At 47.7% G+C, this 138,950-nt stretch overlaps 1 protein-coding gene across 1 annotated transcript; it reads left to right on the top strand.

Moving 5' to 3' along the window:
- The first annotated feature begins 17,587 nt into the window (after window positions 1-17,587).
- SLC9A1 (solute carrier family 9 member A1) lies at window positions 17,588-79,085 on the top strand. The gene is made up of 12 exons (XM_010595118.3): window positions 17,588-18,789; window positions 65,411-65,871; window positions 68,970-69,220; window positions 70,461-70,678; window positions 71,706-71,908; window positions 73,513-73,602; window positions 74,114-74,184; window positions 74,304-74,477; window positions 74,728-74,842; window positions 75,036-75,137; window positions 76,515-76,587; window positions 77,193-79,085. The coding sequence occupies exons 1-12, from the start codon at window positions 18,435-18,437 to the stop codon at window positions 77,528-77,530; spliced, it is 2,451 nt and encodes an 816-aa protein (XP_010593420.2). The 5' UTR covers window positions 17,588-18,434; the 3' UTR covers window positions 77,531-79,085.
- Window positions 79,086-138,950: the final 59,865 nt, after the last annotated feature.

Raw genomic sequence — 138,950 nt, 5'->3', positions numbered from 1 at the left:
AAAACACCATCTCAACTGTTTCTCCATGTACAATTCAGTGACCTTGATTACATTCTTCAAGTTGTACAACCATTCTCCCTATCCTTTTCCAAATCATTTCACCACCATTAAAATAAACTTACCACACTCGGTGACACCATCCCTAATGACTGGCGGGTGATGGGGGGTGGGGTGATGAGTTATGTACGGCACTAAGTGATGGTGACGCCAACCCTAGTGACGCCACTGCCTTGGGTGTCCCTCCCCTGGTGGCAATGGCCTGCCCGCTGCCTCTGAAGAGCCTGGCGTCATTTTGGTGTCATCCCCTCTGAAAGTGTCAGGAGGAATAATCCACAATCCCCACACTTCCCTAGCGATGCCACTGGATCAAGAGCTATATCACCAGTAATGTCATGTATATATTATGGTGACGATATGATATCTGATGAGAAGGATACATCACTCTGTGGTACTCTTTCCAAAACCCATATCTTCAGTCTAGTCATGAAGAAAACATCAGATAAACCCAAACCGAAGGGCATTCAATAAAACATGTGACCAGGACTTCTCAAGAAAAGGAGCCCTGGTTGTCCAATCATTATGTGCTCGGCTGCTAAACAAAAATGTTGGCAGTTCAAAACCACCCAGTTGGCTCCTCAGAAGCAAAATCTGGTGATCTGTTTCCATAAAGATTACAGCAGTTCTACCCTGTCACATGGGGTTGCTGTGAGTTGGAATCAATTTGACAGCACCTAAAAACAACTTCTCAAGACTGTCAAAGTCATAAGAAAAGACTGAGGAACTGTCACAAACCAGAGGAGACAGGATGACTAAGTGCAATGTAGACTCCTGGATTAGATCCTGGAATAGAAAAAGGACACTGTGAAATTTGAATAAAGCATGGAGTTTAGTTAATAGTAATGAATTAATGTTGATTTCTTAGTTTTGACAAATATACCATGGTAATATAAGATGTTAACATTAGGGGAAATTGGGTGAGAAGTATATGGAATGCTCTGTTTTATCTTTATAACTTTTCTGAAATTTAAATTTATTCCAAAATAAAGTGTTTATTAAAAAATGAATAGATGAACCTTGAGAACATCATGACTTATTTGAGAAAAATAAGTCAGTCACAAAAGGACAAATATTGTATAGTCTCATTTACATGAAATAAGCAAATGTATAGAAACCAAACATTATTAGTGATTAGCATGGGTTGGAAAACCCATTGCTGATGAGTCAATTCTGACTCATAGTGACCTTACAGGACAGAGTAAAGTTGCCCCATAGGGTTTCTAAGGCTGTAATCTTTACAGAAGCAGATGGCCACATCTATCTCCCTTGGAGCAGCTAGTGGGTTCAAATTGCCGACATTTTGATTACCAGCTGAGCTAACCACTACACCACCACAGCTCCTTACAGGGGTAGGAGGGAGAGGGAAAAGGGGGATTTTGCTTAGGGGGTATTGAGTTGATGTAAATGGTGGTGAAATGATTTGGAAAAGGATTTTGAGAATGGTTGCACTACTTGAAGAATGTAATCAATGTCACTGAATTGTACATGTAGAAATTGTTGAGAAGGTGCATGTTTGTTATGTATATTTTCAAAATTAAACATTTAAAAAATGATGAGATATTATTTTCTACCCATCAAGTTGGCAAAGTTTAAAAAGTTCAACTCAGTCAAGTATTAAGGACAATATTGGGAAAATTGTATTCTCATACTTTCTGGTGGCAAGGCAAAGGGTACTTTAGAAAACAACTTAGTCTGGGAAAGCTGATAATGTACAAACCCCACAACCCAGCAATTACATTTTTAAGTATACAGTGAGGAGAATTCTTGTGCACCAAGAGATATGTACTAAGATGTTTGATAAAACATTGTTCACAAAAACATAAAACTGCAACATCTTGGATGCCTATCAATAGGGGAATAGATATTAAAAATTGAGGTATATTAATATGATGGCATATTTACTCTACAGCAATAAAAAGGAAAGAACAAATCTGTATACCAACATGGCTAATGTTAAAAAATATAGTATTGTGTGAAAAAGTTAGGATACGTACGCTATGATGGCATTGATGTAAATTTAAAAGACACACGAAAATACTATATTTTGTTTATGCATATGTGTACATTAATTCATTCATTGAACAAATTTTTATTGAGCATCTTCAATAGGTGGATGGATAAATAAGCTGTGGGCCATCCATATAATGGAGGATTAGTCAGTGATAAAAAGACATGAGCTATCAAGTTATGAAAGAAAAAAAGGTAGACCTTAAATGCATATTGCTAAGTGAAAGAAGCCAGGCTGAAAAAAAACTACATACTATTCAATTCCAACTATATGACATTCTGGAAAAGGCAAAACTATAGAGAGGATAAAAAGATTGCTGGTTGCCAGGGGTTCAGGAGGAGCAGGAGAGGGTTGGACAGGTGCCATGTGATGGGTAGCTTTTACTTATTTCTTTCTCTGGTTTTTTGTTGTGCTGTAGGTGAAGGTTTACAGAGCAAATTAGTTTCTTATTAAACAATTAATACACATATTGTTTTGTGACATTTGTTGCCAACCCCATGACATGTCAACACTCTCCCCTTCTCGACCTTGGGTTCCCCATTACCAACTTCCCTGTCCCCTCCTGCCTTTTCATTCTTGCCCCTGGACTGGTGTGCCCATTTGGTCTCCTTTTGTTTTATGGGCCTGTCTAATTTTTGGCTCAAACGTGAGCCTCAGAAGTCACTTCAGTACTGAGTTAAAAGGGTAACCCCGGGGGCCATACTCTAAGGGTTTCTCCAGTCTCTTTAAGACCAGTAAGTCTGGTCTTTTTTTGTGAGTTAAGATTTTGTTCTACATTTATCTCCAGCTCTGTGCAGGACACTCTATTGTGATCCTTGTCAGAGTGGTTAATGTTGGTAGCTGCACACCACCATGATGGATACCTTTTATATGGCCTTCCTTGCCATGGTCTTGTAACTCCCACCAAAAGACTGGTGGGGCTATGCAAATGAGGTACTTGTGGCCCACTAAGGGGATTGGATGGAGCCCTGGTGGCAAAGTCGTTAAGAACTCGGCTGCTGAACAAAAGGTCTGCAGTTCAAATCCACCAGCTACCCCTTGGAAACCCTATAGGGGCAGTTCTACTCTGTCCTATAGGGTAGCTTTGAGTCAGAACTGAATCGATGGAACATAACAACAACAAGGCGACTGCGTAGCTTGCTAATAATGTAAATAAGGTGCATGGCATGCCTGTGGGGATGGGACCATGGAAATAAGTTGTTTGGAGCCCTAATGAGGGGATTGGTCAGTTTTGCCATCCCGTTAGGCTTAAAAGAGAGCCAATTCCAGTGCAGAGAGGGGATCTGACAACCATCAAGAAAGAAGAGCCAGGAGTGGAGCATGTCTTTTGGACCCAGGATCCTTGCACTGAGAACTTCCTAGATCCAGGAGACAGAGAGAGAGCTGTAACATTGAAGATGGCGAGAGACAGCGAGAAATAGTGGCAAGGAAATGGTGGCAGCAGAGGCAGCAGAACTTGGAGACCGTCAGGAGATGGCATGGTGGGCTTCCTAGCCCATGGAGTGAGAAAGCTGAGTACCTTTGGGCAGGAGGTTTGCTGGTGGAGTGGGGTGCCTCAGGGCACTAGGTGGCAGAGCTAGGGCCACCGACCCATGGAATGAGAAAGCTGAGCGTCTTCAGGCTGAGGTTTAGTGGGGTGTCTATGGGTACTTATTGGCAGAGCTAAAAAGAGCTTTGTAACACTTCCCCGAGCAGGGCAGAGGCCGAGGGGCCAGAGCGAGGCCTGCCTGAGGAGGGGTTGTCCTGATCGAAGAACTGTACCCTGAGTGTTCCTGAACCTAAATACACCCTGTTACTTCTCTAATAAACCCCATAATCATGAGTATTGTCTGTGAGTTCTGTGTAGCGTTGCAACAAAGTATTGAACCCAGCAGAGAAGTAGAAAGTGCTGTGGGAGGGACAGTTGGTGTCAGAATTGGTAAAAAGTTTAGAGGGTAGAGGCATATCTGACCTCCACCTCATAGGAATCAGTCCACGGCTGTTGATCTTGAGCCTCCTTCCCCGCCATGAAGTAGAGGAGGTCAGATACCTTGTCACGCCATTTTTACAACAGGGTATTTTTAGGGCAGTCAAATTATTGCTGTAATGGTAGACATATGACAGTATAGATTTCTCAAAACCCGTAAGACTGTACAATACAAAGACTGATTCCCAAAGGTAATCTATGGACTTTAGTTAATAGTAATGTATCAGTATTGGCTTATCAATTGTGACAAAGACACCACATGCATGCAAGATGTTAATAATAGGCAAAATAGGGCAAAGGGAGGAGATGGGGTATATGGAACTCTGCGTACATTCTGCACAATTTCTCTGTAAACCTAAAACTTCTCTAAAAAATAAAGTCTATTAAAAAAAAAAAAAAGGAACAACTGGAACAGAAATAATCAGGATGTTCACACGCTGTGAAGAATGTAGCCAATGTCACTGAACAACTTGTGTAGAAATTGTTGAATGGGAACCTAAACAGCTGTGTAAACCTTCACTGAAAACACAATAAAATATTAAAATAAAGAAACAAAGAAGGGAAGAAAAGAAAGTGTGTGGGGGTGGGGCATTATACTTTAAAATAAGCTGTCAGGGAAGGCTTCACTGAGAGATAACATTTGAGCAAAGACCCCAAGGAAGTGAAGGAGGAAGCCATGCAGATATCTTGGGCAACAGCATTCCAGCTGAGGGAACAGCCAAGCCAAAGGCTCTGAGAGAGAAGTAAACCTGGAATGTCTGAGGAATAAATAAGAAGGCTAGAGTGGCTAAAGCAGAGGGAGTAAGGGGGAAATGAGTTGGAGATGAGGCCAGAGAGATGCGTTATCTCTGGTGGGGCCTTGTACGCCATAGTAAAGACTTTGGAGGTGCCTGAACAGGGGGTAACAGCACTGACTTAGGCTTTCAAGGGATTCCTCTGGCTGCTTTGTTGAGATGAGACTGCTCAGAGGCTAATGTAATAATTTAGGCAAGAAAGGCGGGAGGCTTGGACCAGAGTGGTAGTGGTAGAGGTAGAGGTGGTAAGAAGTGGTTGAATTCTGGATATATTCTAAAGCTCAAATTGACAGTGTTTGCTGGGGTTTGGTGTGAAAGAAAGAGAGGCATCAAGGATGACACAGGTTTTTGTCTTGAGTAACTGGGAGTACAGAGCGGCTGTTCCCTGGCTGGTGAAGAGAGTAGAAGAAGCAGGGTTGGGAGAGGGTGAGGGAGGTCTGTAGTTCAGGTTTGGACATGTTGAGTTGAGATGTCTGTTTTACAACTAAGTGGCGGTATCAAGTGTTCAGATAGATGTACAAGATTGGGTTTAGAGCAGAGGACTGAGCAGCAGATATAAATCTATGAGTTGTACGCATATAGGTGGGATTTGAAACTATGTGGCAGGATGAGGTCACCAGAGAAATTAAAGCAGACAGAGAAGTCAAAAGGTGAGAATCAAGTCCTGGGGCCCCCAACATCTAGAGGTTGAGGAAGGAGGAGAAGAAGGATTCAGCAAGGGGAGTGGGAGAAAAACCAGGAGAGTGTGGTAGTCTCATAAACTGATTGAAGAAGGTGTGTCAAGAAAGATCAAATGTGTCAAGGGCTACTGACAGATAAAGAAAGATGAGGCTCAAGAAATGACCGTTTGATTGAGCATCATGCAGGTCATTGGCGACATTGACAAAAGTAGTTCAGGTCCAGTATATGGGGCTAAGGAAACCCTGGTGGCATAGTGGTTAAGTGCTATAGCTGCTAACCAAAAGGTTGGCAGTTCAAATCTACCAGGTGCTCCTTGGAAGCTCTAAGGGGTCGTTCTACTCTGTCCTGTAGGGTTGCTATGAGTTGTAGTCAACTCAATGGCAACAGGTTTTTTTTTTTTTTTTAATATGGGGTAAAGGGAGCCCTGGAGGTACAGTGGTTAAGCACTTGACTGCAAACCAAAAGGTTGGCTGTTAGAGCCCTTGGGAGAAAGATGTGGCAGTCTACTTCCATAAAGATTTATAGGCTTAGAAACCCTAAGGAACAGTTCTACTCTATCCTCTAGGGTCACTATGAGTTGGAATCAACTCAATGGCCATGAGTTTGGGTTTTGTTTCATATGGGGGTAAAAGCCTAACTGGACTGGTTTAAGAGAACGTGGGGAGAGAAACTGGATACAGCTAGTATAGACAACTCTGGAGTTTTCGGTAGTAGCTGGAGGGAGATGTGGGATCAAGAGATGTGTGTTAAAGTACCGAAATAATACATTACACTCATGATAGAAGTTACCTGGAGGTCAGAGGAGAGCAGGGAAATGTCATTGATGGCTCGAAGGGACTTGATTATTTGACAAAACAGTACAGATGACTGTAAAAAAAAAAAAAAAAAAAACTGGCTGAAAGCAAAGATAATAAACTGTAACAGCTACTAATATTGAGAGTTCAAAATTTAGGTGTTTGTTATATTATCTTTATACTTTGAAATTCCCTTATAAATGAATTAAGGGGGAAAAAAATACCTCGGACCTTCTACATCCTAATCTCTCCAGCAGGGCCAAGAAATCTGCATTTGAAAACAAACAACCCCTCTCACCATGCAATGATTCTGAAAACACAGAGGGTGTGATAGTTAATTTCATGTGTCAACTTGGCTAGGCTACAGTGCCCAGTCGTTTGGTCAAACGCTCTTCTAGATGTAGCTGTGAAGGTATTTTGTTGATGTGATTAACATTTATAATCTGTTTAAGTAAAGGAGATTACCCTTGATGATGTGGATAGGCCTCATCCAATCAATTGAAGATTTTAAGAGCAAAAATAATTTTGAGAGGGGAATCCTTATATCTGTAACATAAACATCCTGCCACAGTTTCTAGCCTGCCTGGTCTACCGATTTTAGATTTACCAGTCTCCATCCATAATCATCTCTTTGCTTTAGCTGCTCGACGTTCGAGAGCAAGTTTCAGAGTCTCCTCTGACATCCATCTTGGTCTTTTCTTTCTTTCCTATCTTTTCAATGACCTCTTGCTTTCTTCATGGATGATGTCTGATGTCATTCCACAACTTGTCTGGTCTTCGGTCACTAGTGTTCAGTGTGTCAAATCTGTTCTTCAGATGGTCTCTAAATTCAGGTGGGATATACTCAAGGTCGTATTTTGGCTCTCATGGACTTGCTCTGATTTTCTTCAGTTTCAGCTTGAACTTGCATATGAGCAATTGATGGTCTGTTCCACAGCCAGCCTCTGGCTTTGTCCTGACTGCTGATATTGAGCTTTTCCATCTTCTCTTTCCACAGATGTAGTCAATTTGATTTCTGTGTGTTCCATCTGGTGAGGTCCATGTGTAGTCCCCATTTATGTTGGTGAAAGAAGGTATTTGTAAGGAATAAGTCTTTGGTCTTGCAAAATTCTATCATTCGATCTCCAGCATTGTTTCTATCACCAAGGCCATATTTTCCAACTACCGACCCTTTTTCTTTGTTTCCAACCTTCACATTCCAATTACCAATAATTATCAATGCGTCTTGATTGCATCTTTAATCAATTTCAGACTGCAGCAGCTGATAAAAATCTATTTCTTCATCTTTGGCCCTAGTGGTTGGTGCATAAATTTGAATAATAGTCGTATTAACTGGTCTTCCTTGTAGGTGTATGGATATTATCCTATCACTGACAGCACTGTACTTCAGGATAGATCTTGAAACGTTCTTTTTGATGATGAATGCAACACCATTCCTCTTCGAGTTGTCATTCCCAGCATAGTAGACTATATGATTGTCTGATTCAAAATGGCCAATACCAGTCCATTTCAGCTTGCTAATGCCTAAGATATCGATGTTTATGGGTTCCATTTCCTTCAATTTTCCTAGATTCATACTTCGTACATTCCAGGTTCCGATTATTAATGGATGTTTGCAGCTGTTTCTTCTCATTTTGAGTCATGCCACATCAGCAGCAAATGAAGGTCCCGGAAGCTTTATTCCATCCACGTCATTAAGGTCGACTCTACTCTGAGGAGGCAGCTCTTCCCCAGTCATCTTTTGAGTGCCTTCCAACCTGCCTTCCTACCTGGGGGGCTCATCTTCCAGCAATATATCAGACAATCTTCCGCTGCTATTCATAAGGTTTTCACTGGCTAATGCTTTCCAGAAGTACACTGCTGGGTCCTTCTTCCTAGTCTGTCTTAGTCTGGAAGCTCAACTGAAACCCGTCCTCCATGGGTGACCCTGCTGGTATCTGACTACCTGTGGCATAGCTTCTGCATCACAGCAACACGCAAAACCCCGCAGTACGACAAACTGACAGACACATGCTCTCGAACATCGAGCAGCCAAAGCAAAAGGAAGAATTGATGAAGTAAAAGAACTGAACAGAAGATTTCAAAAGGCGGCTCAAGAAGACAAAGCAAAGTATTATAATGACTTGTGCAAAGAGCTGGAGATGGAAAACCAAAAGGGAAGAATACGCTCGGCGTTTCTCAAGCTGAAAGAACTGAAGAAAAAATGCAAGCCTAGAGTTCAATAGTGAAGGATTCTATGGGGAAAATATTAAACAACACAGGAAGCATCAAAAGAAGGTGGGAGGAATACACAGAGTCATTATACCAAAAAGATTAGTCGATGTTCAATCATTTCGAGAGGTGGCATATGACCAGAAACTGATGGTACTGAAGGAAGAAGTCCAAGCTGCTCTGAAGGCATTGGTAAAAAAACAAGGCTCCAGGAATTGATGGAATATCAGTTGAGATGTTTCAACAAACAGATGCAGCGCTGGAGGTGCTCACTTGTCTATGCCAAGAAATATGGAAGACGGCTTCCTGGCTAACTGACTGCAAGAGATCCATATTTATGCCTATTCCCAAGAAAGGTGATCCAACCAAATGTGGAAATTATAGACCAATATCATATGCAAGTAAAATTTTGCTGAAGATCATTCAAGATCTGCTGCAGCAGTATATCGACAGGGAACTGCCAGAAATTCAGGCCAGTTTCAGAAGAGGACGTGGAACCAGGGATATCGTTGCTGATGTCAGATGGATCCTGGCTGAAAGCAGAGAATACCAGAAGGATATTTACCTGTGTTTTACTGACTATGCAAAGGCATTCGACTGTGTGGATCATAACAAATTATGGACTACACTCCGAAGAATGGGAACTCCAGAACACTTAATTATGCTCATGAGGAACCTTTACATAGATCAAGAGGCAGTTGTTTGGGCAGAACAAGGGGATACTGATTGGTTTAAAGTCAGGAAAGGTGTGCGTCAGGGTTGTATTCTTTCACCATGTCTGTTCAGTCTGTATGCTGAGCAAATATTCTGAGAAGCTGGACTATATGAAGAAGAACAGGGCATCAGGATTGGAGGAAGACTCATTAACAACCTGCATTATGCAGACGACACAACCTTACTTGCTGAAGGTGAAGAGGACTTGAAGCACTTACCAATGAAGATCAAAGACCACAGCCTTCAGTATGGATTGCACCTCAACATAAAGAAAACAAAAATCCTCACAACTGGACCAATGAGCAACATCATGATAAACGGAGAAAAGATTGAAGTTGTCAAGGATTTCATTTTACTTGGATCTACAATCAACAGCCATGAAAGCAGCAGTCAAGAAATCAAAAGATGTGTTGCGTTGGGTAAATCTGCTGCAAAGGACCTCTTTAAAGTGTTGAAGAGCAAAGATGTCACCTTGAAAACTAAGGTGCGCCTGGCCCAAGCCATGGCATTTTCAGTCGCATCATATGCATGTGAAAGCTGGATAATGAATAAGGAAGACCGAAGAAGAGTTGACGCCTTTGAATTGTGGTATAGGCAAAGAATATTGAATACACTATGGACTGCCAAAAGAATGAATAAAACTGTCTTGGAAGAAGTACAACCAGAATGCTCCTTAGAAGCAAGGATGGCGAGACTGTGTCTTACATACTTTGGGCATGTTTTCAGGAGGGATCAGTCCCTGGAGAAGAACATCATGCTTGGCAGAGTACAGGGTCAGCGGAAAAGAGGAAGACCCTCAACGAGGTGGATTGACACAGTGGCTGCAACAACGAGCTCAAGCATAAGGATGATTGTGAGGATGGCACAGGACCGGGCAGTGTTTCATTCTGTTGTGCAGAGAGTCGCTATGAGTCGGAATCGACTCGACGGCACCTAACAACAACAACAACAATCCATAGTCATGTGAGCCAATTCCTTAAAAATCTCTCTCTCTATATGTACATATACACACAGCCCCCTGTTCCTTAACTATGAGGAGATGTGCTATAATCTGAAAGAACTACTGTAAGTGATTTTTCTAATTTATACAGACAGAAATCTGGGGGATTTGTGTGGGAATGGATATTAAAGGTGTGGGATAATGGTGGAAGGAGCACAAAGTTGGATCAGACTGAATTTATTGATATGGGCCTGTTATAGACTGAATTGTGCCCCTCCAAAATATGTGTTGTAAATCTTAACCTCTATCCTATGATTATAATCCCATTTGGGAATGGGTTGTCTTTGTTATGTTAATGAGGTAGGATTAGTGTAGCGTGTGTTTTGAGTCAATCTCTTCCAAGACATAAAAAGGGCAGATCAGGACAAGCAAGCAAGCAGAAATGGTGGAAGAAAGATGCCAAGCCACATGAAGATCGCCCAGGAGCAGAAGCTCAGAAGAGACAAGGACCTTCCTCTAGTGCCGACAGAGAGAGAAAGCATTCCCCTAGAGCTGGTGCCCCAAATTCAGACTTCTAGTCTCCTAAACTGTGAGAAAAAAATTTCTGTTTGTTAAAGCCACCCACTTGTGGTATTTCTGCTATATAGCAGCATCAGGTGACTAAGACATGCCTTATCTTGCTGCCACCCATTCTTTCTCGAGTAGGTCTTATGGAAAAGGGAGATTTGTGGAGAGGCTTGAAAGATGTGAGGGAGTAAGTCAAGGGGACATCTGGGAAAGTGTGTTCCAGGCAGAGGGAGCAGCAAGTGCTAAGGCCCTAAGGCGGACGTGTGCCTGGCCCTGGTTTGAAAAAGCAAGGAGGCAGGGTGGTTGAAGTGGAGTCAGTGAAGGGGAGACTGGAAGAAAAGGGTCTTACAGGCTGTGATATTATGACAGCAAAGGAAATGAACAAGTCACTGAGTGCCAACTGTGTACCAGGAACCTTGCTTGGCATATACTGACCATTTGATCCTTGCTGTAACTTCACAAGGCTGGTATTATGAACCCACCCAACTTTTATATACATGATGGACCTGAGGGACAGAAACAAAATGTAATTTACCAATGATACACAGCTAATAAGTGGTCAAAGCATCCTTTCCCAGCACCACACATGATCTGCCACATATCAGGCAACGTCATAGCTACAGCAATTCCATAAAAGTCCCAGCACCTTCATTTAGTCAAAGGATTCAGTGAGGGAGGTAGAGAAGCAGACATGGCCTAAGTACCTGGATATGCCACCCAGGGCCCTGGCACTGAGGCTGTCCTAGATCTGCAGGGGGAAGTGTCCGCAGAGACGTGGCCTCCTTGAGGGAAGAGTGGTGTGGGCCTGGAATGGTTAAAAAATGATGACTTGCTAAAAAACATGGTTACTGATATTGCACTATATTTTAACTAATTACTTTTAACAAGATACTGCTTTTTAGCACATACAAATATGCAGCAATATAATTTATTTAAAATTTTTAATTCTTAGTACACTACCTGTGGTGTGGTTTGACGACAGGACCAGTCTCACAGATGCGAAGGCCTTCTTTCAGGCCTGTCAACATGTCTCTGTGACTGAATGTGTAACTTCATGTGTTCCTAATATCAAAAGCTTACGTTTGAGCCCCTTGGTACATGTGGACAAAGATAATGATGTGTGGTACTCACTGGGTGCTGACCAAAGTGCGTTGTGTACATTAGCTGATTAATATCCTCATAACAACCCCATGAGGTTGGCACTATTGCTGCCCCCGCATTATGGAAGTAGAAACTGAGGAACAGGGAGGTTGACTGATTTATCCAAGGTCGTATAACCAGTAAGTGGCGGTGTTGGGATTTGAACCTAGACAGTCTGGCTACCCATGTTAGGCAGCCCCTGGCACAACAGTTAACTGCTTAGCTACTGTCCTTAGTTACCTAGTGCTCCTATAACTGAAATACCACAAGTGTTTAGCAAATAGAAGTTTATTCTCTCAGTTTAGGAGGATAGAAGTTGGAATTCAGGGCACCAGCTCCAGGGAATAGCTTTCTCTCTCTATTGACTCAGTGGGAAGGTCCTTGTCATCAATCCCCCCCGGGTCTAGGAGCTCAGGGACTCTGAGTCCAGAGGACACTAGCCACTCCTGGTTCTTCTTACTTGGTGGTAAAGAGGTCCCTCTCCTCTATGCTGGATTCTGTCTTTCATATCTCTAAAGAGATTGACTCAAAATATAACTTAATCCCGTAGATTGCTTTCTGTCTCATTAACATAACAGCCTCTAATCCTGCCTCATTAACATCATAGAGGTTAGGATTCACAACACATCAGATCACAAATTGGAGGACAACCACACAATACTGGGAATCATAGCCCAGCCAAGGTGACTCATATATTTGGGGGACACAATTCAATGCATAACAGCTACTAACTGAAAGGTTGGAGGCTGGAATCCACCTGGAGGCACCTTAGAAGAAAGGCCTGGCAATTTACTTGCAAAAGATCACAGCCGTTGAAAATGTTATGGAGCACAGTTCTACTCTGAAACACATGGCGTTGCCATGGGTCAGAGTCGACTTGACAGCAACTGGCTTGGTTGTTTTTGGCACTTAACTATTACGCTACACTGTCTCCCCTGGGCTGGCCCACGTGGTTTCTCCCAAGGGCTCTTTCCTGATAGTATCATGTTGTCATAACCTTCTCTGGGCTGTCGAGGATCTCAGGGCTGGCATTTCCTGGCCCTCATGGGATCTGCTGCTTTTTCCTGCTGGCACTCAAGGACTCACTGAGGACTGGAGTGGGGAAGAGTCAGACAATAGGGAGGATCAGAGCACTCCAGTGAAAATTGCTCTCAAGACTGAAAAGGACTATGTAGCTCAGAGCTCCAGCCCCATAAAAAAAAAAAAAAAAAAAAAAAAAACCAAACCCGTTACTGTCAAGTCAATTCTGACTCACAGTGACCCTATAGGACAGAGTAGAACTGCCCCATAGAGTTTCCCAAGAGCGTCTAGTGGATTTGAAGGGCCCACCTTTTGGTTAGCAGCCATAGCACTTAATCATTACATGACCAGGGTTTCCTCTGGCCCCATAAAAAAAAAAAATTACCTGTGGAAAGTCCCTCCACTGACCACACCCTTTCCCTCTTTTCCTTTTGGTTTGCTGAGTCTGTGGTGTTTTGAAATAGCACTAGATTCAGAAGTCAGAAACCTTGCTTAAGTCCTGAATCTGCTACCTAATAGATATGTGACCTTGGGCAAATTGCTTCATGTCCCTGAGCCTTGGCTTTTTCATCTGTAAAATGCAAATAAGAGTAATAGTTACAATGTATTGAGCCCTCACCATGCACCAGAGCTTGTATGATTGATAAACCTGGGGGACTTGCCTGTGAATTATAAAGAGCTGAACAACTGCAAAGCATTATGGTCATTGTTCTGATCCTTGCTCTAAATACCTTTCTTCTTTGGTTACTTCCGTTACAGCTGATTTTCACCTTTCATCTGCTCCCGGGAGACACGGGATCCCTGGCCTTCTCTGAAAGCTCTTCCAGGATCTTCCATCATCTCACAGGTGGCTGGGCCTGTGCCAGGAGAACAGGGGGCATAGAGAATTCAGCTTAATGTTGCCACTCCCAGTCACTACCACATTATTTACAGTTATTTTAATATACCTTTTGGTGAAATTTTTTTTTTGGTGAAATGTTTCTAGAGAAAAGCGTACATGAGTGCTCAATAAGTTATCAGAAAAGAACTACATCTGTGTGGCCTTTGTAGCCACCACCCAGGAAAGAAACAGAACCTCACTGGCACCCCAGAGGCCCTTGTTGTGCCCCTTTTTTGCCCCCTCTCAATTACTACCACGTCTTCTTCCCCAAAGGGAATAACTATCTTTACATCTGAGACCGTAGATTCGTTTTCCCTATTTTTGTACTCTATATAACTACAATCATATAGTATTTAGACTTTTACGTTTAGCACCTTTCACACCTTGATGTTTGTGAGAGTCGTCCATGGTGTTGTGTAGCAAGAGTACATCTATATTCATTGCTTTCTAGTATTCCATTTGTTATGAGTTAAATCATACCCTCCCAAAATATGTGTTGAAATCTGAACCCCTGGTTGGAAACAGGGTTTTCTTCATTATGTTAATTAACTCTCAAGAAAGTAGGGTGGATTCTGAATCTAATCACTTCTGAGTTATAAAAACGGCAGATTAGACACAGAGACATGCACACATTGGGGGAAGACAGATGTGAGGACTGTCTGCAATCCAAGGAACCAAGGCACGCCTGGGACCACCTACGAAGAAGGGGTCAATGTGGCTGAGACCTTGATTTTGACTTTTAGCCTCCAAAACTGTGAGAAAATCAATTTCTGTTCCTTCAAGCCATCCAGTTGTGGTATTTCTGTTATAGCAGCACTAGGTAACTGAGACACCGTTATGTAAATACCAAAAAAACCAAACCTGTTGCCATCAAGTCAATTCCGACTCATAGTGACCCCATAGGACAGAGTAGAACTGCCCCACAGGGTTTCCAAAGAGCAGCTGGAAGATTCAAACTGCCAACCTTTTGGTTAGCACCCAAGTTCTGAACCACTGTGCTACCCAGGCTCCTATATAAATATAAATATAGTACACCTAAATTTATGAACAGGAAACCCTGGGTGGTACAAACAATTAACATGCTCAGTTGCTAACCATAAAGATTGGAGGTTTGAGGCATTTTGGAAGAAAGGCCTGGATATCTACTTCCCCAAAATGAGCCATTGAAAACCCTGTGGAGCACAGTTCTACTGTAACACTCATGGGTTGCAATGAGTCAGAATCAACTCAATGGCAATCTTTTTTTTTTTTTTTTATTAAATTTATTAATTATAGTTGTTGGATATTCGGGTTGTTTCAGTTTTTGATTACTATAAGCAGTGTTGCTGTGAACATTCTTATAGGTGTCTTTTGGTGCATATAAGTATGCACTTTTGTTTACCCTACTCATTTGCTTTTAATACTTATCATTCTTTTAATTTCTTTTATCCATTTAATTATTTAACTTATTGTCTCACCACCCCCTCTCTCCACATTGGAATGTCAGTTGCATGGAAGCAGGGACCTTGTCTGTCTTGTACGTAGCTGTGTGCCCAGTGCTTAAGACTTGGCACAAAGAAGGTGTTCAGCAGAATGAATATTTGAAGATAACAAAAACTTACACGGGCCTAGCATATAGGATTGGATTTATGAAGTGCTTTCACATATATGGAAACCCTGGTGGCATAGTGGCTAAGTGCTACCACTGTTAACAGAAGCTTTGGCAGTTGGAATTTGCCAGGTGCTCTTTGGAAATTTTATGGTGCAGTTCTACACTGTCCTATAGGGTTGCTATGAGTTGGAATCGACTTGATGGCAATGGGTTTTTTTTTTTCCACATATATGGAGGCCTGGTGGAGCAGTGGTTACTAGCTCAGCTGCTAACCAAAAGGCTGGCAGTTTGAATCTACTGGCTGCTATTTGGAAACCCTATGGGGCAGTTCTACTCTGTCCTGTAGGGTCTCTATTCGATGGCAGTGGGTTTGGTTTGGTTTTTGATTTCACATATACATTATCTTAGTTCTAACTAGAATCCTATGAGATACCCTTAGTATCATCACCCCCATTTTAGGAAGAGGAAAGAGGCTCAAAGAGGTGATGGGGCTCACCAGATGGCAACAGGTAGAGATAAAATTTGAACCAAGCTTAATCTGATTCCACTGACAACACTCTTTCCACTGTATCCTATTGTCTTACAAGGTTGGAGAAGCCCAGGATTGAAATCCAGAGCCACAGAAGAGTAAGAATTTGCCTTCTGTTTTCTGACATTTTAGAGTAGTGGAAAGAATATGGGGAGCTAGGAAACTGGAAACTTTTTATTTGAGGGTAAAAACCATGTCTTATTCATTTCTGTGTTGCCAGAGTCCAGCACAAGGTCTTGTCACAAGAGGCCCAGTAAATATTTATTAAACTGAACCCCTGTGAAGTCACTTGTGACCTTGAGCTAGTCACTTTGACTTTCTTGGCCCTCAATTTACTCTTCTGCAGAATGGGGACAGCATTTCAGTCATTTCAGTAGTTCTCAGCCCTAGCTGCACATTAGAATCGCCTGGGGGAGCTTTTGAAAAAATTCCCATGTCTGGCACTACCCTTGGTTTTTTTTTTTTTTTTTTTTTTTGCTGTTGAGTCAATTCTTACTCATGGAGACAACTGAATCCAAATTGCTAATGGTGGGTCCCAGGCAAGGATATTGTTTAAAAACTTTCCAGTGTTTCTAATGTACAGCCATGATCTCTTAAAACTTTACCAATTCTAACCAACACCATAGGTTCAAATTTCAGCTCTACTATTCACATACCCAGTAACCCAGTGCTGTGGAGTCGATTCTGACTCATAGTGACCCACTATTCACATGCTAGCTAGAATTTCTTTTTGCCTCAGTTTCCTCATCTGTAAAATTGGAACCATGTAATTGTACTATGTGTCAAGCTCCATTCTAAACACTTTTAAATTCAGTATCTCATTGAGTTCTCACAGTATCTCTCTGATATAGGTATTACTACTATTATTTCCACTTTACAGATGAGAAAACTGTGGAACAGAGAGGTTAAGTAACTTGCTCAAGGTTACATGGTAACACATTGTGTAAGATAATAATACATCCATCACAGGATTGTTGAGAAGCTTTCATGAGACTGAAAGTGTGTATGTGAAAGTGCTTTATAAAATAGTAAAGCACTTTACCTAAGTGAGTTAGAATCTTTGTAGATGCAGTGCCTTTTTTTGGCCATTTTTGACTCTTCTTTGTCTTCCTAGGAGCCCTGGTGGCGCAGTAGTTAAAGTGCTGGCTGCTAACCAAAAGGTCGGCAGTTCAAATCCACAGCCACTCCTATTCAAACTGCCGATCTTTTGGTTAGCAGCCAAGCTCTTTAATCACTGCACCACCAAGGCGCCAGTCAAAAGGTAGGCAGTTGGAACTCCGTGGTCGCTCCGCGGGAGAAAGATGTGGCAGTTGGTTTCTGTAAAGACTTTTAAAAAATCAAACCTGTGGCCATTCAGTCAATTCCGACTCGTAACAGCTCTGCAGGACAGAGTAGAACTGCTCCATAGGTTACAAGGAGCGGCTGGTGGATTCGAACTGCCAGCCTTTAAGATAGCAGGTGAGTCAACCAGAGTCACCAGTGCTCCACAGTCTTGGAAACCCTACGGGGCAATTCTACTCTGTCCTATAGGGTAGCCGTTTGTCGGAATGGGCTCGCCAGCAGTGGGTTTGGTTTTTGGGTTTCTCTACCTATGCCATACCTCTCCCTTGGTGACAGGGGGCGCTGCGCTGCGCGGGCATTGACAGATCCCTCTAGCCCGTGGCACCGGCCGCTCGCTGGTGCCTATAAGAACCAGAGCCGGGCTCAGCGCGGCATCAGTTCACTGCCGCCGGGGCCGGGGTCTGGGTTACACCTGGAGCTGTACGCGGAGCAGCTGCAGCTGGACCGGGGCGGAGCGCAGCGCCTAGCCAGGGCCGCAAGGAGGGGCGTGTTGTCGTCGGCCCACAGCGAGCCTCCCCCAGCCGGCGCTCAGGCGCCTTCCCTCCGGGTCTCCTGCCTCCGCCTTCCGCTTCCCTCCATTTCCCCGGAATCTCAGCCCGGCGCGCCAGGATCTCGGCCCTTTTCTGGGTGGGGAAGCTCCCGGCCTCTTTCCGGCTTCACTCCTTCATCGCAGCCTGGGCTACCAGCCCTTTTTCCCCATATTCCTGGACTGGGTCCCACCCCTCGGTCCCCTTCCTTTAGCCCCGGCTCCCTACCCTTTCCCTTAGCCCAGAGTCCCACCGTCCTGGCTCCTCAATCACTTTTCTCAGCCAAGACTCCCAGGCTTCCTTCCTACTTTCCCTTGCCTAGGGTCTAACCTTCCCTGTCCCTTCTTCTGCCCCAGGGCTCAGGCCCCTCCCCCCGCCTTTTCCAAGCCTGGGGTTCCAGACCTTTTGGTCTCCTCCAGTAGTCCTTCCTGGGTCCTTGTCCCTCTTCCCCAGTTTGGAGTCCCAACTCCTAGTTTCAAAACTTGGGGTTTCGAAAACCCCTTTGCCTCTCCTTTCTCACAGAGGACTGCTTCCACAAAAATACCTCCTTAAAACATGAACTTTCCTTAGACTACCCCAGCCTCTCTTCCCACCTGCTGACCCCTTGCTACCTATGTCCCAGGTCTTACTTTCCCTTTGCTAAAGGTTGAGGCCTACTGGACTGAGGGAGCAGGATGATACCTCCGTGGTCTGGCATCTGTGGCCTTTCTCCGCCACGGATATTCCCTTCATTGCTCATGGTGGTAGCCTTGGTGGGGCTGCTGCCTGTTCTCAGGAGCCATGGCCTCCAGCCTAGCCCGACTGCCAGCACCATCCGGGGCTCAGAGCCGCCACGGGAACGGTCCATTGGGGATGTCACCACTGCCCCACCAGAGGTCATCCCAGAAAGCCGCCCTGTTAACCATTCTGTCACTGAACACAACATAAAGCCACGAAAGCCCTTTCCAGTCCTTGGCATCGACTACCTACATGTGCGTACACCCTTCGAGATTGCCCTCTGGATTCTGCTGGCCTGCCTCATGAAAATAGGTAAGTCCGTGTTACCCCACTGCTACTTCTGCCACCACCAGACTTGTGACCTGGTCCATCTCTTACCCTTTGGGGCTGCCCAGGAATAAGGGTCTGAACTATTCTTGTAATGTAGGCAGCCTCCATCCTGCCATCATGTTCCTTCTTGAACATGAGCTCTGTGGCCTCTTTGGTTCAAAGGCCTGCCGGGATTGGAGCCAGCATCGTGGGGGAGAGCAGGCAGAATGAGAGGATGGGATGCTTCTGATACTAGGTATCTTCAGCAAGGCTTCCAGGCTTGGTAAGTCTCCCCTGGCTGGGCCAGACCCCATGGGGAGCCAGGCATCCAGCTGTGTGAGACAGTGAGGAGCTTCTTCCAGCAAGTGGCACATTCTGTTTCGTCATCAGCAGGCAGTGCAGTTACACACTTCATGGTAGGGTGGCCCAGGATGGAGTATATTTCTAGTTGGCCCGTCTAAGGAGTTTGAGGATAACTGGAGACTTATGACTATGGCTGGAAGTGAGGGAGTCTGATAGCCTTACCTTCCTTTATCCCCAGAACGTTACGTCAGCTTTGCTTGCCCAGGCTGGTTAGGAGCCCCTGAGTCAGTTTCTAGCCCAGGAATGCTATCTCTTGTATAGTTTATGGATTAGGGGTCCTGGAAATTTCTAAAGCCTGTTTCAGGGTGGAGGCAGAGTGGAGGTTGGAGCTTGGTCTGGCCTCATGTCACCTGCAGTTTGGCTCCTGGCTGCGTCTCAAGATACTGTCTGAGACGGCTAGTCACATTGGCCTGCTGTTTGGCTAAGTAGGAGAGATACAGGTAGAGGGGCTAGGGATGTTTTGGTCTGAAGAGACTTGGAAATGTTCTTTTTAGGGGAAAGGAACAGAAAAGTTGTCCCTCCCAGAGGGTTATCTCCCTGCCACGTCTGAGCATCCTTTTCTGCTGGGTGATTAATGGAACCCACCGGAGCCTGCAGAGCCCAGTTGTCCCAGGAAGTGGTATCCAGGGGCCTTTGAACACTGCCTTTGCTTTTTCAGTCCCCAGCTAGCTGTGGAAGGTACAGGGGCCTGGGACTCTGCTCCTCTTTTGCCGGACTTTTAGGTTTGGGCTGTATGTGACTCTTGGCAGGAAGCCTGGCCACTTTCGAAAGGACATAAAGGTGCAGAGTGTGATGCCATGCTGGTGTGAGACAGGCTCTGGGATGTGCTGCAGGAGGGCTCTGGGTGCCTGGGGCTCTCATTGACTCTGGACAGATACTGGAACAACTTCCTGCTGCAGGGCTTTGGCACTGAGCAGGTCACAGTGGCGGGGTCTGTGCATGGAGCTGGGCCACCAGCATCTATACCCCAGTGGCAGCCAGCTTCCTGGCAAAATCAAGGACTGGACAAGGGGAGCCATGTGTACTGATTCTGACATAATTAGATGACCTTGAACAAACTAGGGCGTTTTTCTGCTGGTCTCCCCCACCTGTGAAATGGGCAAGAATCTCTACACTTCATGAGACCTTATATCTTAATTTGTTATATGAAACTGAAGTGACTATGATTGGTTATTTGCCTGTGTAAGACCAATAAGAGACCTCACAAGTGCTGTCTATAAATTACCCTCCTCTCTCCAACCCCCTGCCTCCCACATTTGGCATTGTATTAAGGGCATTAATTGGGGGCTGACACACACACTCTGGGTGTCAGTGTCTGCTGGTGGAACGATGGCATGACCACAAGGACCCCGCAGCCCTGATGCTTCTAGTTCTGAAGGGTTCCGGGTTGGCCTGGCACAGCTGGAGCACCGTGCTTGGGACCCTGGTCTGCTGGACAGCAGAGATGGTGCCATGGCAAGGGCATCAGTCTAGAAGTCAGGAAACCTGGCTCCTCATCCATCTCCCTCTGTGACCTTGGGGCAGCCATGCCTTTTCACCTGGCAGCTGATCTCTGTGGCCCCTTCCAGGTTTGACATTGCTGCCATTCCACTGACTTGGGTAACCCTGGCAAGTCACTCAGCTTTGGGCCTCAGTTTTCCCATCAGTAAAATGAGGAGGTTGGATATGCTCTCAAGGGCCTTTGCAGCTCCAAAAGCCTGTGTCCTGACTTAGAAAGGCATTGTTCTGCCTCTGAAAACAGAGGAGCTTTAACATCTGGCTATCCTGGAGAAGAGAGTAGAGAAAAGAGTGTCGAAGATCTCAGGAGTCCCTGTTAAGGTGGCAAAGTGAAAGCTCACTTTTTCTTCACCTTTGCTCTGTAGGGAGGCCTGGTGGCGCCCAAAGTGGTTAAGAGCACAGGTACTAACTGAAAAGGTCAGCGGTTTGAATCTACCAGCTGCTCCTTGGAAATCCTATTGGGCAGTTCTACTCTGTCCTACAGGGTTGCTGTGAGTCAGAATCGACTCAGTAGCAACATGTTTGTTGGTTGCTCTGTAGAATCAAAGTTAAGTGTGATTTCCTCCACTCTACCGGTTAACCTCTCTGAGCCTCGGTTTCCTCATGGGTAGAATGAGGGAGATAAGAGTTTCTAGCTATAGGGCTGCTGAGGTGACACAGATACATATTAGTGCAAATAAAGCTGACTTTGTACAGTGCTCTGCATACAGGAAGCACTCATCGAGTGGCAGCTGCTCCTGTTCGTATTTTAAACACCTAAGGCAAACGCATCCCTACTGCAGCCCCTAGTCTGTCTCTGAGGCTGGAGGGTTACAGATCAAACCTAAGCTGCCACCAGAGTTCTTGCTTTCAGTTAGGTTGCCTTCACAGCCGGCACCACTTGCCTCTGGGGTAGGTTTGGAGGTGCTGAGGCCATGCTACCTCTGCATAGAAACTCAGGTGCCTAGGAGTTTGTTTTGGCATGTTGCCTGTTCTTTTAACACGCCAGCGTGGATCGGGGCTGTGCTGAGCCCTCATTCTGTCATCTGTGGCAGCTGCTTCCCTGGCAAGGTACCTCTCCTTTAAGAATAGAAAGTACTGTGTGCAGTTCTCATTTTTATCCCAAAGCTCGTAATCACTGAGCAGAGCCTGAGGTAGACACGTTGTCGGAGACTGGAGGAGTGGGATCGGAGCTGAAGTTCTAGAGCGGATGCTTCCGGGTTCTATTCTAATTCTGATTCAGTGGGTGACCTCAGACAAGTCACTTCCCTTCTTGGGCCTTTTTTCTCTCTGACAGGGACTCTTGCCTTGTCCATTGAGGGTGGGTCCTACTGGAGTGGGGGGACGGTGTCTAGACTATTGGGAGAACTGTGAAGTTGACCCTAAGCCATTCCCCACCCCCACCCCACTTTGTGATTTGGGCCCAGCGTGAATTCAGCTTTGTTCCCAGTTCGCCTGACTCCCAGGTTCCAAGGGAGAACCTCGTTGTACCCAGCTCACCACTGGCATCCCCTGTGTTTGTTTTCCCATATTCCTGACCCAGAACTCCTCAGGAGCCCACAAAGCAGGTATTCATCTTGTCTCCTAACCAGGGGACAAAAAAGCTCCCTTTGTCCCTTTACATCTTGTAGCTGTTTTTGGTTTTGTCATTGCAAAGTGTATCCTGCCATTTCCTCCTTAGAACAAGTCTGTGGATAGGAGAGATGGGTTCATGATCGTCTGCTTCATGTGTGGCTATCAGACCCAGCAAGTGGTTTCCTGTAAAAATAAAACTAGAACTTCCCTCTCCCGCTTCTCAACAAGAGAGAGGAACAGCCTAAAGGTCACCTTGAAAGCCCAGATGGGATTCTCTAAAAAGAAAGAGGTGGCCTTTTTGCTTTGGGAAACAGCTGACTGACTGTAGGACAGTGAGAGGAGAGGCCAGCTGGGGACTGGGAGGAAGCCTTAGAACGTGATGTTTGCAGAAGCCCAGACACTTATTGGGCCCAAACAAAGAACTGAAAACCAAACCCGTTGCTGTCAAGTTGATTTTGACTCATAGTGACCCTGTAAGACGGAGTAGAACTGCTCCATAGGGTTTCCAAGAAGCACCTGGTGATTCGAACTGCCAGCCTTTTGGTTAGCACCCGTAGCACTTAACCACTATGCCACGAGGGTTTCCTTATTGGGCCCAGGTTGACCTTATTGTCTGGACTTCATTCAGCTAAGCACCCACTATGTGCAAGATGCTACAGTATATGGAGCATGATCTTAATTTTGTTTTCACCAGCCCCATCCCATCTAGCTGGTATCCAGAAAAGACTTGGTCAAAAGGCCCTGACACTGCCTCTTGGTTCCCATGTGACCATAGATCAGGTACCTCATTTCTCTAAAACTAACTTGTCTCTCATTAGTAAGGTGAAGCTGCTATTTTTACCTTCTAAAACTGATGTAAGGTTTGAATGTGGGAATGCCCCACACAGTGCCTGGCTCGCTCTCGCAACTTCCAGGGCCCATGGAGGTTCCTCCCCTATTAGGAGCTCTTTCTAGCCCACTGTAGCCTACAGCAATTGCTTTCACCCTGCCCTCGCCTTTCCTCTGTAACCCTTTTCTCTTATTGTTTATCTACAACTTTAGCATTAGGCTGTGACGTCTCTTCTGTTGGGTGTGTGTCTGTTTTACTAATAATTTACTAATAATTACCAGTTACTGAGTATCTAGAGAGTAGTGTCAGGCACTTTATAAAAGTAATCTCATTTAATCCCTACTAAAATCCTGTGAGATAAAGGCTATCTCTGTTTTGCAGATGAGGAAACAGAGGTTATCTCATGTGAAGTTGAATTGCTATTTATTTTCTGCTTGAGTCTTGGCATAGCGTTTTAGAGGGTGCAGCTGTATCTCCTCCCTCTGGCTGCCCCCTCAGCAGATGCCCTGGCCCTGCACTTAGAAGGTGCCCAGCTCATAGTGAGGAGCCCTGGTGGCGTGGTGGCAAAGCACTTGGCTGCTAACCGAAACCAACTGCTCTGAGAGAGAAAAGACCTGGCAGCCTGCTCCCATAAAGATTGCAGCCTAGGAAACCCTATACAGCAGTTCTGCTCTGTCCTGTAGAGTCACTGAATAAGAACTGACTTGATAGTGTTTGGCTGCCCCTCTCACTGCGCCTGCTTTCTGGAATTTTAAGTCTCTCTCTATGTTGATGGTGGGAACCCTCTCTCAGCCCAGAAAAAGCTGTGCCTGGCTTTGGACCTGTCCTCTGTCCCTGTGTGTCTGTGTAGGTGTACCCACATCCCACAGTTACCCTGCACCTATCCCTGGTTCATGGCAGTGAGTCTGTCCTGCCATCTTTCTGCTGATGACCTCTTTGCAGGCACGGATTAAACAGTAAGCAAGGTATACAAAAAAAAAAAAAAAAAAAACTTAACCACTACACCACCAGGGTTTCCAAGCAAGGTATACATGGGCTTAATTGTATTTACTTACTAATCTGTTTTTTTAGTGAACAATTTTACATGAGTTTCACTGTGGCAAAGATGTGAAAACAGGTGAAGCTGTACACTCCAGATTAATAAGTAGGCACAAGTAAGCCCGTGCATACCTTGCTTATTGAGTAACCCTTCCCGGTCTCCTGGGTGCTTTGATCAGAGCTTTCCCTGCTTAGGCAGGGGAGTTTCAGTTTAAGGGCCAACTTTGTGACTATGATCTCTTGCTTCTAAGCAGGAAGGGTGCTGGGTTGCTTTTGGTCACCCTCAGGGCCCAGCAGCATCCTGATAGGCAGTCTCTGTGTTGGAACAAATGGTCCAATTTTCTTTTGCCCTCCCAGGTGGGCAGGGTTTAGTCGTAATTCTTATTAGTACCTTAATTTGTTGTTTCCAAAGCTTTTGCATGTACGATATTCAATTTTGATCTTCTTGATGGTCCTGTGAGTTAGGATAGCAGATGGTATTGATGTCCCTGTTTTATAGCTAAGGAAACTGAGTCTCAGGTTGTGACCTGATTGAGGTGCTGTAGCAAGTAAGTGGCAAAGGACGCAATCCCCTGGACTTCTGACCAAGGCTCGTCCTCTTTCCTGCCTGGCAGATGTATTGGATGATGGTGAGGATCAAAGGGAATGAGAGACCCAGAGGGGCTTTGAGGAGAGTAAGTGACCAGACACAGCCACCAGGGTCCTCTGGATGGTTGTCAGGAGGGAAACCAGTCCCTCCTGTGGGAAGGGCTGACCAAGCAGGGTGTCTGGGGCGTGGTGCTCACGTGGCTCAGCTTTAGCTGGGCTCAGCTCCAAGCACTTAACCCCTTGAACACACCTGTATTTGCATGAAGGAAGAGTGTGAGGACTGAACTCAGACACGGGACTGTCATTCTCATAGTCTGTGAAGCAACAAACCTTCAGAATGGAAGGCTTTCCCTTTCCCTCAAGGTGTTGTACCTCATCAGGGAGAAGAAAGGAGAGGCAGGGAAGTGAATTATAAAAGAAAGCATGCTGGATTGGGATCTGGCCTCAGGCTGTGTGACTTCAGGCAAGGCATGACCGCTTTTAGCCTCTGTTTCCTAATTTGTAAGCTAAGATTGGGTTAAGCACCTTCTCCAGAGGCTGTGTCAGGTACTTCATGCACAGCTAGAAGATACTGGGATTTAAGCCTCAATTTGCCTGACTTCAGAGCCTGTGCTCTTTTCATCAGCCTGTCCTGACTCCAAGGACCTTTTCGGTTCCAAAATTTTATTTTCCCCACAATCATTTTGACCTGGGAAGTTTTTACAAGTTTTAGTACTTCAAGTCTTGGCTGCTCTCTGTGGATCATTTCTGGGTTTGAGGGAAAAACTGTGACCCACCCCAACTCCAAGTTCCTCTGTGAAGCAAATAGCCCTTCCCAGAGGTGACTGCCTTTGGAAACACACAAGAGGAACAGGGAACTGGAGCTAAGGGACCTCGCCGCCCTCTGGGAATGCCAGCCTGTACACAGCTGGCCAGCCTACCGCCTTCCCTCCGCCTCCCCCCACCCCCACTTGCCCCCTCTCCATCCCAGGCGAGGAGAGGCGGCTCACTCAGCAAACCGGGGCCTGGGTTATTCCTGAGTCATCCTTCGCCTGTGTGGGCCTCATTTTGCAGTTCTCACTCCCCCTGCAAATGTCTGAGTCAGACGTGTCTCCTCAAGGTTGTCTGCACACACCGCACTGGGGCAAACCATCTCTTTAGATGCCGATAAACATCAACTGATACTTTAAGGCAGCCTGTGATTATATGTAGGTATTTTTAATCTTATGGGCTAATCTAATTTTAACTGAACTAAGTTTTGGGTTGGGCCTGGGATCATGCTCATTTCCTTTCCCCTCCCTAAAACTCATCTAATATGCAGGGCCAGTTTGGGGGTCCTGTTGAGCCACTTCTGAACGCTGAGTTCTGATGCTGACTTGCTGAGAATGTAGAGCTCCCCAAATTACCCCAGCAGGCTGTTTCCTGAAAAGGTATGTCCTTAAGCAGCTATGACTGAGGTTCAGGATGAGACATCCTGCTCCTTCCCAGGCCCCTTCCTAGTCCTGGGAGAGACTTACCCCTAAGTCCAGACTGGCCCTTCCACTGTGCTGAGTCTGTTTGAGACCAGGCCGCTGAGGGCGGATGGGTGACATCACAGCTGTGTGTAAGGCAGAGCCCACAAGCTCACCAAAATAATAAATAGCAAACACTTACATAGTACTTGCTGTATGCCAGGGAAAGCTCACAAAGGCTGTGTCTTTGCAGTGGCCAGCCAGGATAGAGAGCAGCTAATTAATTCGTCTGCTCAGCCAGGGTCGAAGAGCCAGGTCAGCTGAAATCAGCCAGCAGGCATTTAGTGTGTGGTCCGTCGGGCAACTAAGAGTGAAGCCCCAGCCCTGCTCATTAGGAGCTTCCAGTCCAGGTGAGGGCTGGGCGGATGCCTGGCAGAGAGGCAAAGTTCAGAGGGAGTGAGGAGTCCCCAAGGGACTGGAGTGGTTCTGGAAGGCATCTCAGAGAAGGTGGAACTTGAGCTGAGTCTTGAAGAAAGAGGAATCAGATAGGCAAGCAGGAAGAAGGGAGCCGTTCTTAGTACACAATTCCCACAGGAATGTAATCCCCGGGAGGTCAGGGACTTTGTTTGTTCCCTTTCCCATCCTCTGTGCCTGGCACGGAGTTACCTGGAATCCACTCTGACTCATGGTGACCCCATGTGTATCAGAGTAGAACTGTGCTCCACAGGGTTCCCAGTGGCTGATTTTCCGGAAGATCTCAGACCTTTCTTCTGAGGTATCTCTGGATGGACTAAAACCTCCAGCCTTTCAGTTAGCAGCCGAGCGCATCAACCATTTGCACCACCCAGGGGCTCGCACACAGAGAAGGAGCTCTGTAAATATTTGAGGAATGAATGAAGGAAGGAATGAACAACGTATGACGGACTTCCGGGTGGAGACAGGGACAGGCAAGAAACCAGTTTGACTGCTCAGAGAGGAGGGGGAAAAAGGGCTGGAGAGGATAGTTGGCCTCAGACTGAATGCCAGGTCAGGGAGTTTTACTGAGCCCTGGAAAGGGATGCTATAGCCTAACACCTGGAAAGGGACGCTCTAGCAACTCTCAGGAGTCCACCCTTGTTTAAGTGGTGCTGCCATGGCTGCCTAGCTCATCCCTTCCTTAGCTGGCTCTAACAGAGGGTCTGCAAGTGCATCCTCTCTGGGCTGAGTGGGGTCTCTCTGGGAAAGTGTGGGTTTGTTTGGTCTGCCCTCAATTTGGATAAGTAAAAGCAAGATAGCAGAATTTCCTCAGGGAGTTGCTAAGAGCCCTAATTGAATTAAGCTTTTCCAGGGAAGGTTCGTCAAGCCATAAACTGCACCGTGGCTGTGAATTAATGGAACCGGTGGCCATAAACCGTGCAAGAAGGCAATCTCGTTAATTTATAGTTGTACCTGGATGGGTTTTACTTATGGCTTCTCTTTGCTTTTATGTGTGTGTTGGGGATGGGCAGGGGCTAGAATCTTCTTTCTGTGGCAGATTTATTTTTATAATGCGAATAAATAAAATATGTTCATGGTAAAAAAAAAAAAAAAGGAAGAGAACAAAATCAAACAAAAATAAAACCTAACAGTACAGAAGAGTATTTACTAAGGTGAAAAGTAAAAGTCCCCCTGTCACTTCTCTGGCCACCCCCACAGTCATGCTGCCTAGAGGTTACCCCTGTGTCTTAGTCATCTAGTGCTGCTATAACAGAAATACCACAAGTGGATGGCTTTAACAAAGAGAAGTTTATTCTCTCACAGTCCAGTAGGCTTGAAGTCCGCACTCAGGGCACTGGCTCCAGGGGAAGGCTTTCTCTCTCTGTTGGCCCTGGAGGAAGGTCCTTGTCATCAATCTTCCCTTGGTCTGGGAGCATCTCAGCGCAGCAACCTGAGGTCCAAAGGATGCGCTGTGCTTCCGGTTCTTCTTAGTGTATGAAGCCTCCATGTCTCTCTGCTCGCTTCTCTCTTTTATATCTGAAAAAAGATTGGTTTAAGACACTACTTAATCCTGTAGATCTCATCAATATACCTGCTGCTAATCCTTTTTATTACATCATAGTGATAGGATTTATAACATATAGGGAAATCACATCAGAAGATAAAATGGTAGACAATCGTACAAGGGAATCATGACCTAGCCAAGTTGACGGATATTTTGGGAGAACATAATTCAATCCATGACACCCTGTTAAGTGTCTTGTGCATCTTTTCAGAAATTTTCTACGCACATATGAGCATGTGTGTGTGTGTGTGAAGGCAAGTTTGTTTTAACAAAGCCACCTGTGCCAAGGAAAAGAGTTCTAGGCTGGGAACTGGGGACCCAAGTCTTGGCTCTGCCCCTTTCTTGCACGTTGACTTATGAAAATAGGCAAGTCAATTTGTCTCCCTCAGCCTTAGTTTTCCCACCTGTAGATTTTGTTTTGAAAGCTCTCTGGGGGCTTTCCAGCAGCACAGGCAGCCATCTCATGGGAGCCCCTGTTCTGGTGAGGTGTGGGCAGACTGTGAGGCCCTTGGAGGGGAACTCCACAGCCCAACCTTTAGGGGTGGGCCAGTGCTGTCATCGAGCCTGGCCTCCAAGTGCAGAATTCTCAAGTAGATGATCATGGCCAACTCCAGCTTAGGTTATGGGGTTGATGAAATGGGCCCACAGAGAACCAGCCCTCTTTTTACGGGAAGTGAGATAACACTCAAGGGAGAAAGCACAGGTGGAAAATTGTGTGGCTCAGGCTGGGATGCTGTGAGGGATCAGAAATGAGGGAAGGCTTCCTGAAGAAGGTGGTCTTGAGAAGGAGCCCAGGTGTAGAAGAAGACCACCATTGTAGGGGGGAGGGGATTGCTCTAAGAGGGCATCTGGCTTAGGTGAGTGACCTGCTGTTCCTCAGGACTCTAGGTTTCTATGATCTTAAGGTGGAAATGTTTTCCAAGTCCATGCTGGAATAGTCTGCAGATATGTGCGTATGTGTGATCTTATCGGGGGCTGTCTTAGTTATCCAGTGCTGCTATAATAGAAATACCACAAGCGGATGGCTTTAACAAACAGAAATTATTCTCTCACAGTTCAGAAGGCTAGGAGTCAGAATTCAGGGCACCACCTTTATGGTAAGGCTTTCTCTCTGTCAGTTCTGGGGGAAGGGCCTTGTCTCCTTTCAACATCTGTGGGCCCCATGATGTGTCTGGGCATCAATCTTTCCCCGAGTCTAGGAGGTTCTCGGCACAAGGACCCTGGGTCCAAAGGATATGCTGTGCTCCTGGCTCTTCTTTCTTGGTGGTAGTCAAGTTCCTCTGTCTCTACTCACCTCTCCATTTATCTCTTGTAAGCTAAAAGGTGATGCAGGCCATAACCCAGGGAAACCCTCCTTACATCAGATGAGGGCAGTGACCTGAGTAAGGGTGTTGCATTCCACCCTAATCTCATTAACATGACCTAATCCTGCCTCATTAACATAACGGACAGCTCACTCCCAAATGGGCCCATAACCACAGGCATAAAGGTAAGGATTTATAACACATCACAAAATGGAGGATAATCAGATCACAAAATGGAGGATAATCAGATCACAAAATGGAGGACAACCACACGGTACTGGGAATCATGGCCTAACCAAGTTGACACATATTTTTGGGGAACACAGTTCAATCCATGACAGGGTGAAGGCCCATAGTAGCCACAGATTCTCAAAAGGGGTCCGTGGCCCCAAAAGGCTAAGAGCTCCTACTCTTTGTGCTGTGGGGATTTGAAGGAAGTCTCCCTAAAGGACTACCTGGTATGGGGTGGATCCTTGGATCGAGTGGTACTTAGCCCTGGGATGAGTGGGGGCTGCTGGGGGACCATCTAGGCAAGGGGAATGAGCCCAGGCCTAATGAGTGAGTTGTGTCCTGGGGGAAAGGAAGGGAAAATGACTCTGTAAAGTGGAGAAAAGCTTTTCTAGGAGGAGGATCAAAAGCAGATACGGCAGCTCCTGTGCTGTGAGGACGGGAAGACACTGGGTTCCTTCTGCAGCCTGGCTTAGCTGGGTTTCCATGGTGAGCCCAACTCACACCCTAGGAGGTGACTCAGGCCTCCTGCTCTTTTTCCCGAAGTGGCAAGGGCCCAACACACCTCTGAGGCTCTGTTAAGGGAAGCAGCTACTTTTGAGGCAGCAAATACAAGGGAAACCCCTGAAGGTGGACAGGCTTTGAGGGCACAGTGCTAGGAAGTCCGATTGGTCTCTGCTGTTTCCTGAACGGAGAATCCCTTCTCCTGCCCTGACCTTACTTCTGGGAGTAAAAGTATAGAATATTCTAACCTGCTTCTGGGAGTGAAAGTATAGAATATTATTCTAACTCTACAATGTTTGAGGTAAAAAGAACCTTATTATAGCCTGTAGCCCTGGCTCCAAAGGTGGAACGTAGGTGTTTTGATTCAGTCCTCTCATTTCACAGTTGAGGCTCACAGAAGGGAGGGGACTTGCCCAAGGCTACCATATGAATTAATGGTGAAGGTAGGGTTCTTCCCTTCTCTGTTAACTAATTCAGGGGCCTCTAAGCAATGAGAGCCTGGACCAAGCAAAGGGGCTGTGATCTTTGACCTGGATGCTGCTATCTAAGCATTTTTAAGTTTCTGCTTTTCCAGAGGGCCCTTCCAGGAGGAAGGAAAGACAGCTTCTTCCTGGGGTTATCTATTAGTGCATGGCAGGGAAGCCCTTGGACCTTGGCTACACTCGCCCTCTCGGGGGAATCAAGTGCAGATGACGTTTCAGCCTGCCCGGAGGCTCCTGCCCACACCCATTGGCTTCCTCAGACCTTTGTAGTCCATCACAAGCCACTGTTGAACCTGGGTGCTGTGCTTTTTGTAACATCTTTGCCATTAAACCAGGCAATGAGATCTATCTCCTGGGTTCTGGACCAGGGCCCACAGGATCTGGATGCTGTATCAGGTGGGCAGGGTGCCAGCTGCCTGAGGTGGTACCAGCTCACCTACATGAACACAGCCCAAGACTCAGGTTACAACTAGATGGCGGAGGGGGAACCAGCACCCCACCCTTCCCTGACTGAGCCCCGCCTAGCCTGCCTGGTTGGTGGTGGAAGATACAAAGATGCATGAGAACTGCTTCTCTTAAGGAGCTCAGGGACTGGTCTGGGAAATGAGGTACAGGTGGAGAACAATCCAGGCAGTAGGTGAGTGCTGTTCGAGGTGCAGATGGAATTTCATGGGAGTTTAGATGAGGTTTCATGGGGGTGGCCGTTGAGCTAGGCCTTGAAAGACAGGTTGGATTTAGATGAAGCAGGCCTCGCTGGGCACAGCCGGAAGCTTTGTACTTGGGGCAGGGCTTCTGGCTTGCAGGAGAGGCATCCTGCTTGGTGGTCACCTGCTGACAGGGCTACCCACGGGAATACCCTTTGGAAACATGCTCACAGGCATGGTGGTTAGGAACATAGGCTTTGCAGCCCAACGAGTCTCAGCTCTTTGTAGTACTGTGACCGTGACCAAGTCACCTACCCTCTTGAGTCTCAATGTGATCATCCACAAAGAGATAACACTTACCTGGCAGGGATGTCAGGAGGATTCAGGGAGAGTATATATATAAGATGTTTGGCACATACGGAACACACAGTAAATGCTGGTGCTTCGAGTCCCCCTCGGATCAGGAGGAAGAAAAATACTGGTTTGTTTTCTCTAACTTCTGAATCTCCCAGCAACCGAATAATCACTCGGCAAGACTTATTGACACTGCCCAATGCTCAGTGCTGTGCTAAGCACAGGGGTAGGTAGGGTGGATATGTGTAAATAGTATTTATCCTTTTAATCAGTACACACCTAAGGTGGTTACAGTACTTTCTGACATGCACAGGAAACCTTTTGGAGAAGATGCTGTTAACCCCCTTTTTTTTTTTTTTTTTTACAAATAAGGAAACTGAGGCCCAGAGAGGTTAAGTGACTTGCCTAGGATCATATAGCCTGGCTGTGGCACAGCTGTAGCCAGAACCCAGCTCTTCCCATTCCATCCCCGTGCTATTTCTCTTACATAATAGTCATTGCACCACCTAGCTGGAGTAGCAAGACATATTGCCTGAAACATTTAATGAGCAAAGCAGTTTTATATGGCAACTTGATATGTAGCTATAAAAGCACTAAGTTTTACAGAACAGATGATGGGTTTTCATATAGGCCCAACTATGATAAGGCACCAGGTGTGCTGTGCCAAAGTTAAGGGCAGTAAGGTTCTGCCACTTAACTGCATCACCCTGCCTGAGCTTCAGTTTCCCTAACCAAATGGGGTACTGCCTTGACTTAGTTATCTAGTGCTGCTATAACAGAAAAGTGCAAGTGGATGGCTTTTATGAACAGGAATTTATTCTCCCACAGTCTATGAGGCTAGAAGTCTGAATTCAGGGCACCAGCTCCTGGGGAATGCTTTCTCTGTCGGTTCTTGTAGAAAGTCCTTGTCATCAATCTTCCCCTGATCCAAATGACACACTCAGCTCCCAGCCTGTCTTTCTTGGTGGCGTGAGGTCCCTATCCTCTCTGCTCTTCTCTCTTTTATATCTCAAAAGAGGTTGACTCAAAATACAACCTAATCCCATAGATTGAGTCCTGCCTCATTAACATAACTGCTTCTAATCCTGTTTCATTAACATCATAGAGGTTAGGGTTTACAACACATAAGAAAATCACATCAGATGACAAAAGGTGGACAGCCACACCATAGAGGGAATCATGGCCTAGCCAAGTTGACACACATTTTGGGGAGACACAATTCAATCCATAACGTGCTTCTAAAGTCCCGAACACATTGTGAACGCTCAGCAGTGGGAGTCACCACTAATCCTGTGGCATTAAGGGAAGAGCCTTATGGTGTGGTGTCATCAGGGGAGGCTTTGAGGAGCCAAACACTGGAGGATGATTTTAGGGCATTGGAAGGGAGGCCAAGGGGGTAGGACAGACTGTCACCAGTACTGGAGGTGGGGGTGGAATGAGACTGTGAGCTGAAGTGTCTGAGCTTGGTCTTTAGTTGGCAGAGGGGGAGACTCACATTCAGCAAACATTGATTCGTGCCTGATAAATGCTGTGCTGGAGATGAAAAAACGAGTAAATATAATCCCAGCCTTATAGTCTGTGTTTGGCGGGGGGACGGGGGAGTACGTAAACAGATACTTGTGATGTTCTATGAAATGCCACAGCGGGGGCCCACAGGACTGTGGGGACAGGGGAGGGAGTGAGGGGGGTATTAGGGAAGACTTCCCAGAGAAGGTGATGTTTGAGCTGGGTCCTGACAGTTAAGCAGGAGTTCGCTCGGCTCACATTGGAGGGAAGAACTGGAGAATGCAGAGACATAGGCAATGCAGACCCATTGACTTTTGCTTTTGAAATGCACTGAGGCATTCTCCACCCCCTTCACCTGGGCCCCAAACATGCCTCACCTACCTGCTGGGCTGGGTGGAGAGCAGGCAAAAGTAAGCTAGGGTGTGCCTGTGGGGCAGTGAGTGCGGTGATGGATGCCGCCATTTGCAGACAGTGAGGAGGGAGCTCCTTTTTACTGAGACCCTACTGGGCCCTGGCCTTGTGCTGAGGGCTTCACATAATGCCTTGTCTGATCCTCGAGACAGTCCTGAAGGGTGCGAGTCATGGCATCTGCCTTTATTCAGCTTACAGTTTAGCTTGGGAAAGTGAAACAGGGAATAACCAAGTGCTTGAGGATTGCTATGCTACTGCCTCGAAGCACAGAAGGACTTTGGAGCAGGGGAAAATGTGATTGCAATGAGCAGAGGCAGAGGAGAAGAGGACCCCCACAGGAGCTGAGGCTCTGAGCAGCAGGCTTGAGCGGGCACCTGGGAGGAGGCTTAGCCAGCTGGGATGGGAAGTCTGGGATGTAGGTCCATGAGGATAAGATTGAGTAGGTGGGCTAGGGCTAGATTCTCACCATCTGGTATTCCAGCCAGAGGGGTCTGGACTTAGTCAGGGCTTCTCATGTGTTGGAAAGCATGGCTACCAGGTACTAGTGTTTGCCTTCTCTCCATTTCCACTTCCACTCTCCTTGTCCCAGCCACAGGCATCTCTAATCTGGATGACTCCAAGGCCTCCTAAATGGTCTCCCAGCTCCACTCCAGTCTCTGTGTCATCGGTTCTCCACAGAGCAGCCGGGGGAGCTTTTAAAAATGTAAACCAGAACATACTGTCCCTCTGCTTAAAACCTTTCAATTACTTCTGATGAACCTGGGATAAACCCAGCGGAGGTGTGGCCTGCACTTCTCTCGACCTCATGTCCTACTGCTCTTCCCCTGTTCCACTGCACCAGCCCTCCCATGTTCCTTAACACACGGTACCTTGCCAGCCCCTTCCTCCCTATGGCCCGGGCACTTGCTTTTTCTCAGCCTGGAACACTGCCTAAAGCCATTGCAGGCCTTGGATCAAATCTCATCTCTTCAGAGAGGCCGCCCTGGCCACTCAGTCTAATGTGCAGCACACGCCCACCAGCTCCCCTCATGCTCCATTGTGTCAGACTCTATTCTGGGTGCCGAGGACACAGCCATGGACAAGGCAGAGGAGGTCCCTGATGTCAGAGGCTCTCATGCCAGGGTTGGGCGTTAGACAGTGGACACAGTAATATCAGGCAGCTAAATGCTCTGATGGAAACCCTGGTGGCATAGTGGTTAAGTGCTACGGCTGCTAACCAAAAGGTCAGCAGTTCGAATCCGCCAAGTGCTCCTTGGAAACTCTGTGGGGCAGTTCTGCTCTGCCCTATAGGGTCTCTCTGAGTCGGAATCGACTTGACGGCAGCGGGTTAAATGCTCTGAAGAAAATAAATATGAGAGAGACAGACACTTTGGGTGGTCAGCAAAGGCCTCCCTAAGGTGATGGTATTTGAGCTGAGACCTGAATGACAAGAAGGAACCAGCATGTGACAGACGAGAGGCCCTAGGAGGGTGTGTTTGAGCAACCTACAGTGGAGTGAGAGAGGAGAAGCATGGTGTGAGAATGAAGAGAAAGGCAGGGACCAGTCATGTTGGGCCTCTGGGCTTTCGAGTTTTATCCTCAGAGCTGTGTGGTGCTATTGAACGTTTTTGGGTTTTGAGGAGGGTCTAGGTGAGCTGATCTGACCTGGGGAGAGAAGTGCAGAGCAGCCTGCGAGTCAGATGGAGGTCTGCTGTGGCTCTGTTCTGGTTGCAGAGTGAGCAGAGCAGAACTGGTTCCTGGCCCATCAGCTGCTCAGCCTGAGTCTGTGAGAGCAATGAGAGCAGTTTCCAAACAAGCACCTCTGGCCTGGGAGAGCCACAATGAGAGAGGGATGAGCAGGGAGCAGGAGCAGAGCAGGGGTAGATGAGGACACACTGAGAAGGGAGAGGCTGAGTGGGGCTCCTGGCTCTCCTGAACTGCTGCCTGTCTACCCCCTCCCCTTCCCAGCCTCAGCTCCCGCAGGCAGACAGGCAGGCAAGCTATCACCAGACCTGTCGTGTGGGAGGTGTGGCATTGGGGCCCCCTCCCCAGACTTGCCTGTTCCTGGCTGAACCCTTATGGTCATGACCTGAGGGAGTTGTCAGGCCCAGGAAAGGGTAGGCTGAACATCAGAGACTCAGACTTTAGAGCTGGGAGGGATGCTAGAGGTGGAGCTAAGAGCCCAAGAGGTGTAGTGGAAAAGGTAAGGGGTTTGGGGACCAAAAGACCTGGATTTGAATCCAGGCTGTGCCGTGTGCAGCTGCGTGGTCCCTGAGGCACAGAGTTGTTGAGACGTTTGAATGAGAATGCTTTGAGAGCACCCAGCAGTGCGGGCTCCTCAGTGTTTGGCAAATGATGACAGAGCCTAGCCCAACCCCCCACCCCCCATCTTCCAGAAGAGGAAGCAGAGGCCAGTGCGGAAATGACTTGCCCAAGGGCCACCATAGGTGGTGGCAGAGCTGGGGTTGAATTCAAGTCTCCACCTCCTAGTCCAGGGCTCTTCTGTAGTAATAAGTGGTCCTTCTTGCTTCCTGCACTGTTCCATCTGGAAGTTCCCTGTTCCTTCTGCAGAGGGGAAGTGACTGTGACTGGGTGGCCCTGAGCACCTACTAAGTGTCAGGCATAGCTGTGTAGGCAGCAGTTTCCATCCTTGGAGTGCTGACAGTTTGTGTGGGAGATAGATGTATAAACAGCTAAACTACAAGGCAGGCCGAAGCCACACAGGGAGGCAGCGTGATGTGGCGGCAAGGAGCGTGGGCCCTGGTGGCAGATGAGTCTCAGTTCTTAGGCGCTGCCACTTAGAATGTAGTGGCAGCAAGGCCCGAACCTAAGTTGGGACAAATCAAGGAGGCCTCTGATTCAGCTCAAAGGAGAAGAGTGTGCACTGTCCTGAAGGAGGAATGAGCTGCAGAGCTTGGGGGAGAGGCATGACCCCAGGCAGGTGGAGAAGGCTGGATGAAGTTTTTACCAGTGTTCTTGGCCGGGGAATTTCGCACCCCCCCCCCGCCTCCCCACCCCCACCCCCCACCCCATCGGGTAATTATGCTTCATAAGTAACTGATCAGATGGGAAACTGCAGGAAATGGTTTGGGGCAGGGATTGTGTAGGAGTTGGGGGAAGGGAGAGAGGATGTAGCTGGAGAGGGAGATCCATGCCAAGCAGCAGGAGGCGACTCCTTTTGGAAGGGGAGGGAGGGAAGCCTGGAAATTTAAAGCAGGCTGTGGGTGGCTCTGGGGGAGCTGAGTCCCTCAAAGCTTCTCTGGCCCTGGTTCCCCAGTGGGGGAAGTGAGGCTGACTGGCAGGGTCTGACTTTTCTGAGTCAACAGGAGCTGAGATCCTAATGGTAAAGTGTGAGGCAGTGTTGCCCAGTGGCCAGAGTGCTGGGCCCAGCGTCACAGCCAAGTCCCCGGCCCACCTCTGCTACTCAGCTATTGCCTGGTTCCTGGGGACTTGACACTTCCACGTCTGAAATTCCATTATTGAAGTACATGTACATTGTGGGCCAGGGCCTATTCTGGGTGGTGGGTGTGCACCTGGATTAGGGACAGCGTCCCTCCCTGGCACAGAGCTTTAGTACTGGGCATGGCCTCTGCCTCGCTGGTTACATAGCCACTTTTGGTGAGCTGAGGCTTTTGGTGAGACAGGCTCCATTTAGCATGGGCAATTGGCTAAACCACAGTGGCCAGGGATTAGCAGTGAGGAGCAAGTGGGTCCCCACATCCGAACCCAGGAGCCAGGCTGCCTGTGGAGGGCTCAGATGGCTCTGAAGATGGAATTTCAAGGCATCCTTCAGTAAAGTCAGGAGTTAGTAGAGCTTGGTAGCTTAAAATCGTCGGGGTCCAACAGACCTCGTTTTGAATCCCAGCTCCACCAGCTGTTTGACCTCAGACTGATTATCTGACCTATGAGCGTCAGTTTCCTATAAGGTTTTTTTTTTTTAAACCTTTTCTTCTTGGTTTATTTAATTGAGGAAGAACATGCATACATACATTCATACATGCAGTAAAGTGCACTGGTCTTAAGTGTACAGCTCGGAGGTTATTTACAAATGTTTCCATCCAAGTTAATAGCCACGCAGATCAAGATACAGGACATTTATGTGCCCCCTACAGTGCCCTCATGCTCTTCCCATTCTGTACCCTGACAGCCCTCCAAAGGTAGCCACTGTTCTGGCCTCTGTCATTATCGACTGAGTTTACCTGTTCTTGAACTTCATATAAATGAAATCTTTGTGTCTGGCTGCTTTTGCACAGGTGTCTAAGAGATTTATCTTTGCTGTCGCTTATACAAAAGGTTCGTTCTTTTTCATTACTGTGTGGTATTGCCTTGTATGTATATGCCACGGCTGGCTCATTCTCCCGTTGATGGACGTTGGGGTACGTTCCTGTTTTTGGCAATTACGAACAAAGGCGCTGTGAACATCCGTGTACTCCATATGGTTTTTGTAAGAATTAAATGAAATACCCAGTTACAGTAAAGTACCTGTTACCAACTCGTGACTCAGAACAGGTGCTCAGAATATTTCCCTCCAGATTTTTTAGTCCAATAAGAGGAAGAAAGAAAAAAGTTACAACGCTGCAGAAGTATATAAAGAAAAATGTACAAGTTATGTCAGTTCACTCCCCTGCTTCTCAGAGCTGGGCACTCTTAGCAGTTCTGTGTATCTGCCGGGACTTTGCTACAGTTGTATGACTTTTTAAAAAATAAAAATGCTTTTATAAAAGCCATTATGGTTTCCATATTCTTTGGCAACTTTTTTCGTTAGATCTGATCTTTTTAAAAGGTCTTCTTATCTGCATTGAGGGAGCAGCGTCAATCAAGAGGGACAGGCTGGAGTTAGCCTGTCTCTGTTGGCTCAGCCAGTTACCTGGGGCCCTCCACCCTGGCCTGGCACAGCGGCTCTCCAGCTTTCCTGCACATAGAACCCAGAGTTTGGCTTCTGAAGCCCTGAGTGTAAGTCCTGGCTCTGTTGCTCCCTGGCTGAGTGTATCTTGGGCTTAAACGCACTGAGTTTTGGTTTAACGTAATTGCTCATGTTTATCACAGTAGAACCCATTCCCACCTTAGACAGATGTCGTGAGGTCTAAATGAGATAATGTGCACAGAAATACAAAGCAAAATTCAAAGTGGTATATGTGTGCTAGTTATTAGGTAAAATCATGGGCTGTCAGAGCTAGAGGGCACCTCTGAGAAGTTCACCCAGCCCTGTTGTCCTATACATGAAGAAACTGCATCCTAGGGAAGGTCCCAGAGCTAGCAAGTGATGGAGCCAGAACTTAGCCACGGCCTCTGATCCCCTAATTTTCCGTGAGGGTCCCCGTTCTCTCTGGGTTAGCTCTGACCAACCACTTTTTTACCTGCAGGGACCCCCTATCTGGTAGGAAGGGCACTTGAGAAAATTTCCAAGGCCCCAGTTTCCCCCACTAGTCACTAGCTGAGTCCACTGAGGTGGTTAGAACTTCCAGGCAGTGAGCTGCACCCACTGGTGTAAGAGAGGGAAGCAGGAAGATGGATAGATGAGTGGGGGCTGGATGGGAGAGGGAGCTGCTACCCCAGTCTAGGCCACAGCGTTCTCCCTATCCCAGCCATACCTCTAAACCTGGGCCTCAGCAGTTCCCTAGCGCCACTTAACCTGCTTGAGGTCCAGCTGGGACCCCTGCTCCCTGTCCTCTTAGGCAAATGAAGGCCTGAATTTGAGACTGTCCCATGCTACAAACCTGCCATGTGGCTGGCCTCGAGCCTTCTCCCCTCCTATTCAGGAGAGTCCCTGGGTGGTGTACTTGGCTACTAACCTAAAAGTTGGAGATTTGAGTCCATCCAGAGGTGCCTCAGAAGAAAGGCCTGGAGAACCACTTCCAAAAAAGCAACCACTAAAAACCATGCTATGGAGCACAGTTCTACTCTCATATACATGGGGTCGCCATGGGTTGGGGCTGACAGAGTGACAACTGGTAGTAAAAGGATTGAGCTTAAATGCTTTCTTAGTCTCTTAGAGTTCTAGCCCAGGCTTGGAATTTCCTGCGCCCTCACCTTCACAGCTTCTGCAGAGGATAGAAAGGGGCCCCTCCTGCACCATGAGGTTAGGGCCTCGGCTGAGAGCAAGAATCTGGAAACAAAGCCCTGGCTGAGATGGATGGGGACCTTTGCCTCACTCACCCTGCTTCTCTCCAGGAAGAATTTGGTACGATAAGATTTATGTGGTACAAGCCCAGTGGGCCCCACTCTCCCTGGTGTTTAATCACTGTGTGCAGTGCCAGGTACATAGTGGCGGAAATGGCAATACACAGCAGCTCCCGCCCTGTGTTGGAGCCACAGCTCATGATGAAAGCACCTGTGGCCGTGATATCAGGGAGACGGGAAGGGACTGCCTGGGAGCGCCCTGTTGGCCCAGGGCAGGGTTTGGGGAGGGGCTCCAAGCTCTGATAATCTGCTTTCAGGGAGAGGCTGTGGTGTGACCCACGTTCTAGTGGCAGTGAATGGTGATGTCGCAAGAAGTCCTGCACAGAGCAGGCGGCGCTGCCACCTCAAGTTCCAGTGCCTGCCTTGTGTAGGCAGCATGCCAAGTCGTCTGCCTTCATACCTCTATTGTCCTTACCTGACCCTGTGAGGACCCCCCGAGGTCCAGAGAGGTTAATTAATTTATCCAGAGTCACACTTGCAGTAAAGTGGTGGAACCCAGTGGCCTTGAATTCTGCGAAGCCAGGTAGAAGAGCTATTTGAGGTTACCTGATCCACTCCCTTCATTATGCAGGTGAGCAGACCTGACACCCAGAGTGTTGCCTATGAAAGAGTTAGGGCAGTGTTCTTTCCATTCCACTTAGAACAGCAATAGTGATTACCATACTGTGAGTTATTACCAGCCTCTTCCTTCGAGCGTTCTGATATAGTTCTAGGATGTCCATCCTTGGGAGACTTGAGAAAATCGTCACCTGGATCATTTTCTCTGTTCTGTGGTTCAGATAAGGAACCTGATTGAGAAACAGCCTGAGGGATGAGCACCTCTAGGCTCTGGAGTCAGCCTCCTGGCTTGAATTCTGTATGAGTCTACAACTTAACAGTTCTTAGATGGCCTTAGGCAAGTAATTTAGCCTCTCTGTACCTCAGTTTCCTCATCTGTGATATGGGTATGGTAGTGCCTACTTCACTGGGTCGATGTGAGGATTAAGCCCCCAGTAGGTACTAGCTATCATTATAAACAGCCTAATCTCATGAGGAAGCTGGGTGACAGATGATTAATACCTAGGGCTCTGGCATGAGTCCTAGGCTCTCCACGTCCTGCCCTGCAGTGACTGCTTCCCCAGGTGTCTCCTTGCCCTTCCACAGGGAGGCGCATATACCCTGCTGTCTGTTCCATGTGCAGGATCATACAGTGGGCCCTGCCCAGGCCCAGCAGCCAGCACAGGGCCAAGCGGAAACAGGTGCTGTCAACGGCTTCCTTATCTCCTTCTTGGGCAGTGGGAGTGGGGGGGTGGGGGCGGAGAGTTACTTCTATAGGGAGGGCTGGCTGGCAGACAAGTAGACAGGCAGCCTATGAGCCCACCTGGGACCCTTCCACCTCCATGCTGGGCTCATCACTCCAGCCAGGCTCTTACTCCACAGCACATCTGAGTGGGACTCTGTGACCTGTGTCCTAGGGACGAGCACATCAGCAGGAAGCAGTGACCAGGCTGTTCCTATCAAGTAGTCTGGTATGAGAGCAGAACTTGGGCCCTGGGATCAAATACCAGCTTTGTTGCTTACTGGCTGTGTCTCTTTGGGCAAGCTTTTTACACTCTGAGCCAGAGTTTCTTGTCTGGAAAATGGAAATAATAGTTTCTGCCTCATCGTGTTGCTGAGGCTAAGTGAGTACACAGGGCTTGGGGTTAATTCTCCCTTCATACAGCATGCAGCCAACTGGTGGGCTGCACTGTGTCCTCCGAGGCCGTGCAGATAGGCACTAAGCAGAGTTCTGTAGGCTGCAGTGAGGCCTGGGAGGTGCTGCCAGAGGAGTTCCATTCCTTGTCACCAGGGTACCAGACAGCTCCTGGGTCTCCCTTGGCAGAGCACTCACAGAACCAGGGCATATCAGTACTGCTAGGGGTCTTAGAACCAGATGTTTAGAGTGGGTGAGGGGCTTGCCTGGGGTCTGAGGCTCCTGCTTCTAACACTCTCCATTCATCTGGCAGCAACCCGGAAAGCCAGAGCTCAGAGCTAGAGGCAGTGGGCTGGGAGCCGTGGCTCTAGAGTCAGAAAAACCAGGCTATGTGGCCTGGGTGAAGTCCTTTCTCCTCTCTCAAGTTCCCTCAGCTGTAGAGTGAGGGTGGTGATACCTGTGTCATAGGGCTGTGAGGGGAATCATGCAGTGAAAGTATACAAAGCATCCCAGCGAAGTACTCCATGAAAGGTAGCAAAAAAAAAAAAAAAAAGGTGGGAGTGGGGTGGAGGTGGTGGACCGGCCTTGGAGTAGATCATCCTGGGTGTGAGTCCAGCTCTGTCGCCACTTGTTGTGTGGCCTCAGCCAGTCCCTGCCCATCTCTAGCCTTTATTCTTTGCATCTGTGAAATGGTGGGGTTGGATTGGATGATCCCGGAGGCCCTGCCCTGCCCCTCTAACCTCCTGTGGCTTTTTGCTATCCCTTTTCTTTCCCAGGGGAGGCCTGGCCTCCGTTTGCTGGCCCCTCCCGGCACCAGGGCCTACAGCTGGCTGTGTCCTCATCTTTTCTCTGCAGTGTCCTCTAAAGGGCAGCCTCCTCTGAGCATGCTCAGCAGCCCTATCTACTCACTCTATCTCCTGGCTTCAGAGGCCTGAGGTGGCAAACGGTCCCCAGTGTGTGTTGGGGAGGAGTCAGGGAGAGGGCCTCCAAACATGCCCTCCACATCACCCACCTTTGCCGTGCTCAGCCACTGGGCTGGTTTCCCGAAGAAGTGTGTGGGAGATTTTCAGGGCATCCCCTAGGGATGGGTGCCTCAGACACCTGCTCAGGGAGAATCTCTGGCTTTCCCAGCCTGCCAGCCTGCCTCAGGGACACTGCTGCTGAGGGTTTCAGGGAACCCACAGCTGTGTGGCACATCTCAGCTTTTATAAAGCCCAGCCACATCTACAGCTCTTGTGACCTGTACTCATATGCCTTGTGAAGAAGGAGGTGACTGTTATCCTTACTCTACAAGTAACAAGAAGCAGGTTCAGCAGGGTTCCAGAGGGCTTTGGCCTCCCTCCGCCTCCCTCAGTCTCCCTCTGCCTCTGGAGACTCCTGCCAGCCAGGCCTGTCCTGGCACCAATGATGACAGGAACAGGATATCAGACTCTCCTTCTGAGGGTCCGTTCAGAGTGGCCTGGGTCCCCTGATGTTGCTGCTGCTTTGCCAGCTGTACTGTGGTGCCAGTAGGTCCTCTGTGGGTCTGGGGACCAGGAGTGCAGAGATGGAATAATGCTCTTTGCTGAGGTCTTCTTTTGGCAGCCTTTACTACAGCTTGAGATATGTAATCTCACTGGATCCTCAGAACAGCCCTTTGAGATAGAAATGAGTATGAGCCCCACTTTTCAGATGAAGAAACAGGTTAAGTGCATGCCAAGGAGACGTGGCTAATAGGCGGCAGAGCCAGAAAGCCAGGCTGCCTTGTCCTCAGGCTTGTGCTCTTTCTTAGCCATGAGGCTCCACTGCTGAGTCTGGGTTGAAACTTTGGACTGATCTCTGAGATGGTTCTCTTACCTCTTCCAGATGCCTCCCTTCCCGGCCATCTTCTTCAGGGTCTCCCAGCCTGCATATGGGACCATGTAGCCCAGCCCTGTCCCTCGGCCTCAGTCCCCCAGAGCACTGGCTCACCAGCCCCAAGGAGAAGCTGCCTCTAGTGCAGGCTGCCGCCCTGACCAGTGGGCCCTCCTTTCTTGGGGCCTGGCTGCGGGGGCGGAAGGTCTAGCATCTCTGGTTTCACGGCATTCCTGCTGTGCGCTTGTCGATCCCAAATCAGGGCACAGCCACACTAAGCCGGAGGGCAGGCTGAGCTCTGGAGGGCGGATGTGCTCTGCTCCCCAAGAACAAAGAGACCCCTTGCATCCCGCCCTCCATCCAAGATGCTGTTTTAGTCTCCCCGTGTCTTGGCTTGGAAGCAGAGTCGTCATAATGACCCCTGCTGTGCCCTTGCTCTGCGGCTCTCTGGGTGTGCCCTTTCTGTTTTCCTCCTGTAGGTATTTTTACCTTCATTCGCTTCCCTTTTCACAGCAATCCCATGCCACAGGCATTGCTTATCCCATGTTAGAGAAGAAGAAACTGAGGCTCAGGGTAGTACTGTGATTTGCCAAAGGTCCCAGAGAAGTTAAGATTTTGGACTGGGACAGAAACCAGCTCCCTTGTTGGCAGACCAGAGCTCTTTACACTGCCGTGAGCTGCTTCGTGTGGTTTTGCTCCAGAATGATTGTTCTGGGCGCAGGTGCCGCACTTGTTAGCGTGGACAGAGATGGAGAGTATTATGGAGTCCAGCTTTGTCCAACAGCAGAGCTCATTGGTCAGATGTCAGAGCTGGAAAAGCTCTCAACAAGCCTCTGAGGATGGAGAAACTGAGGCCAGAGAAAGGCAAGGGCTTGTTCAAGGCACCCCATGAATTGATCGCATTGTCTAGACTGGAACCCAGATCTTCTGGTCCTCAGCCAGAATGAAGCTTTCTGATCTCTTGAGGCATTCGGAGGAGGGATGGGGAGGGCTCACCCCTCCTATTGGAGTCCTGCAGGAGGCAGGGCCAGTTGCCCAAGGATCCTGGACCTAATGGCTGTGCGGTTGAACAGCTTTGCCCCTCCATGTGGTACTGAGCCCGGTTGACCAGTGCTGTGTATCTTGACTTCCTCCCTGATGCATCTGCAGACAGGGCTTGAAAGCCCTGAATGTCATCCTCCAGGTCAGAGCCCTCCAGTGGCTCCACAGGGCTCACCTGGATGATTTGCAGTTCACCCTTCGTGGTGTTTCAGGCCTTCCCAAAATCTGGCCCAGGGTGAGCGCTGGACTACAAGTCAGCAGCCCTGGGTTTGTGACCTGGCTCTGCTGCCATCCAGGTGATCTTGGGGCAAGTCTCTGGACCTCTCTGAACTTCTGTTTCCTCATCTGTTGTCTACTGTCCAGTGAAGATCAGAGGAAAGGCTGCTTTATGACCGTTTAAGTAATTCTTTCCTTTCCAGCCTTCACTGTCACTTGTTCCCAATAGAAATCCTCTACCTGCACTGCGCTCATTTTCTCTTTCCTGCCTTTCTAGATGCTGCTACTTTGCCTGGAGCCCTCTGACCATAACCTTTCTGTCAAGGCTAAGGGCAATTCAGCTACGGTTTAGCGCACCCAAGCTTAGTGCTAAACACTGGAGATGAAATTAAACAGAAATTCTGCCCTCAGATAGTCACTTGAGCTCAACACACAAGTTCTGATTCTTAGCATATGCCAGGTGCTGTGCTAAGTGCCGAAGAGTCAGAGATGAACAGGACAGGGTCCCTGCCCTTGAGGAGCTTGCTTGTAGTCTGAGCGGAAGACAAACAAACAAATAAACCATACCAGGTAATCAGACACTCAATAGAGACTGTGTGTCTCAGGCTCTGCAGGACCACAGAACCAAGAGTGACTAATTTCTGCTCTGTGGGGTACTTAGGGAAAGCTGTTGAGAGGAGGTGATGTATGAGGAGATCACTGGAGAATGACTGGATCTCCTGGGGAACAAGGTGGCCCTGACCCACTGTCTTAGTTTTCTAGTGCTGCTCAGTGAATAATTTCTTTTATAAGGATTACCACAAAGCTGGTTCCTATAAGGCGTCATTAAAAGATGTCTCAAATGTCCCACTTTTCCAAATTGCTGTACCACTCCATCATCTCTAACATCAACTACTCCTCTCCTCAGTACTCTCCTTCCCGTCTTTGTGTTCCGTAATTCACAACGTCTCACAGAATTCACAAACCGTATCAAGGAAATGGCTCATGTTGTTGTGGAGGCTGGCAAGTCCCAAATCTGCAGGTCAGGCGTAGGCTTCTCCTGACTCATGTGGCCACAGAGGCCAATGAACCCAAATCGGCAGGCCAGGTGACAAGCTGCTGGCTCATAAGGCTGCAGAAGCTGGTGAATCAGGTCAGATGATAGGCTACCGACCCACAGGACTGTGGAAGCTGACAAATCCCAGAATCAGCAGATCAGACAGCAGGCCGCTGGCTCAAGTCCCAAGAACCAGAGATCAGACAGTGATGAGGCAGATGCAGAGAGAGAGAGCCCTCCACCAGAGCACCTACATGTATACATTGGATATAGGCCACAACGCAGGGAAGAGCGTGACTTGAGTCATACCTTCCTGCAAGGCTGTGACTCAAGATACACCCCACACCAGTCCTGCCACATTAACATATAGCCTTTAGGATTTACATTACATAGAATGAAGGTAATTACATCAGATCACAAAATGGAGGACAGCTACACAATACTGGGAATCATGGCCTAGCCAAGCCAACACATAACCCTAACCATCACAGTTTCCGTATACCTTATTTGCATAGTCCCATTCAATCGTTGTGTGTGAGTCACAAAGACTATGGCTAGAAGGGCCATATTAAGTAATTCATTGCACTACAGCTGCTATAACAGAAATACCAGAAGTGGATGGCTTTAACAAACAAATTTATTTTCTCAGTTTAGGAGCCTTTAAGTCTGAATTCAGAGCACCGGTTCCAGGGGAAGCCTTTCTCTCTCTGTCAGCTTTGGAGGAAGGTCCTTGTTTCTTTAGCTTCTGGTTCCTCATTCCTTGGGGATCTCCATGTGTCTTGACATCTCTCTTTCCCCCTCTCTGCTTCTCTCACTGGATTGTCTCATCTCTTTTGTATCTCAAAAGAGATTGATTTAAGACACACCCTACAGAAATCCTGTCTTATTAACATAACAAAGACAACCCATTCCCAAATGGGATTATAACCACAGGCATAGAGGTTAGGATTTACAACACACATTTTTTGGGGACACAAGTCAACCCATAACACCCACCCAGACAGGGTCTTGCAGATTGTCCAGGGTTCCCATATCTGTGGTCCTGTGATCTTCAAAATAACCTTGGTAGGTCATTGAGGCAAGAGATCATCCATTCATCAAATGTTGGTCATGAGCCTACTGTGTGTCATGCACAACTGTAGATGGTAAGGAAATAACAGTGATCAAAGCAGAGTCTGTCCTCATGGTGCTTACATTCTGGTTGGGGAAAGGGTCAGTAAGCACATACAGAATGTCAGAAGTGGTAAGTACTATGAAGAAAGATAAGGCAGGTTGAGTCTATAGAGAGGGTCAGGATAGGTGTCTTAGGAGGTCACATTTGAGCAGGGATCTAAAAGAAGGGAGGGCATATGCCACCCACCTATATGGTAAAGAGTGTTTCAGGCAGAGGAAACAGCAAATGCAGAGGCCTTGAAGTGGAATCATATTTGGTGCACAAGGAAAAGCAAGGAGGCTAGTATAACCGGAGGGGAGTGAGTAGAGATCTAAGTGCAATGAGAAGTTACTGGAGGGTTTTGACCTTCCTTCAGGAGTCCCTGAGTGGTACAAAGGGTTAATGTACTTGGCTGCTAACCGAAAGGTTAAAAATTCGAGTCCACCCAGAGACACCTTGGAAGAAAGACCTGGAGATCTGCTTTTAAAAAATCAGCCACTGAAAACCCTATGGAGCATGGTCCTACTCTGACACACATGGGTCACCATGAGTTGAAGTTGACTCAATGGCAACTGATTGTTGGTTTAAAAGTATGTTTTATCTTTTGAAGAGATTCCCTCTTGGCTGGTGTATGAAGAGACTGGGGAGGGGCGGGTGGACAAGAGTAACAGTGGGAGACTGATTCGGGCGCTGTCGTGGTGGTCCAGGCAGGCAGTCGTGGAGACTTGGACTGGGTGGCAGTGGTGGAGGTGGGAAAACCATCAGAGCCTGCAGATGTTTAGAAGGTAGAACCAACAGAGTTTGCTGATTAGATGTGGGGCATGAGAAAAAGAAAGAAGTTGAGGAGGATTCCAGGGTTTCGGGCCTTGAGTAACTGGTGATGCTGGGGGATGGGGACATTGTAGAGGAAGTGGCTTGGGGGTGGGTAAATGAGCTTTCTGCTCCTGTCGGGAGCCTTCAGCTCCTGCGCCCTGCTAGTCTGCAGATCCACCCCGTGCACACCCAGACACACCAGCCTAAGGGTCTCCCTACCCCTCTGGGAGCCTCCCCATCTTCTCTGGCCCACTTCAAGCTCTGTCCTCTAAAGAGTCAGTTCTTTCTCTTACTGTCTTATGGGCCCTTCTGGGAGGTCACAAAAACACACAAGTTGTGGGGTGGCTGACACCCACCCCTTCTTCATCACCACCACCAGATGCTGCGAAGCATATAATAGACTCTGTAAGCAGATTGAACTGGGAGGGATGGAGGGTGCAGTTCTCACCCACACCCAGCCAGTGCTGCCTAAGCCCTGCTTTCCCTCTGCAGCGCCCCCTTTTCTGCAGCAGCAGAAAATGGGAAACGGTGACTCACTTTCTGCAGCCTGGTTGTCCTGGGAATTGGAGAATTTCCCTTTGTCTTGCCTTCCTACCACCACCTTTCCATGCTCCACCTCTGTATATCCAAGGATGATGATATTACAAGCAAGTTCAATGGTACATATAATGGATTTAATACATTTTATTGCTTCTAAGCTAAATGACTTTCAATTGGAAGGGACAGTAGGAACAACAGATATGTGATACACTTAATTTCAGTTTTCTCCCAGATTTGCATTTTGCAAGCTATACCCTACCCCATCAAAAGCGAAAGAAAAAAAACAGAAAAACCCAGCTTTCCCATGCATGGCTCTAAAATTTCAGGAAATAAAATCTCTGTTATTGAGCCTCTTGATTCTCCCCTGCCTCCACTCCACCACACCTCAACCTACGTGTGGAGCAAACTGGTGCTTGGAGCTCCTGATGCCCCTCTGTAAGTCCTGAGAGCAGTCTGACAGGACTGGGCATGGGGGAGGGGAGCCACACATCTGGGTGATCAGAGAAGGAAGGGGAAGGTGGCTTAATTAAAACCCTTTTATTGAGATTCAGGGAGCTGAGAAGTGACCCCTCTGCAAGGGAGGTGATTTAGGTTGTGTTAAAGCCCTGGTGGCGTAGCGGTTAAGTGCTACAGCTGCTAACCAAAGGGCTGGCAGTTTGAATCCGCCAGGCACTCTTTGGAAACTCTATGGGGCAATTCTGCTCTGTCCTATAGGGTCGCTATGAGTCGGAATAGACTCGATGGCACTGGGGTTGGTTTTTTTTTGGTTAAAGCCTTGGCGGCGCAATGGTTAAATGCTTGGTTGCTAACCAAAAGGTCAGTTGTTGAACCCACCAGCCAGGAGAAAAGACTTGATGGTCTGCTTCCGTAAAGATTACAGTCTAGGAAACTGTCTAGTCATTTAGTGCTGCTATAATAGAAACAGAAATACCACAAGTGGAGGCTTTAACAAACAAATTTATTCTCTTACAGCCTAGGAGGCTAAAAGTTTGAATTCAGAGCACCAGCTTCCAGGGAAGGCTTTCTTTCTCTTTTGGCTCTGGGGGAAGGTCCTTGTCGTCAGTCTTCCCCTGGTCTAGGAGCTTCTCAGTGCAGGTACTCTGGGTCCAAAGGACACACTCCACTCCCGGCACTTCTTTTTTAGTGGCATGGGGTTCAATCCTCTCTGCTCCCTTCTCTCTTCAGCTTCTGCTTCCTGGTTTCTTGGCCTCTCAGCCCTTCAGGCCTCTTTGGCCAACCCAGCCTCTGCCCTGCTCAGGCAGGTGGTCCAGAGCTCTTTAGCTCCACCAATAAGTGCTAGAGGTACCCCACTCCACCAGTAAACCTCGACCAAAAGGCACTCAGCTATCTCGCTATGTGGGTCTGCAAGCCTAGCTCCACTGATAAGTGCCCGGAGGCACCTACCCCACTCCTGGTACCAAATTCTGGCTTAGGCTGAGTTCTCTAGAGAATCAAAACCAGTGAATGTATATATAGAGAGGTTTATATCAAGGAAATGGGTCACAGTTGTAGAGGCTGGGAAGTCCCAAGTTCGTGGGTCATGCTGGAGCCTTCTCTTGACTCAGGTGCTGCAGGAGCTGGTGAACTCAAGATGGGCAGGTCAGACAGCAGGCCTCTGGCTCACAGGCTGTGGATGCTGACGAATCCCAAGATCAGCAGCTAAGCTGCTAGCTGAAGTCCTAAGAACCAGAGGTCATATGAACAGGAGCCAGCTGCAGGATCCAGAACAAACAAAAGCCAGTGAACTTTACCAGAAAGTCCACCTATATTGAATGCAGGCCACACCCCCAAGTAAAGTCCCTTTGAACTGATTGGCTGCTTATAATAGAGCTCATCATGGAGGTGATTACATTATATCAGATCTCATTATGGAGGTGATTGTATCATTACATAGCTGCCATACTACATCATAGCTGTCAAACCACTGAGAACATAGCCTAGCCAAGTTGACACACAACCTTAACCATCACAGAAACCCTATGGGATAGTTCTACTCTGTCATATAGGGTTTCTGTGTGATGGTACCTAACAACAACAACAATGCCAATGGTAACATGGAGTTAGGTAAAGGTGGGGAGAAACTGGAAGGTGCCACCCATAGAGGCAAGGTTGGCCTGGGGCTCTTAGTGGAACGTCTCAGAGTATGAGAAACCTTCACCCTAGTGCTCATCATAGGGGGGCATCTGATCAATACATTGTGGCACAGGCAAGACCACACATGGAGAGAAGTCGCCCCCAGGCCCTACTATACCGGGCAGGAACAGCCTAGGTCTTAAAGACTGCTCTGTAGTCCTGGCTGTGACCTTGGGTCAAGTGGTTGTCCTGCTGAGCAGCTCTTATCTTATCCTGCCTTAGGGTTGTTGAGAGAATGCAATGAGATGCTGCAGTGAAGTGCCTAGTGCAGACTCTGCCCAAAGATGCAGTTATAACACGGTCTGTGTGATATGCTATTTATTCATAATTTAAAAATTATAGAGGCAGAAAATTTTAGAAGTACTGTATGTTTAGCAAACTTAACAGTGTATATTTAGGTGGGAGGAGTTGTCTAGTGTGCATAAGGAAAGGGGAGAATCCCTCAGAGATTCTGCACCTTCTCCTGTGTTTGAATTTTTTTTTAGTGACCATGGGTTCCATTTAATCGCAGCCAAAGCAGTATATTTCCATGTTGAAAAAAAGATTAAAAGAAACCAGTGTGTATCACATGGGCACCTGCCGGGAACCCAGTCCAGCCATGAGAGCCCAGTGTCTTTGGAGCCGGAGGTCCTACTCCACACCCCCAAGTCAAATCCAGCCCCTGAGCTGGCCCCACTTCCCCAGGTAACACCCCACTGGCTGGCTGCCTGGAGACATCTCCCTTGTGGGGCCCTGTTGCTACTGCTGGAGCTCTGTCTCTTGTCAACATGCACAGGCTGTTTACTGCCCGTCCCTGTCCCATGTGAGTCATACTCCACCTCACTGCATGGGGACGCTTGATCCCATGCCTTTCTTGGGGGGAGGGGGGGAGGTGAGAATCTGCCGGAATGAAATTCATAGTGAGGAGGCCCCGCTGACTATTAAGAGGTGTTGCCTGCGCGCCTCCCCCCACCCCCCCAGCTCTGGGCGAGGCTGGGGCTCCTGAAATGGATCTTTGGGGCCCCGGGAAGAAGACTGGTGGGTAAAAGGCAGGGCAAGAGTAGAAGCAGGCTCAAGGCCAGGGCAGGGGTATTCAGGGCTGGGCCTGAAGGTCAGGACCCTTCTGGGAAGGTCTGAGGACCCTCTGAGGCTTGCAGCACTAGCTTGGGCTCCTTGGCTCAGTACTTCTTGCTCCAGGCCTGTCGTCCGGTGTCTCCTTCACCATACAGCCTCCCTTTCTAGGCCAATTAGAGGCTTTGGGGTCCTTGGAATGCTTTTAAGATTCCTTCTCTGTTCATCTGCTCACACTCTCCCTCTACTGGTCTCCACCTACATGGATTCTCTGCCCTTTGAGATCCAGCTTCCATCCCATGTCCTTTAAGAAGCTTCGCATCATCCCGTTAACCTGCCCAGGGCTGTGTGCTGGGATGCCAGGCAAATCAGAACACCAACTACTGAACTGGATCCTGGGGGAGCTAGGCCAGTCAGCAGTTGGGAGGAGCACCTGATGCGGCCGGGTGCAGGGTGAGGGAGGGTTCAGGGAAGGCTTCCCAGAAGAGGTGACACTTGCAGTGGCTTTTGAAAGGTGGGTCGAAGTTCAAGGTGAAGAAAAATTTCCCTCTGCTTGGGCAAAGGCAGGACATGGGGGCTTCTGATAACTGGAGTTGAGGCATTGATGGGGATGGGAGAGGTAAAAGGAAATGGGATTGGAGAAAGAGGGGCATTAAATTGTGAGGGAGCTCAGGGTTAATCCTGCACACAGCTGGATCCCCTGACCCTGGAATCCTTGATAACTGCAAACCTGCCACAGCCTCTCCTGCTAGGTCTCTGAGAGGACTCCGGTCAGACATTGCTGGTTGATCACTCTGCTTATTACTCCAGAGCTTTCCTGGCCACCCAGTCCCCTTCTGGCCTGCTGTGGCCTTTCTCTGAACTTTGTCTGCCTCTTCACTATGTACAAGGTGCTTCTGTGTCCAGTCCCTGGATTCTCACTTACTTACCTTTGAGGAAACATGCCCATTTTTGGTATAATGATTTGCCCAAAGCCTCCTGGTTACTAAAGGGCAGAGCTGGGCCTTGGACCTGGGTTCTGGCCCAGGGTTCTTTTGCCCATGCCCCAAGTGCCCCCAGCATATGCTGCTTGTATTCTCAGCTAGCTTTTTTTTTAGCTGCTTTTCTACCGAGACTTGATGTTTCCAGAGAATGAGACCCTGTCTCCCCAACATTGGAGCCCCTGACATGTGGATTGAAACAAGCGAGAAATAGAGGTGCTGTTTGGAAGAATGCTGGGGGAAGGCACAGAGAGAGACCGACTCCCTTGGGCATGGAGAATGATTCCTGCCCAGGTACTTAGAACAGCTTTGTTTATGGCTGTTTTGTGGGGGAGGCATAGTCTCTTCCTGTATTGACCCTTACAGGCTTAGTTTTAATTGAAGCATTATGGCATATAAAGAACTGGCAATTAGGAGACCTGGATTCTAATTCTGACTCTGCTACTTCCCAGGTAGGTAGCCTTGGGCAAGTCACTTCGCCTCTCTGAGCCTCAGTTTCCTCATCCATCAAATAAATGGGAATCTGGATAGGAGATGAGTCGAGAGGAGGTATATAAAAGCCCCTAGCACAGTGCCTTGCAATGGTTACGTGTTTTTCAGTTTTACCAGTAAGTATTTCTCTCCTTCCTATGCTGGAGATTGTATCTTAAAGTGGCTCGTGATTAAGTACAGTCTCTACTGAGCAGGCAAAGTACGGTCCTACTGAGCAGGCACTCTTGCTTTACATTTTGAAAACTTGTTATTTATTGAGTGTCTGCTATGGATCAAGAGCTCTAAATAAATTATCTCAGTGTGCTTATGGTCACCCTGGGGGTGGCATCATCACCCCAGTTACAGAGGAGGAAACCGAGACTCAAAGACACGTGTACTTACATACACCATCTCATTTAATCTTCACAACAGCTGTCGTGTTTGGATTTTGGTAAAGGGTTAGTGGGGTCAGTCTGCCTTCCTGTTTGTCTTTTTCTTTGCTTTTTTTTTTTTTCATTCATTCATTACCCATACATCTGTCCGCTATGTATAAGGATACAGAGCCTAAAATGGCTTTTCTCTTGCTTCTCTATCAGGTAAACTTCTATTGATCCTTCAAAACCCAATTCAAATGGTTCCTGCTCTGGAGCATCACCTAGTCTTGAAAGCTCAGAGCTATCCCCCCTTTCTTCTTCTTTCCCATAGTTTACATCTAACAAATAGCTGCTTTCTTTTACCTTAATTCATAGTTGATACCTACTCTGAGCTGGAAGCTGGAGACCCAGACGACTATAAGGTTCCCACTCTCAGGGAACTTACAGCCCAGTAATGGACAAGTCCACACCAACGGTCATGATAATGTAGAGTGATTCATGTTTTACTCAGGTTTCCAAGAAAATTAAAATAGCAATAGTAGCCACCACTTTTTGCTGACATTGAGTGTCAGCATTGTTTGGCATTCTCTGCCCTTATTATCTCCTCTTGTGCTCCAGGAACCCCCTGAAATAGGCGGCTTTTACACAGATGGGGAAAGTGAGGGTAGGAGGTATAAAGTAACTTTCTCAAGGCCACCCACCTAGTCAGTGGCTGCAGCGTCATGGAACCCAGTTTTCTGGCTGTGGGGACACAGGGTGGGGTGGCTAGTGCCACGTGTCTTTGTCTCCTCTGCTGGGCCATCTGGGAACCTACTTCGGCCAGGCTGAGTCTGTTCTGGTCTGGTTTATCTTCCCCCCTGGTCCTCATATCTGACATCGGTGATGGGAAAAATCAACACTGAGAAGAATCCAACTTGGCCTTGTGCTCCAGCTCCAGTAGAGACTAGGGGTGAGTGCAGATCAGGCAGGCAGGGGCTGGGTGGTGGCCTGTGAATGATTGAATAATCCCTATCTCCTGCCCTAAATGCTCAATGAAGGCTGACTCCTAGCTGAGTTAACCCAGGAGGGCTTTCTAGAGGGGGCAGGCTTAAAAGATCCGAAGGATTTCAAGAGATCTTTACTAGGCCACTAGAGTAGAAGGAAACAGTGGGCAGACCTCCCTGGAGAAGAGCTTGTGGAAAGAAGTACCTAGCCCAGGCCCTCTGGAAGCTGCTTCAGGCCGCTTCAATCCTGCATTTCCTCAGGACACAGCCCTCCTGAGAAACAAAATAAGGACAAAACCAGGGATAATGTAGTGCCTGGGTTTGAATCTCAGCTCTGTCAGTTACCAGCTAATTGACTTTGAGCAAGTTGCTAAACCATTTTGTGCCTCAGTTTCCTTGTCTGTAAAATTGGGGAATGGTAATTGTGAACTTACAGAGCTGTGGTGAAGAGCAAATGAATTAGTAAGCGTCAGAGTACCCTGCTGTAAACTGTCGAGTGCCGAGCATTTGTTGGGAGGTGTTACCTTTCATTACTATAGTTGAGACTGGTTGCTGGGGCAGTTGAAGAGGGAGTTAAAGAAATGGAATCATTGTGCAACTCAGAATCCCTTGGGGTCTGGCCGAGTTGCAGCCCCAGAGCAGTCTTTAGTCCTGGAACTAGGGCAGCAGAGCCCCCAGCATGCCCCTGAGTCCTTGGTGACCTAGCACTGGTGGGCCAGGGAGGTCCCTCTTGACAGCACTCCCCTCTGACTGTCCAGGCCAGGGGAGAGGTGCAGGCAGTAGGATCAGGGTGGTCTGGTCACTGTGGCAACCGAGAGTGACGTAGGGCAGTCTCCCTGCCTCACTGGGCCAGTCTGAGCAGATGGGGACAGTCAGAGGAGATGTAAATAAAACATTCCCATGGTGAACAGAGGCGAGCAGCTGCACAGAAGCTGGGAGCCCCCCAACAATTCAAAAATTGGTGAAGTGTTTGCTCAGCGTGCAGCGTGTGTGTGTGTGTGTGTGTGTGTGTGAGTAGGAGAGTGTGGATGAGTGTGTGCATGTTTTCTCTCAGCACCCCCAGCTCCCCAGCTACTACCCACAATGGATAGAATGAAAAACACCTCACCCTTCCCCAGCCTCCACCTAAAAGGGGAGCCAGCTCTAAATTGTGTCAGAGGGTTTGCCTTGTGGCTTGGAGCAGAGGGTTTGCCTTGTGGCTTGGAGATGTTGAATTGCATGCCTTCTCACATCCTTGTTCTGGGAGAACAGGACACCCTTGAAGGAGACCATGTGGCTTGGGGCCAGGATCCCTGGGTTCTCATGATGGAATTGGTCATGTGACCTTTGGTTACTACCTCTCTGAGCCTCAGTTTCCCTATCCATGTAATGGAAAATTTAGGTGATCTCCAAGGTCTGTTCCAGTTCTCACTTCTCTGGACTCTGGCTCTAACTGCCTCTGCCCCACCCCTGATTCCATCCCAGCGACATCACCACTGTCATCAAGTTAGGGCCCTGCAAGTTTTGTCTCATTCTTGCCATTTTGGGATCGCATCTCAGTGCTGGGCCTTCGTGAGGGTACCTGAGGCCCAGACCATTCTTCTGTGTCCCTTTCACCACATCCAGTGTCAGAAAACCCCGTGTGCTTCATGGGGCCTCTCCAGGGAGGTGGTACGGAGAAGATCGGTGGAGTCAGGGCCTTGGGAGAGGGGCAAGAGAGAACAGGCCTACTGGCCACTCCCCTTCTCTGTACTGTTGCACCTGAAGGAGCCTCTTCCCAATGACAGAGTCCACCCCCACCAGTCCTGGAAGCTGCTTTCCAGTAACGTGCCGCCTACCAGTGGGCAAGGAGCCAAGAGTGGATCTCAGACTTCCCTTCCCAGCCTGGGCCAAGCCTCTCCCCTTCCCGTTCCTTCCCTTCTCCCAAAGAGCCTGGAGTTCCTTCTCGCCAGAGGCGGGGCCCCAGACAGGAGGGCCCAGGGAGACCTACTCCAGGAACGTGGCTTCAGCCCCAGGCAATCTGGGAGCTGACTTACTTAGAGGAAAATGCACTGTGCCAGGAGTCAGGATGCCTGGGACCTAGCCCTGGCCCTGTTCTTTGGTCCCTGGTGGCCCGGCATGCCCTGCTTCCTCTCTGAGCTCCAGTTTTTCATCTTTGGTCAAATAGGAATCCAGCTGCCAGCTCACCTATTGATGGAGGCCTCATGGCCCAGAGGTCACCAGGTCTGAGAAAGCGTAGTCATCCCCACGAACTCCTCACAGAGGTTCTGGGCCTGAGCCACCTCTATGTCCTCAGTGCCCTGTACTGGCCTAGCTCAGAGAAGACACCCATGTTGGAGTACAGGAGTAATTAGCTCTCTCTGCTACAGGTTTGAGACATCCTAAGCTAGAGTAGGACTCCTCCCTTAGACTCGGAGGAAGTTGCCTCAGCTCATTGAGCCCCAGCTTTCTCTGCAAAATGAGGATACCATCTATCCCACAGAGCTATCGCGAGGCCTAAATGAGATGATGTGTGTCAGCCCAGTGCCTGGCTCAGGAATAATGAATATTCCTCATGTTACTACTGTTGGTTTGCTTCACACACCCCTTCTTCCCTGTGGCTGGAACTGTGACTTACTGGGTCTCCAGTGCAGCATCTGGCACTTCATGGGGCCAGGAAAGCACTTTTTTTTTTTTTTTTAATTTTTATTGTGCTTCAAGCGAAAGTTTATAAATCGAGTCAGTCTCTCATACAAAAATTTATATACACCTTGCTATATACTCCTAATTGCTCTCCCCCTAATGAGACATCACACTCCTTCCCTCCACTCTCTATTTTCGTGTCCATTCGGCCAGCTTCTGACCCCCTCTGCCCTCTCATCTCCCCACAGACAGGAGCTGCCCACATAGTCTTATGTGTCTACTTGATCCAAGAAGCCCACTCCTCACCAGTATCATTTTCTATGCCATAGTCCAGTCCAATCCCTGTCTGAAGAGTTGACTTTGGGAATGGTTCCTGCCTTGAGCTAACAGAAGGCCTGGGGACCATGACTTCTGGGGTCCTTCTAGTCTCAGTCAGACCATTAAGTCTGGTCTTTTTACGAGAATTTGGGGTGTGTGCTCTCTTGCTCCCTCAGGGGTTCTCTGTTGTGTTCCCTGTCAGGGCAGTCGTCAGTTGTAGTCAGGCACCGTCTAGTTCTTCTGGTCTCAGGCTGATGTAGTCTCTGGTTTACGCGGTCTTTTCTGTTTTTTTGGCTCATAATTACCTTGTGTCTTTGGTGTTCTTCATTCTCCTTTGCTCCAGGTGTGTTGAGACCCATTGATGCATCTTAGTTGGCTGCTTGCTAGTGTTTAAGACCCCAGAAGCCACTGTCCAAAGTAGGATGCAGAATGTTTTAATAGATTTTATTATGCCAATTAACTTAGATGTCCCCTGAAACCATGGTCCCCAAACCCCCACCCCTGCTATGCTGGTCTTCGAAGCATTCAGTTTATTCAGGAAACTTCTTTGCTTTTGGTTTAGTCCAGCTGTGCTGGCCTCGCCTGTATTGATTGTGTTGTCTTTCCCTTCACCTAAAATAGTTCTTATGTACTATCTAATTAGTGAAAACCCCTCTCCCTTCCTCCCTCCCTCCCTCCTTGTAACCATCAAAGAATACTTTCTTTTCTGTTTAAACTATTACTCCAGTTATTATAATAGTGGTCTTATACAATATTTGTGCTTTTGCAACTAATTTCACTCAGCATAATGCCTTCCAGATTCCTCCATGTTATGAAATGTTGGGCCAGGAAAGCACTTTTAAAGCCTATAATGTGTTTGAACTTCAGGCCAGGTGGGGTGTTTCAAGGAGGTCTGCTGACTGGGGCTGGAGCTGAACTGCTGGCCTTGGGAAGCTGTTTTCTGACCCATGTCTCCCAGGCTCTGCTTCCCCTGGGCCCCCCAGGCCTTCTTGTCTCTGCTGCATCTGCCTGGGTTCTTTGACCTCACTGGGTGTCAGGCATAGAGAGGGAGTTAGTCGGTGACTGTGGGTTGAAAATTATGAGAAAGAGGCACCAGACAAGGACTCCTGCCCTAACCTGAAGAAGCGGGTGTGTGAGGGAACACTTCCCGGAAGAGGAGGAGGTAGGTGGAAGGCTGTGGTGTGAGCCATACACAGTGGGGGTAGAGGTGTGGGGGTGATGCTCTAGAGAGAGGAACTAGACTGGGCAAAGTTCCACAAATAAAAAGAGAACATGGCTCATTTGGGGGAATTGCAAGGAATTTGGCAAGGCTGAAATATAAGAGTTGGCAGTGGAGAGAATGGGACATGAGGCAAGACTCAAACAAGAAGATGCTGAGAGTTTGGACTTTATCCTATACAACAGGAGAGACTTGAATTCAATATGACCCTTGTTGTTAGTTGCCATCAAGTCAGCTCCAACTCATGGCAACCCACATGTGTAACAGAAAGAAATGCTGCCTGGTCTTACACCATCTTCACAATCCTTGGTATACTTGAGTCTATTGTTGCAGCCACTGTGTATTTTGAGTGCCTTCCAACCGAGGGGCTCATCTTCCAGCACTGTATTGGACAATATTCTGTGTAATCAATAGGGTTTTTATTGGCTAATTATCAGAAGTAGATTACCACACCTGTTTCAGTCTGAAAGCCCCACTGAAACCTGTCTACCATAGGTGACTCTGCTGGTATTTGAATACTGGTGGCATAGCTTCTAGTTTCATAGCAACACACAAGCCACCACAGTATGACAAACTGACAGTTTGTGGCAACATGACTCGGCACTTCCCAGTATACCAGCCAGCTGAACACTGGTATTACCGGTGGACTTTCGAACAAAAGACAATTTCTGGTCAGGCTGTTTTGAAGTCAGGAGAGTGGACGTGGCGGTTCTGAGGTCTTCTCTTGGTACGGAATTAATCGATTCATTCTTTTGTTCAATATGTTTTGAGGGTCCCCTGGGTGCTTGACTCTGGGCTTAGGTAGTATTTTGAGCATGTGTCTTGACTTGTATATATTAGTACTACCCAGGTTAATACCTGAGAGTAGGGGAGGAGCTTCGGCATCAGGAAGGGTGTGCATTTTTCCTCACAAGAACCTCAGGGGTATTGAGAAAAGAGGCCTGGCCAGACAGGTTATTGGGAATCAGGTGGGCAAGGGCTCAGCCCTGTGCATTTTCAGATCAGCAGGTATTTGTTGAGCACCTACTGTGTCCCTGGCCCTGGAGATATATATATATATAATGATAAACAGAGATGGAATCTACTAGCACAGAGCTTACAGTCAAGGGAGGAGGGGAGGAGAGAAAGAGAGCTTTCACCTTGAGCAAAGGGCCATATACCCTCTTGACCAAGCTGTGTGTAACTATATGTCCCAGTCTTCTTCACACCTTTGCCTCACCCCTGTTATGGATAGAATTATGTCCCCCCCCGAATATGTGTTGTAAATCCTAACCTATGTATTTGTGGATGTAATCCACTTGGGAATAAGGTTTTCTTAGTTATGTTAATGAGACCGTATCAGTGTAAAGTGTGTCTTAAGCCAATCACCTTTGAAATATAAAAAGAACAGATTAGGCACAGAGAAGGAAACAGGAGTGGAGGGCAAGATACATACCACACAAAGATTGCCAAGGAACAGAAGCTGCAAAGAGACAAGCTGAAAAGAGACAAGGACATTTCCCTAGAGCCAGTAGAAAGAGCCTTTCCCTAGAGCTGTCGTCCTGAATTTGGACTTCTAGCCTCCTAAACTGAGAGATTAAATTTCTTTTTTGTTAAAACCACCCACTTGTGATATTTCTGTTATAGCAGCACTAAGAAACTAAAACAGAATTTGGTACTGAGAAGTGGGGTTACTGCTCCAACAAATACCTGAAATGTAGAAGTGGGTTTGGAATTGGGTAATGGGTAGGGGCTGGAGGAATTTTGATGTAAGGCCCTAGTTTGCCTTGAAGAGACTTGGTAGAATTTTGAACATTAAGGGCAATTCTGATGAGGGCTCTGAAAGAATCAAGGGCTGTAATTAGAGCTTCTGTCATCATGAACAGAATGTTGCTAGAAATGTGAATGTTAAATGTGCTTCTGGTGAGACTTTAAAAGCAAACAATGAACGTGTGATTGGACATTGGAGGGAAGGTGATGCTTTTTATGTGGTGGCAAAGAGCTTGTCTGAATTAGGTTCAAATGTTTGGTGGAAGGTAGAACTTTTAAGTGATGAGCTTGGATATTTGGCTGAGGAGATTTCTAAGCAAGATCTTAAGGGGGCAGCATGGTTTCTCCTTGCCGATTACAGTAGAATGTGGAAGGAAGGAAGTGGGCTTAAAAATGAACTGTGCAAAATGAAACCAGAACTCAACGATTTGGAAAATTCTGTTGTGTAAACTAAGGACACGTGTCCCAGAACTCTCACCAAGGATGTGGCGACTCAATCTTTCGTATAAGAGATTAAGGCTGTGACTGATGAAGCTATTCAACCACTGCAACAGAAAAGGACAGAGACAGTACAAAGTGAAGGAACACTTCCTGCCTCCTGGAATTCCACAGGCAGGAAACAGACCAGTGGAGTGACTTGGGTGCAAACATTTGTTGTCCTCCAAGAAAAGGAAGACATCATCCCAGAAGCAGTTCAGAGATCAGAACTGTTGGAGGGACCATGATGGGCAGGGCTGCCTCTATGTCAAAGGGTAGAACCACTACCTCTACTTCAAAGGGGGAAAAAAACTGCCTCCTAGGCTTTGAAGTGTCAGATCTCTACCACCTCAGTTCTGGAGTGTGGGGTTGTCCTTCCTGTGAGCCAAGAGGTAGGGTCTTCACCCAAAGCTAAGGAAACAAGGCTGCCTTGCCCAAGGGTTAGAAGAATGGGGCCTCTACCCAAAGTTGAGGGGGTGATGCTGCCATGCCTAAGAACCAGAGAATGAAGCCACCCAGGGCTGAGAGTGTGGGGTCACTACTCAGATGGGCTAGGACCCAAGGCATAAAGCCAAGGGAGCAGAGTTGCCATCCCAGTGGCCCTGAAAGGCAAGGCTGATGCCCAGGGCTGAGGGGCATCCACCCAGAATCCTGAGAGCTTGGCTAATATCCAGAGTCTGGAGGGCAGGGCCATTGCCCAGATAGATAGTCCCAGAGAATAGAGGATTATTTTCAAGCCTTGAGAGTTAATGAAATTTGCTCTGCTAGGTTTTGGTCTTGCTTGGTGTCCATGAACCCTTCTTTACCTCAATTTTTCCCATTTGTAATAGGAATGTTTACCTTGTGTTTGTTCCACCATTGTACTTTGGAAGCAGATAACTCATGTTCTAGGTTTCACAGGTTAACTGATAGAAATATTGTCCCAGGATGGAATACACTCAAAGTTTCACTCATATTTGATTTAGATGATTCGGTAGATGAGATTTTGGACTTCGAGTTGATTTAAGACTTTTGGGATGATGTGATGGGGTGAATGTGTTTAACATATGGGAAGGACATGAATTTTGGGGGGCCAGTGGGTGGAATGTTATGGATTGAATCATGTCCCCCAAAAATATGTGTTATAAATCCTAACTTCTATGCCTGTGGTTATAATCCCATTTGGGAATGGGTTTTCTTTGTTATGTTAATGAGACAGGATTATTGTAGGGTGTTCTGAATCAGTCTCTTTTGAGATATAAAAGAAATTAAACAAGAAAGCTAGAGAAGCAGAAATGAGGAAAGAGAGATGCCAAGCCACATGAAGATTACCCAAGAACAGAAGCTCAAAGCAACAAGGACCTTCCTTCAGAGCTGACAGAGAGAGAAAGCCTTCCCCTAGAGCCAGCACCCTGACTTTGGACTTCTAGCCTCCTAAACAAACAAAAATAAACTTTTGTTTGTTAAAACCACCCATTTATGGTATTTGTGTTATAGCAGCACCAGATAACTAAGACAGAATTTGGTACCAGAAAAGTGGGGCACTGCTCTAACAGATACCTAAAATGTGGAAGCAGTTTTGGAATTGGGAAATGGATAGAGGCTGGAAGAGTTTTAAGGTGCCAAGTAGTAAAAGCCTAGATTGCCTTGAAGAGACTCTTGGTGGAATTATGGATGTCAAAGGCAGTTCTGGTGAGGGCTTAGAAGGAAGTGACGACAGCTATAGAGAAAGTCTCTGTTGTCTTAGAGAATACATGAGATGCCAACACCAGAATGTTGCTAGAAATGTGGATGTTAAATGTGCTTCTGGTAAGGCTTTAAAAGAAAATGATGAACATCTGACTGGACACTGGAGATTTTAAGGTGATGCTTTTTATGTAGTGGCAAAAAACTTGTCTGAATTATGTTCAGATGTTTGGTGGGAGGTAGAACTTGTGATGAACTTGGATATCTGGCTGAGGAGATTTCTAAGCAATATCTTAAAGGGGTGGCATGGTTTCTCCTTGTCACTTATAGTAAAATGTGAGAGGAAAGAGATGGACTTAAAAATGAACTGTGCAAAATGAAAACAGAACTTAAAGATTTGGAAAATTCTGTTAACACAAACTAAGGACACGTGTCCTAGAATTTTCACAAGGATGTGGCTATACAATCTTTTGTTAAGGAGATTAACCAACTACCACAGCAGAAAACCCATCAGCTTAGACTGAAGGAGACAGAGAAAGAACAAAGGAAAGAATGCTGCCTGCCTCTTGGAATTCTATAGGTGGGAAACAGGCCAAAGGAGCTACATCTGTTGTCCTCCAAGAAAAGAAAAGGACTATCTCTGGAGCAGCTTGGAGATCAGCAGAACTGTTGAAGGAGCATGAGAAGCAGGGCCTTCTTGGTTTCAAAGGGTGGGGCCACAGCCTCCTAGGTTTCAAAGAGTTGTATCTTTGCCAACTCAGTTTCGGAGCATGGGGCTACCATTAAAGTATGCCAGGTGGATGGGGCCACTGCCCAAAGCTGAGGGGGTGGGGCTGCCACACCCAAGGGGCCAAAGAATGGGGCTTGGTTGGGCCAAGGGGGTGGGGTTGCCACTCAGATGGACTGGGAGAATTGGGTATCCCAAAGCTGAGGGAGCACAGTTTCCATCCCAGTGGGCCTAGAAGATGGAGCTGAAGCCCCAGGGCCGAGGGGTCTTCACCTAGAATCCAGAGAGCATGGCCAACATCCAGAGTCAAGGGCAGGGCTGTTGCTCAGATGGTTTCAGAGAACAGAGAATTATTTTTAAGCTTTGAGAGCTAAGGTAATATGTTGTTGGGCTTTGGACTTGCTTGATGTCCATTAGCCCTTCCTTTCCTCCAATGTCTCCCATTTGTAATAGAAATGTCTACTTTGTACCTGTTCTACCATTGTACTTTGGAAACGGATAACTTATAGTCTGGATCTCACAGGTTCACAGATGAAATAGAATTTTGCCTTAGGATGGAATATGCCCAAAGTTTTACCCGTGTTTGATTTAGATGATACAGAAGATGAGATTTTGGCCTTGGAGTTGACTTAAGATTTGGGGGATGATATGATAGGGTGAATCACATGAATGTGTTTTGCACATGGGAAGGACACGAATTTTGGGGGGCCAGAGTGCGAAATGGAGTCCTGGTGATGCAGTGGTTAAGAGCTCGGCTGCTAACCAAAAGGTCAGCAGTTTGAATCCACCAGCTGCTCCTTGGAAACCCTATGGAGCAGTTCTACTCTGTCCTGTAGGGTCACTATGAGCAGAATCGACTTGACTGCAACGGCTTTGGTTTGGGTTCAAAAGGCGGAATGTTAGAGATTGAATTGTGTCCCCCAAAATATGTGTTGTAAATCCTGACCTCTGTACTTGTGGATGTAACCCCATTTGGGAATAATAAGGTTTTGTTTGTTGTGTTAATGAGGCCATATCAGTGTAGGGAGTGTCTTAAGCCAATCACCTTTGAGATATAAAAAGAGCTGATTAGGCACAGAGAAGGAAACATAAAAGGAGGGGAAGATACATATCACATGAAAATCCACCAAGGAACTGAGGAACAGAATTTAAAGAGAGACAAGGACCATCCCCCAGAGCTGACAAAGAAAGCCTTCCCCTAGGGCCTGCGCCCTGAGTTCAGACTTCTGGCCTTCTAAACTGTGAGAAAATTAATTTGCTTGTTAAAGCCACCCACTTGTGGTATTTCTATTATAGTCACACCAAGAAACTAAGGCACCCTACCTCCAAAAAACATAGGGAACTTGGGACTCTGTGGCCATACCTGGCATTGACTGAGGCTTCTCTAAAGGGAGTTTTTGCTGCCTCTGAGCTCTGGGTTTGCAACCCCAAATGGACCGCACCAGGGAGCGGCCTGGTGCTGCCAGCCAGGACAAGACTTGGGGAGTTGATTGGTGTGTCTCAGGCAGAGAGATACAGCCCCTGCTCATGCCTGGGTGGGGAGGAAGGACAGGAGAGCCTGAATTATAGAACTGCAGAGTTTGGTGGGAGCTGGAGGGTCAGGTATGGGTTCTATTCTGGTTCTGCTACTACTAATTTACCATGTGACCTTGGGCAAGTCCCTTCCTCTTTCTGAGCCTTGGTTACCCCATCTTTAAAGTGGGTGGGATTGGGCTAGAAACAGGATGGCAATAGGTTTATCTTCAATGCCAAACTGATTGATTGTTGTTGACTTCAAGTCCTGTCTCAAGCAGCTGCCTGGGCTCAGCAAGAGAACACGCTGGGATTATTTAGAGAGGTCTGGCGAGTCTGGAGCCCTGGTGGCACAGGGGTTAAGAGCTACAGCAAGCTATGGGTGCTAACCAAAAGGTCAGCAGTTCAAATCCACCAGCCACTCTTTGGAAACCCTATAGGGTCTCTATGAGTCAGAATGGACTTGACGGCAACAGGTTTGTCAAGTCTGGGATTGGAGATCACTGCATGTGTTCTGTGGTATTATCCCCAAGTCCCTTCCTGCTCTGATATTTGTTGATTCTTCTTTTCTTCCTTTCATCTCCTCTGTCACTTCTCCCCCAGCCCATTATCTGCCTTCTGCTTAAACACCTCCCCAATGGGGAACATGCTGTCTTTCCTCAGACAGGATTGTTAGACTGTTGTTCCTGGTGTTGAGCCCCAATCTGCCTCCCTGAACTTGTGCCTGGAAAGATGACTTGGGTTCAGCCTTAGGCACTTGGAGCCGAAGTAATCAATTTATCGTTTCTCCCTTCCAGAGTCATACAGATCCGCTGTGACAGTGACATAGATTTAGCGTATATATATATATATATATATATATATATATATATATATATATATATATATATATATATATATATATATATCCTTTGAAAAGAGCACTTTAAAAACATTGTCGCTTGGCTTATACAGCAACCCTGTGAAGCTGGTATTATCACCTCCATTTTACAGGCGAGGAAGCGGAGGCTCAGTTAGCAGAGCGACTGGGGCCCTCTGAGAGCAAGCCTGTGCCGTTCTCGCCAGACGCCGTCCTCACCCCTGGCCCCCGCCTTCTGTGCTCCTGGATCCCCAACAAGCCCATGGCCTCCCGTTCTCTCGCCCTCCTCAGGTTTCCATGTGATCCCCACTGTCTCCAGCATCGTCCCCGAGAGCTGCCTGCTGATCGTAGTGGGGCTGCTGGTAGGGGGCCTGATCAAGGGCGTGGGCGAGAAGCCCCCCCTCCTGCAGTCTGACATCTTCTTCCTCTTCCTGCTGCCGCCCATCATCCTGGATGCGGGCTACTTCCTACCGCTGCGGCAGTTCACGGAGAACCTGGGCACCATCCTAATCTTCGCCGTGGTGGGCACGCTGTGGAATGCCTTCTTCCTGGGCGGCCTCATGTACGCCGTGTGTCTGGTGGGCGGCGAGCAGATCAACAACATCGGCCTGCTGGACAACCTGCTCTTCGGCAGCATCATCTCGGCTGTGGACCCCGTGGCCGTGCTTGCCGTCTTCGAGGAGATCCACATCAACGAGCTGCTACATATCCTCGTCTTTGGGGAGTCCCTGCTCAATGACGCCGTCACTGTGGTGAGGGGCCAGGGGGCCATGCCATGTGTACTCGGGGCATAGACCTGAATCTTGGTCCAGGGGGTATGTCCCACATCCTCCTGCTGAGAACAGCGGCTTAAGCAGCTCATGCTCGTCCCTGCTTGCTGTTGTGCCAGTCACCACACCGAGCACTTTGATGTGGATTAGTTCATTTAATCCCTGTGACAACCCTAAGAGGCACTTATTATTCCCATTTTACAGAGGAGGAAACAGGCCCAGAGAAGCTAAAGCACTTGCTAGAATGTAATGGAACCAAGATGTGAACCCAGGTCTGTTGGCTCCAGGGCCTTGAGCTCTTGACTTTACCTGGTCACGTGCTCCTTCCCTGACTTGTGAGGTGATGTGATCTTGGGCAAAGAACTTAGCCTCTCTGTGCCTCAGTTTTACCTTTATATATCATTGATCTTTGAGGAGCCTTTAAGCTCTCATGTTGGCTGTGTCTGAAGTTAGAGTTTGGTTTGAGCAGTGTCTTTGAGCAGAGGTTGTAGAAAAAGGCTTTGCTCCCAAAGCCTCCAGAGGAGATAAGTGAAGTAAGCTGGCCTGGGTTGGCCATGTGCTTGCTTTGTGACCTTAGGCAAATGACCGTGTCTCTCTGGACCTCACTGTCGCTGGCTGCAAAGTGGTAGAATAGTTGGTGCCTGTCTGTCTCTAGTAAGACAGACAGCCCCAGTGCAGGGTCTGCCTGTGGTAGATACCGTATACGTCTGTGCACACCCTTCCCCCCAGCCGGTTTCCTCAGGAAACAAAGATGTGTGTGCACAGGCTCACGTCCTATTGTGAAAACACTCCCCACCCCACTCCTAGTTGGACCCCTCGGAGAACAGCTGCACACACAGGAACACACAAGAACACGTGTGCCTGCCCACTGCACGCTCACATATGCACCCATGCGCTCCTTCCTCCCACCCCCATACCCTCAGGAAACAATACCTCAAAGTAGAGACAGAGTGGTGCTCGGCTGTGACACCTTGGCTTCCTCTTCCTCCCCTGTCCCTCTGCCCACCCTGTGCCAGCTTCCCCATGGGGCTGTGGGTAGACCATCAGCCTGGCCTGAGCAGGCAGGCCTCGGTCCTGGTCTCTTCTAGCACCGGCTCTCACCCCAGGTTACCACACGAGCCTCAGTTTCCCCATGCATAATAAAGGGATTTCAGTACCCACCCTCTCATTTTTCCAGGGTTCTTCTAGGAGTTTCACTCACTAACCTCTGTGACACCACCGTGAAGGGTGCCCAAGATGAAGCCCTTCCCAGCTGGGTGCTGGGATTCAGGTTGTGGATACCTTAGGTCCAGCAACTCTGGCCTCAAGGCTGTGCCTCCTGAAGGTAGTGGCAGTGATGGTAGTAACCGCTGGCATTTACTGGGTGCTTCCAGCGTCTGAACACGTATCGCCTTTTCTCATCTGCACAGTAACTTCTTGAGGTTGGCAGTATTGTTATCTGCAGTTTCTCCAGATGAAGAAACTGAGGCATTGAGAGCTTAAGTTACTTTCCCAAGGTTATATTAGCTGATAAGTGACGTAGCTGGGATTCAGATCCACGCAGCCTGGGCCCAGAGCCCAAAGGCTTACCTTACTATGCTGCCTTACCTCTCTATAGTTCCAGCAACAATAGTGCCAGGCCAGAAAAGAGGGTCTCACTCTCTATGCTCACACCATTGGCCCATGTGGTGGAGCATGAGGACCCATAAATTCCCTCAGACCAGGAGTGAGTTGGGTGGCCCAGGGTTGACAGCGTACCTGCTAAGGCGGCCATCTGCCACCAGAGCCCAGCCCTGCATCCCAGACTACTGTGGCCCAGGCAGCCCGGGCATGGAGCAGTGCTCAGTAGCTCCCTTACCTGCCTGGCCTGAGTCAGGCCCTCTTTTCAGCACTGGCCGCGAGTGTAAGCACTCCATTTCCCAGAGAGTAAATCTTCCTGGTCTCAGGCCTTTGTCCTGGAATAGGTAACCCCTCTACCCTAATACCACACTCACCTTGCCTCCAGGTGCTTCCCAGGAACTAGGGGTTTTGAGGGTTTTTCTTCTCAGGGACTCTCAGTGCCTTGCCCCCTTCCTCCTCCCCAGGCCTGGAAACTCCCCACCTGGTTTCCTGGCAGAGCTGTCTAGGAATGGACTTGGAGAAGCAGACAGGAAGCCAGTACCTAGCAGGGGGCAGAACTTGAAAGCTGAGCCTGCTGGCCCCAGGCCACAGCCGTCAGGGGACAAGTTCTCGGCCCAGCTCTCCTGCTCCCTGGCTAGGGGCCTCTGGCCACGGGCTTCACCACTCTGAGCCTCAGTTTACAAGGGCACAGGCACCCTTGGCCACCTACCTCACAAGGAGGTCATGAGTGTTGACTGGGATAGCCATCATCTAGGGGCTCTATGGTGCACAAAGTACCACTTACGTGTCTGACAGCAGTGTCGCAATTACCATTTACTTTCCAGCCCAGGAGATGGCAGGGCCTCAGAGAGCCTCCAGTTCTATAGAATCTGAACTTGGCCGTTCACCTGGAAGCATGTTAAATAGAGACTTCTGGACCCTACCTCCAGAGAGTCCAAGTTGAGTATGTGTATTTCCAGAAAGCTTCAGAGGTTCAGAAGTCCTCTTCTAGTTCTTGGTCAGCTTTCCCTGGTTTGTGCTGAAATTGGAATCCAGACAGGAAGATGATTTGCCCCAGCTGATGCAGTGAGAGAGGCAAACAGTACTACCAGTATTAGCCAACACTGCTTCAGGCGCTGCTGTAAGCACTTTATCTTATTAGCTAATTTAATCCTCATAACAGCCCTAGGAAGTTGGTACTATTATGCACCCGTTTTATAGATTGGGAAACTGAGATACAGGGAGGTTAAGTAATTCGGCACATGTATACAGATACCAAGTAGAGCCAGAATTCCAGCCCAAGCAGTTTGGCTTCAGTCTTTGCCCTCTGGCCACCAGGAGTGGTTTTGAGACCTGCTCAGCAGTAGGGTGTCTCTGCTACCACGTGGCCTTTTCTAGGGTCCATGGCCAATGGAAGGGTCCACCCTGGGTGGGCGCCAGGAAGTTGTGGGGCCAGGGTCCCAGCCTCCCCGCCAACCTGTCTGCACGCCCTCTCCGTCCAGGTCCTGTACCACCTCTTTGAGGAGTTTGCCAACTACGACCGCGTGGGCATCGTGGACATCATCCTCGGTTTCCTCAGCTTCTTCGTGGTGGCCCTAGGCGGGGTGTTTGTGGGCGTGGTCTATGGGGTCATCGCAGCCTTCACCTCCCGATTCACCTCCCACATCCGTGTCATCGAGCCGCTCTTCGTCTTCCTCTACAGCTACATGGCCTACCTGTCAGCCGAGCTCTTCCACCTGTCGGGCATCATGGCGTGAGTCCTGGGCACTGCAGGCCGCAGGGGCTAGGTCAGCCAGGCTGCCAGCTTGGATTCCCCAGGCTTGTAGGGTCGTGAGGGAGCCCCCCAGGGCCCAGCTTCCAGCTCCATCTCTAGATCCTGCTTGGAAGCCATTTCAATGACCAGGGTCATCAGGAAAGGCTCCCAGGAGAAGAGCCCTTCTGCTGGACTTAGTGTGGGCTTTGGAGGCTCTGGAGAGGACATTTCTGGCTAGGAGCAGATGAGGCAGGAGTGGCCTGTGTTGGGGCAAGTACAGGGGACTGGGAGGGCAGATGCTGGGGCTGCCCCTGGAAGTCACTGAGTTTAAAGTTTTGGAAACTCTAAGTGCTGCTACTCCTTCCTTTTGTCTGTCTCAAAGGGTGTCCTTTGGTTGTAGCTGGACACAGACACTCATGTTCATCCCCCCTCTACACTCCTGGGCAGGAGGCTGGAGACTTCCTTTGAGGCCAGAGTCTCATGGGCTGAGGCCTGGAGGCCCTGAGGCCTCACCTGGGTCTTGAAGTAGAGAGAATAGGATTGGGAAAGGCAGTGAGGTGTCAAGGTGTTCCCACCAAGGAAGAACACCAGAATTACAGAGTTGTGGCTGAGCTGGGAGACTAGGGGCAACAGCGGAGAAGCCTGGCCAGCAGGAGCAGAGCCCAGGTGTGGGCACCAGGTGGAGGACCTGGGCTGCTACTTGAAACAAAGCTCGCTGTACCCTGAGCACAGCTCTTGTGGGGACCACTCTTGGGGTGACATCTCGCTCGGGGAGTAAACCCAAGAGACCATGGGCGTATGTAATTCACTCTTGTTGGGCAGAGAGTTGGTGGGACTTAGGGGAGAAGGCACAGACTTTGGAATTGGGCAGACTTTTGTTGTGTCTTAAGGTGGTTTATTTCTTCAAGTCTCATATCACTTATCTGAAAAATGCAAGAATATGCCTGTGCCTGTAGGGTTGACCAAAAACCAAAACCCAAAACCCTGTGGGGCAGTTCTACGCTGCCCTGTAGGGTTGTTACGAGTCGGAATTGACTCGAAGGCACTGGGTTTGGTTTGTGGTTTTTTTGGTGGGGTTGATAGGAGGATCAAGCAAGGGCAGGTGTGTAGAGCATGAGGTGGGCATCTGAGCCATAGGGGAGAGGAGCTGGGTAAGCAAATCCCTGATTGTCATGGCAATGTCAGCCTCCTGTGGGAGGACACAGCTTGACTCTGAACCTTGCTTTCCTCCCGACTCCAGACTCATTGCCTCAGGAGTGGTGATGCGCCCCTACGTGGAAGCCAACATCTCTCACAAGTCCCACACGACCATCAAGTACTTTCTGAAGATGTGGAGCAGTGTTAGCGAGACCCTCATCTTCATCTTCCTTGGTGTCTCCACCGTGGCTGGCTCCCACCATTGGAACTGGACCTTTGTCATCAGTACCCTACTCTTCTGCCTCATCGCCAGAGTGCTAGGTGAGGCCCCGGGCCGGGCAGGGGGAGGTGTGTGTGTGTGTGTGTGTGTAGAGGAGCTGGGGTTGGCTCCTGGCTGCTCCCAGCTCAGCTGGACAGAAGGGGCTCCCCTCGTTCCTCTTATGTGGTGCCAAGGCTCATAATGGGCCTGTGAGGGGAGAGAAGCCAGTGCTCCTGGAGAGTCTTTGGTCTCTGGAGAGATGGAGTCATGTGTGTCAGGGGGAAGGGGCCTCTGAGACTCTGATTCTGAGCCTGTTGGATTTTGAAGAGGGTCCTGAGGCTCCCAGAGCCCAGGGTTGTGACTCTGAGCTGAGTGTTCTGTACGCCATCTTGTGGCACAGCCGGCTTCACCTCTTGCAAACATGCGCTGCCAGCCCAAGGCCGCACATAGGGCCATGGGCCAAGGCTGGACCGGGCCCTGGCTCCTTGGGTTCCCTTTATACTACCCAGACCCCTTGGCGACTCCGTCCTTTCCTCTGTCAGGATTCAGTTACCTCCTGTCTGCAGCACAGGTTAGGTCTGTGCCCCCAGGCCTGACTGGGTATCACCTTTCCTTGACATACCTCTGGATTCCCAGGCCTCATCCTCCAAGATTCTTGTTCTGTGGGTTGAGATTGGACCCAGGGCTCTGCATTTTTAAAGGCTTTTTATTATGGAAAATTTCAAACACATAGAAGAGTGAAGAGAATAGGGTAATCATCTCCCATGACCCGTTATATTTAACAAGTATCCACTCATGGCCAATCTTGTTTTCTCTCTCTGCCCTCCCCCTACCTGTGGCCACTGGAGCCTCTCTGATTCCTCTAAAGTGGGGAAAGTGCTGGGCTATGTGACTCCCCCTTAAGGATCCACTTGGCTCTTGGATTGAGGTGTTCGGAGCACCCTGAGCTGAGGGACCCAGGAACTGAGTGAATAAGCTGGGTGGGCTTGATAGTGGAGGCCTCCTGGCCAAGCAAAGAAGAAGTCGCTGATGTAGAAGTCAGGAAGGGCTGAGGACAGGCTGACCCCTCATCTCCCCGCTCCCTGGCAGGAGTGCTGGGCCTGACCTGGTTCATCAACAAGTTCCGCATAGTGAAGCTGAGCCCTAAGGACCAGTTCATCATCGCCTATGGGGGCCTGCGAGGGGCCATCGCCTTCTCCCTGGGCTACCTCCTGGACAAGAAGCACTTCCCCATGTGTGACCTGTTCCTCACTGCCATCATCACCGTCATCTTCTTCACCGTCTTTGTGCAGGTGCTGGGCCAGGGTGCAGTAGGCCCCTGCCTTGGGGATCCTGACTCTGAGTCCTTGAGAACAATGTACATGACCCAAAAGGGGGCCATGGGTTCTAGTCCCAGCTCAACCCCTAACTGGCTGTGTGACCTTGGGCAAGCCTCTCCCCCTTTCTGGGCCTCAGTTTCCTTAGCTGTAAAGTGGGAATTGTGATAACGAGTCATTGTGAAGTGTACGGCAGAAAATGAAGTAACTAGAATGCAGCCCAACTCAGACTAGGAACCCAGGAAGCATTGAGAGAAGTAGATGAGAGCCAGCAGGCCCAAGATCTGACTTTGCCACCAGCTAACTCACTGTGGGCCTTAGGCAAGTGACTTGCTATCTTAGAATCTCAGTCTACATCTGTAAGCTGGGAATAATAGCACAGCATGGGAAACTGGAAAGCCCACTGAGCCAAACAGCAAGAGTCCTGGATTGAACCCCAGCTCTGCTGCTTTGTCTGAAAGACCCTCCCATCTCTAGGTCTCAGTTTCACATCTGTGAAGTGAGGGGGCTGGACTAGATGATCCCTAAGAATCCCTCCAGCCTGCTGGTCTGGGATCTCTGTGCATTTAAATGACCCAGGCTTAGCCCAGGTTCCTCCCCACCCCTGCCTACCAAAGTCTCCAAGGTAGCCCAGCCTGGGATGGTATAAATTGTTCCACCTCACCTGACTGCGACCTTGGGAAAGTAAGAAATGCTCTCTCCAGGCCTCCGTATCTCTGCCATCCCTTCCATCTTTCCTGGACACCAATCTTGCAAAGCCCTAGATGGGACATGCCTTCGCCTTCTCACGAGGAAAAAATGTAGCGGAAACCTTGTGGGGCTGAGCTTATGTTCTCTCTTTTTAAAGGAGAGAGGGCTGCCTCTTTTGTCCTGCTTTCTTTACAAATATCGCCTTGACTTTGAAATTGTATATGCCAATGGTTTTCCAAGCCTGCTTTCATAGAAGACAGCATTGAGGTGGGGCCTCCCTCAGAGCCAGCCTGCCTGGGTTTCAATTCTGGCTCTACCCCTTCTGTGGGACCTTAGGAGGTTACTTAACCTCGCTGAGCCTCAGTTTTCTCATCTGCAAGATGGGACAATGAAAAGACTTACTTCTCAGGGTTATTGTAGGTATTGAAGAACAAAGACTAGTCAAATACTGACACCTGGGCCTGGCACATGGTAGGTTATCACTAGGTCCTCCCAGCAGCCCTGTGAGGGAGGCAGAGCAGAGGTGGTTCTCCCTGTCTCCCAGGTCTGACTTCCTTGGGGTTGCAGAATGAGTTTGTGATGGAGTCTGCACTTGAACCCAGGCCCTCTGACCTCTAGCCTGGACTAGATGACTGGTGTGAGCGTCATTCTGCTGAATGGACTGTCAAGCCTCTGGCTGCATCTCTAGGAAGAAGCAGGCCTTAAGGACCTGCCTTTACATAGCCCTGCGATGGGGGTTGGGGAGCTCTAACACCCTTGGGCCCTGGGAGATTGGGGGCCTCAGAGCAGAGAGGGCTTCCCAGCTTCAGAGGCCTTGGGGAGGTGGGAGGCTGTGCAGCCTCTTTCCAGGGTAGCAGAACTGGAGTAGCTGACACCCACCTGCCCCCCAGGGCATGACCATTCGGCCCCTGGTAGACCTGTTGGCTGTGAAGAAAAAGCAAGAAACAAAGCGCTCCATCAATGAGGAGATCCACACACAGGTACTGGAAGCTGGGGCTAGGTTCAGGAGCTTCTCCTCGGCTGTAGAAGGAGGCTTAGGGGCTGGTAGCAGCTAGGCCTCATGTCTATGCCCTCAGTCAGCCCCCTTCTCCCTTATCTAATGCTGGGAGGATCCCTGGGCCCCTTGAGGCCACCTGGCTCAGTTTCACCAAGGTCTAGCCATAGGGAAAGCATGGTATGAGCAACTGGGACCCTGAGGAAGGATCTGACTCTTGATGGAACCTATTCCAGGCAGTTGGGCACAGATGAGTTCAGAAAAGGAGGCAGGGGTCAGCAGGTGGCCAGTGGCAGAGGGTTTGAGACACTCAGGGCATCCTTCCCACTTGGATTCAGGATAAGTGAGGTATATGCGCCACCTCCTGGCTACTTCTGGAACTGCTGGACTGAGCAAAGCTGTAGTTAGAGTGGGAGGTTGAGGAGTACCTATTCAGAGGTCTTAGAAGGGGAGGGAAACCAATTGTGAGGCTTGACCTGGCCCTGGGCCCGTTTCAGTTCCTGGACCACCTTCTGACAGGCATCGAGGACATCTGTGGCCACTATGGCCACCACCACTGGAAAGACAAGTAGGTGGCAGCCCTGGTGGGCAGGTGGGTGGGGAGGGGCAGGTAAGGGTCTCCTGGGGCCTGGGTGTCCCCCCACCTTTAGAATCTGGCTCCATCCATCTCCTTCCTTCTCCCTCCAGGCTCAACCGGTTTAATAAGAAGTATGTGAAGAAGTGTCTGATAGCTGGTGAGCGCTCCAAGGAGCCCCAGCTCATCGCCTTCTACCACAAGATGGAGATGAAGCAGGCTATTGAGCTGGTGGAAAGTGGAGGCATGGGCAAGATTCCCTCCGCTGTCTCTACTGTCTCCATGCAGTGAGTGTCAGTGGCCAGCCTGGGCAACTTTGGCACCCACATGTCAGTCCCTTGACCCCAGCCTGGAACGCAGCCCCTGGGGGTGGAGGGCAGTGAGCAAGGCACTGCTGTCATTTGTCAGATGCCACACTGAGGGCCTGAGGCCTGCTCACCCACTCCAGCCACCCCCAGGGCTGACCTTCTGGCCCAGCCCAGCAGGCACCAGGGTCACAATTTTCTTGGGGATCTAACCTGGGCCCTGTTGTCCTAGGAACATCCACCCCAAGGCCCTGCCTGCCGAACGTATCCTGCCAGCATTGTCCAAGGACAAGGAGGAGGAGATTCGCAAAATCCTGAGGAACAACTTGCAGAAGACCAGGCAGCGGGTGAGGGCCTGCTCGCTCTCCCAGCTCCCCACGCATTGTGCCAGCTTCTTTGCGCCAGAAGGGAGGAGCCCTCCGCCTCACTTCCCTCCAGCCCTCTCCTGCACATGCACCTAGCCCCCACTCCAGAGCCCCAAGCCCTGGCCCCTCCAGGCCCAGCTACTGGTCCCTGCCCTGACAGCTGTTCCTCCTACAGCTGCGGTCCTATAACAGACACACGCTGGTGGCAGACCCCTACGAGGAGGCCTGGAACCAGATGCTGCTCCGGAGACAGAAGGCCCGGCAACTGGAGCAGAAGGTGTGTCCAGGACTAGAGCTGGCTCCTGCCATTCTCTGAGATCTGGGCTTTTCTCTTCCTGCACCCACCACTACCAGCACCAAGCCCCTTTGAGGAAAGGGCCATGCTAATCTTTTTCTGGCCTCCTTTACTGTGGAGGCTGAGCCCCAGGGTGGCTCCAGGGAGCCTGGGCCCACCTCATTCCCACTCAGAGCAACAGAGAGGCCAGGGTCCCTTTGTCGTCTCTTAGAATCTGAGCTAGAAGAGCCTGTCCATGTGCCCTGTCCAACCTCCTCATTGACCAATGAAAAGGTTAAGGCCCGGGGGAAGGGACCTCCCCAAAGTCACAGATCAGGGTGCATGTGTGCATTTATTTATTTATTCAGGAATCATTTGTTGAGTGTTTCCTGGGTGCCAAGCACTAGGATGGGGTTCAGCAGTGAATCATCCCAGTCACTCCCCTTATGGAACTTCTCATGCAGTGGCCCAAGCAGGAAAGGGAAAGCGTAGGGGGCCGGGAGCACGCAGACCGGGGAAGCAGTCAGGGTAAGCTTAGGAGCGAGAGCCCAGGGGAAGGGAATGTGAGCAGAGGGAGGTACAGGCAGCAGGAAGAGCGTGCACACAAGTCCCCAGTTGTAGAACATGACCTGTTCTAGAAACCAAGGGGTCCGGGTTCCAGGAGGCTTGTGAGTAGTGCTAAGGTTTGGGCTTTATCCTAAGGGCACAGAGAGCCATGAGGGCCAAAGCAAGGGAGTGACATGGGGCGGGGCTGGATTAGGGCGTGGCAGGGGAGATGGAGCAGAGATTCAGGGGACATTTAGGAGGTGGGACTAGCAAGACTTGGTCACTCGCTTGAGGTGGGGCTGAGGGAAGAGGAGTCAGGGGTCATGTCTAGGCTCTGATTGGGGCAGCTGGCAGTAATGGGGTCCTTGGCTGCGATAGGGGCTGTGGGAGGTGGAACAAGGTTTTGAGGGAAGATATGTAGTGGGGCTGAGTGCTGACATGCTGGATTTTAGATGTCTGTGGCCTTCCAAGCACATGTTTTCACCACCAAGTTGCCTTTCTGGATCTGGAACCTGGGGGCAGCTGCGGGAAGGAGCTAGAGACTGGGCAATGCCTCTGTAGGAGAGGCGGGCCAGGCGCCCAGGGAGAGCCTGGGACAAGCCCTCGGGAAGGCCTAACTTTTAAGGCACAGGTGCACGTAGAGGCAGTCTGATGAGCAACTGCCATCGAGGTAACAGGCACCTCCGAGAAGGTGCTCTATGCGTAGGGGAAAGAGTACCCCAAAGGCGGGTGAGAGTACCCCAAAGGTGGGTGAGGATGCAGCTCTGGTATGGTCCAGAAGGGCCTCTCCCACCCCGCCACCCCCACTTACCTGGTCTGATCTTTCTCTATCAGATCAATAACTACCTGACAGTGCCTGCCCACAAGCTGGACTCACCCACCATGTCTCGGGCCCGCATCGGCTCAGGTAAGGCGGGGCGGGGGTGCCAGAGAAGGGCCTTGGGCTGGGTTGTCATTGTCATGGCCTCCTGAGGCTGCAACAGGCACAGGCCTCAGAGAGCCAGCAGGAAGGATGGGCCTCCCTCCAAGCCAGGAGCTTCCACATCAGGTGGGGTTGGCAGAAGCAGGGGGCAGAAGAATGGCCCTGCTGCCATTCCCAGAGACAGAGGTCCTTTTCACATTAAGGCTGCGAATGCAAACAGGGAGACAGGATGGCTTCATACCACTTGGATCCCCAGCACATGTGGGGGAAACGCGGGCAGACCTTCTCCAGGCCTGGGCCCTGGGGCAGACAGTGATCCAGGAAGGAGACTTAATTCTTCATCTGAGGAGGGACACTCCATGGGGGTGCCTGGTCTGAGGAGGGGAACGCAGTCCTACCTTTGAGATCCCATCCGAGGGGAAAAGGCTCATGGAGAAGTCATCCTGAAGCATATCAGACCACTGTGATCACAGGGAGGTTCTGTGGCTGGCTGGCTGGGCTGAGGGGAGACATCTTGCAGGTGGGGGGCGGAGGCTGGGCAGAGCTCAGGGGCAGAACCCAGCCTGTGCCCTGCTCTTCTTGGTCCCCAGACCCCCTGGCCTATGAGCCAAAGGCAGATCTGCCTGTCATCACCATCGACCCAGCCTCCCCACAGTCACCGGAGTCTGTGGACCTGGTGAACGAGGAGCTGAAGGGCAAGGTCATGGGGCTGAGCCGGGATCCTGAGAGGCTGGCTGAGGAAGATGAGGATGACGACGGGGGCATTGTGATGCGGACCAAGGAGCCCCCATCTCCAGGCACCGATGAAGTCTTCACCCCTGGGCCCAGTGACAGTCCCAGTTCCCAGAGAATACAACGCTGCCTCAGTGACCCAGGCCCTCATCCTGAGCCTGGGGAGGGAGAGCCCTTCATCCCCAAGGGGCAGTAACACCAGGGCCAGTGGGCAGTGCCCGCCCCACCACAGACTCTCCCACCAGAGCAGCTGCTGCTGGGGGAGCCGGGGGGCTCCCCTCGCCCTACCTGACCTAGGCTGGCCCTGCCCCACCCCCACCGCATGGCAGCTGGGCCCACAGCCCCCGCCGCAGCACGGCTTCCCCCAGCCTCCCGGGAAGCGGCCTTCCACCCCCAGAACTGCCTTCCCAATCCATCTGGCAGAACTGCTGGGGCTGGTGAGGCAGACCCACCCCTGCGCCCACCTGGATCCAGGCGCTCTCCCATACCCAGACTAGAGGCCTCTCCTCAGAGTTTTCCAGGCCTCGGAGTCTGTTCCTTGCCCCCACACCACTCCACCAGCCTCCTCATTCAAGCCAATCTTAGATTCTAACCAAAGAGCCTCTGGCTCAGCCTTTTCCCACCTAGGAAGGGAAGGAGCTGAGGCCTCCCTTGGCCTAGGCCAGGTCCTCCTTCACAGGGGAAACACTAGGGCACCAGGAATGTGGCCGAGTGAGGGATTGTTTATCCATGGCAGGGCCACTCTACTGCTGCCAGCTCTGCCACCCACCCAGCCACCCTACCTGTCCTCACTCAGAGCTGTGGAATGAGGGCAGCCCTGAGCTGCTCTGGCTGGAGCTGGGGCACTTTGGACAGTGAGGTGACGAACTCAGAGCTTTCCACCCTGTGTTCCTGCCGGTGCCACAGGCTCTTCAGGGCCTACTGCCAGGGGAGGGGCTGTCAGGGGGCTCTAGAACGTCCTACCTTTCTGTTTTATTTGTTCACTCCTCCATGTATGATTTTGTTTGCACAGAGGGCACTCCTGTTTTTTAAACATTTTTATACCCCTGTCTTACCAGAGCTTTCCCCTGTAACTCACTCCTCTTGCACCAGAGAATTACCCCTACTCATCTGTGCCTGTGTGTCCAGCACCCTCCCCACAAATCGGTCCTCTTCCTCCTGGGCTTTCAACTAAGACCCAAATGATTCTGGTTTCAGAAGTGACCTCCCTGCCTCCCAAATCATTTCACAGATGCTGGGCCTTCTGGCACCTTTGTTCTCGAGCCTGTTCTTTCTCACTTCCCCACCCCCAGGTTGGTCCCTGGAATTCTTCCTTTTATGTACACCCACACCCAGCTTGCTGTGGAGCCCGGTCCTCAGAGGAGACCTTCTCCCCCGAGGATCTGCCTCAGCCAGGGATGGTGGGTTGGGCAGAGTCCTAGGCCCCCAGAGGCCTTTGCTCACTGGCACATACTCCCCGTCCCACCTGGGCCAGGCCCAGGCCTATTGGTGTCTGCTGTTCCTCCCCAGGGCATCCCCTTCCCAGGATCGTGCAATAGTCAGAGTGTCCCTCTTCCCAGTAGACTGGGCAGTGGGTCCACCCCGTCTCCCTGCAAGTGCTGTTTCTGGCAGGAGTCACCATGCAAGGATGACGTTGACAACCGTGTACAAAGCCACCACAGCTGCTGTTGCTCTGCCGCCTGCCTGTACAGAAGAAACGGAATCTTTTTCATATTCTAATAAATCAGTGTGAGTTTTTAATAGACTTGAGGACTGCTTCTTGGGGGCCAGGGGCTTTGGGGAGGAAGGTGGCCTGGGGGCCCGAAGTGCTTAGCTCAGTGGCTGACACAGAGAAACACAATAAATATCAGCTTCTGGGGTGGTTATCACCATGTGCCAGGCTCCAAAGATGCAGCAGTGAGCAAAGCAAGATGCTCCCTGCCCTTAGGAGCTTTCATTCTAGTGGAGAAGAGCAAGTCATCAAACAGTATCATCAAACGCATGTAGTATTTGAAGGAAGAGTGCAGGGTATGGTGAGAGGGAATAATAGGGGTAGGGGAGGAGGAGGAGAACTTTCCTGAGTAAGTAATATCGTAGAAGAGGCCTGAAAGATAAGCCAAGGTTAACCAGGTGAAGAAAGTTCCAGAAAGTTCCAAAATAATCCAGACTAGAGCTGCACCTGCGAAGGCCCTAGGCTCTGAGAAAAGGCAGGTGTGGCTGGGGCCTTGTAGTCCACGGTTAAGATTATAGTCTTGATACCAAGGATGGTGGAAAGTCGTTCAAGTCTCTGGGCTTGTGTTCTCACCTGTAAAATGAGGACAAAACCCCTGAATGAAATATGCTTGGGTGTGTAATGGGCTCAGCACAATGGGGCACCCAATGGGCTTAGTTAACCCTTTCATGGATGATTTTTTGGGGAAATTTTTTGGTGATGCTGTTTTTTCACTAATGGATGCTGAATCATTGTTTGTTGGTAGTTTTTTATTATTTGAAAAGATGGGGTGCCAGTCGCAAGTGGGATGTATCCCGTGTTCCATGAAGCACATCAGACATGCAGGACATATTGGCCCCGTGACATGTCGCACTTCCTGGTTACACTTGAGCTGTCAAATATCTTACTCAACTTTCCAAAAATACACACAAAATACTAAATGAACATTGCACTTGCTGTGCGTAATTATCGGTTTGATTTAGAGTGGGCCATGTTGGTACCATGTTCTGTGAGACACACCACACATGCAGGACATAGCAGTCCCATGACCTAGGACCTGCATCACAAACTGCACCCAAAAATTAACTCATTTACTTGAATATTTCCAAATGCTGCTAACCGCACCTTCCCAATAACACAAAGGAAATAGTAAACATACTTGCAAGCCTTATCTCTCTGTACAGAAGCCAAAAGACACAAGTTTCACACAATCACTCCTGCAAAAAGCATCCCCTCGTAAGAATGGCTCTCAACACTCAATGTGGTGCAGACCAACGTCTTCTTTAGGCAGTTGCACCAATATCTGCCATGACACCAGAACGTACTAAAATGGCTCAAATGCCTGCCAGTAAATCTCCAGGGGTGGAGAATGTAACACAGGCATATATAGCCCATGATCCATGAAAGGGTTAACTAGAGGTTGGACCCCCCCCCCTCCGTGGTGCATTTCCAGGAGCTGACCACCAGAGGGCAGTGGGGCCTGGGTACACACTCCAGGCTCCCTTTGAACTTGGGCTATCCTGGAAAGCATCTCCTTTGCTCAGTCTGGGGCCTGTGTACAGAACTGATTTGATTGATTGACAAAATCTGAAGTAGGCAGTGCCAAAAGGATTAGGGACGGACCTTTTTTTTTTATATTGTCCGTTCCCATCTCAACTGATGTCCCAGCAGGAAGCAAAGGGAAGCCAAAGAACCAGGGCTTCAAACCAGTTCATTCTGGTTCCAACCCCTGTTTAAAAATTTGCATGTCTAACAAGATCTAGCTGGAATGAACACAGTCAAAGCCCTGCAAGGAACCTTCAACTAAGGGATTATTTGCAGAGGTATGGGCAGGGTTAGAGGAGCCCTGGTGGCACAGTGGTTAAGTGCATGGCTTCTATCCAAAGGTCAGTGGTTCGAACCCACCAGCCATTCCACAGGAGAAAGATGTGGTAGTCTCCTTCCGTAAAGATTAAAGCCTTGGAAATCCTATGGGGCGGTTCTACTCTGTCCTACAGGGTCACTATGAGTCAGAACTGACTTGAGGGCAGTGAGTTTGTTTGGCGGGGGGGCAAGGTTAAAAGAACCTACCAGGATGGAACCTAGTGGGGCTCCCACTATATTACAAACCCCCAGACCTGAAAGGGCAAGAGGAGGGAGCTGTTACAGGTGAGAGCTGTAACTATGGGAGAGGGACTGCCCATAGGTAGCAGAACACAGCCCCTGCCCCTGCCAGAAGCCAGAGGGGAAAGGAGCCTCAGCGGTGAAGTCCATGCAGGCCAGCTTGCCGGTGAATGGAGCAGGTGGAGGGGGATTTAGAGGGGAAACAGCATCTAGCAGAGCCTTTCCTTTTGCCCCTCAGCATTCGTTCTTGTCCTGTGGGTAAAAAACTCATGTCCCCAACAGGGGAAACAAAGTCTTACGTGGAGTGGTATCAATTCAGTCATACTTTGGAGGTAGCATTCCTCCTTTGGGGAGTAGGGCTTCTACACCCACTGAATGCAAAGTTGAGGAGATGGAAAGAAAAAACTCTTCTATTAGATTTTTTGGAATAATAGTGAGAGGAGTCATTCCCATCTCCCCCTTGGTCCCTCGACCCATGCATTTCAGCTATGAGGTAGCATGTATATTGGCCACTGATTTCAAGCACATACTGCATCCTGCCCGCCAACAGCCCAACCTTGCAGGGTGTCGTCTCATAGCTGGAGCGTTAATGCCTTCAACAGACTATTCATTCAACTGCTTCTAGGCACATTGTAACACCAGGGCATTCCATGGGTGAGAACGACTGCTGTATATCCTTCACCGTCAAATGAATTATTGGTTGTAGGTAGGCAGTGTGTGGGATGGCGTAGTGATAAATGAGGCATTCTGTAAAGTCCAGAAATCGTACTGGTGGCAGCATTGCTGGCAGGGAAGGCAAATCCCTCTCAGATATACATATTACCACGAGGACAAATAACTGCTCCCTTCATGAAAAACGGGTCCGTGTGATCAACCTGCCAATAAGTGGCTAGCTGGTCAGTGGTTCTCAAACTTGTGGTCTCAGGAGCCCTTTACATTCTTAAAAATCGTTGAAAACGCCAAGTGTTTTTGTTTTTGTAGGTTATACCTGTTGATATTTTACTGGATTAGAATTTAAAGTTTTAAAATATTTAAAGTTAATAAACCATTCCATACCCATGCCGTCGAGTCATTTCCGACTCTTAGTGACCCAAAGGGCAGAGTAGAACTGCCCCATAGTGTTTCCAAGGCTGTAATCTTTACGGAAGCAGACTGACACACCTTTCTCCCGTGCAATGGCTGGTGGGTTCGAACCACCAACCTTTTGGTTAGTGGCCGAGCATTTAACCACTGAGCCACCAGGACTCCTACCCCTTACACGTTAATATAAACATAATATTTTGATGAAAAATCACATTTCGAAAACAAAAATTGTGAGAAGAGTGGCATTACTTAACATTTTTACAAATCTCTTTAAAGTGTGGCTGAATAGTAGATGGATTCTCAAATCTGCTTTGGCATTTAGTCTGTTATACACATATCACGTAGCCTCTGGAAAATTCCACTGTACACTGGTGAGAGAGTGACAGTGAAAGAGGCAAAGAATGTCTTAGTATTAATATGAAAATAGTTTTGACCTCACAAAAAATAAATAAATAAATAAAACCAGTTGCCATTGAGTCAACCCCGATTCACAGGGACACCATGCGTATCAGAGTAGGACTGTGCTCCATAAGATTTTCAATGGCTGATTTTTTTGAAGAACATGGCCAGGTGCCTCTGGTTGGACTTGAATCACAAACTTCTCGGTTAACAGCCAAGCGCTTAACCATTTTTGCCACCAGGGGCTTCTTTGATCTCACCAACCCCCTGAAGGGGTCTTGGGGACTCCCATGGGTCTCTGAACCACCTTTAAGAACCACTGCCCCAGGAAATGGTGCCATATAGGGAACTCAGCTTGGCCTTTGCTGTTGGCAGCTTGGACGTTCCGCAATGGCAGTTGACAGATCAGATTTGGTGAGGAAAATTTGTTGAGCCCCTATATATTAGTTTTCTATGACTACTGTAACAAATTGCTACAAACTTAGTGCCTTAAAATAACACAAATTTATTATAGTTCTGGAGATCAGAAGTACAAAATAGGTCTTGTGGGGCTAAAATCAAGGTGTCAGCAAGGCTGCATTCAATTCTGGAGGCTCTAGGAGAGAATTCATTTTTTTGCCTTTTCCAGCTTCTAGATGCTTCCTGCATCCCTTGGCTCGTGGTCCCCCCACCCTTCCATCCAAAGCCAGGAATGGCCAGTGCAGTCTTTCTCACATCACATCACTCTGGTACTGACTCTCCTGCCTCCCTTTCCCACATTTAAAGACCCTGTGATTACATTGAACCCACCAGATAATCCAAAATAATCTCCCTATTTTAGGGTCAGTTGATTGGCAACCTTAATCCCACCTGCTGCCATAATTTACCCTTTGCCATATAACATGTAATACGTTCACAGGTCCCAAGACATCTTTGGTGGAGGGGGAGGGTGCGTTATTCTGACTACCATGCCATGCAAAGCCCCTACCCCTGCCTCCATGGCCATTTTGTATATGGGCCCACTGAACAAGAACCAGGGTTGCTAGGGAAAGAAGTTAACATCTATAGGATGGGTCATCTTATTTATCTGATTTTGAGAGCCTTCTTCACAGTGGATGCCCTCTCAGGGCATTTGTGTGGGTTAAATATTGTTTCACAGCCCATTTCAAGTAGTCCATCCATATATTCTCCCTAAGGCCTCCTTGCCACTCATCTTCCAATCTTGTTCTTTTAAAGTCTCTGACCAGCTAGCCTACTTGTTAGCCACTGCTCATGAATCAATGTAGATCTGTACTTCAGACCATATCCCTTTCCATGCAAAGTGGACAATCAATATAACCAGAAGTTTTGCCCACTGAGAAGATAGCCCTTCAGAGATAGTCTTTCAGGGACACCATGTTGTTGTTGTTAGGTGCCATCGAGTTGGCACCATAGCAACACTGTGTACAACAGAACAAAACACTGCCTGGTCCTGCAGCATCCTCACAATTGTTGTTATAGTTAAGCCTATTGTTGCAGCCACTGTGTTAATCCATCTCCTTGAGGGTCTTCCTCTTTTTTGCTGACCCTCTACCAAGCATGATGTCCTTCCCCAGGGACTGATTCCTCCTGACAGCATGTCCAAAGTGTGTGAGACGTAGCCTCGCCATCGTTGCTTCTAAGGAGCATTCTGTCTGTACTTCGTCCAAGACAGATTTGTTCGTTCTTTTGACAGTCCATGGTTTATTCAATATTTCTTCTCCAACATCACAGTTCAAAGGCATCAGTTCTTCTTCGATCTTTATTCATTGTCCAGCTTTAACATGCGTAGGAGGAGATTGAAAACACCATGGCTTGGGTCAGGCACACCTTAGTCTTCAAGGTGACATCTTAGCCTTCAAGGGACACCATGAGTGGGGCTATAATGCAGCAGTTGTCTATTTGTGACCGGTGCCAACATACCATGCAAATGCATTTACAAATCATGTCTTTGCTTTTCCTTCTGCGATAATTGGTCATAGCAACTTTTCCAAGTGTGGGTTGAAGAAGCAGTGAAGCAATAAGAGTGGGTACCATGGGAATTTGGGCCACCTGCTCATGTAATTTCCTTGTGCCTTCTGGACCTGCTCAGACCTGATCTCATATATACTATTAATAATAGAATGCATATCCAATTTTATGATTAGGTGGATCAGGTAGTACCCTATTCTGGCTGCATGGGTCATTTGGTATCCCATGGTCAGGCATTCAGTCTCTACCAGGTCCAGTTGTGAGCTACGAGCTGTTGTTTCTTTTTTAATAGACAGTAGTTTTGGGAAGAAAAGGGTATAACTTAATCCAAAGCCATAAGGGGCAGTATTGTACCATGACCCCTTTTTTTGAGCTTGTCAGAGGCTCCATACAGCATCTTTTTCTGCTAGAGTCACTTCCAAGTCATAAGGCCCATGTAACAGGGCAGCTTGCTCTGTAGCCTAGACCTGCTGCAGAGCCTTACCTTGCACCAGGCCTCATTCAAAACTTGCAGCCTTATGGATTTTCCAGTAAGTGGGTAGAGCAGTGCAGCCAAATGTGGTATACGTTGCCTCAAAATCCCAGAGTCTCATCAGGCATTTTGTCTCTCTGTTTGTAGTGGGCAGTATGAGGTTCAGCAATTTGTCTCTCACTTTAGAGTGGATATTCTGACATGTGTCAGACACTGGATCCCCTAGAAACTTCATTAACAAGATGTTGTTGTTGTTGTTAGATGCTGTGGAGTCGGTTCCAACCATACAGTGACCCTGTGTACCACAGAACAAAACATTGCCCGGTCCTGAGCCACCCTCACAATAGCTGCTAACCTTAAGCTCATTGTTGCAGCCACTGTGTCAAATCCATCTTGTTGAGGGTCTTCCTCTCTCCTGCTGACCCTGTACTTTACCAAGCATGATGACCTTCTCCAGAGATTGATCCCTCCTGACAACATGTTCAAATGATGTGAGACAAAGTCTCGCCATCCTTGCCTCTAAGGAGCATTCTGGCTGTACTTCTTCCAAGACAGATTTGTTCGTTCTTTTGGCAGTCCATGGTATATTCAATATTCTTTGCCAGCACCACAATTCAAAGGCGTCAACTCTTCTTCAGTCTTCCTTACTCATTGTCCAGCTTTCACATGCATATGATGCGACTGAAAATACCATGGCTTGGGTCAGGCGCACCCTAGTCTTCAAGATGACATCTTTGCTTTTCAACACTTTAAAGAGGCCCTTTGCAGCAGATTTGCCCAATGCAATGTATCTTTTCATGTCTTGAGTGCTGCTTCCATGGATGTTGATTGTGGATTCAAGTAAAATGAAATCTTTGACAACTTCAGTCTTTTCTCCATTTATCATGATGTGGCTTATTGATCCAGTTGTGAGGATTTTCATCTTCTTTATGTTGAGGTGCAATCCATACTGAAGGCTGCGGTCTTTGATCTTCATCAGTAAGTACTTCAAGTGCTCTTCACTTTTCAGCAAGCAAGGTTGTGTCATCTGCATAACTAAGGTTGTTAATGAGTCTTCAGTCCTAATACCCTGTTCTTCATGTAGTCCAGCTTCTCGGATTATTTGCTCAGCATATAGATTGAATAGGTATGGTGAAAGGATACAGCCCTGACACACACCTTTCCTGACTTTAAACCAATCAGTATCCCCATGTTCTGTCCGAACAACTGCCTCTTGATCTATGTAAGTTTCCTCATGAGCACAATTAAGTGTTCTGGAATTCCCATTCTTTGCAATGTTATCCATAATTTGTTATGATCTACACAGTTGAATGCCTTTGCATAGTCAATAAAACACAGGTAAACATCCTTCTGGTATTCTCTGCTTTCAGCCAGGATCTATCTGACATCAGCAGTGATATCCCTGGTTCCAAGTCCTCTTCTGAATCCAGCCTGAATTTCTGGCAGTTCCCTGTCGATATACTGCTGCAGCTGCTTTTTGATGCTCTTCAGCAAAATTTTGCTTGTGTATGATATTAATGCTATTGTTCAATGATTTCCACATTTGGTTGGATCACCTTTCTTGGGAATAGGCATAAATATGCATCTCTTCCAGTCAGTTGGCCAGGAAGCTGTCTTCTAAATTTCTTGGCAGAGACGAGTGAGCACTTCCAGCACTGCATCTATTTGTTCAAATATCTCAACTGGTAATCCATCAATTCCTGGAGTCTTGTTTTTCGCCAATGCCTTCAGTGCAGCTTGGACTTCTTCCTTCAGTACCATCGGTTCCTGATCATATGCTATCTCTTGAAATGGTTGAACATCAACTAATTCTTTTTGATATGATGACTCTGTGTATTCCTTCCATCTTCACTAACAAGATATGCCCCTGAATTTTTGTGAGATTTGTCACCCTTGCTTTGGCATACGTATGTTTTACTAAGCATCTAGAGTGCTTGCAAATTCCTGCTTGCTATGCCCAATTGGCATAATGTCATCAATGCAATGGACCAGTATACTGTTCTGAACTATATCAAAATGATCAGTATCGCTTGGACTATATTGTGACAGAAATCAGGAGTGTAGATAAAGCTCTGAGGTAATTGAGTGAAGGTGTACTGCTGTCCCTGCTATATGAGCAAATGATTTCTGATAATATTTATGTAGCAGAATAGAAAAGAAAGTATTTTGGGGGTCAAAGATGCACACCAGGTCAGGAGTTGTGTTGACTTGTTCCAGTAAAAATTCCACATCTGAAAACACAGCTGTGATTGGCATTACACCTAATTAACAGTAATCTATAGCCATTCCCCGAGACCAAGCTGGTTTTTGCACCAGCCAAATAAGTGAGTTAAACTCAGTTATAAAAGGAATGACCATCTCTACATCTTTCAGATCTTTAATGGTGACACCTAATCTCTGAAATTCCCTTAGGGATGCAGTACTGCCTTTGGTTTACTATTTTGATGGTGGTAAAGGAGCAATTCAGGGTCTTCCATTTGGCCCTTTCAATCATAAGAGCCCTCACCCATTGAGTCAGAAAACCAGTAAGGGGATTCTGCCAGTTAATATACAGATATAGGATGGGTCTGTGGTCCCACTGGATCCACTTAAGCCAAGACTCCATTTATCACCTGACTTACATGACCCCCCGTTCTAACTGGTGGACCATGGCGACATTTGAATCTCTAGGAATTAACATCAGTTCAAATCCAGGATTTCCCTTTTTCTTAAGTGGATCATAGGTCCTGCTGGAGAAGGCTTAGGGGAGTTTACAGTACACATTTGTGGTGGCTTTGTAGAGTCCTTTCTCAAAGAGACTAATCTTCCCCTTAGTCAAGGGGTTTTGGGAGTAAGGTAAGAAGCAATGAATCTTCACTAGGGCAACTTAATATAGATGATAGACCTCCCAATTACATCATTCCTAGGGACACCATGATCAATTGGCCTTGGCACTGATCCATGTGGGTCAAAGCGTGGATTACCACTCCTTCCCCGAGCTTTATCATTAATAAATAAATAAGAGCCTTGTCTCTGTGGCCACTTGACTCCTACCACTGCGGGGTCTTTTATTACCACTGAAAGCAGAAAGCCAAATTCCACTGTGACATCTCCTGTCATTATCTTCAGCCTATAGAGGACAGCTACCACAGAACTTTCTGGGAAATATGGATAAGGGATGATTGAGCAGGGTAGATACATTCCAACATTCCCATCTCCCTCAGCCTTTTTCCACAGTCTGCCAGATAAGTTCCAGTATCTCAGTCTCTTTGATTGTAGGTCACTGTTGAGTCCAGGTTCTAATTAACCAACTAACAGACTGCTAATGCTACTCCCAGGTGCTCAAGTCAACACAATCCTCAATCCTGAGTATGTTCACCCATGTCAATAAATTTGGCCTGATCTAATCTTATATGTTATCTTCCTAGTTCTAACAGCCTTAGATGCTACCCAGGCTTCTGTCAATACAAATTGGCAAGATACTGCAATTTCTTCAGTGTGTAAACTGTCTCCTTCCAGAGTAGGCCTATACTTTTCTGATTGGGCTATACTGGGATAAATTCTCATGATAGGCCTGGAGGCAAGGGCTGATAGGGATGCATCCTAAGGAAAATCAGTATCCCCTTATGAGGTAACTGCCCCTGGTGAAATCATTGAATGTGTTTTGTGCTAGGAAAGGCTGGTTTCGTCAGACCGCAGAAAGGGGAGTGCTGACTCCACCAAGGAAGATTCATGGGGTGTTTGGGGTTTGAAGTTCTATCCAGATGTCCCCATCCCATGTTAAAGTCCCACTCCTTCCTAATCATCGCCATTCCATTAGCATGAGAGACATCGTGGCACATTTAATTGACTCTACAGCTCTGTAATCCTTAGAGTCAGACCCTAGACTTGGTCCTCAGCCATATCTGCCTTGTGGCTACTGGAGATGAAATATTTCTTTAGAGCTACCCTAGGGGTTCTCTGATTTTCCACCTTTGTATTGAGTTGGGAATTCAAGGCTTTCAACCTGCACTTTTCTTTGTGTATGTTTCCTAGGGCAGTCAGATGTAGAGTCAGAAGCCCACTCACAATCTTTGTAATCATTTCTGTCACCATAGTGACGAAGTGCCATCGCCACTTCATCTCCAACATCTTACAGGCCATCTCATGCCTCCACTGGTCATAATTTGAGTAACGGTGATGTTACCGCATGCTGCAGATTACCATTGTCCGTTACCCCCTGTCAAGGAGGTTATTCGCACAGTAATCAACAGATTCATTCAAGATATGTGAGCAACCCAATTCCGGAATTCCATCCAAGGATCTGTTTCCCAGAGCTATTCTCGTACCAATTATCACAACAGTCAGAGCTCTGGATGGAAACAGATGGCACACTCAAATGGGTAATTGAAAAGGGGACTATTACAATGTTGTAGGCAGAGTTGGAGGAACCAAGAAGGGCTGTTGAAGCACTGAGGGGCTAGTGGCAGCAGAAGCTTTCATTGCCTTGCCTGAGGAGCAAGGGGAGGTCTTGAAGCCTAGTGAGAGCTGTAGCCTTGGGAAGTCAGCCTCCAGGGACCCAGAGTAGAATGGAAATAGGTGAAGAGTGGACCTGTACTGGCAAATGGAGAATATCTGACAATGCCCCATTATTTACAGACAAGGAAACCAAGGCTTAGCTGCCTCCATGCAATTCAGCAAATAGGCCTGGAGCACCTGCTCTGTGTGTGTGTGTGTGTGTGTGTGTGTGTGTGTGTGTGTGTGTGTGTGTGTTCGGCATTGGGGGAGGGACACACAGCCTGGTCCTAGAAGAACCTGGGCTAGTGAGGCAGACACTCACACTCAGCCGCGTCACGTCATCTGCAACAGGGAATTTCTGATTTCTGCGAATATCACACATCCAATAAAGGGGAATTGTGTGGGAGCCAGGAAAGCAATTTTCAGTCAAAGAATCTTTTTTTGTAGTCCCACTGTGTGCTGCTCTGTGTGCTCAGGGAAAGGGTAGGGTGTAGAAGGGAGCACTTGTGGACAGTTGAAACCCATCTACTTAGTCTTCGGGGTGCCCCAGAGAAGGAGTTCAGGAAAGAGGACCAGGAGAACTGAACCAAGAGCAGGAGTGCCTGAGTCCAGATGAAAAGTCTGAGGGCTGAGGAAAGAGAGCAGAGGGCAGCCTTGGCCAGGCATCTCTGCAGCTGTTTCTCATACTGCATCCCAGTGGTACCACTCTGTGTTGTAGAAGGAGGGAGAGGAGCTCAGAGATGGCCCTGGAACCAGGGGAGCAGGTGTTCGGAGAAGACTGTGTGCTAATGCAGGGCAGTGAAAGGGAGCTGATGTGGGTTCCATCTGACGGCCTGCAGGTCTGCCCCGGTCTGCCCCAGCCTGCCCAGAAGCTGCAGTCGCCAGATTCACCATTTCAGCAGACCACCTGCTCTGGATCCACTAGCTGGTTTTCCAGGTCTGCCAGCAAGCCCCCCAAGGTCCCTTTTGCCTAGCCTGCATCACTTTGCTGTGCCATCTGAATTCCAACATAAACAGTGTGGTCTTCATTGTGTATTAGTTTAAGCTCTGCTCCAGTGAAGACTGTTCTCCGGATCGAGAATGTACACTGAGAGGGGAGGGAGTGGCAGCCATCAGCCCTCATTAGCCAGAAGGGCCCAGCTCCAGTCCTGGCCACCACTGAGCTTCAGGCCATTTTATTTCCCATCGACCCCAGAGGCTGTGCCAGCTAGCGCACTGAATACTAAAAATGGGCCTAATTGGTGAAAATAGTGGTGTCAAGATATGTGGATTGGCTGGAACATCATAGCCACAGTCTCTGTCCTTGCCTGAACAGGGTATAAAAAATTCAGCTACCAGCCAACAGTAGTTGCCAGACGGGGCAGGGGATTGACTGGAAGGGGGCAGGAGGGGATTTCTGGGGTGATGGAAGTGTTCTATATCTTGATGGCGTGTTACTGAAATGCATTGAATTTTGTACTTAGGATTTGTGCGTTTTACTATATGTAAATTTTATTTCCATTAAAAAACACATTTAAAAAATTCAGCCACTGCTCTGAAGTTCACATCCTAAATAATTGATCCCTGCAGCATCCAGTGTCCTGCAGCTGCTTGTGAGCGCCCTTGGGGGCCTGGCTGGTTAGATGACAGCCCAATAAAAAAAAAATCCTACAGCTAAAATAGGCTTCCATTCGCCACAACTTCACCATTCATGCACAGGCAAAACTGGCCACAGTCTGGTGGGGGAGATGAACAATAAACAAGTGCACACGTTGGCACATTTGTGCTAAAGGAGGCAGCGGTGGGTCAGTTGTAGAATTCTCACTTACCATGAGGCAGGCCCAGGTCCAGTTCCTGGCCAATGTACCTCAAGCACAGCCACCCCTTGTCTGTCAGTGGAGGCTTGTACATTGCTGTGATGCTGAACAAGTTTCAGTGGAACTTCTAAACTAAACCGACTAGGAGGAAAGGCCTGGTGATTTGCTCCCTAAAATCAGCCCCCGAAAACCCTGTGGATCACAATGGTCTGATCCTGTTGTATGTGGGGTCGCCATGAGTCAGGGGCCAACTCTGCAGCAGCTAACAAGTGCATTGAAGGAGAAGATAGGCAATGATAGGAGGGAAACCTCTAGAATGAGTGGAACGTGAAGTGTTGTCTGAGAAGTAATATTTAACCTGTGGCTGGAGCATTAGAGGGAGCCAACCATGTAGAACAGTAGGGAGAACACTCCAGTCAATGGGATGGGCAGGATTGTGCCATTTTTGAGGACCTGAGAGTCCTTTTGTGGTTGGAGTTTGGCAAGCAAGGGGCCCAGGCAAGGTAGGGGAGGGTCAGAGGCACAGGCTGCATAGGCCAGAGGGGGAAGTTGGACTTCATTTGGAGTGCTTTGGGAAAGTATCCACAGATTTAAGCAAGGTAGTTTTATTAACTGTTTGTGCTCTTACAGGATTACTTGGGCTGTATGGAGAACTGACTAAAGGTAGTTCTGGAGTGGAAGTGGGAAGTAAGGAGATGAGTGTATGGTGCAGGTAGGAGGTGATGGCAGCCTGGACTACGGTGGGGCTGGGGCTGATGTGGACTTGTGTATTCTAGAGGTACAAAGACAGACTCTCTGAAAGGCTGAAGATTAGGAGTGAGAGAAAGGGAGGAATCGAGGAAAACTGTGACTGGGTGGGAGGTGGTGTCTTTTACTCATTTGAGGAAGAGGGAGAACAGGAAAGAGGGGCAGGAAATCCAGAGTTCCATTTGGACATTTAAGTTTGAGATGCCTGTGATCTTCAGATACTTGAGTACAGGCACTAAGAAGGATGGGTTTTGCCGAGATGAATTCAGAGAGGGGATGAGCACTTAAGGGTAGTCACAAGGCTGTGATTATAATGATAAACCATGGAATCTAGAAGAGACCCAAAAAGATGTGAAGATTAGAAGTTGATAAGAACAAGGGTCAATGGATGGGACATTTCCGTGAGATGGGAGCATCATTAAGTCTGTATGTATTAGGGAAAACGCTGAGGCTGACTTAGTTATCTAGTGGATGGCTTTAACAAACAGAAATTTATTCTCTCGCGGTCTAGGAGGCAAGAAGTCTGAACTCAGGGCATCAGCTCCAGGGGAAGGCTTTCTTGCTGTGTTGGCCCTGGGGAAAGTCCTTGTCATCAATCTTCCCCTGGGTCTAGGATGTTTTCAGCACAGGGACTCCAGGTCCAAAGGACATGCTCCCCTCATGGCTCTTCTTTGGTTGTAGGAGGTCCTGCTCTCTCTGCTCACTTCTCTGTCCTTTTATCTCTCGTAAAATAAAAAGGTAATGCAGGCCACACCCCAGGGAAACTCCTCTTACATCAGATCACAGCTGTGACCCAAGTAAGGGTATTGCATTCCACCCTAATCCTCTTTAACATAACCTAATCTTGCCTCGTTAATCTTGCCTCATTAACCACAGGCAGAGATTAGGATTTATAACACATAAGACAATTACACAAAATGGAGGACAACCACACAATATTGGGAATCATGGCCTAGCCAAGTTGGCACATATTTTGGGGGAACACAATTCAATCCATGACAGGTGCTTTAACAAAACCCAAAACTAAACCAAACCCATGGCTGTCAAGTTGATTCCAACTCATGGTGACCCCATGTGTTACAGAGTAGAACTGAGCTCCACCGTGTTCTTGGCTATAATCTTTACGGAAGCAGATTGCCAGGCCATTCTTCCGTGGCACCACTGGGTGGGTTTGAACTGCCAACCTTTAGATTACCAGTCAAGCACAAGCCATTTGTGCCTTCCAGAGACCTTATGCTCTAACAAAGATACCCCAAATACAGTGACTTAATAGGAGTTTATTTTTTTCTCACGTATTAATCCTGTGATAGGTGGTCCAGGTGTTGGGGCCGCTGTGTTGGTCACTCAGTGACCAGTCCCTTTCATCTTTTTTCTCTGCTATCCCCTAACGTGTTGTCCTCCTCTACACGATCAAAGCATAGGCCATGTTCTAGCCTAAGGGGAGCGAAACAGGCATGAAGGAGAGTGCACCCAAAGTTTTAAGGCCCATACCTGGAGGTGACACGTGTTACTACCGTTCATATCCATCGACAATAACTTGTCCCATAGCCTTACCCAGCTGCAAGGGCGGCTGGGAAATGCAGTCTCTAGATGAGCAGCTAAATGACTCTGCTACTAATGAAAAAAGAGAGAAGAGATTTTGGTGGATGTCTAGCAGTCTCTGCCATAAAGCGTATTTTAGCAAATACACAGGCGAATTGTCATATGTAATATCATAATTTACTCAATAATTCCCTTTTGTTCAACATGTAAGTTGTTTTTACTGATTAACTACTTTGCCAATTAACATAAGTCTTTGAGCATGCAATTTCTGATAAGCACTTTCCTAACAACATCTTTCCGGAAAAAGCTGACAAGCTAATAATAAATAATCAGGCAAAATCCAAGGGAAAACTGAAATAAGAGAAGTAAGCCATGGTCTAGAGCTACACACAGTCTTCAGTTTTGATGATCTCAGAAGCCCAGGACCTAACCAAGAAGGAGAACCTGGTAAGAGACCCCAAGGTCAGTATAAGGGTAAGCCAAAAAAAAACCCAATTCTCCACCCGCCGGGGATTGCAAGGAAATCTGCTGTGGTGCCACAGAGAGCAGGAGAAAATAAATCACACCCCTGAGAAATTCATTCTGTTCCTTATGTAGACTAGCATACCAGTGGTGCAGCAGTTAACCTAAAGTTTGGCGGTTTGGACCCATCAGTGGCTCATCTGGAGAGAAGACCCCGAGATCTGCTCTGGTAGAAACCTATGGGGCAGCTCTGCTCTGTCCTATAGGGTGGCTATGAGTTGGAACCAATTTGACAGCACCTAACAACAACATCTCTCTATAGAAGCCCTGGTGGCACAGTGGTAAGAACTACCGCTCCTAACCAAAAGGTTGGCAGTTCAAATCTACCAGCCACTCATTGGAAACCCTATAGGGCAGTTCTACTCTGTCTATAGGGTCACTATGAGTCAGAATTGACTCAATGGCAATGAGTTTGGTTTTTTTGTTTGTTTTATTCCTCTATATACCCATCAATGCATCTTATTTTTGATGAAAGTTGCAGATATTAGTACACTTATTTGTTCATGGTTCTTTTTTTTTTTTTAGGTAAAATTTAGACACAGTGAAAGACACAAATCTTAAGTGTACCATTAGAAGACTTTTGGCAAATACGCACATTCATGTCACCCAGCACCTCATCAGGATACAGAACATTTCAACACCTAGAATGTTCCCTTGTGCCTCTTCCTACTCAATTCCCAGTCATCCTTGCTCCCAAACCCGAGGCAGCCTTCACTCAGCATAATTTTTTGAGATTCATCCGTGTTGCTGCAAGTATCAGTAGTCTCATTTTATTGACGAGTGGTTTTACTTCTGCTTACATTTGACAACAACTCATAAGAGTTAGATACTGTTTCCCCCCCCCACACACACACTTTATAGGTGAGGAAACTGAGGTCACAGAAAGACTAAGTAACTTGCACATGGGCACACGCATGCACACACATACTCCCCACACCCCTAGTAAGTGACTGAGCTGTAATAGAATCTAGGAGATCAGACTCCTGATCTAAGCTCCAATACACTATTATATACCATTTCCAAAAGTTGCTATGGGGTCTCCTCCAGAAGGGAGCAGGGTTCTCTGGTGGGAGGGAACCAGATTAAACTGTTCTATAGGGCCAGTGGCTGCTGTCCTTCCCACAGGAAGAGAACAACAGGGCACTAAGGCAGGAGAAGGAGGAGGAGAAGCTGGAAGGACTTGGGGTCACGGGTTACTCTAGAAGAGGCTGGATTGATCTGGCCAGGTTCCCTCTGACTGTCCTTAGGGTCTGTCCCAGTCTATCCCTGGCACCCTCCACAGGCCACTAAGGGGGCAGTATTCCTCTCTGGTATTACCTCCAAATGTTATTTTTGCCTTTAGCCAGCACTGCATGTGGCAAGATTCATTCATAACCCAACCCAAGATTCATTCATAACTCAACCCTTCATTCTTGAAGACTCTGAGCTTTTGGCTGGCTCTGCCGTGTAGGGTGGGAGTCCTCCATTTACTTTCAACACTGGACATGGAGTAACAAGGTGTCCCAAATAATCCTCTGGACTCTCTCCTGAACCCCTCCCAGCCTCTGCTTTATAGCAGTCTCCGTGTCCTTCTGATAGTCATGGTCAACGCCACAGCCAACACGATAATCCACATTGTTACCTGCTTTCTCAATGGCTGGTGACAGCCTTGGCTCCAACTTCAGAGGAATCATTTTTTTTATCTCTTGATGCAACCAGTCCTCTCCTGGGTACTAAGACTAAATATGTACCACTCCTACCTCCATCCTCCATTTCCCAGACCCACCCATTCTGACTCCAGGAAAAACAGCATCATAATTTGGTCACGGGTCCAGGACATATACCACAACCAGGAGACCATAACTAAGCCTTCAACTGGGCATTCCACCATGCATGAAGCCCACCTAGCCTGGGTGAAAGGGCAGTAGTGTTTCAGTGGTAGAATTCTTGCCTTCCATGTGGAAACCTAGGTGTGATTTCTGGCCAATATACCTCAAGCACAGCTACCATTCGTCTGTCAGTGGAAGCTTGCATGTTGCTATGATGCCGAACAGTTTCAGCAAAGCTTCCAGACTAAGACAGATTAGGAAGAAGGAACTGATGATCTGCTTCTGAAAATCAGCCGCTAAAAACTCTATAGATCACAACGCTCCAATCTCATTGTGTATGGGGTTACCATGAATCAGGAGCCGACTCCATGGCAGCTAACATCAGCAACAACAATGCTAGGTGGTAGGTACAAGGAAAGACCCGCAAATCCCATGGGCACTGGCCCACTGTCATATATCTTCACAGAAACATGAGCTCCTTGGTGGGAGGCGATGCTGAGTGGGACACCATAACAGCAGTATTCAGTAAGGTGCTGGCCAAAGGAAGATGGAAGAACAAATCCAAATCTACAATAAGGACCTATTGCAAGATGGACACATTGCTGCCCCTCCATGAAGGAATGGGTTTGATGTAATCAAGATGTCACCAGGTGCTAAGGTTTGGCCACTCAGAGGTGATGGTGAGAGGAAGCCCATGCTGTAGAGCCCAGGCAGACCCTCCATCCCTGTCTCCATGGCCACTGTTTTCATGGGCCCATTAATTAAGTTCTTGACCAGTTGTGGCTTATGGGAGACTCTCAGAACCCATGGATATCACCGTGTAACAGATTTGTCCTCCTCGAGGGAAGCACATGGAATGAACAAACTGTGACTATTAAGTTAAGCCAGAAGATAAATCATACATATTGCAACAAGGGGAAAGAGAACCTGTGATGTTTGCAAAATTCTTAAGGGAATTTGTCCTTGGAGAGGGAAAAATAAACGCTAACTTGCTGTTTAACATTTCTCTTAGAAAATTGAGACACTTCGTGCCTCAAATAGGTAAGGAAGTCATGCTGGATGTCACCCCTGAAACTGCTTCAAATGAGTTAAGAGTCACGACCTAATTTTTTCTGTCCCCAGGGAATAATAGCCAAATGTTGGTTAACGTTACCTGAGATCAGAATAGTGGGACAGGAAAATTCCTGTGAATGGTCTAATTTCTTGGCCTAAAATTTAAGTCTCATTGCAATTGTTGTTGTTAGGTGCCATCGAGTCAATTTCAACTCATAGACACCCCACGTGACCGAGTAGAACTGCCCCACAGAGTTTTCTAGGCTGTAATCTTTACAGGAGCAGATCATCAGGTCTTTCTCCTGCAGAGCAGCTGGGCACGTTTGAACCACCAACTTTTTTGTTAACAGTCAAGTGCTTAACCATTACACCACCAAGGCTTCTTAAAATTTAAGTCTCAGTGCAATCAGAAGTATCAAAGGTAAGGCTTCACTGAAGTTGGTGCATCTTCTCAAATTTTGCCCAGGTCCTAAAACACAGAGGAACGGACGATGGCATCGCCTGATTATTAAGGGCTTCTTTTCAGGGTGAAACCCTGGTGGCGTAGTGGTTAAGTGCTACAGCTGCTAATCAAAGGGTCAGCAGTTCGAATCCATCAGGTGCTCCTTGGAAACTCTATGGGGCAGTTCTACTCTGTCCTATAGGGTCGCTATGAGTCGGAATCGACTTGTCTGCACTGGGTTTGGTTTTGGTTTTGGTTTCCTTTCAGGGAGTGCCTTTTGGTGAACCATCACTTGGGACAGACATTCTCTTGCAATCTGGGCCCATTAGGAGACTTCCAACCACATAAGCATTGACCTACCTCCTCGTCACCAATCTTCTATTCTCCTTCCTTCCAAGGCCCTGCCCAACTGCAAGACCATCAGCCACTGCCCGTGAGCTGACGTAGAGCCTGACCTTGGGCTGCCTCTCCTTCCATGCAAAGTGGATAACAAAGTGTACTGTTGCAGGCCTGGAAAGATTTCCCTTCACTGTCACTCCTGGAGACAGGCAGCAATGCCACAGCAATCGATTTCTGGCTGGGGCTGGCTGCTTGCAGAACCATCTGTTAACAGGCTGTGGAGAGAGCTCGGAATTGTCTCAGAAATGACCTCGGAGACTCATCCTGGGTTGCCTGGCAACTAGCAAGCTGGGACCAGTGGCTTTTCTCCCTGAAGGAGAAGCTGTGCCTGAACTCAGCTTCCCAGGGGATAATGGTAGGGTGGGTAAGGCAGCTGGTCAAAGGCCTCTAGGCCAGCACACTCCTAAACAGCTGATACTTAAGTTCAGACTGCTTAGAATCTGAGCACAAAATATTCCTTCTCCCCATTCCATTGCCCTCAAGGTCATTTTCATTCTTGCCTATGAAAAGGCCCATGGTCCTCTAGCCTGGCCTTGCCCCATCTTGTCTCCCCAAGGGATACTGAGAGGCCAAGGGCCCTGGGTGCCTGCTGGAGCTTCTGCCGTGAGTTCCAGTCTTTACCAAGCATTGCTGCTAGTGTCCAACAGAGTTCTTTGCATGACACACACTCGAGTTTTTAATCCTTGGTCAGCTGGCCCTAGAGACCTGCCTTTTAGGTGTGGGTGGAGGGAGGGCAGCTGGGCAGCCTGAGAAGGGACTCTGGGTAATGTGCCACCTGCTCAGGCAGCTCACCGGGGCTTCAGAACATGCCTGAGCTCAGTCCTTCTCAGTGTGTGCCTTCTCCCCAGGATGACAGATGCTATTGGGTACAGCTGACTTTGTGGCAAGGTCAGACAGCACTCAGCTCTCACCACATGGCCCCCGGGTTCTCCATGTCAAGCTTCCAGGATATCCTGGAGCTCATCCATCTACCAAAGGCAAGTACTGTTTCTCAAACGGAGAATAGTGGCTTGCAGAAGGGGGTACAGCTTTGAACCAAAATCCTGGCTCCCGAGCTGAGATTTTCTTGCTGAGGCTTGTCCCAGACTCCATAAGGGCATCTCACATGCCATAGACTCTTGGGACCTCACATGATTCCAGCAAGATTTGGAGCACCTGCCAGGTCTGAGGGCTGGGCTATGGAGACTGCAGATTCTCCCACCATTCAGAACCACCGGGGGCAGAGCTGCCTCCTCAGGGGATGGTGCAGGTTACCTGAGGTCCCAGAGTCTTGAGCCCTGCCTCCCAAAGTTCCCTGCTATGTTAGGCCCCTGGGTTCCACCTGCATTTATTTTACCCCAGGGATCAGAGTGATTTTTTTAAGACTTGCAAGAGGAAATAGAATGAAATACAGTGTTCTCAAATTTGAGTTTGTGCCAGAACCCCCCAGAACCCCAACTCCAGAATATAATTCAGCTGGGCTGAGATGGAACCCTTGGATACTCATTCTTGTTCAGATAGTCGGCCATCTACACTTTGAGAAACACTGGTGGGATGCCCCCAGGTCAAGCAAGTTCTTCTCCTGTATTAGTCTAAATTCCTTCTAGCTCTGACGGATGCCCAAAATAAAATGGGCCTAAATAAGACAGAGAGGCATTGGTGGTTCAGTGGTAGAATTGTCACCTTCCACCCAGGAGACCCACGGTTTGATTCCCATTCAACGCATCTCATGCATAGCTACCACCCATCTGTCAGTGGAGGCCTGTGTGTTGCTTTGATGCTGAGCAGGTTTCAGCAGAGCTTCCAGACTAAGATGGTCTAGGAAGAAAAGCATAGTGATCCACTTCTGAAAACCAGCCAATGAAAACTCTATGGATCACAACAGTCCAATCTACAACCAACCATGGGGATGGCACAGGACCAGGCAGCACTTCGTTCCATTGGGCATGGGATCTCCACGAGTGGGGGCCAACTCAATAGCAGCTACCAACAACAAAGCAAATATGATAGAAATTTCTCCCTCATGTTTAAGTCCGGGAAGGCAGTCCAGGGCTGGTATAGTGGAACCACAATTATTAGGAATTTAGGCTCTTTCTATTTTGTTGCTCCAAAATCTTCCACGTTCAGTTTTTGCCTCATGGTTCAAAATGGCTGCTCTAGCTCCAGCCGTCATGCCTACATTTCATCAAACAGGAAAAAGGAAAGGGAAGAGGAAAGACAAAACCTCTCCCTTTGAAGAACAATTCCTGGAAATTGCACAAACCACTTCTACTTATATTCCATTGGCTAGAACAAATTTTTTTTTTTTTTAGAACTTAGTCATATGGCTAGATCTGCTGCAAGGGATGCGGAAAACATATATATTTATTTAATTGTTCGTAAATGGTGATTTGAGGCACAGAAAGGGTGCCCAAAGTAGCTGAAATACAAAGAGGGAGGGGGCAGTGCACCTAACATTGATTTATGCTTACTGAATGCCAGTTGCTGTTACAAGCACTTTATGTGTAATCATGACTTTAATTCTTCTAGTAACCCTGTGAGGTAGGTCCTGATATTTCTTGTTTGCCAGAACAAGGTCACACACTGTCTTAGTTATCTAGTGCTGCTATAACAGAAATACCGCAAGTGGGTACCTTTAACGAACAGAAATTTGTTTTCTCACACTTGAGGGGGCTAGAAGTCTGAATTCAGGGTGCTGGCTCTAGGGGAAGGTTTTCTGTCTCTGTTGGCTCTGGGGGAAGGTCCTCGTCTCTTCTCAGCTTTTGTTCCTTGGCTCCTTGGTGATCTTCACGTGGCATGGCATCTATCTTCTCCCATCTCTGCTTCCTCCTTCCTAGCTAATCTGCTTGTTTTATATCTCAGAAGAGATGGATTTAAAATACACCCTACACTAATACTGCCTTATTAACATAACAAAGAAAAGGCTGTTCCCAAATGGGATTATAGCCACAGGTATAGAGGTTAGGATTGTGACACACATTTTGGGGAGACACAACTCAATTCATAACATACACCTACCCCTAAACCACAGAGAGTGGAAGATTAGCCTTGTGTGCTCACTATCTGAGTGACTCTGAGCAAGTCTTCAGATGTGACTCTTCACCTCCATCAATCTGCGCCCTGGGTCTGGGACATTGCCCCCGTCTTAGTTATTTAGGGCTGCTATAACAGAAATACCACAAAGCGATGGTTTTAACAAACAGGAATTTATTTTCTCACAGTTTAGGAAGCTAGAAGTTTGAATTCAGGGCGCCAACTCTAGGGGAAGGATTTTTCTCTCTGTTGGCTCTGGAGGAAAGCCCTTGTCTCTTAGGAGCTTCTGCTCCTGACTGATTGTCATGTGACTTGGCATCTCTCCCAATCTCTGCTTCCTAGCTTGCTTGTTTACTCACTTTCATATCTCAAAAGAGATTGACTCAAAATACACTCTGCGCTAATCCTGGCTTATTATCATAACAAAGACAACGCATTCCCAAATGGAATTATAACCACAGGCATAGAGGTTAGGATTTACAACACTTATTTTGGGGGGACACAATTCAACCCATAAGGTTCCACACTTTGGCCCCCAAAAATTCATGTCCTTACCATACATCAAAAACATTCACCTCATCACATCATCCCAAAAGTCTTAAATCAACTCCAAGTCCAAAATCTCACTTCGGAACCATCTAAATCAAATATGGGTAAGACTTTAGGCCTATTCCATTCAGGATAAAATTCCTCTTCCCCTGTGAACCTATGAAATCTAAACTACAAGTTATCTGTTTCTGAAGTACATTGGTGGAACAGGCACAAGGCAGACATTTCCATTACAAATGGGAGAAATTGGAGGAAAAGAAGGGATAAGAGGCACCCAATAAGTCCAAAATCCAGCAGAGAAATTTACATTAGCTCTCAAGGCTTGACCAGTGCGCATCTGTCAGTTTGTCATACTGTGGTGGCTTGCGCGTTGCTGTAATACTGGAAGCTATGCCACGGGTATTTCAAATACCAGCAGGGTCACCTATGGTGGACAGGTTTCCATAGAGCTTCCAGACTAAGGCAGACTAGGAAGAAGGACCTGGTGGTTTACTTCTGAAAAAACTGACCAGTGAAAACCTTATGAATAACAGCAGAACATTGTCTGATATAGTGCTGGAAGATAAGCCCCTCAAGTTGAAGGCACTCAAAATACAACTGGGTAAGAGCTACTGGTGGCGTAGCGGTTAAGTGCTACAGCTGCTAACTAAAAGGTCGGCAGTTCGAATCCTCCAGGCTCTCCTTGGAAGCTCTATGGGGCAGTTCTACTCTGTTCTATAGGGTCACTATGAGTTGGAAACGACTAGGTGCCAATGGGTTTGTTTCTTTTTTTATAAGAGCTATCTCCTCAAAGTAGAGTCAACCTTAATGACATGGACAGAGTAAAGCTTTCGGGACTTTTCATTTGCTGATGTGGCAGGACTCAAAATGAGAAGAAAAAGCTGCAAATATCCATTAATAATCAGAACCTGGAATGTATGAAACACGAATCTAGGAAAATTGGAAGTCATCAAAAATGAATTAGAATACATCAAGATCAATATTGTAGGCATTAGTGAGCTGAAACAGACTGGTATTGGCCATTTTGAATCAGACAATCATATGGTTTCTATATCAGGAATGACAAATTGAAGAGGAATGGCTTCACATTCATCATCAAAAAGAACATTTCAAGACCTATCCTGAAGTACAACGCTGTCAACGATAGGATGATATCCATAGGCTACAAGGAAGACCAGTTAATACGACTATTATTCAAATTTACACACCAACCGCTAAGACCAAAGATGAGGAAATTGCAGATTTTTACCAACTTCTGCAGTCTGAAATTGACTAAACATGCAATCAAGATGCAATGATAATTACTGGTGATTGGAATGCAAAAGAAGAAGTAGTTGGAAAATATGGCCAGAGATCGCATGATAGTATTTTGCAAAACCAACTTTTTTAAAAAATTGTTATTGTGCTTTAAGTGAACGTTTACAAATCAAGTCAGTCTCTCATACAAAAATTTATATACGCTTTGCTATATACTCCTAGTTGCACTCCCCCTAACAAGACAGCACACTCCTCTCCACCCTCTATTTTCTGTGTCCATTCAGCCAGCTTCTGACCCCCTCTGCCTTCTCATCTCCCCTCCAGATAGGAGCTGCCCACATAGTCTCATGTGTCCACTTGAGCCAAGAAGTTCACTCCTCACCAGTATCATTTTCTACCCCATAGTCAAGTCCAATCCCTGTCTGAAGAGTTGGCTTTGGGAATGGTTCCTGTTCTGGGATAACAGAAGGTCTGGGGGCTGTGACCTCCGGGGTCCTTCTAGTCTTAGTCAGACCATTAAGTCTGGTCTTTCCACATGAATTTTTTTTTAATTAATTTTTATTAAGCTTCAAGTGAACATTTACCATTCCAATCAGTCTGTCACATGTAAGTTTACATACATCTTACTCCCTTCTCCCACTTGCTCTCCCCCTATTGAGTCAACCCTTTCAGTCTCTCGTTTCGTGCCAATTTTGCCGTCTTCCCTCTTTCTCTATCTTCCCATCCCCCCTCCAGTCAAGAGTTGCCAACACACTCTCCAGTGTCCACCTGATTTAATTATCTCACTCTTCATCAGCATCTCTCTCCCCCCCGCTGACCAGTCCTTTTCATGCCTGATGAGTTGTCTTCGGGGATGGTTCCTGTCCTGTGCCATCAGAAGGTCTGGGGAGCATTGTCTCCAGGATTCCTCTAGTCGCAGTCATACCATTAAGTGTGGTCTTTTTATGAGAATTTGGGGTCTGTATCCCATTGGTCTCCTGCTCCCTCAGGAGTTGTCTGTTGTGCTCCCTGACAGGGCAGACATCGATTGTGGTCGGGCACCAACTAGTTCTTCTGGTCTCAGGATAATGTAGGTCTCTAGTTCATGCGGCCCTTTCTGTCTCTTGGGCTCTTAGTTGTCGTGTGACCTTGGTGTTCTTCCTTTGCCTTTGCTCCAGGTGGGTTGAGACCAACTGATGTATCTTAGATGGCCGCTTGTTGGCATTTAGGACCCCAGACGCCACATTTCAAAGTGGGATGCAGAATGTTTTCATAATAGAATTGTTTTGCCCATTGACTTAGAAGTCCCCTCAAACCATGTTCCCCAGACCCCAGCTCCTGCTCCGCTGACCTTTGAAGCTTTCATTTTATCCCGGAAACCTCTTTGCTTTTAGTCCAGTCCAATTAGACTGACCTTCCTTGTATTGAGTGTTGTCTTTCCCTTCACCCAAAGCAGTTCTTATCTACTGATTGATCAATAAAAAAACCTCTCCCTCCCTCCCTCCCTCCCCCCTTTGTAACCACAAAAGTATGTGTTCTTCTCCGTTTTTTCTATTTCTCAAGATCTTATAATAGAGGTCTTATACAATATTTGTCCTTTTGCCTCTGACTCATTTCACTCAGCATAATGCCTTCCAGATTCCTCCATGTTATGAAATGTTTCAGAGATTCGTCACTGTTCTTTATCAATGCGTAGTATTCCATTGTGTGAACATACCACAATTTATTTACCCATTCATCTGTTGACGGACACCTTGGTTGCTTCCAGCTTTTTGCTATTGTAAACAGAGCTGCAATAAACATGGGTGTGCATATATCTGTTTGTATGAAGGCTCTTGTATCTCTAGGGTATATTCTGAGGAGTGGGATTTCTGGGTTGTATGGTAGTTCTATTTCTAACTGTTTAAGATAACGCCAGATGGATTTCCAAAGTGGTTGTACCATTTTACAATCCCACCAGCAGTGTATGAGAGTTCCAATCTCTCCGCAGCCTCTCCAACATTTATTATTTTGTGTTTTTTGGATTAATGCCAGTCTAGTTGGTGTGAGATGGAATCTCATCGTAGTTTTAATTTGCATTTCTCTAATGGCTAATGATCGGGAGCATTTTCTCATGTGTCTGTTGGCTGCCTGAATATCTTCTTTAGTGAAATGTGTGTTCCTATCCTTTGCCCACTTCTTGATTGGGTTGTTTGTCTTTTTGTGGTTGAGTTTTGACAGAATCATGTAGATTTTAGAGATCAGGCGCTGGTCTGAGATGTCATAGCTGAATATTCTTTCCCAGTCTGTAGGTGGTCTTTTTACTATTTTGGTGAAGTCTTTAGATGAGCATAGGTGTTTGATTTTTAGGAGCTCCCAGTTATCGGGTTTCTCTTCATCACTTTTGGTAATGCTTTGTATTCTGTTTATGCCCTGTATTAGGGCTCCTAGGGTTGTCCCTATTTTTCCTTCCATGATCTTTATCGCTTTAGTCTTTATGTTTAGGTCTTTGATCCACTTGGAGTTAGTTTTTGTGCATGGTGTGAGGTATGGGTCCTGTTTCATTCTTTTGCAAATGGATATCCAGTTATGCCAGCACCATTTGTTAAAAAGGCTATCATTTCCCCAATTGACTGACACTGGTCCTTTGTCAAATATCAGCTGCTCATACATGGATGGATTTATATCTGGGTTCTCAATTCGGTTCCATTGGTCTATGTGCCTGTTGTTGTACCAGTACCAGGCTGTTTTGACTTCTGTAGCTGTATAATAGGTACTGAAATCAGGTAGAGTGAGGCCTCCCACTTTCTTCTTCTTTTTCAGTAATGCTTTACTTATCCGGGGGTTCTTTCCCTTCCATATGAAATTAGTGATTTGTTTCTCTATCCCCTTAAAATATGACATTGGTATTTGGATTGGAAGTGTGTTATATGTATAGATGGCTTTTGGTAGAATAGACATTTTTACTATGTTAAGTCTTCCTATCCATGAGCAGGGTATGTTTTTCCACTTAAGTATGTCCTTTTGAATTTCTTGTAGCAGAGTTTTATAGTTTTCTTTGTATAGGTCTTTTACATCGTTGGTAAGATTTATTCCTAAGTATTTTATCTTCTTGGGGGTTACAGTGAATGGTATTGATTTGGTTATTTCCTCTTCGGTGTTCTTTTTGTTGATGTAGAGGAATCCAAGTGATTTTTGTATGTTTATTTTATAACCAGAGACTCTTCCAAACTCTTCTATTAGTTTCAGTAGTTTTCTGGAGGATTCCTTAGGGTTTTCCATGTATACGATCATGTCATCTGCAAATAGTGATAGCTTTACTTCCTCCTTGCCAATCTGGATACCCTTTATTTCTTTGTCTAGCCTAATTGCCCTGGCTAGGACTTCAAGTACGATGTTGAATAAAAGCGGTGATAAAGGGCATCCTTGTCTGGTTCCCGTTCTCAAGGGAAATGCTTTCAGGTTCTCTCCATTTAGAGTGATATTGGCTGTTGGCTTTGCATAGATGCCCTTTATTATGTTGAGGAATTTTCCTTCAATTCCTATTTTGGTAAGAGTTTTTATCACAAATGGGTGTTGAACTTTGTCAAATGCCTTTTCTGCATCTATTGATAAGATCATGTGGTTTTTATCTTTTGTTTTATTTATGTGATGGATTACATTAATGGTTTTTCTGATATTAAACCAGCCTTGCATACCTGGTATAAATCCCACCTGATCATGGTGAATTATTTTTTTGATGTGTTGTTGGATTCTATTGGCTAGAATTTTGTTGAGGATTTTTGCATCTATGTTCATGAAGGATATAGGTCTATAATTTCCTTTTTTTGTAATGTTTTTACCTGGTTTTGGTATCAGGGAGATGGTAGCTTCATAGAATGAGTTGGGTAGTATTCCGTCTTTTTCTATCCTTTGAAATACCTTCAGTAGTAGTGGTGTTAAGTCTTCTCTGAAGGTTTGGTAGAACTCTGCAGTGAAGCCGTCTGGGCCAGGACTTTTTTTTGTTGGAAGTTTTTTGCTTACCGTTTCAATCTCTTTTTTTGTTATGGGTCTATTTAGTTGTTCTACTTCTGAATGCGTTAGTTTAGGTAGGTAGTATTTTTCCAAGAATTTATCCATTTCTTCTAGGTTTTCAAATTTGTTAGAGTACAATTTTTCGTAGTAATCTGAAATGATTCTTTTAATTTCATTTGGCTCTGTTGTGATGTGGTCCTTCTCGTTTCTTATTCGGGTTATTTGTTTCCTTTCCTGTTTTTCTTTAGTCAGTCTAGCCAAGGGTTTATCAATTTTGTTAATTTTTTCAAAGAACCAGCTTTTGGCTTTGTTAATTCTTTCAATTGTTTTTCTGTTCTCTAATTCATTTAGTTCAGCTCTAATTTTTATTATTTGTATTCTTCTGGTGCCTGATGGGTTCTTTTGTTGCTCACTTTCTATTTGTTCAAGTTGTCGGGACAGTTCTCTGCTTTTGGCTCTTTCTTCTTTTTGTATGTGTGCATTTATCGATATAAATTAGCCTCTGAGCACTGCTTTGCTGTGTCCCAGAGGTTTTGATAGGAAGTATTTTCATTCTCGTTGCTTTCTAAGAATTTCCTTATTCCCTCCTTGATGTCTTCTATAACCCAGTCTTTTTTCAGGAGGGTATTCCACAAGAATTTGAGGTTTGCATTCCACTGCTCTCCTGCTCCCTCAGGAGCTCTCTGTTGTGTTCCCTGTCAGGGCAGTCATCGGTTGTAGCCGGGCACCATCTAGTTCTTCTGGTCTCAGGCTGATGTAGTCTCTGGCTTATGTGGTCCTTTCTGTCTCTTGGGCTCATAATTACCTTGTGTCTTTGGTGTTCTTCATCCTCCTTTGTCCCAGGTGGGTTGAAACCAATTGGTACATCTTAGATGGCTGCTTGTTAGCATTTAAGACCCCAGACGCCACTCTCCAAAGTGGGATTCAGAATGTTTTCTTAATAGATTTTATTATGCCAATTGACCCTAGATGTCCCCTGAAACTATGGTCCCCAAACCCCTGCCCCTGCTACTCTGGCCTTCGAAGCCTAGACCAACGACTTCTTCATTGCAAATACCTTTTTCCAACAACATAATTGGTGACTATACAAGTGGACCTCACCAGATGGAAAACATAGGAATCAAATCAACTACATCTGCAGAAAGAGACAACAGAAAAGCTCAACATCATCAGTCAGAACAAGGCCAGGGGCCACCTGCAGAACAGACCAGCAACTGCCATATGCAAGTTCAAGTCGAAGCTGAAGAAAATTAAAACAAGTCCACAAGAGTCAAAATACAGCCTTGAGTATATCACACCTGAATTTGGAGACCATCTCAACAGTAGTTTTGATGCTTTGAACACTAATGACTGAAGACCAGACAAGTTGTGGAATGACATCAAGGACATCATACATGCGGAAATCAAAAGGTCATTAAAAAGACAGGAAAGAAAGAAAAGACCAAAATGGATGTCAGAAGAGACTCTGAAACTTGCTCTTCAACATAGATGAGCTAAAGCAAAAGGAAGAAATGATGAATTAAAAGAGTTGAACAGAAGATTTCAAAGGGCAGCTTAAGAAGACAAAGTAAAGTATTATAAGAAAATGTACAAAGACCTGGAGTTAGAAAACCAAAAGGGAAGGACACGCTGGGCATTTCTTAAGCTGAAAGAACTGAAAATAATAATAATAATAATCCAAGCCTCAAGTTGCAATTTTGAAGGATTCTATGGGCAAAATGTTGAACGATGAAGAAAGCATCCAAAGAAGATATACCAAAAAGAACTGGTCAATGTTCAACCATTTCAGGAGGTAGCATATGATCGAGAACCAATGATATTGAAGGAAGAAGTTCAAGCTGCACTAAAGGCATTGGCGAAAAATAAGCCTCCGGCAATTGACAGAATACCTATTGAGACATTTCAACAAACGGATGTAGTGCTGGAGATGCTCACTCATCTGTGACAAGAAATTTGGAAGATAGTTACCTGACGAACTGACTAGAAGAGATTCACATTTGTGCCCATTCCAAAGAAAGATGATCCAACAGAATAAGGCAATTATCGAACAATATCATTAATACCACATGCAAGTAAAATTATGCTTAAAATCATTCAAAAGTGATTGCAGCAGTACCTCGACAGGGAACTGCCAGAAATTCAAGCCAGATTCAGAAGAGGACGTGAAAAAACGAAGGATATCATTGCTGATATCAGATGAATCTTGGCCGAAAGCAATTTACCTCTGTTTTATTGACTATGCAAAGGCATTCAACAGTGTAGATCACAACGCATTGTGGATAACATTGCAAAGAATGGGAATTCGAGAACACTTAATGGTGCTCAAGCAGAACCTGTGCATAGACAAAGAGGCAGTCGTTGGAACAGAACAAGGGGATACTGCATGGTTTAAAATCAGGAAAGGTGTATGTCAGGGTTGTATCCTTTTACCATACTTATTCAATCTGCATCTGAGCAAATAATCCAAGAAGCTGGACTATATGAAGAAGAACATGACATCAAGATTGGTGGAAGACTCATTAACAACCTTTGACATGCAGATGACACAACTTTGCTTGCCGAAAGCAAAGAGGACTTGAAGCACTTACTGATAAAGATCAAAGACCACAGCCTTCTGTATGGATTGCATCTCAACATCAAGAAAACAAAAATCTTCACAACTGGACCAATAAGCAACATCATGACAAATGGTGAAAAGATTGTTGCAAAAGTTCTCAAGGATTTCATTTTACTTGGATCCACAATTAATGCCCACGGAAGCAGCAGTCAAGAAATCAAGAGAGGCATTGCATTGGGCAAATCTGCTGCAAAAGACCTCTTTTAAAAGTGTTGAAAAGCAAAGATGCCACCTTTAAGACTAAGGTGAGCCCGACCCAAGCCATGGTGTTTCCAATCTCCTCATATGCATGTGAAAGCTGGACGATGAATAAGGAAAACAAAAGAATTGACACCTTTGAACTGTGGTGTTGGTGAAGAATATTGAATATACCACTGAACGAATCAGTACAACCAGAATGCTCCTTAGAAGCAAGGATGGTGAGACTATGTGTCACATACTTTGGACATGTTATCAGGTGGGATCAGTGTCTGGAGAAGGACATCATGGTTGGCAAAGCAGAGGGTCAGTGAAAAAGAAGAAGACTCTCAACAAGATGGATTGACACACACAGTGGCTGCAACAATGGGCTCAAGCATAACAACGATTGTGTGGGTGGTGCAGGACTGGGCAGTAATTTGTTCTGTTGTATATAGGGTTGCTATGAGTTGAAACTGACTGGACAGCACCTAACTACAACAACACTGCATTGGGCAAATCTGCTACAAAAGACTGCTTTAAAGTGTTGAAAAGCAAAGATGTCACTTTGAGAACTAAAGTACTCCTGACCCAAGTCATAGTATTTTCAATTGCTTCATGTGCATTCTAAAGCTGGACAATGAAGAAGGAAGACCGAAAAAGAATTGATGCCTTTGAATTATGGTGTTGGCAAAGAATATTGAGTATACCTTGGACTGCCAGAAGAACGAACAAGTCTGTCTTGGAATAAATACAGCCAGAATGCTCCTTGGAAGTGAGGGTGGGGAGACTTTGTCTCACATACTTTGGACATGTTATCAGGAGGGACCAGTCCCTGGAGAAGGACATCATGCTTCGTAAGGTAGCAAAAAAGAGGAAGACCCTTGATGAGATGGATGGACACAGTGGCCGCAACAATGGGCTCAAACGTAGCAGTGGTTGTGAGGATGGCATAGGACCAGGCAGTGTTTTGTTCTGTTGTACCTAGGACCGCTATGAGTCGGAACCAACTCAATGGCACCTAACCACAACAACAACTCTACCCACCTCACCATGAAAGACCTAGGAGCCTGGGGTTCTGAGGAGCACAGAGCCTGTCTGGGCTGATGGTTCTGTAGACAGCCACCTGCAAGAAGAATGAGTTTTTGTTTGGGCTTCTAAGGGTTCCAACAACTGCCAGATACTCCTGTTCCAGCCTCCTCTGTATCCCCCATCCTTTCTGACCCCCACCCCAGCAATCTTGCACAACATAGAGTGGAGGTCACCATTCACACTGTGGAGGGAGGCAGGGAAGGAGGACAAGCCTTTCATTCACAGGGGAATTGGAAACAATTTCCAGAAAGGCAGCCTAGTATGTAGTTGAGAGGCTGGGCTCCAGCCTGCTGCTCCTCAGCTGTGTGACACTGGCCAGGCTAGTGGGGATTCAGTGACTTAATACATGTCACATAAAGCACTTGGAACGGCCATGCACACCACCAACCCTCTCTGAGGGTTAGCCATCGTTATGACTATCCCAGCTAAAGCTAACACCAGCAAGGGAACTGAGTTCTGGCCCCTCTTCTTTCTTTTCATTAACTGTTTTTTAAATAACAAGGGATAGATGGCTAGCTAACTGTAGAAAAGACAAAAATACAGATTAAAAACAAATAATAAAGTCACCCACAATCCCACTCTCCAAAGATCATCTTTCTCCTCTTCAATTTAGCTAATATTACAGTGATTTGGTGCTATTTGTTTTTTTTCCTAGAGAGTACCTGGTTCTCCTACCCCCATCAGCGTCTGTCATTGAGTCACCCTGGTCCCAGTCACCAAGACTCTGGGTTTGTTAACCGGGTAATGTCTCAGAGACAAGGGAAAGAGGGTGAAGAACAGGCCCTGCAAGCGCCTCTGGTTTGTCCCCAACCACTCGCAGAATTTTTTGAGCAATGTATTTCAGTGACTTTTTAAAAGGTAAGTCAGAGCTTCCACTCCCTGCTTTAAACCTGTTAACAGCACTTAGTAAAACGCCAAGATCTGCAAAGAGGCCTTTGATGCTCATACCAGATGGCCTGGGTGTGAATCTTCACCTCCATAGGTTAGTTGTGGAACTGTGGACAAGTTATTTAAACCTCTCTGTGCCTTAGTTTCCTCATCTATAAAATGGGAATGACAGAACCTACCTCATAGGGCTGTTATGAGAATGAAATATGGTGAGTTGCTTGGAACAGCGCCTGGCATATGGGAAGTCTTTCATAAATGTTAGACGCTATTGCTATCACGAAGGTGCCCTGGTGGTGCAGTGGTTAAGTGCTTGGCTGCTACCTGAAAGGGCGGAGGTTCCAACCCACCAGCCACTCTGTGGGAGAAAGATGTAGCAACCTGCTTCCATAAAGATTACAGCCTTGGGAACCCTATGGGGCAATTCTACTCAGTCCTATAGGGTCCCTAGTAGTCGGAATCAACTCAACGGCAGTGGGTTGATTACTATTATTATTTTTTAGTGTTATTACTATTATTATTTTTTACGGCACCCTTGCTGTCTATGTTAGGACACAAACCCCAGCAGCCTGACTGTGGGCTACCAACCAGTTGCTGTCAAGCCGATTTCAACTCACAGCCACCTCATGTGTGTCAGAGTAGAACTGCGATCTCTAGGGCTTTCAGTGGCTGATTTTTCAGAAGCAGATCACCAGGAGCCCTGGTGGTGAAAAGTTGGCGGTTCAAACCCACCCAGCGGCTCCACAAGAGAAAGCCAGGCAATTTGCTTCCGTGAAGATTACAGCCAAGAAAACCCTGTGAGGCAGCTCTATGCTGTCACATGGGGTCGCCATGGGTTGGAATCTGCCCCAAAGATAGCCCAGTCTTCAACCGCCATCTCTGCCCCTAGACATGAGGTGAGGTGTGTGCAGACCCCATCTGGGACTGTGGTTACACAAAGACCTCTCAAGGTTTCTGCCGGGTCTCAGAGTTTATGTTCTCATGGCCGCTTTCCTGTTTCTGCTGATTTCTTGCAGCTGTTCTCTTTATTTCTGCCCTGGAATCGATCCCAATGAAGGAGGAGGGTTGGAAACATTTCTCCCCACTCCCAGAGCAACTGAGTACAGGGTCGTGTGTGAGCAGAACTTTTAGTAAAGATACAGCACACCCAAAAGTAGTACAGGAGACATTCCTGTTCTTAAAAGCCCTGAGGCCACCCTGACGCCAGGTGGCTGCGGGGGTTCACCCCAGCTAGGGCCCAGTGGCTCCTCTCTCTGCCTCCTTTCCTCTCTCTTACACACCCCTCCCTCCTTGCTACCCCAAGGCAACCAGACAATTCAGCTTCTTCCATGCACTCCTTCTCCTGAAACTCAGCTCTAGTCCTGCTTTTGGCAACCAGAGAAAGGTCCCTGGCTGACACAAATGGTTTGCTCTCCACTACCAGCCTAAAGGTTGGCAGTTCAAACTCACCCAGTGGTGCTGTGGAAGAAAGGCCTGGTGATCTGCTTTTGTAAAGATTTTAGCCAAGAAAACTCTAGGGGGTAGTTCTACTCTGTAACACGTTGGGGTGGCCATGAATCAGAACTGACTCAACACAAACAGGTTTGGTTTGGCTTTTGGCCACAGGGGCCAGTGCAGGACGGTCATGGAAATCCACATGGGGTCCCTGTGAGTGAGGACGCTGAGACTGAGACCCCAGCCCGAGGATGGGACCGCTTATTTCAGCAAACCCTGAGGGTGGATAGGAGACAGTCAAGGCCCCTAGGAGCGTCCAGGGTTTGGGCTGGGAGGTTGTACGGGTGTGCCTGGAGTCAGGGCAGGATGGGGCCTCTTCATGGACTGGGGTGAGATGGGATGTTGTTCTGAGCTATCCTGGTCCTGATTCTAGAAATATTGGAGGGGGCTGCTGGGACTTCTGCAAAAGTAGGGTAGGGGATCGCCCCCACTTCTCTTTTAGCTCTCAAAGTCGCTCACAACAGGGTCCTGAAAGAAGGCTCAGAACCTTAGAGGCAGAGAGCCTGGCAACTGTTCAGGGTGGCCCCTAGCAGCGCCCAGAGACACCAGTTCTAGGACAGGGCTTTAGAAAACACAAGGAGGACAGTATTTTTCTAATGCAGTTTGATTTCACCTTCTTGGGTTCTGAGAAAGTGACCCTGTCCTTCTCTGTGAAGTTCCCAAGGACTCTGAGGAGACTTAGCAGATACCCACCGACAGAGGGCCCTCTTGGCCAGTCAGCATATTCTGAAATTTGCACGTCCAGTTGTTCTTTTAACCACAGCTTCCTTCTAAGGGAGTAGATCCTGCTTCATTAAAAGAAAGGCCCTTTTGTTCTGAGGCCCCTTGTTAGGTTTGGCATGGTTAAGGTGGCCTGAAAGTAAATTTGGGAGGAGAGGCTGGAGACAGCCAAATTGCTTGGAGTCGGGAGTGAGAATTGGAAGGCCCCAGGAGCACTGAGGCCAGAGGGGCTATGAAGGGAGGAAGGACGGCAGAATTTGAGGGGCCATCAGATTGGGTCCTGGGGGGTCGGTGAGTAGATGGGGCGGGGGACGCAGGGGCCATGAAGGATAAGTGAGGAACATCTGGTGGCCACCCAGCTTCCAAGACCAGTGTCCTGGTGCTGCTTTCAGTTGTGCGCTGAGCAGCACTATAACGATCCCAGAGGCCCACAAGTTTTCAGGGAAATTCTGCTCACAGAGTGCCTGGTATTATTCGTGGTTCCTCGGGAGAAGAAATGGGCTGCAGCCTGCGTTTGAGTCCATTCCAGGGCAGAAATAAAGGCAGCAGCTGCTAGAATTCAGCAGAAGCAGGAAACTGGAGCCCGATGATTAAGCTTGAGAAATTCCAGAAGTCTTGTGGAGGGCAAGAGATGGGGTCTGGGCCAACCCATCTCAATCCCAGTGGGCTGGGAGGCCCAGTTAACCCCCAGGTTCCACCATCTACACAGACATTTGTCCTGCTTTCTGCTAAAAACCCATCTAGTTCAGGTGAGAGGGCAACGTGCCCAGTCCTGGGGGATGATGGCTGAGCAAAGCTAATTTGTTCCCATTCCCCTCGCTGGCAGTTGGGTTAGGAGTGGGCATGCGACCTTGTTCTGGCCAACGAGACAGAAGGGAAAGCCTGGTGGGGCCTGCTGGGAAGGAGTCTCTAAGAAAAAAGAGAGAGACAGTTTAGCACAAACCTTCCTCCCTTGGGACTCAGTCCGTAGCAATGTAGCTGAGCAGTTAACAGCAGGGTCTCAAAAGCCAAACCACCTGGGTTAACAGCTAGGCTCTGCCTCTAATTAGCTGTGAGCAAGTTACTTGGCCTTTCTGCGCCTTATGCTCCTTATCTGCAAAATGGAAATAATAATTGTAACTTCCTCATAGGGTTGTTGCAAAGTTACAAAAAAAAAAAAAACATTGAATTGATTCCAGCAAATACCGACCCCATAGGACAGAGTAGAACTGTCCCATAGGGTTTCTGAGGAGAGGCTGGTTGATTCGAACTGCTGACCTTTTGGTTAACAGCCAAGCTCTTAACCACTGCACCACCGGGACTCTGTTGCAAAGCTAATACAGCTAAAATGTTTAGACATTGTCTGGCACATAGTAAGCACTTGATAAATGTTTTTGCTGTTGTTAGGTGCTATCGAGCCAGTTCCAACTCACAGTGACCTCATGTGCAACAGAACAAAACACTGCCTGGCCCTGTGCCATGCTCACAATCATTGCTATGTTTGAGCTCCTTGTTGCAGCCACTGTGTCAATCCATCTCATTGAGAGTCTTCCTCTTTTTCGCTGACCCTCTACTAAGCGTGGTGTCCTTTTCCAGGGACTGCTCCCTCCTGATAACGTGTCCAAAGTACACAATACAGATGATGGCTATTACTGTTTTTGTTATCTGTGGATATGGTGCTTGGAGCCACCTAGCCTTTTGTTCAGCCGTGAAGGAGGGGCCCCTGACACAGAAGATGGAATGATTTAAAGAAGAAAGGAGTGCTGATTAAAAAACTTAAGACTTCTCCTTAAGACCTCATAAGATAATAAATTTCTAACTCTTTAGGCAACTTTTACTTGAGTATTCTGTTACTTGAGGCCTAAAGCATCCTAAACAATACATACAGAAAAACTTATTGCCCATTACTGTTTTACAGTGAGAAATAAGACCACTCAGTCCATGAAGCACTCATATTTACTAATGAGAACATTTGCCATGTTTATTGATGAAGCAGATCATGGCACTAACTGTTTATTATTCTCAGATAGTTACTCTTTATTTCTTTAATAAAAAGAGCAGCCATATTTTAGCTGGGCACATGCTGCCTAGCTAGCAACTATATTTCCCAGTCTTCTTGCAACTAGGTGAAGCCATGTGACCGAGTTCTAGCCAATGGAATGTGAATAGAAGTAATGTGTGCCACTTTCTGCTTCTGCCCTTAAAATAATTGGGCATGCCCTCTGTTATGCATTGAATTATGTCCCCCCCAAAAGATATATTGAAGTCCCAGCCCCTGGTACCTAAAAAAGGAAACGGTGACCTTGTTTGGAAATGGAGTCTTTGAAGATCTTATCAATTAAGTTAACAGAGGTCACACAGGAGTAGGGTGATCCTATTCCAATCTGAGTGGTATTCCGAGAAAGAGGAGAAGGGACACAGAGAGACACACAGAGGGAAGAACACCAGGTGACAACAGAGGCAGAGGTAGAGCTATGCTGCAGCTATAAGCGAAGGAACACCTTGGGCTACCAGAAGCTGGGAGAGACCGAAAGGGACCTTCCCCTAAAGCCTTCAGAGAGAACATGGCCCTACTGACACTCTGAATTCAGAGCTGTGAGACAATAAATTTCTGTTCTTACAAGCCACCCACTTGGTGGTACTCTGTTATGGCGACCCTGGGAAACTAACACACCCTCACCTCACTCTTCTCCCTGCCTGCTGGTGGGAAGACAGCAGAGCCACAGCAGTTACCAGAGATGAGGAGCCGTTCTGAGGGTGGCAGAGCTGACCCACCAGCCCCAACCATCTACCTCTGACCTTCTATACAACAACTTAAAAAACAAAGTGAACTACCTTTTTAAGCAACTGAATTTTTGGATTGCTTTCCTACAGGAGGTTTATGTGAGGCTCCAGAGTATCAGGTGGAAACAATGGCACAGAAATACTATCCTGTATTTATTACTGTGACCCTACGTCTCAGCTATTGCTGAGCAACCAACCACCTAAAACTTACAGCATAAAACAACAATGATTTATTATTTCTCATGACTCTGTGGGTTGACTGCGCTGTTTTCCTGCTGGATTTTCAAGGGCTTACTCATGTGGCTACAATTGGTTGGAGGAACAGCTGGGGGCCGGGCTCAGCTGGGACAGGGGGACGGCTAGATCTCCTTCTCCATGGGTAGTCCAGGCTAGGCTTCCTCCCAGGGTGGTTCCATGAGAGATTCAGGAGAGCAAACCCCCAAGCACAAGTGCTTATTTGGCCTCTGTTTGTGTCATGTTTGCTGATATTCCATTGGCCAAAGCAAGTCCCATGGCCACGGCCAGCATCAATGTGGACAGGGACTACACAGCCTGTGGATACCAGGAGGCTTGATTCACAGGCCGTTTGGATAACAATCAACCTCACCCTGTTATGTCCCATGAATTTTGGAAGCTCATTAAGGATAATTAGAAATCCTAGTGTAGTGCTCATTAGGCCCATCTGCACAGAGACTAATAACTCCCTAGGATTAGGGACAATTGAAATTCATTCCCTTATACGGTTCTTCATCATCTAGCTCCAGAAAAAAAGTTTTGTGTTCTTTATGAAAATATAAAATAGTTTTAAAAATTAAATTAAATTAAAAAGTAAGTATTAGAGGGAATCAGAACAGAAGGAAAATGAAAGGAGGAAAAAAAGAAAAGATGATACCAAAAAAGTAAGGTCAGAACAAAAGATGTCAGTCAGACGGCTGTGTTCCTACTAAGAGAGGGACATGAGGGCCAGTGGAGAGTGCTGAGACAAGATCGGGGCCAGTCAGTGGTAGAGGGGATGCAGGGAGGTGAGACTATGGCCTCCCAGAGAGCTCTACCAGTTTGTGAGACTTGGGGGAGCTGGGATGAGACTACATCTGAAGAGATTTAAAGTGGTGGTTCTCAGCCTTTGCTTGGCATTAGGATCACCTGGGGAGCAGGTTTAAATGCAGATGCCTAGGCCCAATCCCTAGAAGCTGCATTTTTAACAAGCTGCCAGGTGATTCTGAAGCAAGGGGGTTTTGAGCCGCATTTTGAAAGGCTTTCAAAACCCTACCTGGATGCCATATTATGGACTAGATACTCAGAGGGGAAGAATAAGTGAGAAGGAAGCTTCTTGAATAACTGAGTGACTATCAGAGACCCAGGGAGATTCTAGAAAAGGGAGGGGGCTGCAATGTGATCTTGGAGCTCCCTAATAACTCAGATACTTTATTTCTGCATGGAACAAATCTCTACCCTGAATAGACATCTCTTGGCAAGTAGCTCTGCCCTCAACAACATTACCTGCCCTAGGACCTGCCCTCGCTCATACATAGCCATGGATATGATTCCATCCTCACCCCAGGAATTGCTAATTGGGCCAGGAGTGTGTACCTGACCCAAGCTGGACCGATTAGATTCTCTCTGTCAAGGAATAGGAGCAGAGACAGAGGTCATTGGTACTGGGTACCATGACCTCTGCTGATAAGGCCTACAAGATTGCTCTGGTCCCTGCCCTTCCTGGGACCAGCTCTTCAGCTTCCCTCAATCTTGTAACATACTCCAGTATCCTTCCACTAAATTCCACTTTTGACCAAGTTGGCTTCTGTCACTGGTCTCCAGAAGAACCTTAACTGTTGCAGGCTGACAGAGAGAGATGGAGACAGAGCAATGGGTCTGAGGTTGTCCCTATAGTCCCACACTAGATTTCCCTGAGAAATGGACCCAACCAGTCAGTTTCCTAAGGAAACCATGAGATGCTGAAGGCTGAGCTGTTGCTGAGAGCTACGGCAGCCCTGGGGAAGACAATTGTGCTGCTGCTGAAACTCAGTGCTGAGATGCAGGAAGGAAAGGCAAAGAAGGAAGCGAGCTGATGGGAAATTGGCAGGCCCCGCACTGGGCGTCACCCTCATCTCCCTTCAGATAGAATCCACCATGGGCTGGAAGAGATGCTTAAGATCACTGAAACAGTCCCAGGAGATGGGACCACAGTGTATGAGGTTCATATTGCTGAAGATTTACCTGAAAACTGGGGTGGTAGCCACCCTCCAAGATGGCCCCCAGGAACTCTTACCTCCTGGTAGTCATGCACTTGGGTAATCCACTCCCACATTAAATAGGGATGACCTGGGTGACCAATAGGATATGTCAGAATGATGGTGTGTGTTTTCCAAGGCTAGGTCATAAAAGGCATCACGACTTGCACCTTGCTTTCTTGGACTACTCATTCTGGGGGAAGCCAGTCACCATGTTGTGAGTACACTCAAGCGGCCATATCAGAGGGCCCATGAAGTGAGGAACTGAGTCCTCCTGCCAACAATCAGTACTAACTTGACAGCCGTGTGAGTGAGCACTCTCGGAAGTAGATCCTCCAGCCCCAGTCAAGCCTTCAGGTGACTGTAGTCCCAACAGACATCTTGACCACAACTTCATGAGAAAATCTGAGCCAAAACCATCTAGCTAAACTGCTCTCAGTTTCTCAACCCACAAATGCTGCGTGAGAGGATAAATGTTTATTGTTTTAAGTTGCTAAGCTTTGGGTTTGTGACCTAGCAACAGATAACTAATACATCTGAGGACGAGAATGTGTTGGACTTGGAACATCTCCAGAAAGCAGTCACAAAGGGAATGACAAAATGAGACTGTGTGACCAAGATACACTTCAGTGGGACCTCAGGCACCAAAGGCAGCTATAGAGACTCTCCCAACTTCTCCTATGTTGGAGAGAAGAGGAAGGAGAGCCCCTTTGGAAATCAAGGGAAGAGCCCAAACCATTGGAACGGCTGCTAATTCCCTTGTCCTTTCCAGGTATGTCCTGCTTCACCATCATGAGAGGCAAAATAATCCCTCTAATATTCAAAATAACAGGATTTCTGAGTGCCCATCCTATTCATTGTGAGAAGACCGGCTTTTTTTCTTCTGTGTTAAGTTAAAGAATCCCAGAGTATTTAACAGTCCAAAGGAGGCCATTGGTTAGTTTTTTTTTTTTTTTCCTGGCAGAGCAAGAAACCAGAAAATCTGGCTAGACCACTGAGGGGCCCAATTTTCAGCTGCACAGCCTTCCCCAAAGCAGAAGTTCCAGGAGTTTCTCAGCACATACCTGAGGAAATGAAATATTGCCTTTGTAAAACACCCAGGAACCCGTCCTGACGGAATGACGCAGACATGTCCCAATTTGTAAGAGCAAAGAAGTCCAGGCTGTTGGTACGAGCTGTCCTCCTGGAATGCTAGGTCAGGCTGCCAGCTTCTGGGAGAGGAAGGGAGACTCAACCCTGTGCTAAAAGCATGGGGCTCTTCTTCTGGCCTGTCTGGGCTCGCAATTTCCCTTAGGGAAAGGTAGATCTCTGAGAATTCGTGAGTCTTCCTCACTGCCTGCTTTCTAATTCTTGCTCTGCTTCCCACCCACTATCTACTTCACTCTCACCAGCTCTCGTGGTCTGCAGGCCTGAGGTGCTCCGAGATGGGGACTTTTTCCCCAGGATCCGCTTCCCAAGTACTCCCACTCTTTCTTCTCATAGATTCCACTTTCAGAAAATTCTTGAGAAGCTTGGCAACAGCACTGTGGTGACCTCTGTCCTCCTGATGTTACAGTCATGGTGTGGGAGGCAGGGGCCCCCACCCTCACTCCCCACCTCCCATGATGGGAGGAAGATTTCTTTCTTCCCCCTCCCACAATCCTGGACCTAGCATGCAGGGAAGGGTCAATGAGCCAGCGACATACATTTTCTGTCTGGAGAATCTCAGAAGTAGGATTTGTGGGCTAGGCCACGTGTTTGTTGACTAAAATAATGACTAAATTCATAACTGCAGATGAGCTCACTCAGGAAATAATACTGTGAAATCCTGAAATTGTGAATCTGGTCTTCTGGAGGCCCCCCAAAATCAAACTCATTGCCATCAAGTCGATTCCAACTCATAGCAACCCTCTAAGACAGGGTAGAACTGCCCCTGTGGGTTTCCAAGGAGCTGCTGGTGGATTTAAACTGCCAATCTTTTGGTTAGCAGCCAAGCTCTTAACCACTACACCACCAGGGCTCCTTCTGGAGGCCAGCAATGGTCAAAAGTTGGGACCCACCCCTAAACTGCCAGCCCTGGAGTTCCTGTGGCAGCTGAGAAGGGAGCGGAATTTGCCTCAGCGCCACCTGCTGGCTGGTGCTGACTCAGGCCAGCTCCCGCTGGGGTTAGAAGTTTGTCACCTGAATGTGGAAGGGGATGACGGAAGAGCAGAGACCAGCCCATCTCCACATGAACTGGCCCCTCAGGAACAGCTGCTACCTGGTTTATCCTGATACTCCCAAGGTTTAGTTAAGAAAATGTATCAAAGCCTTGGAAAAGGCAAAAGAGGTTATTGGATGTCCTTCCAGTGGAGGGCTAGGTGTCAGTCAGTGAGGTGACCTGAGGACAATTTGATTCTGTAGTGGTGTGTGCCTTGATGATCTTTGATTGACTTTCTAACTCTGTAGAGGTAGAGGTGACATGTAGAAAAAGACAGATAATAATGCAAATGACATCTGTCCATAGCAATGTGAACAATTCCTGTTCATGAGCATGCAGAATTTTGTCCAGTAAATACTGAAATCCCTGTAAGTCAAATTCTCCTTTGAACTTCTTTTAATGTCTTGCTGATGCCCTGTCAATTAATAAGTTAAAGAAAATCTTCGACTTTTTTTTTTTTAATGGGGTCATGGTATACCTTTTTGAAAATTATTCTTGAGCAGGTCCTTAGTCCCCAAGGAATCTACAGACTCTCTCACACTTTCCTTCCTCTCCTGCGTCCTCTGGGTCCCCACCATGCCCAGCCAAGCACGGACAGGGAAACCCCAAAAAACAAACTAAAGAGAAAGAGAGGCTGGAAGAGGCTGGATTACAGGTAACTCCTTGTCCTCCTCCAATCATCCCAAGCAGGAGGGGCCTACACTGCCTCTCTAAGCCTCTAAACTTGTTCCTCAATTCTTGTTCTCGGCTGGGTCCCGATTAACTGGGATTCTGGCGCCACCTCGTGGCCATTCCTGGAACGGTCCGCCCACCAGAGCGAGCCCAGAAGTCCGAGGGTGGAGGGAGCCAGGCCAACATTTCTCCAATTTTCCTGGTCTCCATCTTCTTCATCCTCATCTTCTGTCTTCCACTAACTGAGCACTGACTGTATGCCAAGCCCTGTGCTCAGCACTTTACAGGCCTTTAACACATTTAATTCTTAGAATAGCCTTAAAAGGCAAGTAATACCCCCAATTTACAGATAAGAAAACTGAGGCATGGAGAGGTGAAGGAGTTTTCCCAAGTCCACACAGCTAGGAAGTGGATTAGAAGAGCTCCTCTCCATTCAGGAGAGGGACAGTGAGGCAGCTGGTCCTGCCCTTCAGGAGCTGGGCTGGCCTTGGGGTCTTTCAGCTCTAATTCAAATTTAATTTGGTGCTGAGTCTGTGCCAAATCCTGCACTGGGCACTGGACCCCTGTTTATTCACAGCTCTTATCACTGTTTGTATGGTCTGGTTTACCTGTTACATTCTATCTCCCACCCAAGACTGCAGGTCCCGAGAACAGGGGCCTTGTCTGTTTTCTTCCCTGCTGTGTCACCAGGACTCAAAATTGAGCTCAGAACACAGAAGAGGTGCTCAATAAACATTCGTGAATGAAATAATAAAGTAAAAAGACTTGTCCCTGCCCTCAAGGCGCTCACAGTCACTGAAGATGACAGATTGGGAAAAGGCTTATATGGTTCAGAGCCAGCTCCGCTTCACAAGAGGGAAGCACAGGAGCTATGGGAGCCCAGAGGAAGCACCTAGCCTGGCCCCAGGACTTCTGGGTGGGCTTCCTGGAAGAGGACAACGCAGAGCTGAGGACCATAAAGAAATGTAGGGGAAAAGGCACGCCAGGTAGAAGCCACATCATGAGTTCTAAGCCTCAAGAAAGAGCGTAAGAGAGGAAGAGGGGTCTGTAGGGAACTTATCAGGTGACCCTTTGAAAACAAATCCCTCAGATTCCTCATCCACAAAATGGGAATAATATGAGAATGAAATGAGATGGGAAATGTAAAGCACTTGATGCACTGCCTGGCACACAGTAAACTTTAGCCAGTTACGGACGTCTAGACCTTATCCCTTGCATGCGAAAGCTGGACAATGAGTAAGGAAGACCAAAGAAGAATTGATGGCTTTGAATTATGGTGTTGGTGAAGAATACTAACTATACAATGGACTGCCAGAAGAATGAACAAATCTGTCTTGGAAGAAGTACAGCCAGAGTGTTCCTTAGAAGAAAGGATAGTGAGATTTCATCTCACATACTTTGGACATGTTATCAGAAGGGACCAGTCCCTGGAGAAGGACATCATGCTTGGTAAAGTAGAGGGTCAGCGAAGAGAGGAAGACCCTCAAGGAGATGGATTGACGCAGTGGCTGCAACAGTGGGCTGAAGCATACCAATGGCTGTGAGGATGGCGCAGGACCAGGCAGTGTTTCATTCTGTTGTACCTAGGGTCGCTATGGGATGGAACCAATTCAACCACACCTAGCAACAACAGGACCTTACCCTGGAGCCCTGGAGACACAGTGTTTAAGAGCTTGGCTGCTAACCAAAAGGTCAGCAGTTCAAATTCACCAGCCGATCCTGAGAAACCCTATAGGGCAGTTCTACTCTGTCCTATAGGGTTACCATGGGTTAGAATCGACTCCACCCCAATATTTCTTTTTGTTTTTGGTTTAGACTTTACCCCACCGACCCACATGCACTTCAGGGAGATGGCCACTAGGGGCCAGTAGCGGGGTCTCAGAGAAAATGAACTTGGAGGCCCTGAGCCGGGTGGAAGGTGGGTCCAAGTTGGAGGGGATGTGAGTCTGTCTTAAATCACCACCTCAGAGAGAGCAGTGCCAGGAAAATCCCTGGGGTCCAGGCAGCCAACCTCCATGAGACAGCAGAGTTAGCTTTCTGCCTCGGGGCAGTTCAGCAAAGGGTGCTTGAGCACCTACAATGAAGGGTGACAGGTCAAAGCACTGGACTGAGCCTCACACAGAGGGTGCTGGAGAGAGAGACCTTTGATGTGGTAACCAGTAATTAGTTCTTCCCTCCAACAAATGGTTATTGGGCACCTACTATGTGCCAGATATAAGCACAGGGGATACAACAGACAACCAATATAATGTGTGCGTGTGTGTGTGTGTGTATACATAAGCCAAAACCAAGCCAAATTCATTGCCATTGAGTCGATTCCAACTCATAGAGACCCTATAGGACAGAGTAGAACTGCCCCCTAGGGTTTCCAAAGAGCAACTGGTGGATTTGAACTGCCAACTTTTGGTTGGCAGCCAAGCTCTTAACTACTGTGCCACCAGGGCTCCACGTACATATATACATACGCATATGTGTGAGGAGTCCCTCAGTGGTGCAAATGGTTAATGCGCTAGGGCGCTAACTGAAAAGGCAGGAGGTGCGAGTCTACCTAGCGGTGCCTCGGAAGAAAGGCCTGGCAATCTACTTCTGCAAAATCAACCACTGAAAACCCTATGGAGCACAGTTCTACTCTGACACACATGTTTCAATCACCATGAGTCAGAAAATGACTCGAAGGCAACTGGCTTGTGTGTGTGTGTGTGTGTGTGTTTGTGTAGTATACAAGATAATGAAAAGCTCTTGTAGGGAGAAAAAGATGGAAACCGGGATAGGGATTGTGGGGAATGGTTTGCAGTTTTCAACAGGATTGTGTGGGAAGGCCTCCCTGAGAAGGTGACCTTTGGATAGACCAGAAAATGTGGCAGGAGAAAACCTTGAGAATATCTTCGGGAAGACTGTCCCAGGCAGAGGGAACAGCAAGTTACCTCCCTGCCCCAGGAGTGTGTCTGCCATTGCTCAAGGAGCAGTGGAGCAGCCAGAGAGGAGGCTCATGGAGGGAGGTGAGGTCAGGGAGGTAAAGCAGGGAGGGAGCCAGAGGGAGGAGGGCCTTGGAGGCCGCCATGATGCCCAAATGAGGGTGTACTTGTAGCGGCAAAGGTGCAGTAGGGGAGAGAAGCCTGAGCCGCTGTCAGGCAGCTCTAAGCCTGAGTTTCATTACCCGACCACACCTCCCACAGTGCACTAGGAATTAATATTTTCAATAAATCCTGTAATTATCTTGTGAATAGCACAATTATGTTGCTTTGTGTTTTGTGTGTGTTGAAAGCATTCATTTGTTAAATGTAAACATTTAAAGTCTACTACATTTCCTGCAATTCTTTTTTCTCTTTTATTTAATATACTGGAAGTCTTAAAATTAGAAATTAGAGTTTCCGTTGACCTCTGAGAGGCCCTGGGGCGGGTCTACACTCACACTCACGCCCTCACATAAGCACGCTCTCACACACTCTCACACACTCACCCCCAGCTCACCCACCCACAGTGCCCAGCTAGAGGCTGGGAGCCAGAGCCCTGGCTTACCTGCTGGTTCTGAGTGACCTTGGGTAGGTCACTGCAATGCCAGCGACCATCTCTGTCTCACATCGCCTAGCCCTTGACTGTTTACAGAAAGCTTCCTCGTCCTCATGGGCCTTCACTACAGGGCTACAAAATGGGCAGAGATTGGTGTGTTCATTTTACAGACAGGGAACCTGAGGCTCTCAAACATGGTGAGGAGGGGGCAGGGAGACTAGAGGAGGCAAGATGGGGAGGAGGGAAATTTTCAGGTGTAAAAGTGAGGACAGAGGCAGGAGAATGCTGCTAAGCATAGACCATGACCTCAGACAGACCTGGGTTTGAATTCCAGCCCCACCACTTATTTACCTTGGGTAAATTACTTTAGCTCCCCAGGCCTCAGTTTCCACATCTTTGCAGTGGGGATAATGAGAACACTCACCTCGTGGTGGTGGTGGTGTGCAGATTAAAGGAGATAATAAGTATGAGATACTGAGCATGGGACAGGGCAGGCTATAACTACACGGTAAATGACAGCTGTTGCTATTATTGCTATTTTCAGTCTTACCAAGTCTCGTGACCTGGGATTAGGCCTGGGATGGGGTAGGGAGACAGCTGCTCAGATTAACCCCACCAGGCCACATGCTGGTGAGACTCCTGCTGGGATTTTTCCTCTGCCTGTTTAGACAATTGTTTTCTTGCCATTATCACAGTCCAGCCTTCTGACTTGGAAATAATATTGGAGCCATTATTCCTTGTCCTAAAATGTGACCCAGCTGGAGCTGGACTCACAAGGACCCACAAGCACTCACAAGCACACATCACCTGGGCCCTGAGGTATAAAGACAATTGCTAGGACGATCTTGGAAAACATATTTTAGGGAAACTCTCACATAAACAACTCATAAACAGAGCATAAAAGACCCACATACTTTCTACTCTTACCTTTTTCTATTAGCATTTACTGAATAGTAAGCTATGTTGGACCAGTGAGGACCCTCCTACCGTCCTTCCTGAAACCCATACCAATGATTGTTAAGAAAGACAATTCAAAATGTAGGATCATAGTTTCCAGCCAATTTGTGAAAAGGTGACGCTTTCAATGGTTTTACCCATTTGTAATGTTAATATATAGCCACGGGGGCAATGTTCCGGGACTCAGCGGACATGGCAGTGACAGTACTCTCGTCCGTTTTCCCATTCTTGCCTATTCTGTAATATTCTCTGGACTCAGGCAGACATGGCTGTGGCAGCATGTTTGTCTGTTTTCTCACTTTTGTCTATTCTGTGATGTTCCTTCCGTTCGGGCAGACGTTAGCTCTGGCACCATGCTTGTCCGCTTCCCACTTTTGCCTTTTTGAATATATGCCAAATAAAACTTCCTTTTTGCTTTACTAAACTTTGTGATGTTTTTAGCCTGCAACACTTCCCATCACCCCTGCTTTATAGGTTACAAATTCATTCTTTCCTTCAACAGTCACTGAGGGCCTCCTATACAAAGCAGGCAGGGTGCTGGGTTCTGGGTATGTCCTGGTGAACAAGGCAGGCACTGTCCCTGCAGACGTGGAGTAGTTAACCACACACATAAATAATAGGAATCAGGGTAAGGGCTGGAGAGAGAATCACAATGGGGCTCTTATTTTCATCTCAACAAACCTGTACAGCAGCAGCCAAGGATGGCTCTCAGCCCCATTGCCGGGATGGAGACCCTGACACTCAAGGAAGGTCAGGCACTTGCCCAAGGGCACTGAGGAGGTATGGGGGGGCAGGGACCAGAAGGTCAGCATGCTGGCCCAGGCGAAGGAGAACCCTGCAAAAGGTTTCTCAGGCCTAGAGGTGACACTTGTCAGGAATTACAGGGAAGGAAGTGGGCCTAGTTCCCTTCACATCTCTCAGGAGTGGGAAGGCTGGCTCAGGGCCCAGAGACCAGCAGGGCTGAGTGTACTGTTCCCTCCTATGAATATCAACCTAGGCACCTCAGGGCATAGATGTTCCAAGCTTGGGCTCCAGGGACCTGGTCGTGAGTAGGGGTTGGGTTGCTTCCCAGGGGAGGCTGTGCCAACTGGCTTGGCAGCAAACCCACCTGGGGATTAGAGCAGGCAGGAGGCTGTGGTGGCTCTGAGTTGAGTCTGTTCAGCTACTGTTTGGTAATGACCCCAGTGCCACCAGCCAGTAGGGTTGGTTTTCTCACTTGTAAAGCCTTTGCATGCCCCCATTTTCACCACAAACCTGCTGGGGGACAAAAGGCACCAGGGTTTGAGTTCCAGAATGCCACTGTACCTTTCTCATTCAGTCATTCAACAAAAATTCTCGGATCATCCACAGTGTGCCAGGTGCTAAGTCAAGCTCAGCGAGCAAAAGCAGACCTAACAAGGTCCTTGCTCTCCTGGACAGAAAGGCAGACAGACAGGAATCAAATAATCACAGAAAACCAGGCCTTATCCTTGGGGCATCTCTCTCCTTCATGTCTCAGCTTACCCATAGGCTTGTCTTGTCAGCTCCACCTTCTATATTCTGAGTCCAACCACTTCTCACCACCTGCTGCTCCCCCACCAGGCCACCCCCCATCTCTGCCAGGATAATTGCTAGATCCTGTGAACAAGGCCCCTAGCTTCCCCACTAGACAGTTCTCCACATACCAGAGCCATCTTCCTAAACACCCTCCCTCTAAACCCTTCAGCCTTTCTCCCCCACTCAGAACAATAAAATCCAAACACTTGCCTGCATAACCAGGCACCCTGTCCTCTTCCTCCTCACCTCCTGCCTCTCTCCCCTTTGCTGGCTCCACTCTGGACACCCCAGCCTCCTTGTTTCTCAAGCTCACTGGCAGCTTCCCACCTCAGGGCCCTTTGCACTTGCTGCTCCCTCTGCCTGGAATGTCCTAAGCCCAGATATTTTTGTGGTTCCTTCCTCACTTCATACAGGCCTCTATTCAAATGTTTCCACCTCAGAATAATATCTTCCTTCCTTCTATCCCTTACCCTGCTTTACTTTCTTCCAGAGCACTGATCGCCACCTCACGTTGTCTTTGTTTATTGTCTGTCTCCCCCTCGAGCGCAGGGAATTTTTGTCTTTCCTGTTCACTGTATCAGTACCCAGAACAGTGCCTGGTACATAGGAGGTGTACAATAAATACTTATTGAATAAATGAATGAAAAGAGTTACAAAGTGGGTAAGTGCCATGAATTAAAAACAAAAAACAAAAACAGAACACCTAGAGATGATGTGACACTGGTAGGTGGTGATGGAGGGGTCAGAAATGGTTTTCCTCAGCAGCTGGAATGGCCCTTCAGAGGTGACTCAAACTGAGGCAAGGGGTCAAGCCTTAGAACCTCCGCCTTGACCAGTCACAGGCTGCCCCCTCGGAAGTGACGTGACCTTGTCCTGAGGAAGAGGCGTTTGAACTGAAATTGGAAGGACGTGTAGGAGCTGGCTGAAGTGTGGAAAAGGGGATTGGGCAGAGGGAACCGCCTGTGTGAAATCTGGGAGGTAGGGAAGAGTTCAGGCAATTGGAGAAGCTTCCAGAAGGCCAGAAGTGAGGAGAGCCTGATGGGAGGTGAGCTGAGCCAGTTGGGTCAGTAGTTCAGTTTATTCTTAAAACAATGGGAAGCCTTGAAGGGCTTTAAACTGGGGAGTGGCCAGATCTGCTTTGAGTTTCATCAAGATCCTTTTGGCTGCCCCGTGGAGAAGGGGTTGGAAGAGGGAAGAGAGGGAAACCACTTAGGAAGCTTTCGTGACTCAGGTGTGAGATGACACTTGGCCTCAGGTGGTGGCTGTGGAAATGGACAGGGTAGAAGGAGGAGGCTGTAAATCTGATTCTCTGGGAATCCTGGTGGATGCTGAGCTGCAGCTTCAGACGTGACTGGGGTTGTCTCTCAGCGTCAGTCATGTCTGGGCTCGAGTTCCCAGGAAAATCCTCATGCAGGAGGCTTATTGGGGCTGCTCTTGGGACAACTTAGGACGGTTTTTGTCAGGAAGTGAGGGAAGCAGGATGGGACAGAGGGAGGAGTCGGGCTGTGATGCAGATGCAACACAGACCTCAGCCCCTCCCACAGGGAGCTCCAGAGCTGGTATGGCCCTTCACTGGGGCAAGGGGGCCAGGTCTTTGAATCCCATGTTGACCAGTTTTGGATATAGGCTGCCCCTGGGGAGGGGACATAACTTTGTTGCAGGTAGCTCCCCTCCGCTGAGGACAGTTCCCAGGAAAAGACTGGGCTGTGTGAAGTTGGGGAAAGGGAGGCCTCAGTCCTAAAGAGGATGTCTGGGTGGTACATTCAACATCCACTACCAGGCCCATCATATGACCCCTAGGGGCCTCTCTCTACCCCCACGGGAGCCCTTCCAATCCCAGGGGCCCCTCCTTACTCCAGCTTAACTGTGGAAAATCTAGACTCTAGATTCTAAAATCTAGCTCTGCCCACTCCCCCTTGTATTTGTGAGAACTTGAGGGATGTTCACATATGTCCAGGAACCCACCCTAGTCAGCCTCAACTCTGGGTGCTACTCTACCTGGTACACAGTAAGCACTCACTAAATAGTAGGTGGCTGGGGTACAGTGTGGAAGGAAGAAAAAGGGACAAGTCCAGAGTGACTCCCAGCTTTCGGATTTGGGCCTATGGCTAAGATGGAGGCCAAATCGGGGAAGGAAGAAGGCTGTGGTGGGTTTTGGACATGCTGCTGACCCCAGGCCACAGGGTTTAGTAACAGCTCCCCAAAGAAGCCCAAGAGACCAAGAGAAGACCAAGAGAGGGTGGGAAGCCTGGAAGAAGTGGAGTTCCAGAATCCGCAAAGCCAGCAATGATGTCAGACACTGAGGAAAGGACAGAGGGGATGGGGAACAAGAAGAGGGGGTACAGAGAAGGTAACAGGTCCCGGATGAGGCATGGAGCTTCGGGTGGGGCTTGGGGAGGGGCTTGAAGGCTCAGTGAGGGAATGAGAGGGTGGTGTCCAGTCCTGGGGGCACAAGAAGACAAGCTGCTCTGGAGAACAACTAACAGGGTTGTTGGCCCCAGAATCCTGGCCCCCCTCAAATGCCCAGAACACCCCCCTTTCCATTCTCTCAGAACCCAGGACAAGCCTTTCCCTCCTCCACCACGTCTCCTGAGGCCCCTCTCGTAAGGTATCCCAGCTGAAGCAGCGCCTCACTGGAAATTGCTGCCTCAGCCCAAACTCAAGACAGACAACAGGAAGAACTTCCTGGCTGGGAGGGATGGGAGGCCCTGGACAAGGTGAATGGGGGCATTGCTTTCCCAAGATGAGGAACTGGACACAGTAACTCCTGGAGGTCCCTTTACAAATGCTGTACAAAAAAGAGAGGCTTTTTAACCCTGAACAGGCAGGAAGGGGGGATTTTTAGAAGGGGGCAGGGGAGAAGGGGAGCACTTGCTGCCAAAGAGCATCGAGGTCAAAAGCTCAAACTCTAGAACTAGACTCCCTGTGTTCAAATCCCAGCGCCATCACTAACTATCTGTTTCATCTTGGGTAAGCTCCTTAACCTGTCTATGCCTTAGTTTACTCATCTGTAAAATGGGGATAGTAACCCATTGTTGTCAATCAATTCTGACTCACAGAGACCCTATAGGACAGTGTAGAACTGCCCCATAGGGTTCCAAGGCTGTAAATCTTTACGGAAGCAGACTGCCACATCTTTCTCTCACAGAGCAGCTGGTGGGTTCGAACTGCTGACCTTTCAGTTAGCAGCCAAATGCTTAACCAATGCACCACCAAGGCTCCTTAAAATGGGGACAATAGTAGTACCCATAGGTTTCTTATGAGGTTTAAATTAATGAGATGAAATTTACAAAGTGTCAGAACAGTGTCTGGCACAAAGTAAACACTATATAAGTGTTTGATAAAAGAAAAGATATCGTTGTTGTTGTTAGATGCTGTCGAGTCGGTTCCGACTCATAGGGCCCCCATTACAATAGAAGGAAACACCGCCCGGTCCTGCGCCATCCACACAATCGTCAGTACGCTTGAGCCCATTGTTGCAGCCATTGTGTCAATCCATCTCATCGAAGGTTTTCCTCTTTTTTGCCAACCCTGTACTTTACCAAACATGATGTCCTTCTCCAGGGACTGATCTCTCCTGATAACATGTTCAAAGTATGTGAGACGTAGTCTCGCCATCCTTGCTTCTAAGAAGCATTCTAGTTGTACTTCTTCCCAGACAGGTTTGTTCATTCTTTAGGCAGTGTTTGGTAAGAGAAAAGATATTAAAACCAAAAACCCACTGCCATCGAGTCGATTCTGACTCATAGCGACCTTATAGAACAGAGTAAAACTGCCCCCATAGAGTTTCCAAAGAGCGTCTGGCGGATTCGAACTGCTGACCTCTTGGTTAGCAGCTGTAGTACTTAACCACTATGCCACCGAGATATTAGCAGCTTCTATTTGCAAGCCTCCTAGGTGCAGGACACTATAACAGATCCTTCATTCACATTACCTCTAACCTCCACATTACACTATAAGGTAACCCTTTTTATTCCCATTTTACAGATGAAGAAACTGAGGCTCAGAGAGGTGAAGTTCTTTGCCTTTGTTCACCTAGGACTCACAACTGCTACGCCATATTGTTTTCTTCAACACAAAGGCAAAGCATTGAAGAGGTAGTGGGATTGACAAAAAGCCCCCCAGTGGTCTGTTTTGGACCCTCACATCCACACTCACACCACAGACCCCTCTAGTGTATAAAGTCTCTCTGGCCTCATCAGAGCCTAGGAAGTGTTCCTAGTTGTGCAGAGTAACTAATGAGCTCAGAGCTGCAACCATCTCATTAAACAATTAACTCTGGGAGTGCCAAGGCAAGGAAGTGACCTCACTGCCCTCTGGAGTGACACCACCCTGCCACTGGGGATGGAGATAATGGGGGTAATCACGGCAGTGGTGGCAGTGACATTGATGGTGATGCTGTCTAGTGATGGAAAAGGTGATGGCTCTCTCAGATTTGATGATGGTGGAAAAGGTGACAGGACTGGTCGTGACGTGATGGTGATTAGGTAATGGTGGTGGCAGATCATACCGTGTATGGAGATGTGACAGCAGTAGTAATGATTTGTGGGGCTGACACTGTGGACTGGCTCTCTCAGTCTCCATTCTACCCTCCTAGATGGAGAGGTTAAAAAGCTAAAAACTGTATTTCTCTCCCTTGCAGCGTTTGCACGTGAAACACATTTCGTCATGAGATTCACTGGATCAAGATTTGGAAAGCTGAAGTGAAGCTAGGATAATGTTTTTGTTGTTGTTGTTGTTAGGTGCTATTGAGTCAATTCCAACTCATAGCAACCCTATGTACAACAGAACAAAACACTGTCCAGTCCTGTGCCATCCTCACAATCGTTGTTATGCTTGAGCCTGTTGTCTCAGCCACTGTGTCAATCCATCTCCTTGAGGGTCTTCCTCTTCTTCGATGACCCTCTACTTTACCAATGGTGATGTCCTTCTCCAGGGACTGGTCCCTCCTGATAACATGTCCAAAGTATGTGAGATGAAGTCTTGCCATCCTTGCTTCTAAGGAAGATTCTCGCTGTACTTCTTCCAAGACAGATTTGTTCATTCTTCTGGCAGTCCATGGTATAGTTAGTATTCTTCACCAACACCATAATTCAAAGCCATCAATTCTTCTTTGGTCTTCCTTACTCATTGTCCAGCTTTTGTATGCATATGAGGCAATTGAAAACACCACGGTTTGGGTCAGGCACACCTTAGTCCTCAAAGTGACATCTGTGCTTTTTAACACTTTAAAGAGGTTTTTTATAGCAGATTTGCCCAATGCAATATGTCGTTTGATTTCTTTACCGCTGCTTCCATGGAAGTTGATTGTGGATCCAAGTAAAATGAAATCCTTGACAACTTCAATCTTTTCTCCATTTATCATGATGTTGCTTATTGGTCCAGTTGTAAAGATTTTTGTCTTCTTTATGTTAATATGTAACCCATACTGAAGGCTGTAGTCTTTGATCTTCATGAATACGTGCTTCAAGTACTCTTCACTTTCAGCAAGCAAGTTATGTCATCTACATAGCATTGGTTGTTAATGAGTCTTCCTCCAAACCTGATGCAATGTTCTTCTTCATACAGTCCAGCTTCTTGGATTATTTGCTCAGCATACAGATTGAATAAGTATGGTGAAAGGATATAACCCTGACACACACCTTTCCTGATTTTAAACCACCCAGAACAGTGCCCGGGACTTAATAACCACATGTAAGTGTTGGTTGTTGTTGCTATTGTTATAATTTTATATTTTTTTACATAATTTTTTTTTTTTTAATTTCCTGCCCCCTTTTGGCTGGCAAGGTCATAGTAATATGAGGTTTTTTGACAGGAGCATTCGTTTCTGGTCTCCAGCCTTCTGCTTGACCTGGGGTGTTGGCAATGGTGAAAGTGGTGATGGCAGCTTCTTAAATCCAGCTTCCTGAACCCTGGATAGAAGATTCGGTGCTCTTGAATTCATAGCTCCAGTGATGGTGGGTCTCTTCATGGGTCAGTTCTGTGTAGTTCTGGGAGTAATTCCAGGAGGCTCAGCTCATTCAGTCTCTCCAATGATTGTGTAAGTGTCTAATCCCCTGTATTAAATACCTTCCTGTTAAAAATACTGAGAGGGGTTTCTGTTTCCTGTACTGAACCATGACAGACACAGTCTGATAGCCTGAGGATGGGGTTGATGCTTGAAATAACAAAGATGGTGACATGAATGGCAATGACCTATGGTAGGGATTACAGGGCAAGTTTGATGGATGTATGAGGTTGACGGAGATGGTAACAATGACAGTGTCTGGTGGTGGAGGTAGGTGGCAGTCAGAGTTCGTGGGTACAAGCAGTAGAATCTGACTCTGGCTAAGCTATGAAGAAAAGGAATTTATAAGGGAGCTGTTGGGAACCTCCCAGAATCTACACCAAATCTGGAGATCCAGGCTCAGATAAAGAGCAGGAACCAAGGAAGTTACAGCAGAGGACAGACCAGGCTCTACTGCAAGACACCAGGACACTACTACCTCCATCAGATACCACACTGAACACTGTTGCAAAGGCTGCCCTCATGAGTGAGTTCTAAACCCTCCTGTCTTTGGATCACTCATTCAAGATTCAAAGTCCTGAGCCAAAGCATCCAACAGGCAGAGCCCAGGTTACATACCTGTGTCCTATATGCCAGGGAGCGGGGAGAGGAGTCTGTGGTCCCCTTCAGCTTTCATAGTATGTGATTGAGCCATGGTGTCCATCAAGACTCATGCAGTGTGGGGGAAGGGGTGGTTCCCCCAAAGAGAAAGGGATTTGAATGCTGACCAGCCAAGAAACAACAAAAGTCTACACATGAGGAAGCCTGGTGTTTGTGATGGAATAAAAGAGGCGAGAGAGGACGCTGTCTTCTTTATTAAAACCAAACCAACGTTAGAGGCAGCTGAACCTCTCAACCCTATTGGGACCCAAATCCCCTTGAGATCACCCACCAACTTTTGTTGGGGCACTGGTCCATCTTTAACACTCTGGCCCAAGTGTGGATGGGAATAGGACTTCTGAACACCCCCTTATATCCCTGTGTAGAGCAGAAACCAAGCCTGGACATTCAATGTTATCAATGACCTAGGGATAATAAAAGGGAAATAGACACAGACATTTTTTTCATTAATTCCATATCCATTTATTTGACACCAATCAGGTACCAAGTACAGTGGAGAACAAGGTTCTTACCCCTCATGGAGCTTATAATCTAGCGAGAAAGACAGCAAAACAAGGAAGACATAAGCAAACAAGGTAACTACAAATGGAGATTTGTACTGTGTGGGGAGGTCAGGCAAGGCCTGTCTGTGCTGAGACTGGAAGGATGAGGTTCCAGACATGCGAATAACTAGGGCAAGAGGGTTTCTGGCAGAGGGAATTGGAGGCTCAAAGTTCCTGAGGCAGGAGCAAGCTTGTGTTTGTGAAACACAAAAGTGACCAGCAGGGATGGAATTGGCATTTTTTTCCAGTTGATGGGAAGCCAACAGGGGCTGTCCTTTGATAGGAGCAGGGACCCATCCTCAGTTATGAATCAGGAAGGAAGGGAAGGTGGGCAAATTACTAAGATACAGATTCAATTGTGGTGAGCTGAGGTGTTCTCACAGGTCGGGCTCCTGTTTCCTCAGTGACGTATGAGGCTAGGTCATCACACAAGGGGAGGACGGGGCAGCAGGATTGCATTAGAGGTCATGTCAGGCCTAAGTGTCCTGGACAGAGCAATGATACAGCCCTGAGGAACCCAGGCCCTAATGGGCCCTCATGCTCCTGGGCATGAGGTTCCCTTGGGGCACAGAGGCACTTCTTTGACCATGTCCACTCTGTCGCTGAGAAACCCTGGTGGTGTAGTGGTTAAGAGTTATGGCTGCTCACCAAAAGGTCGGCAGTTCAAATGCACCAAGCACTCCTTGGAAACTCTATGGGGCAGTTCTACTCTGTCCTATAGGGTCACTATGAGTCAGAATCAACTCGATGGCAATGGGCACCTTGTTGCTGAGAAGAGACCAGTGGTAGCAACTGAAGCCTCCACCATCACAATCATAATGTGGACTACAGCCACGATCATAATCACAGTCACCTTCACACCAACAGGCACAAGGAGAGGACAGACAACCCTCAAGGGCACCCTGACCCAGGGGCCCAGCAGGACGCCAGCCCCTTCCTGGGCCCCATGGAAGGCAATGGAACTGTCCTGGGGCAGAGCCAGTGATGCGCTAGAGCCGGCTCCTCCACCTTACCAGGGCCGATTCTGTGCATCTCCTCCCAATTCTGCATTCAGCCAAGGTGGACGCTTTGTTCTGTTTTGTTTTTTTTTTCCAGCTAGCCAGTTTACCAGCATACCTGAGGACAATTAGAGAACCTGGCTCCCCACAAGCCCCGCTGCTGCTAAAAAGAGCTGGCTGTGGCACCACCTGCCTCTATAACACCAGAGCCGAGATCAGAAACAACGGAAGAAGATGGCAAACCAGATCTGTGGAGTCCCAGTTGGTGGCTTGCATGGTGGGGGGAATGTGGGTCGAGATGGGCACTTCACCTCCCCTTTCAGCCAGAATCTCTGCTCCAGCCCAGAGCCTAGGGCTTGTGGGCTACAGATAGGGTGCCTGACTCATCCTCCTGAGCAGGGATCCTGGGCTGGGTCTGCCCTGGGAGGTACCAAGGGCTGCTCCATCCTGTTCCCTGATCATGCGCTTCACTGACCTTGGTGATAACCCCACCCAGGCCCACAGAGAACCCCACCCTGCCCCCAAGGTGTGCCCTGATCAGGCACCAGAAAACACTCTTACCTCCATTTGAGCCTGACCCAGGCCCCAGACTGAGTTGGAACCCAGCCGTAGCCCAAACCCAGGCTCATGACAAAGCCTGGCCCTTGAGCCCAATAGGGAGCACAGCAGGCCCAGAGTGAAGATGACTCACCATCTCTCACCTCCGTGGTAGGGGCCTGAGTCTCCTGCTGCAGAAGCAGAAAGTGAAAAAAACCAAATGAAAACCCACCATCATCTCCTCCTGGCTTTAGTGACACATCTTTGTCTTAGGAAATAAACCCTCCCTCTTTGACTTGGAGTATTCTTGTCCTAAACCCTCCCTCCCTACTGGTCCTCAGGCAGAAGAGGGAGCTGTGAAAGCCCCAGGAACTTCACCTAAGACCCTTCCCTTCTCCAGACCTCAGTTTCTCCATCTGTATAGTGAGAGATTTTTTGAGGACTATGGTGCTCCTGAACCAAGCATAGTATTTTTAGTCACCTTATTCATATGTATGTGAAATCTGAACAATGAAAAAGGAAGACCGAAGAAGAATTAATGCCTTTGGATTATAGTGTTGGCAAAGAACATTGACCGCCAGAAGAACAAACAAATCTGTCTTGCAAGAAGTACAGCGAAAATACTCCTTAGAAGTGAGAATGGTGAGACTTCATCTCACATACTTTGGACGTGTTACCCATAGAGACCAACCTCTGGAGAAGGATACCATGCTTGGTAAAGCAGAGGGTCAGTGAAAAAGAGGAAGACCCTCAAGGAGACAGATTGACACAGTGGCTACAACAATGGGCTCAAACACAGCAACGATTGTGAGGATGGTGGAGGGCTGGGCAACATTTCATTCTGTTGTACGTGGGGTCGCTATGCGTCAGAACAGACTCATCTCATCTAAGAACAACAGCATAGAGAGAGATTTAGCCTTCCAGCTGTAGTACCTAAAGTTACCTGATGATTTTTGTATGCGAAACTGACTTCATTTGTAAGCTTTCACTTAAAGCACAATAAAAAATTTAAAAAATAAAGTTACCTGATGGAGAGCTAGGGCCTCACATTCAAGGGTTGGCAGGGTTGTACATCTGGATAATTCAGACCCAGGAAATCTAGGAAGTTTATCCAAAGACATTGTGAGATACCAGGTTCAAGTCAACTGTGGCACCTTGAGCTAGTGACTTGGCCTTTCTCAGCCTCAGTTTTCCCATTTGTCAAATGGGCAATAACACACCAAGAGTTTGTGAGGGTAAAAAGAGGTGGTGGCAAGAAAATTGCTTTGTAAACTGTAAAGTGGAGGGAGGGAGGGGCAGATTGGTCTGACCTAGCTCTCATGAGTGAGAGACCTCCTCAGAGCCTCCCCAGAACCCACTGTCTATGCACTACCCTGCTCAGAATCGGCTCTAGCCCCACATAAACCTTCTGTCTGGGCTCCCTGTCTCCCGGGTTGAGCAAATCATCTTAAATCCCTCACTCACTAAGGGGGACTCACTCATGGGCTTTAGAGTTGGAAAGGTCTTGGAAATCTCAGATTCCATCTTCCCCTTTTTAAATAATTTTATCGTGGTAGAATATACCTACTTCCTATTTAATGACCATCTCATTATCTGACATTTCACATTTATGACAATAGTAAAAAAAATCTATTCTCCAACTATTTTGCACACTAAGGACATATGTCTGGCAGTTACCCTTTCATGACCTGTGGGACTTGAAGCACCCGCCTACATTTTCTACTTCTCGGATCCAGAGGGACATATGTGTCCCACATAATATTTTGTGATCTGATGTAGTCATCCTCCATTTTTGCATAACACCGATTTTCACATAATGACCTGGTCTTTGGAACCTAACCATGTCAATAAGTGAGGAGTGGGTGTATATTTAACAAAACATTTGCCATTTCAACCATTTCTACGTTATAATCCTGTGACATTAATTATGTTCACCATGTGGCACAACAGTGAACACCGCTATCCATTTCCAAAATTTTATCATCACCTTTAACAGAAACTCAGTGCCCCCTAAGCATAACTCCCCACCTCCCCCTCCCTCCCTTTTTTATGGTGGCCCAGAGAGGAAAGCGGCTTGCCCAAGGTGCACAAAGCAGTTAGTGGCAAAGACGGGCTTCAAAACTCAGGCCTCTCCTTGCTACAAGACCCTTCCCTCTACTCTGGCCTCGAAAACCGGGTCCATCGGAATCTATGTTCCTTGTTCCTCTTGCCAGCAGGCCCTGGTCAGACTGAGGGAAGACTGAGGGACTCTAGGAGAGGGGGGCTGTCCAGAGCATCACTTCACTGGCCCTCACGCCCGGCCGTGCTCTTGCCTCCTCAAGGAAGCCTTCCCTGACCCCCACTCACAAAGTTGGAAGGGATCGCCCTCCTACACCCCTCCTTGGACAGGAAACAGGATCGGTTCAAGCCGGTTTGCCCCCTGCAAGGGCCTAGACAGGACTGAAGGCGAAGGAGGTATGTGGGAGGAAGAGAAAAAGGGTGGGGCAAGCGAATCAACAAGCTAGGGATTAACTGACCAGTGCTGCGGCGAAGAGGAGGGTAGGGCTGGCAGAGCTAGGGGCAGGGGAGGACCGCCTCCTCAGACAGCAATTCCCAGGCGGGTGGGGCGGGGCGAGGCGGGGCGGGGACAGGCCTCCCTCCCTCTCTCCCTCCCTCCCTCCCTCCCCGGCGGCTCATTCCCCATGGCCAGCTCGTCCCGTGAGAACTGCTGTCTCGGCAGCGGGCGCCCAGCCACATGGGTGCCAGGAAT

This window comes from Loxodonta africana, chromosome 3 (genome assembly GCF_030014295.1).
Source record: "Loxodonta africana isolate mLoxAfr1 chromosome 3, mLoxAfr1.hap2, whole genome shotgun sequence".
In the NCBI taxonomy this organism is placed as follows: domain Eukaryota; kingdom Metazoa; phylum Chordata; class Mammalia; order Proboscidea; family Elephantidae; genus Loxodonta; species Loxodonta africana.
Note: the sequence above shows the minus strand (reverse complement) of the source record. Positions and strands in the feature narration are given on the sequence as shown.

What these genes read in the sequence shown, in the direction of transcription:
- SLC9A1 (XM_010595118.3), top strand. Translation starts at nt 18,435, where the DNA reads ATGATACCTCCGTGGTCTGGCATCTGTGGCCTTTCTCCGCCACGGATA. An exon ending in TCAATGACGCCGTCACTGTG is followed by an intron (nt 65,872 to 68,969) that starts GTGAGGGGCCAG and finishes CTCTCCGTCCAG; the next exon opens with GTCCTGTACCACCTCTTTGA. An exon ending in TCTTCACCGTCTTTGTGCAG is followed by an intron (nt 71,909 to 73,512) that starts GTGCTGGGCCAG and finishes CCTGCCCCCCAG; the next exon opens with GGCATGACCATTCGGCCCCT.